Here is a 144,179-nt window from a genome sequence, read left to right on the forward strand (position 1 = left end):
CGGCGATAAAATCTGATGTGGGGTGATAAAATGGGGTTATCCCAAATAAATGAATTTTCAAACTCCCCCATAAATAAATTAGCGAATGAAGGTGCCACTTTAGCGCCCATCGCCGTGCCTGTTTCCTGGTGGTAAATGTTTCCATTGTATGTAAAATAGTTATTTAGTAAAATAAAACTCAGACCATTGATTAAAAACTCTTTGTGTGCAGTGGATAGGGTGGCATCCTGTTCTAGATATTTTTTGACACACTGTGTCCCTCTAGTGTGATTAATATTACTATAGAGTGCTTGCACATCACACGTAATGAATTTCCAACCAGGTGTCCATTTAATGTCTAACAGGGATTCGATTAAATGGGATGAATCGCGGAGATGGCTCTGTAGGTTGTGAACATGTTCCTGTAAGTATAGATCTATATAATGAGCTAAATTGCTCGTTGCTGATGATGTGCAGGAGACAATTGGACGGCCTGGGGGTTTTTTTATGTCTTTGTGGATTTTTGGTAGAAAATAAAAATAGGGTTTATTACCATTTTTTATGGTGATATAGTTGCGCTCTTCTTTAGTTAGGATACCCTGTTTGAAGGCATCATTAATAAGTTCATGGAGTTCTGCTTCCATTTTTTTAAAAGGGTCATTTCTACTAGTGCTGTAATACAATGTATTTGATAAGATGTTGACAGCTTCTTTTTCATAATAATCTAAATCCATAATGACTAGACCTCCACCCTTATCTGCAGGACGTATTACAATATTTCTGTTGTTGCGGAGATCCTTTAGTGCTTTCCGTTCATTTTTAGTAATATTTTGTTTCTTTTTATGGTCTTGATTGATTTTATCTTTAAAATCTGATAAAACAAGGTCTGAAAATACTTCGATGTGAGAGCCTTGTTTATGAAAGGGATAGAAGGTGGAAGGTGGTTTAACAGGTTGGTGTCTTGTTTTTTCACCTGGTGATTTTTCTTCCTGTATATCATTATGTGGATCATGCAACACATGTGGCAGGCTCATCGTATCACTCGGGGTTTCGTGATCTTTCATATTTTGAAGAGAAAAAAATCTTTGAAGAGTTAGTTTCCTTATGAATTTATTAAAATCCAGAAAGAGCTGAAAATGATTTACATTGCTGGTCGGACAAAATGATAAACCCTTCTGTAATAGGCTTGTCTCATGGTTATTGAGAATATATTCAGATAAATTATAAATATAGACCGACTTATGAGTCGAACATGATTTCTCCTGTTCGCTGGGATCTAGATCGGTATTATTTATTATTGGTGAATTCCCTTTTTTCCTTTTTTGGCCCCCTCTGTTTCCTCGGGCTCTTCTTTTTTTCTTTTTTGACTCCTCGGATAGAAGAATTGGGTGATGGTACGGTTGGTCTTGGGACGAGCCCCTAAAAAAAGGGGATCAGCAGAAGCGGTGTGTGTATGTACTGTAGGAGGGGTTGGGTTCACAAACGGAACTGTGAAGGTATGATTGTCTGTATTGTCAATAACTGTAATATTATTATCACAACTTGTATCCTGTAATGTATCTGAGGTGGATGAAGTATCAAGTGGAACTGGGGTGAAGGGTCTGATGGGTGTGGGACATATGGAGAGATCCAGCAGATTGATGAGATCGCTATTAATGGTGGTGATAGACGGAACTGATGATGTTGGGGATGGAGAGAGTTGAAGAAAGGAATTGGAGAGTTCTGACCTGACGGTACACTGATTCATGATAGTTTTGCTGGCTTGTAGAAAAAGACTTCTGGGGGTCCGTGGGGGGTCCAAAGATGACTGGATGATGGACTGTCCCTGTACAGCGGTGTCTTTGCTCGGTAGTGGGTGCGTGTTATTCGCATTGTCCGAATGGAGGGGCTTAGGGGATGATATAATTGATATTGTGGATTTGATCAATTGATCCGATCGGAGCGTGGGTGGAGGGGATGTCACCGAGATGTTATTAGATGGTGTAATGTTGGCTGATATTGGTTTATTCTTATTGCGAAAATATTTGTATTTGCTGTTGGTAAAGTTCCGTGGATTTCTGATGCGGTTATTGGGGGTACCAGATTGAGGTTGTGTTGTGGGTGGTGGTGAGTGATGGATGATGGAACTAAAATGGGGTTTCAATTGGTTATTGTTACTGGTAAGATGTTTGGAATTACGAGTATTGTGATTATTAGTATTATTATTGGGTTTATATATATTATTGTTATTGTTTGTATTTTTGTTTTTATGCCAAGACCACGGGTCCCCTGAATTGTAGTCAGTACGGTCCCTATTGAATTTATGGGCTTTTTTTTCAATTAGTTCTGTTTCTAATTTGATTAGTCGGGTGGATATATTCTGATTAATTTTATCAAAATCAGGAAATGTAGAAAATGGTTTAAGTTCATTCTGTAGGTTTGTTATTTCAATATTCAATAAAGTGCAGCGTGAAATTCGTTTATCACAAATATTCCTAAGTAAAAGAAAGGAACACTTATCTAGTAGTTCATGCCAATTTTTTACATAATCACTGTCCTCATGGAAGGAGGGATTAAAAGTCAGTCTTAGACCCCGTGGGGTAATTTTCTCTTTTAAATATAATTCCAAAAAATTTGCGTCAATATGCTGTTGCATTTCTTCTTTTAGTTTATTTTCCAATGCATGGAAAAGAGAGGTCATTGTTTGAATATCTATAGGATCTTGATCATCAATAGGTTCAGTATAGTCTTGTACGAAAATGTCATTCTGAAGAGACAGAGTAAGTCTGGAGATGAGTTGCTCCCGCTGACTCAACCGATTAATGTAGTAATTCATAATGTACGGTCCTGGTGCAGCTACCTCAAGCGGAACGCAGTTCAAACCGGTCACAAGAACAGTGCCGTGAAAATGACTAATAAAAAACGAGAAAAAACAACAAGAGGTGCGCCCCTAGTGAGGACCGTTTGATGGTAGTGAAAGTGTAACATAAAGATGGGTTCTTACCCCTAAGTGTTGCGCTGAGAGCACAACACCTATAGTAGCGTAGAAATCACGGGACACCGCTGCCACGAGGAACCACCCGGTTTGACATCCGTCAGTCCGGTAGTAGGCAATGAAAGGAAATATGTAGATAGATTCCTCTTAAAAAGGCGCTGGTACCCAAGGATGGAGATAAACTTCTTTATTGGCAACGCGTTTCGATCCCGAACCGGGATCTTCGTCAGGCATACAGTACAATGAGATACGGTTACATTTATAGTGTAAGGAATTGGATGACCACTTCCGGGAAACCGGAAAACGACGTGTCATTGCTACGTGTCAAATAGGATAAACTTGACATTTCCATATAATATTTGTAAAATAAATGCAATAAAATTATGGACTAAAACATACGATTAATATAGCAATGGGACATTTGCGATAATGTTAAAAATCTCATTATAAAAACATTTAAACGAATGAATGAAAAACAGTACCTTAAAAAGACCATTAGGTGGCAGTAGTATAGTAGTACATAAATATGGAATAAAATCAGTACTCACAAGTGCACAGTAGATGGCAGTGTTGTAAAAGGGAAACATTGAGTGGTGTAGTTGCTCACAAGCCACCACTAGATGGCAATGTGACCCTGGTGGTATGTGTCAATCTTGTTTCCACATAGGAATAGCGTTCGTGGAAGAAGGAGAGCTGTTAGGTAAGTGAATGCAAGAAGTACTTTTACTATTATTATTTGTGCTAATAACATTGAAATGGGTTTATTTGTTTTAATTAGAGAATAACTTCTGATAATTCATTAAGGCCATCAGGAACTAAAGTTCCCATCCTATAGATCCAGTATATTTCTTTCCGTTTTAATTGTTCAAACCTATTGGAGGCGTTCTGTGGTATGGTTTCTAGAGGGGTAATAGTAATGGGATTTGTTTTATCCGGATGGGCTAGAGCGCAATGTTTAGAAACTCCATGTAGCAGAAATTTATTTTTGATATTATGACGATGTTTATTTAATCTATTGTGAAGTGGTTGAATGGTTCTCCCGACATACTGAAGTGAGCATATGCATTGTATGACATATATTACATAGTCAGATTGACATGTTAAATGAGTTTTGATATTAAATTTTTCACCTGTTTTTTTTTAAATGACATGGGTGAAGCCGTGTGTGATTTCTCCACAGCATCTGCAATTTCTTCTATAGCATTTATAACTACCCGGTTTTCTTGCGGGATTTCCATGTTTTTCATCATCAATCTGGGAACGGTGTTGATGTAGCTGACTTGGGGCCAACAGACTCTTTAAATTGGGAGCCCTCCGAAAGGTTAGCTGTGGATTCACAGGTAGAAGATTTTTGAGGTAGTTGTCTTGCTGTAAAATGTGCCAATGTGACCTTAAAATTTGTTTTATTGAAGGTATATTTTTATTAAAAGTTGTGATAAAATTCATAGAAAATTTCTTTGTCTCTTTTTCGGCATTTGTCTTCTGTTTTGGAACTAGGCAACTTATTTGATCTAGATTTCTTGCTTTCTTGAATGCGGTTTGAATGATTTGTTCGGGGTATTTTTTGGATCTAAAACGTTTGTTTAAAATCCGGGACTGGCTTAAAAAATCACTGTCTCTTGTGCAATTTTTCCTTATCCTCCGAAATTGGCTGAAGGGGATATTGGTAATCCATTTTCTATGATGTCCACTGTGAAAATCCAGATAGCTGTTCACATCCACAGATTTAAAATAGGTAGATGTAAAAATATTTTGATCGTCATGAGTAATAAATAGATCTAAAAATGTAATGCTGGTAAAATCTGATTCCATAGTGAAAGAAATACCCCAATCATTATTATTTAATGTTTCCAACAGTAAAGATGAGCCTGCCACATGTGTTGCATGATCCACATAATGATATACAGGAAGAAAAATCACCAGGTGAAAAAACAAGACACCAACCTGTTAAACCACCTTCCACCTTCTATCCCTTTCATAAACAAGGCTCTCACATCGAAGTATTTTCAGACCTTGTTTTATCAGATTTTAAAGATAAAATCAATCAAGACCATAAAAAGAAACAAAATATTACTAAAAATGAACGGAAAGCACTAAAGGATCTCCGCAACAACAGAAATATTGTAATACGTCCTGCAGATAAGGGTGGAGGTCTAGTCATTATGGATTTAGATTATTATGAAAAAGAAGCTGTCAACATCTTATCAAATACATTGTATTACAGCACTAGTAGAAATGACCCTTTTAAAAAAATGGAAGCAGAACTCCATGAACTTATTAATGATGCCTTCAAACAGGGTATCCTAACTAAAGAAGAGCGCAACTATATCACCATAAAAAATGGTAATAAACCCTATTTTTATTTTCTACCAAAAATCCACAAAGACATAAAAAAAACCCCAGGCCGTCCAATTGTCTCCTGCACATCATCAGCAACGAGCAATTTAGCTCATTATATAGATCTATACTTACAGGAACATGTTCACAACCTACAGAGCCATCTCCGCGATTCATCCCATTTAATCGAATCCCTGTTAGACATTAAATGGACACCTGGTTGGAAATTCATTACGTGTGATGTGCAAGCACTCTATAGTAATATTAATCACACTAGAGGGACACAGTGTGTCAAAAAATATCTAGAACAGGATGCCACCCTATCCACTGCACACAAAGAGTTTTTAATCAATGGTCTGAGTTTTATTTTACTAAATAACTATTTTACATACAATGGAAACATTTACCACCAGGAAACAGGCACGGCGATGGGCGCTAAAGTGGCACCTTCATTCGCTAATTTATTTATGGGGGAGTTTGAAAATTCATTTATTTGGGATAACCCCATTTTATCACCCCACATCAGATTTTATCGCCGTTTTATAGATGATTTATTTTTTATATGGGAGGGACAAGATGGATCAGAATCTTTACTGTTGGAAACATTAAATAATAATGATTGGGGTATTTCTTTCACTATGGAATCAGATTTTACCAGCATTACATTTTTAGATCTATTTATTACTCATGACGATCAAAATATTTTTACATCTACCTATTTTAAATCTGTGGATGTGAACAGCTATCTGGATTTTCACAGTGGACATCATAGAAAATGGATTACCAATATCCCCTTCAGCCAATTTCGGAGGATAAGGAAAAATTGCACAAGAGACAGTGATTTTTTAAGCCAGTCCCGGATTTTAAACAAACGTTTTAGATCCAAAAAATACCCCGAACAAATCATTCAAACCGCATTCAAGAAAGCAAGAAATCTAGATCAAATAAGTTGCCTAGTTCCAAAACAGAAGACAAATGCCGAAAAAGAGACAAAGAAATTTTCTATGAATTTTATCACAACTTTTAATAAAAATATACCTTCAATAAAACAAATTTTAAGGTCACATTGGCACATTTTACAGCAAGACAACTACCTCAAAAATCTTCTACCTGTGAATCCACAGCTAACCTTTCGGAGGGCTCCCAATTTAAAGAGTCTGTTGGCCCCAAGTCAGCTACATCAACACCGTTCCCAGATTGATGATGAAAAACATGGAAATCCCGCAAGAAAACCGGGTAGTTATAAATGCTATAGAAGAAATTGCAGATGCTGTGGAGAAATCACACACGGCTTCACCCATGTCATTTCAAAAAAAACAGGTGAAAAATTTAATATCAAAACTCATTTAACATGTCAATCTGACTATGTAATATATGTCATACAATGCATATGCTCACTTCAGTATGTCGGGAGAACCATTCAACCACTTCACAATAGATTAAATAAACATCGTCATAATATCAAAAATAAATTTCTGCTACATGGAGTTTCTAAACATTGCGCTCTAGCCCATCCGGATAAAACAAATCCCATTACTATTACCCCTCTAGAAACCATACCACAGAACGCCTCCAATAGGTTTGAACAATTAAAACGGAAAGAAATATACTGGATCTATAGGATGGGAACTTTAGTTCCTGATGGCCTTAATGAATTATCAGAAGTTATTCTCTAATTAAAACAAATAAACCCATTTCAATGTTATTAGCACAAATAATAATAGTAAAAGTACTTCTTGCATTCACTTACCTAACAGCTCTCCTTCTTCCACGAACGCTATTCCTATGTGGAAACAAGATTGACACATACCACCAGGGTCACATTGCCATCTAGTGGTGGCTTGTGAGCAACTACACCACTCAATGTTTCCCTTTTACAACACTGCCATCTACTGTGCACTTGTGAGTACTGATTTTATTCCATATTTATGTACTACTATACTACTGCCACCTAATGGTCTTTTTAAGGTACTGTTTTTCATTCATTCGTTTAAATGTTTTTATAATGAGATTTTTAACATTATCGCAAATGTCCCATTGCTATATTAATCGTATGTTTTAGTCCATAATTTTATTGCATTTATTTTACAAATATTATATGGAAATGTCAAGTTTATCCTATTTGACACGTAGCAATGACACGTCGTTTTCCGGTTTCCCGGAAGTGGTCATCCAATTCCTTACACTATAAATGTAACCGTATCTCATTGTACTGTATGCCTGACGAAGATCCCGGTTCGGGATCGAAACGCGTTGCCAATAAAGAAGTTTATCTCCATCCTTGGGTACCAGCGCCTTTTTAAGAGGAATCTATCTACATATTTCCTTTCATTAACAAAGTCTTGGAAGACGGCAGGGGCGTTGCATAGGCCAAAGGGCATGACCAGATACTCAAAGTGTCCATCTCTGGTGTTAAATGCGGTCTTCCATTCGTCCCCCTCCCTGATGCGGATGAGATTATAAGCACCTCTTAAGTCCAGTTTGGTAAAGATGTGGGCACCTTGTAAGCGATCAAAGAGTTCCGAGATAAAAGGTAAGGGGTAGCGGTTTTTTACCGTGATTTTATTAAGTCCGCGGTAATCAATACAAGGATGTAGGGAGCCATCTTTTTTGGACACAAAAAAAAATCCAGCTCCGGCAGGAGAGGAGGACTTGCGGATAAACCCCTTTTTTAAATTCTCCTGGATGTACTCCGACATGGCAAGAGTCTCAGGAGCAGACAGAGGATAGATTCTGCCCCGGGGTGGGGTAGTACCCGGGAGGAGGTCAATAGGACCGTCATAAGGCCTGTGAGGAGGCAAAGTCTCAGCTTGCTTTTTGCAAAAAACGTCAGAATAGTCCATATAAGCCTTAGGAAGACCGGATACAGGGGGAACCACAGGGTCACGGCAAGGAGTTCTGGGAACCGATTTAAGACAGTCCTTGTGACAAGAAGTACCCCAGTTCTTGATTTCTCCTGTGGACCAATCAAGGGTTGGGGAATGGCGTTGAAGCCACGGTAATCCAAGAAGAATTTCAGAAGTGCAGTTGGAGAGGACCAAAAATTCAATTTTTTCGTGATGAGGTCCGATGCACATTAGGAGAGGTTCCGTGCGGTAACGCACGGTACAGTCCAATCTTTCATTGTTAACAGAATTGATGTAGAGGGGTCTGGCGAGACTGGTCACCGGGATGTTGAACCTGTTGATGAGAGAGGCCAAAATAAAATTTCCTGCAGATCCGGAATCCAAGAAGGCCGTAGCAGAGAAGGAGAAGGTAGAGGAAGATATCCACACAGGCACAGTAAGGCGTGGAGAAGCAGAGTAGACATCAAGAACTGTCTCATCTTTGTGCGGAGTCAGCATACGTCTTTCCAGGCGGGGAGGACGGATAGGACAATCTTTCAAGAAGTGTTCGGTACTGGCACAGTACAGGCATAGGTTCTCCATGCGGCGTCGTGTCCTCTCTTGAGGTGTCAAGCGAGACCGGTCAACTTCCATAGCCTCCATGGCGGGAGGCACAGGAACGGATTGCAGAGGACCAGAGGAGAGAGGAGCCGGGGAGAGAAACCGCCTAGTGCGAACAAAGTCCATATCCTGGCGGAGCTCCTGACGCCTTTCGGAAAAACGCATGTCAATGCGGGTGGCATGATGAATAAGTTCATGCAGGTTAGCAGGAATTTCTCGTGCGGCCAGCACATCTTTAATGTTGCTGGATAGGCCTTTTTTAAAGGTCGCGCAGAGGGCCTCATTATTCCAGGATAATTCGGAGGCAAGAGTACGGAATTGGATGGCGTACTCGCCAACAGAAGAATTACCCTGGACCAGGTTCAGCAGGGCAGTCTCAGCAGAAGAGGCTCGGGCAGGTTCCTCAAAGACACTTCGGATCTCCGTGAAGAAGGAGTGTACAGAGGCAGTGACAGGGTCATTGCGGTCCCAGAGCGATGTGGCCCATGACAGAGCTTTCCCAGACAGAAGGCTGACTACGAAAGCCACCTTAGACCTTTCAGTTGGAAACTGGTCCGACATCATCTCCAAGTGCAGGGAACATTGCGAAAGAAAGCCACGGCAAAACTTAGAGTCCCCATCAAATTTATCCGGCAAGGATAATCGTTAGCCGGAAGTGGCCACTCGCTGCGGAGGAGGTGCAGGAGCTGGCGGAGGAGATTGTTGCTTTAGCTGTGGTAATAGCTGCTGTAGCATCACGGTCAGTTGAGACAGCTGGTGACCTTGTTGCGCTATCTGTTGCGACTGCTGGGCGACCACCGTGGTGAGGTCGGCGACAACTGGCAGTGGGACTTCAGCGGGATCCATGGCCGGATCTACTGTCACGATTCGGCTGGCTGGAGGTGGATCCTCTGTGCCAGAGAGGGATTGGCGTGGACCGTGTTGGTGGACCGGTTCTAAGTTGCTACTGGTATTCACCAGAGCCCGCCGCAAAGCGGGATGGTCTTGCAGCGGCGGTAGCAACCAGGTCGTATCCACCAGCAACGGCTCAACCTCTCTGACTGCTGAAGATAGGCGCGGTACAAGGGAGTAGACAAGAGCAAGGTCGGACGTAGCAGAAGGTCAGGGCAGGCAGCAAGGATCGTAGTCAGGGGCAACGGCAGGAGGTCTGGAACACAGGCTAGGAACACACAAGGAAACGCTTTCACTGGCACAATGGCAACAAGATCCGGCGAGGGAGTGCAGGGGAAGTGAGGTATAAGTAGGGAGTGCACAGGTGAGAATACTGATTAGGCCTGCTGCGCCAATCAGTGGCGCAGCGGCCCTTTAAATGGCAGAGACCCGGCGCGCGCGCGCCCTAAGGAGCGGAGCCGCGCGCGCCGGGACAACACAGACGGGGAACGGGTCAGGTACGGGAGCCGAGATGCGCATCGCGAGCGGGTGCGTCCCGCATCGCGAATCGCATCCCGGCTGGGAGTAATATCGCAGCGCACCCGGTCAGCAGGTCTGACCGGGGCGCTGCGAATGAGAGAACGCTGCGAGCGCTCCGGGGAGGAGCAGGGACCCGGAGCGCTCGGCGTAACAATGACTTCTGGATCTCCACCTTATTGGACCCTTGGAGTGGCGGATGGCTGAGAGGGGGCAAGGAGGACAGCATTGGTTGACATGGCTGAAGAAGCTGGACCAGGAGGAGGATGGCGGCTTTGAGTTTGTGTGCTGCATGTACTCATGTGTTGATCCCATAGGAGTTTGTGATGTGCGACCATGTGCCTTCGCAAAGCGGTTGTACCTAGGTGGGTGTTGGACTTCCCAAGACTCAGTTTCTTTTGGCACAGGTTGCAAATGGCATCACTGTTGTCAGAGGCAGACACACAAACAAAATGCCACACTGCTGAGCTCTGCAATGACGGCATTCTGGTGGTGGCAACAGCATGCGTTGATTGGCGTCTGGCTTTTTTTTTTTTATGCAAGCTATTGTGACACCAGATATGAGTGGTGGCACTGGGCAGGTGGACACAGTATACGCTGTGAGCCTGACACACACCCTGGCAGGCAGGCAACTGTAATTAGATTACACTGGAAAAAAAAAAAGCAGACTGTTGTTCTAGCCCTAAAAAGGGCTTTTTGGGGTGCTGCCCTTACAGCAGAGATCAGATGAGTCCTTCAGCACTGTAGTGGACACTGATTACACTAGCCTAGCTATCGATTTCCCTATTAAATCAGCAGCAGCTACACTGTCCCTCCTCTCACTAAGAATGCAGCTTCCGAATGAATCTAAAATGGATGCTGTCCAGGAGGTGAGAGGGTCTGGGAGGGAGAATCTGCTGCTGATTGGCTGGAATGTGTCTGCTGACTGTGAGGTACAGGGTCAAAGTTTACTCAAGGATGACCAATAGGGGGCGGACCGAACATCGTATATGTTCGCCCGCTGCGCCGAACACGAACAAGCTATGTTCGCTGGGAACTATTCGCCGGCAAACTATTCGGGACATCACTATTTGTGTCCCTTGCCGTGTCCTATTGACCTTTGTGCTGATTGACTCAGTAAGCAGCAAATCACATGATAGACCTAGGTTGTCATATGATCTGTTGATGTCCCTACATCATCTCACGGCCCCTTGCCCTCCCTGCTTCTTCCATCTGCCACAAAAACATGCTTTTGGGTATATAACACTATTAAGGTAGTACTTCCTGTGTGTTTATACAGAATGTTTATGTATTTGACATACCTTTTTCAGGCAACATTAAAAGGCAGAATGCATTCAGTAGATTTTAGAGTTTAATATGTTTTTAATAATCCTTACTGAGTTCATAGACAGTTTCTTCATATAAGCAGATAATAACAATGCATTTCCCTTAGTTCCAACAATAAATTACTTAAAAACCTTTCCTTTACAGCCATTGTTTTTCAGTTCATAACACTTTGTCATGAATCTATATTGCTTTTATAACAAGTTGTTTGTTGTGTTGAAGGTGTCCTCTCCTGCTCCTGTATATGTTACATTGGTAGGACAGGAAGAACCTTTAGTAAGAAATAAACAACATAGATCTTAAAACATTATACTTGAAAATGTAACACTAGCCTGCCTAGACATTTTGTTCAATACCACAGGAAAAAAGCTCAAGGAGAAAACACATCGGCCCAGATTTATCAAAGTTTGTAGAGCTTATTTTCCTGTATATTTGGCGCAACTCCGCTTATTTGTGACTTTCTGTTTGTTTACCACTGCTCATCTTGACATCTTGCTCACGTAGAAGTTTTTTCACTTTTCACTTCCCAGTGCACCCCGATTTATCAACTGCAACTGTCGCAGATCTAGGTGCATCTGATTAAAAAGCTCCAGGAATCTACACCAGCTTGAACCTTGCTTATGTTTCTGCTTTTCTGACTACCTGATCAGGGATATCACTGATTTACATCCCCACCTTGTCTCCCACCTGCCCGCACCGCACATCTCCCAACTGTCTGCTGCCTGTTGCAAGACTACAACTACCATCATGCCCTTACAGTGAGGGCATGCTGAGAGTTGTAATCTTGTAGCAGTTAGCGGGAGGGAGATGTGCAGCGCGGGTAGGAGACAAGGGGGGATGTAAATCAGTGCCCCGTCATTAACCCCTCAGCGCAAATGGACATTTATAAACGTCCATATGCGTGTCCCCAGATATAATGCTCACGAGGTGAGCGTGCATCATACCCGGTGGGTCCCGCTTGCTATGAGCAACCAGGACCCACACTAATGCCGGACATTGCTGATTGGCTGATGTCTGGCATTAACTCTTTAGATGCGTCGATCAAAGTTGATCTCCGCCTCTAAAAGTGAAAGTAAAAGAATCCCGGCGGCTCAGTCGGGCTGATCGGGACCATCGCGATAAAATCGTGATGTCCCGGTCAGCTAGGATGCAGCAGGAGGGTGGCTTACCTGCCTCCTGCACATCCGATCGTCGATTGATTGCTCCAAGCCTGAAATCCAGGCTTGAGCAATCAACAGCCGATAACACTGATCAATGCAAAGCTATGGCTTTGCAGTGATCTGTGTAAAAGATCAGTGTGTGCAGTGTTATGGGAGCCATAACAATGCAAAAAAAATTTAATTTTGGTCACTTTTTATACCATAAAAAAATGAAGAAAAAGCAATCAAAAAGTCCAATTAAAACAAAAGGTACCGCTAAAAACTTCAGATCACGCCGCAAAAAATGAGCCCTCATACCGCCCCATATGTGGAAAAATAAAAAAAAGCTATACGGGTCAGAAGAGGACAATTTTAAACGTAGAAATTTTCCTGCATTTATTTATGATTTTTTCAGAAGTAATACAAAATCAAACCTATATAAGTAGTGTATAATTTTAACAGAATAAAGATAAGGTGTAATTTTCACCGAAAAATTTACTGCGTAGAAGCGGAAGTCCCCAATAGATACAAAAAGTGTTTTTTCTTCCATTTTGTCGCACAATGATTTTTTTCCCATTTCACTGTAGATTTTTGGGTAAAATGACTGATGTCATTACAAAGTAGAATTGGTGGACTGCGTCAATGATCAGCTTTGTTTTTCTTTCTGTTTAATGTTAATAAAATGGTTAACGCGGGCTTGTTTGGGAGTGTTTTTTGGAATAAAAGTTTTTTTTTTTAATATGTTGTGTTTTTTAAATTTACTTGACAGGCTTAGTAAGGGAAGCAATCTTATAAACTGAGTCCATTACTAAGCCAGGGCTTAGCGCTAGCCCCAATTACAGCTAGTGCTAACCCCCAATTATTTCCCCGGTACCCACCGCCACAGGGGTGCCGGGAAGAACCAAGCAGCAACAGCATGATGTTACCAGCATGGGCGAGGACCATTGTTACTGGCCCTCCCCAGCCAAAATAACACCAGCCTGTTACTGCCTAGGCCAAGGAGTGCCATTTTTGATGCACCGGGCCTGTTGGTACTGGCTCTTCCCAGCACCGCTGTGATGGTGGGTACCGGGGTAATAATCGGGGGTTAGCACTAGCTGTTTTTGTGGCTAACACAAAGCCCAGCTTAGTAATGGACTCTATCTATAAGACAGCTTCCACTACTAAGCCTGTAAAGTAAGTAAAAAAAGTTAAAAAAAAATTGATTCCAAGAAAACACTCCCCCAAAAGCCCTTGTTAACTATTTCATTAACATAAAAAAAAATACACTGGTCACCGTAGTCCTCCGAATCTAAAGTATTCCACAGGATACACAGATCTGAAATGAGAAGTAAAAAAAAAAAAACAAGCAAAAATAAATTAGTTAGTATATTTAGGGGAAAAAAAGCGGTAAAGAAAATGCAATAAACACACACAAACACATACACATATATATGTATAATAAAACACATTTTTTTTTAAAGCTGCAAATTGGTGTTCTGAAGTCATTTATTGGTTTTTGCTTATGTGTGCTAAAAAAATGATATTCAAAAGTGATTTATAGTTTTTTGCATATTTAAGCCAAATTTATCAACCCCCCCTGTGATAGTATGATAAATGTGCTATGCATAAGCAAAACTAAAGCAAAAATAAAAAAGCCTACAGAACTTGCTTACCAAAGCAACAATGATAAATGTCCCGTATCATCTTTAATATAGACATTACTGGTAAAAACAAAGAAGCACCCGCTGTAAGACAACAATTGTTAGATGGTGTCTTCTTTATTATTGACTGTTTCCATACCAGGACTGGACCATAACCACTTAAGGACTCAGGGTGTACATGTATGCCCTTAGTCCCGTTACTGGGGTTGAAAGCATTCTCACAAGCGGAGAATGTTTCAAACCCTGTGGGTCCTGACTGCCATCAGCAGCCAAAACCCAGGGTTAATGCCGGGCATCACCAATCTGGCCGATGCCCAGCATTATCCCTTTAGAAGCCACAATCAAACTTGATCACAGCATCTAAAATGAAACTGAAAGTGTCCCGGGAGCTCAGCGGAGCTGATCGGGACTATCGCGACACAATTGCGATGTTCCAATCAGCTGAGAGGACAGCAGGAGGGTCCTTACCTTCTTGCTGTCCGATCGGTGCTCTATTGCTCCAAGCATGCCATGCAGGCTGGAGTAGCAGAGAACCGATAACACTGATCAATGCTAAGCAATGGCATAGCACTGATCAATGTATGCAATCAAAAGATTGCATGTAATAGTCCCCTATGGGGGTTAAAATAAAAAATAAAACGTGTAAAAAAAAGAAAAGTTAATAAAAGCCCCTCCCTGATAAAAGTTTGAATCACCCCCCATTTCCCATTATTTAAATAAAATAATGTAATAAAAAAATAATCATATGTGGTACCGCTGCATGTGTAAATTTCCAAACTGATAAAATATAAGGTTAGCTAAAGCACACTGTCGATGGCATACAGATAAAAAAAAAATCCAAAATTGTCCATTTTTGCTCACTTCATATAACATAAAAATATGTATAAAAAGCAATTAAAATGTCCCATCAAAACAATAATTGAACCGATAAAAACTACTTAAAGCAGAGAAGAAGATTTCTAGGGTCAAGCACAGTGTGCCCAGCCCTGGAAATTGACTTATAAAGCACTGCTTTTGCCAAAATGAACATTTCCTAAAGTTCAGGTTTGGTTCACTTAGCACTATTAGCTAAACCAGATAGCAAAACAATACTTTTTCTAATCTGCTTTGTTTTTTTACTTTAGCTTTCATTTATGTTATGTTTCATGCATATGTTTACAGGTGCTTAGACTGCTGCTCTATATGTTGAAAATCAGTTCAAAAACAGGCTTTACAGCAGTGACATAGACAAAATTAACTAATGTTTGAGGATGGCTCAATTACTTTAATGGGAGTTTTTGTGGACATGTTAGTGCAGAGGGCACTGTGCCAAAAAGAGGACAGAGGTGGGAGCAATTTCTTGTGTTATCTGTCCAGTTAAAGAAAGGGGTCTCCTTTTATTGTTATCCTGCCTGTGGTGATAGTGAGATTACTGGGTGAGAAGTGATCTCTACAGAAGAGGATGTCAATTTTTGATAATACATACCCTTCTCTCATATCCTTTGATTCTATGTTGTATGACATTACAAATATAAATTACAACTGTATAAATAGTCCTTCTATAGTTGTCCCAAAGTTTTGGCCCTGTCCTTCCCCTTCCTTCTTATAAAGATACCTAATACATAAACATGTATCTGACTGTAAGTCAAGTGGCTGCTGTAGGAGCCTCTCTACCCTCTCTACCCAGTCAGCAGTTTGCAAAAAAGAAAATTAAAGAATACTTGTCATATTCCACGCAAAAAAGTCACTCAGTTATGTGTCATTCAGTACATAATCCTTATCATGGACATATACCATTTATGTGTCCAGCACCTATATTTCTCTCACAAATACCTTCTATCTGTTGCTCCCTTGGTTTAACATCTTGTGCTTTGGAGGGGACATGTCCAAACTCTGCATGACTCATGACTGTTTTTAAGAGAGAGCACAGAGGAGTTCTAGTCCCACCCTCACTTCGTGCTTCAGCTTGGACAAAGATGATGCTGAAGCCAGACAAGATTATGTTCTAAATGGTATGGGGACCCCTTGTGTTTTTTTTTTTTTTTAAATAAGCCATGATTTCTATAAAAAGGAAATACAATTTTCTTATGAAGAATAATAGAAAGGTTAATGTTTTGGCAAGATGTACAACAAAATATAAAATGTGTTTGAATCTGACAGTGCCCATTTAAGCCCTCCCACTTAACAATCCTACCACCTCAGACATTCTTTATCTGAAAATGTAAAAAGATTAGCAGGAAAGTTACATGTGTTATCTGAAAGACTTCAACAAGACCGCTTCAAGAAAATACATAGAATCCTGTAGACTGACAAACATTTAAAGTATTTCTAGGTTTAGTGTTCATTTAATAACACAACATGAAGTAAGCTGCAGAGCTTTTTTTTTTAGGATGGCTGCCCTTTGTCAGTTAAATCCATGCTATGCAGGAAATTTGGAGCGCTGTCTTTGACGACATTTTGATCTGAGGAATTTATTTTCTGGCATAAACAGTTTTATAAAATCACAAATGTTAAAAATAAATAGTACTTATTGTGTTAGGAGAATGTTTTGTAATAACTGTTTTTTTATTGTTTCTGCAAGTCTTGTGACTTAGTGGGCATTTCCTGCAGAGACAGTATTACTCTATTTAGCAGCTAAAAGTAGCAGGGAAATGGAGTGGATTGTGGCAGGTAAGTATGCTTTATTTTTTATTTTTACAGCTTTCTGAAAAGGTGCTGCTTGAATACCCCTTTCATTTTATTGTATTTGTAATTTTATTGTTTTACAGATGACAATCAGGAGTTTACAGTATATAAAGTGAGAGACACATTAATGAAACTGTTCTCCAAATGTAGAAAATAATTTAATAAGCAATAATTAAAAACAATTGGAAATATATATATTTTTTAATTAACTTAACCCCTTAATGACAATGGGAGTAAATGTACGTCATGGTGCCGTGGTACTTAACGTACATTTACGCTCCATCATGACCGTGAGCACAGCTATCAGCAGCCAGTGACCCGCTGGTAATGGCGATCCCGTGGATGTCCGCCATTAACCCCTCAGATGCCATCATCAATACAGATCACGGCATCTGCAGCAGTGCGGTACTTTGAATGGATGATCGGATCGCCCGCAGCGCTGCCGCATGGCATGGCGGCCGGATGTCCCCTCACCTTGCTCCGGCCGTTTCCCGGGGTCTTCTGCTCTGGTCTGAGAGCAAGCAGACCAGAGCAGAAGATCACCGATATTACTGATCAGTGCTGTGTCCTATGGGGACTATCAAAGTGTTAAAATGAAAGCAAAAAAAGTTAAAAGAAAAGTCAAAAAAATTAGAAAAATTCCCTCCCACAATAAAAATGTAAAATGTCCTTTTTTTCCTATTTTACCCCCCAAAAGTGTAAAAAATAATAAGTAATAGACATACTTGGTATCACGGCATGTGTAAATGTCCAAACTATTAAAATATAATGTTACTGATCCCCTACGGTGAACGGCGTGAATGTAAAAAAAAATTCGCAAAATGTCTGCTTTTTTGTCACATTTTGTTAACCCTTTAACGACGAAGGACGCATATTTACGTCCTCCGCCGGCTACTGGGATATGCAGCGGGGTCATGCAGTGACCCCGCGTCATATCGGGTCGGTCCCGGCGGCTATCAACGGCCAGGACCCGCGGCTAATACAGGACATCCCCGATCGCGGTGATGCCCTGTATTAACCCTTCATATGCGGCGATCAAAGCTGATCGCCGCGTCTGAAGTGAAAGTGACAGTATCCCGGCTGCTCAGTCGGGCTGTTCGGGACAGCCGCTGTGAAATTGCGGCGTCCCGAACAGCTTACAGGACACCGGGAGGGCCCTTATCTGCCTCCTCGGTGTCCGATCGACGAATGACTGCTCTTTGCCTGAGATCCAGGCAGGAGCTGTCAAGCGCCGATAACACTGATCACAGGCGTGTTAATACACGCCAGGGATCTGTGTAAAGATCAGTGTGTGCAGTGTTATAGGTCCCTATGGGAGCTATAACACTGCAAAAAAAGTAAAAAAAAAAAAAAAAGTGTTAAATAAAGGTCATTTAACCCCTTCCCTAATAAAAGTTTGAATCACCCCCCTTTTCCCATGAAAAAATAAAACAGTGTAAATAAAAATAAACATATGTGGTATCGCCGCGTGACTAAATGTCCGAACTATAAAAATATATCGTTAATTAAACCGCACGGTCAATGGCACACACGTAAAAAAAAGTCCAAAAAAAGCGTATTTTTGGTCACTTTTTATACTATTAAAAAATTTATAAAAGTGATCAAAAAGTCAGATCAAAACAAAAATGGTACTGATAACTTCAGATCACGGCGCAAAAAAATTGCCCTCATACCGCCCTGTACGTTGAAAAATAAAAAAAAGTTATAGGGGTCAGAAGATGACATTTTTAAACGTATAAATTTTCCTGCATGTAGTTATGATTTTTTTCAGAAGTACGACAAAATCAAACCTATATAAATAGGGTAGAAACGGAAGCCCTCAAAAGTTACAAAATGGCGTTTTTTCTTCGATTTTGTCGCACAATGATTTTTTTTTTGTTTCGGCGTGAATTTTTGGGTAAAATGACTAATGTCAAAGCAAAGAAGAATTGGTGACACAAAAAAATAAGCCATAATATGGATTTTTAAGTGGAAAATTGAAAGGGTTATGATTTTTAAAAGGTAAGGAGGAAAAAACGAAAGTGCAAAAACTGCGTCCTTAAGGGGTTAAAAAATCTATAAAAAAAGAAATAAAAGTTTTATATGCACAAATGTGGTATCAATAGAAATTACAGATCATGGCGCAAAAAATTAGCCCAAATACCGCCATTTATACTGAAAAATTAAAAAGTTATAGGTCATCAAAAAAGAAGGATTTTAAACATACCAATTTGGTTAAAAAGTTTGCGATTTATTTTAAGCGCAACAATAATAGAAAAGTATATAATCATAGGTATCATTTTAATTGTATTGACCCACAGAATAAAGAACGTCATTTTTACCGTAAATTGTACGGCGTGAAAACAAAACCTTCCAAAATAAGCAAAATTGTGGTTTTCTTTTTAATTTCCCCACACAAATAGTATTTTTTTTATTTGTGCCATACATTTTATGGTAAAATTAGTGATATCATTATGCAGGACAACTGGTCCTTCAAAAAACAAGCCCCTTAACTAGTCTGTGGATGAAAATATAAAAGAGTTACGATATTTAGAAGACGAGGAGGAAAAAACAAAAATGCAAAAATAAAATTGGCCTGGTCCTTAAGGTGAAAATGGTTTGTGTCCTTAAGGGGTTAAAGACGGACTGTTAATTTATTAAACTACATCTCATTCTGGGTTCAAAAGTCCAGTGCATGGTCTTACTCAATGCCTTCCTTGTTCTTGTGTAATGTGTATATAAAGAGAAAGTTAGGTTGTCCCTACCAAGGACTGAGGTGCCTAATAAAATATAACTTTTAATTATCTTAGTTAAAATTTTAATCCACAAGACAGATATTCAATAGAAAAGAAAAAAACATAATTAAAAAAAAATTGTGCGTTGGCACATATCCTGCGGCTTATGAAAGAACGATTCAATCAAGTGACGCAGAAGGAGTGAAAATCATATTAGTGATTATAAGACCATCACCATGCTGTGATTAATGCTCCTTAACAAAAACATTTTTTATTCTAATCTCATAAAGACAACAATTACCTTATCCCAACGCGTTTCCATGTTGGGGTATAGTGTATTGAGTTACCCCCCACACTTCTTCAGGGGATTTCGGTATATGATTAGTAAATGCTCTGGAGTCATGTGTCACATTAATAGGTGTCACTGTATATCTCCCTCTTCAAATGGGGCTGATCATAGACAGTAACATCAGAACAACCAGCGTCAGTAAACACCCGGCTCTCCAATTAACAGCTATATCCAAGGATCAATGGAGACAGAAAGGTCTGTTTAGCTGAATCATGTATAAAAGGAGAGCACCGGGCGATGTAGCCGTTCACAAAAAAGTAAAAGCGAATCGCTGCAGTGGCAGCGAGTACCGGAGCGGTGTCCGGAGTGTCTGCCCGTCTAATGAACACGGCGTCTTTGTAATGTGTATATAAAGAGAAATCTTTACTAAGAAAGACTATGTAAAGGATTCCTAGACACTGAATAAACAGAGATTTAGATCAATTAATTACATTGCATTATACATTGACAGCCTATCCTTACGGTAGGTTATTAATAAGTGATTGGTGGGCATTCTAATGCCAAGAGAAGTAGAATAAAGGTAGCAGCTCAGTGGCCCGTATACAAAAGGAGCTGTACCTCTATTGAAGCTAAACCAATTTAAGTGAATGGTGCCACTTTGTTGTGCTGATTGGCAGCCATCACAGACTAAAAGCCTACCCTACAAATGGGCCAAATGGGAATACCAGAAAACTCCATTAGGGCTCCATGAGCATCAAGTCTGCCAATAAGGTAACGAAAAATGTGCTAAATTATGTAGCTATTAGTTTTCATTTTTTTTCATGTTACATACTATTACATGCATACATTTTGTAGTCTCTTGGCAATATTTATATCTAATTTGAAATGTCATTACAGAGAAAGAAAAAGTTCATCCTAAATATATAAGCAATAAAAGAAAATGACTATTTCTTACATATGAAGTTCAGACTATATTGTACATAATTACAGATAGGGTGCTTTATGTTCTTAAAGAATAGATTTTTAATTTAACGCTGTAGGAATTTATCTAGTGATAAATGTACTTGTTTGGATTCATTTTAATACTTTAAGTCCAATAATAGAACCATAACTATGCCAGCTTGTAAGGTTGTTCTTTTATTAAACATGGCCTTTAGTTTAGCTATAACTTCACATTCACTAGCATCATTCTTTATTGCTTTAGTAATATTTCTGGAGCCTCTGCTTATAGGTAAAGAGGCGCTGTCACCAAAATAAAATATTAACATATTTCAGACATAGCAATTCTAACACAATCTCAAATATATGGCTTTTAAAAACATTGTGGTAGATTTATCAAAACCTGTGTAAAGGAAAAGTTGCCCATAGCAACCAATCCGATTGCTTCTTTCATTTTGCAGAGGACTTGTTAAAAATGAAAGAAGCGAGCGGATTGGTTGCTATGGGCAACTGAGCAACTTATCCTCTGGACAGGTTTTGATAAATCTCCCCCTTTGTGTTTTTTACCTTATATTTGGCTGTTTTCATTCCACCCAATAAAAGTTCCCATACAAGCTAATTTCATATTCAGTTCCCGGCTGTGTCATCTATTTAATCACAGAACCTCATCTGAGTCCCTGTAGCAGGCACTAAGAGACACAGAATCAGGAAATGAAAGCTGACACAACTTGCTCAACAACACGCCACCCACTAGGAAGAGGAATGCGGGGGGCTAGAGTAGATATTTTTCCATAACTAAACTGAAAAAAACTGAAAATTACATAAACATGTTGCTAATTGCATTAATAGTAACATCCATGTTTCTTATTTATTTTAATTTTTTTGTGACATGCATGCTTTAATGTCTTTTTAAATGATCAATCAAGTTAAATGGATTATTCAACAAAAAGGAAAAATAAAATAAAACTAATTAATTAATACATGCCACTATTCTAACAATATCTATGCAAAAAGCTGTTCTCTAGTGTCTATTTCACTCTTTTTATCCGGTTTCCTCTCATATCCACATCTCTGGTCCCTTTCACTTCAATGGGCGGTCACCAGTGTCAACCATGTGACCATCAAGCAGCTTTATTTCTCATTATGCATTGTAGTCTTGCCCTTGGTGACATCCAAGTTACCAGACATTAGTTCTCCTTTCTTCCACCACTAATCTGCATAGAAGTAGTCCCATATACTCAGCTCCAAAGATCACCCTAATAAATAGTGTTATGGGATCTAATCTCCTTGAATTTTCTTCTCCACTGCCCCCACAAATGTATTATTCTTTTTTTTCTTTTCAAAAATAGTTTTTATTAAAAGGTTTTCAAAGTTTAAACAGGGATACATGTATGCAATACCAAAGCAAGATTTATTACACGGTCATAGACAAATATGTCAGTGATTGTGACATTCCACTGCCAATTCTGGTATCCCAAAGAAAAGCAGACAACGGACAAACAAGTAACAATATAAAACTTCCAGTGGTGAGCATATATTAGTCGTCCTATAGGCGATGCAATAATCAGGATGGACAGTTCTCCAGCTTGCAATTAAACTGTAAGGACAAATAGTGCAGAATCCATGTGTAATGAACAGCTCAAATGTATAGTCATTATACATAATACCATAGAAGTGGAATGGGGGGTGAATGGGAAACCGGGGGGGGGGGGTTAGAAATTTTGGGTATGTCACCGGATAAAGTGTAGAGCAAGCCAAATCAAATATCTTTACAATGTTCAGACTATCAAACACTGCCAGCATTTCTCAATGATCGGATAACGTCCGGCTCCCGGGGCTATAATTTTTTCAAAAGGATAGCTGGTGTCGATTTTCGCTATTAAGTAGTCTAGGGTTGGTACATAAGCAGTTTTCCAATTGCTGTCTATAGCTATTTTTGCCAAGACACACTCTATGCAATAGAAGTCTCTTAAAGGGCATGGTAGTATATGTAATAGGATGTGGGAGGTCTGCACTGAGGGTAACTCCCGAAGGGAGTGTATTTGTGACATAGGTAACCCAAGCTGCATAAGAAGCTTGTACGAGGGGATTATGTATATGCAGGGCTGGGATATCCCAGAATGGGAGGTTTAAGAGGTTCTTAGTCAAGTGAGGGGCTACAGAGAGATTTTCCATTTCTACCCAGGGGAGGTCGGAGGAGCTGCCCCACCAATGGCGTAGCAAAGAGACCAGTGTAGAAATGTAGTAAAAATGGATATTGGGGGAATCCAGGCCACCATTAAATTTGGTCTCAGTGAGGATACTCACAGATGTACATGGGTGACAGTGGGGTGTAAGGGAGTGTACATGGGTGACAGAGGGTTGTAGAGAAGTGTACATGGGTGACAGTGGGGTGTAAGGGAGTTTACATGGGTGACAGAGGGGTGTAGATTAGTGTACATGGGTGACTGAGAGGTATAGGAGTGTACATGGGTCACAGGGGGACGTAGGGGGTGAAACAGGGGTGGACAGGAATGACAAGGTGGTAACAGAGGGGTGGACAGGGGTGACAAAGGGACAGAGGGGTGAATAGTGGGGGTTGGACATTGCTGATGGGGGGTGGTCAGAGGGGGTGAACATGGGTGACAGGGGCGGACAAGGTGGACATTGATGACAGGAAAGTGGACAAGGGTGAAAGCGGGTAACAGGGGTGACAAAGGGGGGTGGACAAGGGTGACAGAGGGGAGAGGGTGCACTACCTTAGTTTAGTGGAGCTGAGCCGTCCTTCTGTGGGGGGCCGTGAAGAATCAGTGAAACTGGAACACACACAATGGATTATTTGGGAATTATTCCTGCGCTGCTGAATCTCCCAACAGGATGGATAAAGGTAAGAGATATGATCCTTTCCAAACTTTATTCTTTATTAAACATGCAACGCGTTTCAGGACCGGGATGGCCCTTTCATCAGGCATGTAATTTACATCAAAATGCTGGTGTATATGTAGAAGTATACATTCTAAACACATGACCAGAACGGAGATGACAACAAAAAAAGGGGAGGTAGCTCCCAGTTAGATAAGAAAGCACAGGAATAACGGTTACATTATAAATACACAATATAAAAAAAATATATATACACATAAATATACAAACATAAAAAATCCTTGTTTCAAAAAATACAAAATATATTTAAAAAATGTGTGTCACGTCACAGTTCTCTCAATCAACTCATTTAACCCCTCAGGGACCAAAGTATTATTTTTAAAAATTCAGTAGGATTCCCGATTTATCAACTGCTGTAACTGATTCGGGACATCCCCAGGTATCAGATCTATAACGCATAAAGATAGACCATGTGTGTCACCCCCATGTACAATATGGCGTGATAGGCTGTGAAGCATGAATTTATTATTAATGTTAAAACAATGCTTATTAATCCTTGCCCGCAAAGTCTGTATAATGCGGCCAACATTTTGAATACCGCAGTTACGTGTAATAAGATATACTACAAAAGATGATGAACAATTGTCAGTAGTTTTTAAAGTAAATTTTAAATTTGTAGATTTCGAAGAAAAATCTTTTTTTCCCTCCCGTGGTATCCAAGAGCAACACTAGCACCTTGCATTATTACATGCAAACGTGCCTGTGATGGGCTGATTTCCTGGGGTAGCACTCTGTATTGTATTCCTCAATTTTTTCATACGACTAGGTGCCAAATGGTACAAGACTGAAGTTTCCTGCACCTCTGTTATTGATAGCATGGACATTTTACCGGATGGATAACACCTTTAGGGTATGGTCACACGGAACGGACATATTTTACATATTTTACTCTGCGGATTCGCCGATGACGGACCCAAGAGTGTGCCTCTGGCTGCGCCTGCCTCATCCCAACAGCAATCTGCTGCTACGAGCAGACACACAGCGATCTATGAGTTGCCGTGCACATGCACAGAGTACTAGCAGACATTGTGGCCACACACCCTGCTTCCTTAGCTAGGCTGAGAGCAGCCACGATGTGTGCAAGTACACTGTGCATGCTCGTGTAGACTCGCAGATCACTGTGTGTCTGCTTGTAGAGGTGGATTGCCACTACGAGCAGGCACAGCTGGAGGCCCACTATAGGGTCTATCATCGGCAGACCTGTTCCGTGTAACCATACTCTTAAAGGACTAGTTCTCTCCCCCACCCAATGACTGATAGCAGGGCTTTCATGTATATAGGTAGATGCAAAGCATCCATTAACATTAGTGAGGGGTGGAGGGAAGTAGGGGAATGCTTTAAATTATTGTAACAGGCTTATAATAACAAGTTAAGCAAATAGCACAAAATATTTTTTATTTTATTTGCTATGCTAGCCCAGTGGACTTGTTACATATTCAGTACATTTAATAATGAAAAATAATTATGTTTTATTAAGCTTAACTAAGATTTAGCGTTAGTTGGTTCATAACATTCCTCTGATTGTAAAAACTTGACTGTGTCTTCAAAACCATCTTGAAAAATGAGCTCCATCTTGGCCCGACTTGGTGGAAACAACGATTGATTGAGTCTTTCAAAATTGGCAGCTGATAGCTGTTGCGGAAGTTTAAATCAGGACAAATAAACAAAACGATGATTTTTATGTCAAACCATTCTCTAGTACACTTAAAAATGTAACAATCATTAAACAATCTATTATACTGCAAATTTTTAATTACAGACTTGAGATTTTTACAATATTCACTAAATGAAGTTAATGGTGTACATTGTGTGTGCATGCAGGTTTTAATTGCCATTCATCCAGATGAACAGCATTTTTAATTAAGAATGAAAAAAATGAATTTACTAAAATGTACAAAAAAAAAAAAAAAAAGAAAAATGATAAGGTTTACAAATATACATAAGATTGCCTGCAATGTTAACTATCTCATCTCAGAAAAACTAGTATGCCACCATAAAATCTTCAACTTTTAATGTAACTGTGTTTACAAATTATTACCATAACTGCAAATAATAATCAGATATTGTGCTATTTGTTTGTCTCTAGATATTGTAATTATTGACCTATTTGACTGTTACATCTCTTTGCAAATGGTCAGATGTATATTTTACATCAATAGATTTTGGATTTTCAGTGGTGTATGTAAAAACCTAATGTATAGCTGGCATGTTCTGAGGTCATAAAGTCTGAATAAATTATCTTTTTCTGCGAAAGGGATCTGTAATAGATTGTTTCTCAAAGAAGTTCATCTTCCTCTGTAAACTCCTTCTGTGGATCCTGATGCAATATACTATATACAGTTTATTGGGTTTGGCACAAGCCATGGCATAGATTGTTCCTCTGGGCTATGCATGTTGATGTTCACATGCTTGAAGCCCAGAAGAGTAATGTAGGCTGGCATTTGACCCACTTAGTTCATATGTTTATAGTGTACTTTAGTGAACCCATTGGCCTACAATATTTATCACCCACTATCACTAACCTGATTATGCAGGTAATAGTGGAGGTAAACTGATTCTTCCACAGGTAACCTTTTCAAAATCCACAGTTCAGAAAAATCCTAATATGAAAATTATTTTCTTGGTGCACTCAGGGCATTCCTCAGCCCCTTGATTCACAGGCCCTGTAATACACCCCTCAATACATTTTCACCAGTGTGCATGTGCTGCATTGTAACACCCCATGGGTGTGGACTAGGGATTGACCGATATTGATTTTTTAGAGCAGATACCGATAACCTGTGAACTTTCAGGCTGATAGCCGATAACTTATACCGATATTCCGTGCATTTTAATACCCCCCCCCCCAAATATCCTTGGTAAAATGAGTGTGTGTGTGTGGGTATACCCTGATAAACTGTTTCTGTGGGCGCTTTAAATCAATGAACTGCAGCGGCTTTTGCGGGGCCAGAGTCCGCCACCGCCGCCGCCACCCGCTTCTCTCCCCTTTCCTGTCCTGAGGTCCTGAGTCATTGCCGCTGCCAGAGACCACCGCCGCCGCCACCCACTTCTCTTCCCCTGCCTGTCCTGGGGTCTTGAGTCCAACCACTGCCGCTGCCAGAGACCGCCGCCGGTGCCCCATTGCCTCCCCTATCCCCGGTTTTATAATTACCTGTTCCCAGGGTCCGCGCTACTTCTGTTGCTGTTCGCTGCGCAATGACGAGTAACGTCCTCAACACAACATCACAGTCAGTGGCCCGGCGCACAGTGACAGCTCAGGACCCCACCAGAGCCAGAAGTAGCGCGGACCCCGGGAACAGGTAATTATAAAACCCGGGATGGGGGAGGCAATGGGGCACCGGCGGCGGTCTCTGGCAGCGGCGGTGGTTGGACTCAGGACCCCAGGACAGGCAGGGGGAGAGAAGCGGGTGGGGGTCTCTGGCCCCGCAAAAACCGCTGCAGTTCATTGATTTAAAGCGCCCGCATTATCGGCATGGTTATTGCCGATACCGATAACTTAGAAAATCGTGAATATCGGCCGATAATATCGGCCAAACCGATAATCAGTCGATCCCTAATGTGGACCCACTGTGCCACAAGTGGCAGCTGGCCAGGCAGTATTGGGCAAACAGACACTATGGAAGGTGTCAGACACAGCCGAGCTGGACATGTGTTATAGCAAAAGATGTGAGAACAGCTAGCCAAGATGGCCACAGGTGCAGAAAGGAGAGACTTGTCATGTTTAAGGGAATAAGGCAAAAACAAAGTCCAGATGGCAGGCTACAGTCAGAAAGCACTTGATCAAAGACCTTAGCTGTGCAGGAAACTACACTATTGCTAAGGCATTAAGGAAAGAGTGGAGCTTCTTTATATAGGAAGTGCCTTGCAGTGATTGAAGAGGGAACTTCTAGGGAGTGTATGTTTGCCCTACAGGTTTCAGGCAGTGCTTGCAGCAAGAGAAAATGCAGAGGATGTCGCCTGACGCTGGTAAGAACACATAGTACGCTGGTGGTTTTCAACCAGTGGCGTTAAGCGCATCACTGCTACAATTGGAAGCCTTCATGTAAATCTGAGGTTAGGAAGATAAATATTTATCAGGCAGTGTATAACAGGGTCATTGCGTGTGGGTAAAATGGTGCACCAAAAGGCTTTGAAATCCGCATTATCCACACTATTTCCATGTATAAACAGGTTAATGTGGGTGAGGCTGCTGTTACAACAGCTCACCTGTTGTATTTTGGTTTGTATCTTTTAAAAACAAGAAATTTATGTGCAACAGGTATGCCATAAGTAAAAATCTGAATGACTTCTTTGAAATGCCTTAGGGATATATATATGTGTTTTTTAGGCATGTTTTAAGCATGCCTGTTAAGGTTGCTCAACTTATCAAGTTGAGGTGACTGTAAACCTTCAATCATTGTTGGCCAACAGCTATCTCTTCCATTCACCCAATATGCATAAATGTTCTTGGCCTGGCCAAGCATTTATGTTTTCTGAATGGGGACATGGAGAGGAAAGCCTCTGTCAGACACCCATGGAAGCGGCTTATTTTCTCAAAATTATGTCTATTGTACATACACACATCCATTTATACTTCACTTCTAAATATGCAAAATTAAAATGAAAAATACCTGTATTTGCTGTTTACACATTTTTAAATGCAGATTAAAATGTGCATTGTCCTTTGGGCATATGTCTTGTTGACCACAAAATGGTGATACTGTAATTGTTCGACCAGTGGGCAGGACAGGTAGACTGTTTGAAAATCCCCCATCGAACCATTTCTGAAAGAGTAGATTTTAGAATATTTAACATGACAAATTTTTAAGACAAAAAAACAAAACAAGGTTTGTTAAACCTGAAGAATAGAGAATTTTTATGTAAGTAGTGACAGTGTTTTCACTAAGTACAATGGCGGGAATAAATTAAAATGATGGGCCCCATTTACCCCTCTTCTGTGCCTTTAAGTGGCACAATGCATGTAAGACAGAATTGCACCAAAAAAAGGGAACTTTGCACTATGCTCTCAAGATTTAGTATTTTTGTCCTGTTAGCTTAGTGTATTTTAGAATGAAATTTTAGACACATTTTTGGGAAAACAAAAAGAAAACTTTTTACACAAATGTGACCCACGTTAAAAGGGAAACTGTCATTAGTTTCCCCTGCACTTACCCGTTGTTACAGTTGTTTAGTTTGGGTGACACTGATGATAACCATACTTACCTGTCCTCATTCCATAGTCCCGTTGGCTCAATAACTTTCTCGTTTGGGCAGCAGGCTTGGTGCGTGGGCTTCAGGAGCACGCTGACATTACCGCTAGGGTCCAGCTGCCAGCAGGCTCGATTAGGCAGCTACGGTGACGTCAGCATGCTCCTGAACCTCTGCCCACCCACCAAGCCTGCCACCAAACGAGGAAGATAACGGGCCAACGGGACTATGAATTGGGGACAGGTAAGTATGTTTATTATCAATGTCACCCACATAATTGACACACTGATAAGACCTCTTACATGATAAGTAAAAAAGAAACACTTCCTCCATTTGAACTACAAGGCAAGGCAGGACATACAAAATAAATAGTTTTCAGATACATTTATTCTCTCCGCTCTCTCTATAGTAAAACTTGGGGTAGAGTCTTAATTCACCATAACAACCGTAAAGTGTACCTGTCATAATGCAGGAAAAAAAGGTGATATGTTACTCAGTACCTAATCCTGATCACGTACATATCATTTTTATGTGTCTAGGACTGATATAGACCTAAGAAATAGCATTTATATGTTGCTCACTTGCTTTTTGTTCTTGCCTTTTGGAGGGGTGTGTCCATCTCTTTCCCTCACTGTGGAGGACTCATCTGCTCTGAGTCTGGGAGCAGCCTTGCAGTCTGCAAATCACTGCACAGTAGTTTTTATGCATACATTTTCTATCTGTTCCTAGTAAAGCTGGGTGCTAATCATAATAGCTGTCATTATGTGTCATTCAGCTTTCACATACTCCTGAATGATCAGCTTCTATGTCTTTCAGGAGTCAGAAAAAGCTTCGACTGTTTAAGCATGCTGGGAGTTGTATTTTTGCAAGAGCTGGAGCTGCAGTGTTTATAAAGCACTGTGTTAGAACAGTGTTGCCTTTAGCTGTTGCAAAACTACAACTCCCAGCAAGCCCACACATCCTTTGCCTGTAGTTTTGCAAGAGCTGGAAGCATACAGCTGGAGAATACACAGCTCTAAAATAGAGTTTTACAAAGATTGTACCCCCAGCTGTTGCAACACTACAACTCCCATCACAGGAGTTGTAGTTTAGGAACAGCTGAAGGCTGCAGTGGTGCAATGGTGATCTCCTATACTGGATACCAACACACTTTACGGCCGGTATCCATTATGCTGCAAAATACAGAGTAGTCTGTCTCCATTAAGACAGAAGACCCCTAGTGGCGGCCATTTTCATTTTCGATTTTTTAGAAAAAAAAATAGTTTTTATAAATGTATATTTTAAAAAGTCATCTTATCAGTAGTACTAGAAAATCTAAAAAGCTTTTCTTCATAATGACAGTGCCTCTTTAAGCAGCAGTTTTAAAACATGGACTTTTTTTTATTATTTTGCCTCTTCTATGCACAGGCATAATGCATAATGTGATGTCCCTGTACAGTTTAATGCCGGACAACATGACATCCGTGAATAACATACTATAATATGAACAGAAGAGAGAACATGCTAGAGAAACATAATCTGTAATATCGGTCATCCAGGATTAAAAAACAAAAAACAAAAACAGAGCTAATGTCTTATAAAAATCACTCCCCATCTGTTTCCAGGTTGGGTGTGGTTTCGCATCTCAGTTCCATTGAAGTGAATGGAGCCAAGTTGTAATACCACATTCAAACTGGGGACAGACATGGAGCTGTTTTTGAAAGAAATTAACTCCAATGAGCCACATAAAAAGCAATACTGCTAATACTATTTCTAGCAGGCAATAATAAAGTTAAAATTAAATTACACACACACATACATTATATATATATATATATATATATATATATATATATTGACAGTGTGGCAAGGAAAGGGTCTATTTCCCTGGCTAACACTGGAGAAACCTCCACCTGTGGCCTAATTAATGAGGTAACAGAAAGGGGAAGTGTGTTTAACCCCTTAGGGACCAGGCCCATTTTGACCCTAAGGACCAGAGCATTTTTTGCTATTCTGACCACTGTCACTTTAAGCATTAATAACTCTGGGATGCTTGTACTTATGAATTTGATTAGATTTTTTATTTTTTCGTGACATATTCTACTTTATGTTAGTGGTAAATTTTTGGCGATACTTGCATCATTTCTTAGAGAAAAATGCAAAAATTTCATGAAAATGTTGCATTTTTATGACTTTGAAGCTCTCTGCTTGTAAGGAAAATAGACATACCGAATAAATTATATATTAATTGACATATACAATATGTCTACTCTATCCGGTTTGAGAAAGTGCGGGCAGCGCACCAAACAATTGTCCGGCGTCTCTCCCTCCTCCCGCTTCCCCCGCCTGTGTACAAGATCTTATGCCTGTTTGAATAAAGAAGTTCCTGGATGGCGAGTGCCGCCTTCTGTTCTCTTTCTATTGCATATGTCTACTTTATGTTTGCATCATAAAGTTGACATGTTTTTACTTTTGAAGACATCAGAGGGTTTCAAAGTATAGCAGCAATTTTTTTTAATTTTTCAAGTAAATTTCAAAATCAAAATTTTTCAGGGACCTGTTCAGTTTTGAAGTGAATTTGAGGGTCTTTATATTAGAAATACCCAATAATGGACCCCATTATGAAAACCCCTCAAAGTATTCAAAATGACATTCAGAAAGTTTGTTTACCCTTTAAGTGTTTCACAGAAATAGCAGCAAAGTAGAGGCAAAAATTCAAAATCTTCATTTTTTACACAAACCTGTTCTTGTAGACCCATATCTTTTATTTTTACAAGGGGTAAAAGGATAGAAAAAAATGTAACCCAATTTCTCTCGAGTAAGGAAATACCTCATATGTGGATGTAAAGTGCTTTTTGGGTGCACTGCAGGTCTCAGAAGAGAAGGAACGACAATGGGATTTTGGTGAGCGAATTTTTTCTGAAATTGTTTTTGGGGGGCATGTCGCATTTAGGAACCCCCTATAGTGCCAGAACAGCAAAAACACCCCACATGGTATACTATTTGGGAAACTGCATCCCTCAAGGAATGTAAAAAGTGGTACAGTGAGCCTTAACACCCCACAGGTGTTTGACGAATTTTCAATAAAGTTGGACGTGAAAACGAAAAAAAAAATTTCACTAAAATGCTGATGTTACCCCAAATTTTTCATTTTCACAAGGGGTAATAGGGGAAAATGTCCCACAAAATTTGAAACCCCATTTCCTTTGAGTAAGGAAATACCTCACATGTTGATGTAAAGTGCTCTGTGGGTGCACTAGAGGGCTCAAAAGGGAAGGAGCGACATTGGGCTTTTGGAAAGCGCATTTTCGTGAAATGGTTTTTGGGGGACATGTCTCATTTAGGAAGCCTCTATGGTGCCAGAAAAGCAAAAAACACCCCACATGGCACACTATTTGGGAAATTACACCCCTCAAGGAATGTAACAAGGGGTGCAGTGAGCATTTACACTCCACTGGCGTTTGACTGATCTTTACCTTAAATTACATTTTTCATTTTCACGGACCACTGTTTCAAAATTCTGTCAGACACCTGTGGGATGTTAAGGCTCGCTATAACCCTTGTAATGTTGCGTGAGGGGTGTAGTTTCCAAAATGAGGTCACATGTAGGTATTTATTTTTTTGCGTTTATGTCAGAACCACTGTAATCAGAAGCCACCCCTGTGCAAATCACCAGTTTAGGCCTCAAATGCACATAGTGCGCTCTCACTCCTAAGCCTTGTGTGCCTGCAGAGCATTTTATGTCCACATATGGGGTATTTTCATACTTGGGAAAAATTGTGTTACAAATTTTGGGGGTCTTTATTTCCTTTTACCTCTTATGAAAAGTATGGGGCAACAGCAGCATGTTAGTGTAAAAAATTAAAAGAAATTACACTAACATGCTGGTGTAGACCCCAACTTTACCTTTTCATAAGAGGTAAAAGGATAAAAAAAAGCCTACAAAGTTTGTAGCACAATTAAGTAAGAGCGCCATGCCCCTTTAAGGTCTAAATTTGGGATTTTCATAGGGGTGTAAACGGATGCAAGCGTTTCACTTACCTCCTCCACCAAAAATACTGTACATCAGTTTTCCCCAAACACGATGCCTCCAGCTGTCGCAAAACTCCCAACATGCCTGGAAAGTCAATGGCTGTCCGGCAATACTGGGAGTTGTTATTTTGCAACAGCTGGAGGCTCCGTTTTGGAAAAACTGATGTACAAGTAATTTTTCATTTTTATTGGAGTGGGGGGGGGGGACAGAGTGTAGTGTTTTACTCTTTTAGGGTTGGTGTAGTGTAGTGTTTTTAAGGTACATTCAAAAGGGCGGGGGTTTACAGTGAAACTTGCTGTAAGCCCCCGCCTGTGTGAATCTACTCTGTGCATTCACGTAGGAGGAACTACAACTCCCAGCATGCACTAACAGACCGTGCATGCTGGGAGTTGTAGTTATGCAACAGCTAGAGGCACACTGGATTGGGAAACAGTGAGTTGGGTAACAGACTACTGCCGTGTTTCCGCACCACTGTCTGTTTCCTAACTCAGTGTTTCCCAACCAATGTGCCTCCAGCTGGATGGGAGTTCTAGTTTTGCAACAGCAGGAGGCACACGAGTTGGGAGACACTGAGTTAGGAAACAGACAATGTTTCCCAACCAGTGCGCCTCCAGTTGTTGCAATACTGCAACTCCCAGCAAACCCAGACAGCCGAAGGGCATGTTCGGAGTTGTAGCTATGCAACAACTGGAGGAGAACAGTTTGGAGACCATTATGTAGTGGAGTTTGGAGAACACTGTCCTTCCAGATGTTGCAAAACTACAACTCCCAGCATGCTGAAACTGTCCAGGCATGTTGGGAGTTGTAGTTCTGCAACATGATTTTACAGATATACAACTACCAGCATGCCTGGACTGTCTGGTCATGCTGAGAGTTGTAGTTTTGCAACATCTGAAAGGACAGTCGTCTCCAAACTGTGGCCCTCCAGATGTTGCAAAACTACAACTCCCAGCATGCACGGACAGCCAAAAAACTCCTAGAAGCAGCAGTGAAGATCACTTTCTGGCAATCTTCACTGCTGCATCAGGGACACCGACGTCGCTGCCTCAACTTGCCTGACGCCTCTTGTCAGCAGCCAGTCCCTTGTCCCCGCTTGACCCAGGTAACTGCCAACGGCGGTCTCCACCGCATCCTCGCCCCCCCCGCACATCGCCGCCATCTTACCCCGCTCTACCTTGACATCCAGGGGCAGATCGGGGGAAATTAACTTTCACCAATGCCCCTGCCCTGCGATTAGCCGGTCAGTCGTGATTTGCCAATCGAAGGGGATAAGAGGAGGAGGCACCCTGCCACCTCGCTCCTATCCTTCAGGATGATTGGTGCTGTCTCTGACAGCTTCGATCATCCCTATTTTCTGGGCTATCGGGTCATCAGAGACCCGGTCAGCCCGGAATTGCAGAAAATAGCCGATCTGAATTGATCGGCGATTTGCGGCAATCGCCAACATGGGGGGAGGTCTCAGGACCCCCCCAGGCATTTGCAAGGGATGCCTGCTGAATGATTTCAGCAGGCATCCCCTTCTGATCCCCGTCTGGCTAGTTGTGGGGATCGAAATTCACTCGGGCATACAGGTATGCCCTTGGTCCTTAAGTACCAATGCACAAAGGCTTACCCATACGCCCGTGGGCTCCAATAGGTTAAAAGGAAGGCAGACGATAGTTGGAGCTCTCCCTAGAAGACAGCAAGGTGTCTGTAGGGAGAGGGAGGGGTCCTGCTGAGGAACACACATCCCGAGCTGTGAGTGGCCCCAAAGAGTGGTGTGGATGAGACACACAGCAAGAGGTTGCACACGCTGTGTGTGAACAGTGAGTAGAAGGTTGCAGGAGGCATAAGTTTAACTGGCTGGGAAAAGCCCACCAGTTGATAGACCGGGCATACTGGATTGTTCAGTTAGTGACTGGACGGTCTAGGGTTTTGTTTTGTTCCTTTGTTATGTTTTTATTTATCCTGCAACCTGTCTAATAAAGCTGGCAACGGGCCGGACTTGCATAAAGTGAAGTGGAAAAGTGTCCTGTGGTGGTGTCAAGGACGATCCCTGAGCTATCCCCAGGGAGAAAGCCTTACAATATATACACATAGTAACAGTTTTTAAGGTTTAAAAAAAGACCAGAGTCCATCAAGTTCAGGGAACAGTCCCTGTCACTATAGAGTCCCTTAATATATTAAAAATAGGGGTCCATCTATCACATTACTTAATTCCTTTAGAACATGGGGGTGAATGCCATCTGGACCTAGCGATTTGTCTATTTTGATTTTTAGTAGGCGGGACTGTTTTTTTTTTTACATATTTAAAATTTTCTCTATAGATTTTTAATGCGTCTTTACTGCCATCCTGTTTTAGTAGTTCAAATGCTTTATTTTTCTCATTTAATACCCCCTTAACATTTTTACTCATCCATACTGGTTTTCTTTTATTTCTGACCACTTTATTCCCATAAAGGTAAAATATATATGCTTTGCCTTACTAAAGTTCATTGTTTTTGTGGCCCCTCAAGAGATTCCCTTATTGAAGAACACATTATAATGTATTATATTATGATCACTATTTCCTAGGTGTCCTTCTACTTGCACATTAGTTACTCTGTCAGGTCTGTTGGTTAATATTAAGTCCAGTAGGGTGCTCCCTGTGGTCGGGCCCTGCACCATTTGGGACAGACATATCCCAAACTGTAATATATATATATATATATATATATATATATATATATATATATATATATATATATATATATATACACACATACATACACACACACACACACACACAATGTGCTGTACCTCTTCTCCGTGCTTCACGCCCGGCCTCGGAATAGTGACGTTGCCTTGACGATGACTCACAGGGACGTTACGTCCCTGTGCGTCGTCTTCAAGACAACGTCCTTACTCCGGGGCCGGGCGCGAAGTGCAGAGAAGAGGCCCAGCCTGGACAGCCTGGAACGAAGATGGACAGCCTGGAACGACAATCCCTCCGCACCGGACGGTCCTGCAGCACAGATGGCCAGGACCAGCTCACCCGAACGTCCCGCCGAGCAGAGGCGAGTAGAAAACTAAAGGGGGGAGGGGGGCTGGATGATGACGAAGGCCCGGGCAGTGGTCTTCAACCTGCGGACCTCCAGATGTTTCAAAACCACAACTCCCAGCATGCCCGGACAGCCGATGGCTGTCCGAGCATGCTGAGAGTTGTAGTTTTGGAACATCTGGAGGTCCGCAGGTTGAAGACCACTGTTAAATCAGACATTGACAAGCGGTGATGATGAAGGGGGTGGTGTGGGATGATGACATGTAATGATGAAGGGGGGGATGATAAAGGGGGGATGATGACAGGTTAATGATGAAGGGGGGGTGATGAAGGGGGGATGATGAAGGGGGATGATGACAGGGTAATGATGAAGGGGGAATGATGACAGGGTAATGATGAAGGGGGGGATGATGACAGGGTAATGATGAAGGGGGGGATGATGACAGGGTAATGATGAAGGGGGGATGATGACAGGTGATGATGATGACAGGGTGATGATGATGAGGGTGTTAATGATGGGGGTCTGGATGATGACAGGGGGGATGATGTATTTCCCACCCTAGGCTTATAGTCGAGTCAATAACTTTTCCTGGGTTTTTGAGGTGAAACTAGGGGCCTCGGCTTATATTGGGGTCGGCTTATACTCAAGTTTATACGGTATGTATATTCAGCATCAATCATTTAAAAGCAAAATTGTCCTTTTTAGTGGGCATATCTAACTGGATTAGCTATAGTTTGCATAATAATATTATTTTGTTTGTAATGGTAGTTTATACTGGAAACCTACACGAATGTACAGAGATTGTGTGCTGAACTATTCAAAACCTATAAATCATTCCAATTGTACTGAACATTAAATATTATAATCAATTCACATTGTAATATTATGCACTTTAATATTATGCACATAAATAAATGGATATTGTGCAATAACTTAATTATGCATAACAAATGCCTGTCAATTCTTCTGGGTCTTAATTATTGTGCATTTTAGACAGTGTTTCCTCTTGTGTAGTAGTCTAGTCATGAAATGTTTATGCACTATGTGTGTGTATGTACTGTAAAATTCATGCCATTCCTAAAACATGATATGATTAACAGAATATCCTGTATAGAATTTTACTAAGCCAAAAATATTTCACAACTGTTCCGAAATCTAGGGTATCAATATAAATATATCAATATTGAATTTAATTTGTGTTAAATTATAGTGGTTTATAGAACAAATAAAAGAGGATAAAGTTAAATAAATTTAATTAACAAGGAAAATATAAAAATAAATATATAAAATCCTTCTAAAAATATTAACACAGAGAAGGAGAATGACCTTTATCAAAGGGGACATTACATTATAAAAGCCAAACATTTGCTGGCAAAACATGCAAGAGAATAGCAGATAAAACATAATGTACTTTAAGAACATGGCATTCCGAAAGGTTCAAGAGCATTCAAGTTGTGATTCATAGACATAAAAATCAGTACCTGCCAAGTTAATGCCACAGAAGTAACAGCAGTATTAAGGAAGCAAAGAGCCACTGATATTAACAGATGTATATGTGCAGAAAACAGCAGCCCTCCCAGCAGGCATGCCATTTCTTAATCTTAAAAATGACATTTTGGATAACAAATAAAGATATCCAAAATGCAATTCAACAAAAGGTATTCTCAAATGAAATGAGATCTGTATAATTTTGCCATTCAATTGTGTTAAACAGCTAAGGCAGGGATTGTGATGGAACGAGTCCATCGCAAATGCCCCGCTATAGTTATTGGGGAAGAAACAGATGCCAAAAAAAGTCGCCAAAACAAACAATTAGATTCTAACTCACATATTCCAGGGTCCATTTTCGAGTATAAGAAAAGAGACCTGATTGATCTATTGGTTGTTTGTTTTTGGCTGGATGCTTTTTAATATATTGTTTTTGCTGTTGCTAGCTGGAAAGTTGATGTAAATGCAAACATTTTGGACAAAGAAGAAACTGTGTAGATATGTGTATTATACATAGAGTTGATGCTCTGCGCCAGTGTTAAAAGCAAGAGGCTGGTCCCAGAAATTATTTTTCACATGCAATAATTTTTTTTTTAAATAGTATGGTATGTGTATCCACTGGCAAGCACATCTGATGCCAGAGTAGGGACAGGATTCTGGGACCACCATGCCTGATACAGGCAACTTACCAATTACATATCATTAGAGAGGTTGGGGGACCAATGATGCATCCCCCTGGAGATGCATCCCCCAATACAGTATGCCCTGAATTAAGCCATTATATAATATTGGGGCAGTGAGCATGGATCACAAACACATGATGGTCACTAAATGCCTTTAGGCATTGGTTGTTAGTGCCAGATGATGTGGTCTGAATATTTCAGAAACTGATGATTTACTGGGATTTTCACATACAACCATCTCTATGGACTGATCCGAAAAAGAAAATTATCCAGTGGGCAGCAATTGATGATATAAGAGGAGAATGGGCAGACTGGTTCAAAATGACAGAACATTTACCTATTGAGCACTGTTGACAGCCTACCTGAGTATTGTTGATGGCCATGTCCATCCCTTTATGCAGCTACATGAAGCAGGATAATGCACTATGTCACAAAGTTCACACCGTTTCAAACTGGTTTCTTAAACAAAACAATGGGCTCACTGCACTCCACTCGATCTCAATTCAATAGAACACATTTGGAATGTGGTGAAACAGGAGATTTGTATGATGGATTTGCAGCTGTCAGGAGTAATTACACTTTCATATGTGAATATGTGTGGCTCATGTGTAAAATATGGGTCGATCATAATTTAATTGGGCTGCTACTACTTTACCTGGACCCAGGCACATGGCTAGTGCCCACAGTGCTGGTACTGCCACCAACATACTTACTTGCAGAGCACATGTCAGGGGTGTTCTTTTCTCCATCCCGTCCTTTCCCAACATTATGTTTCCTAAATATTTTAGGAAAAGGAGATTCATATGATGGATTTGCAGTTCTCAGGAGTAATTACACTTTCATATGTGAAGATCTGTGGCTCCTGTGTAAAATATGGGTCGATCATAATTTATTTGAGTGTTACGCCGAGCGCTCCGGGTCCCCGCTCCTCCCCGGAGCGCTCGCTACACTCTCGCTACTGCAGCGCTCCGGTCAGATCCACTGACCAGGTGCGCTGCGATTCCGCCTCCAGCCGGGATGCGATTCGCGATGCAGGTGGCGCCCGCTCGCGATGCGCACCCCGGCTCCCGTACCTGACTCGCTCTCCGTCGGTCCTGTCCCGGCGCGCGCGGCCCCGCTCCCTAGGGCGCGCGCGCGCCGGGTCTCTGCGATTTAAAGGGCCACTGCGCCGCTGATTGGCGCAAGTGGTTCTAATTAGTGTGTTCACCTGTGCACTCCCTATGTATACCTCACTTCCCCTGCACTCCCTCGCCGGATCTTGTTGCCATTGTGCCAGTGAAAGCGTTTCCTTGTGTGTTCCTAGCCTGTGTTCCAGACCTCCTGCCGTTGCCCCTGACTACGATCCTTGCTGCCTGCCCCGACCTTCTGCTACGTCCGACCTTGCTTCTGCCTACTCCCTTGTACCGCGCCTATCTTCAGCAGTCAGAGAGGTTGAGCCGTTGCTAGTGGATACGACCTGGTCACTACCGCCGCAGCAAGACCATCCCGCTTTGCGGCGGGCTCTGGTGAAAACCAGTAGTGACTTAGAACCGGTCCACTAGCACGGTCCACGCCAATCCCTCTCTGGCACAGAGGATCCACCTCCTGCCAGCCGGCATCGTGACATTGAGCTTCTACAACTTTACCTGGACCCAGGCACATGGCTGGTTCCCACAGTGCTGGTACTGCCACCAACATACTTACTTGCAGAGGACATGTCAGGGGTGTTTTTTTTTCTCCACCCCATCCTTTCCCAACATTACTTTACTAAATATTTTAATAGGAATTTAATTTAAATCTGAGATGATTGGACAATGTTTTTTCTGAACTCAAAAAAATTGTTCAATTGATCGTTTTCAGCAACACTATGGGGGAGATTTATCATTGCTTTTAGAGCATTTTTTGTCTATGTTTTGGCGTAGTTCAGGTGCAAGCAGCATATTTAACCACTTTTATGAGTCTTTTGATATAGAGAGAGTTTCACCTTTTTTGCCTTCCCGTAGAATTTTCTCTTTTTGACCATGCAGTGGTCACATATTTATCATTTGAGACTTGTCAAAAGTTGCTAGGTACTTTAGGCGCAAAGCTACACCACCTACTAGTAGACGTGAGAATCACTTCTACCTTCCACAATTCAACCTTCAACCTCTTGAGGATGACAGCATCCCACTCACCTTTTATGACACGCGCTCAGGAGCTGAGCGCTGATTATAGCTGGGTGCTCCTGGCAGCTATCTGCCACCATCTCTAATGCCAGACATTACCGATCACTATGATGCCCGGCTTTAACCCATTTGATAGCGCAATCAAATTTAATTGTAGCGTCTAAAATGCAAGTAAAAATATCCTGGCAGCTCTGTGAAAGTAAGTAAAAACACCTAACCTGCCAAATTCAGGACCCGGGAAAATGTCTACTTCCCTCCCTCACAAGCGTCTAAAAAAAAAGTGTATGTGGTAGAGCTTTTCCCACCACAGCAGAGCTACGCAAAATTCATTATCCTGCTGCACCTTCTTGACAAATAAGATGCACGCTAGTCAAACCCACCACCCAAATAAACATGGGAAAATAGCTCTAGCGTAGACATTCTTTGATAAATCTGGGCCTGTGTGTGTGTCATGGGACAAACAGGCAAGCATTTTATGTAGAAAATACATTGCCTAATCAGCACAGTTCAATTACATATAGTTGGTGAAAAAAAAAATTATCACAAAAACAAGGTTTATAAACTTGTATGGTACTCTTCTTTTGCATCTTTCCAGAGGAAAGAAACGAGTCACAGTGCAAGCAGACTGTAAGGCGTAGCCATGGCCCAAGTGTTAAGGAATACTGGGGGAGATTTATCAAAACCTTAGGCAAGGCAAAGTTGCCCAGTTGGCCATAACAACCAATCAGCTTTCTTCTTTATTTTTCAGAGGCCACTAGGTGGTTCTGTTCTTTTCCCTGTGTAAGTCAAACAGTTAGCTTGGTCTCCTCCTGGTCTGGTAGGAAACTAAACTCAGGAAGTGCATGTGGGACATGGTGAGGCACAGCTCTCGTAGGCTTCAGTGATGTCATGCTTGCTGGGGAACACCAACTTTCTCCTGCAGGGAGCTCACGCAATGTGAGCAAGGGGAGGGGTATGATACACAGCTTTTTAAAGCTCTGAAAATTTTTGTAAGGGCAGGAGGGGTGTTAGAAGTAGGTAGGGAATATTATATGGTCAAAAATATCAAAAATATGGTTTGATTACATTTTTTTTTAAGTTACCACATGGAGAAGCATCACAAGGCTATGTGAGACAAATAAAATGCCCCACAATGTAAAAAAAAAAAAAAAGTCATCTAGTGTTCCTAATTCTCCATCCTGTCATTTATTCATAACAGAATCTATATCTTGCAAACAGCAGTATGCACCCAGTTATCTAGTTGTCATAAGGCTGAATTCCCACCTGAATCCACCACCTTTCGGAGAGGCTAAAGGCTTAGGCAGATAAATGGCTAATGAAGTTTAATGTTGATACATTTAACAGTATGCCCCTGCACCATAAAAACTAAATGTACAATGATGTGCTAAATAAAAAAAAAAAAAACACTGGGTAAAACTGCTACAGAAAGGACTCTGGGTATTGATGGCCAGTAATCATCATATGACTAAGGCCGGGTAGGGCAGAAACACATCAGAGGGGGGACATTTTACCTCACCTTTATCTTGGATGTATGTATCGTACTTTTGTACTGCTATCATGCTTCTAATGAAGAAATAAAATGGACGCTCACATACTAGTGCTTTGACCTTTTTGAATTTTTACTGGAGACGTGTCAGGATCCGGAGTGGTACACGGGGAGGACATGGGTAGTGGATCCTCTGTGTCAGTGAGGTGATGGCGTGGGCCGTACCAGGGGAACGGAATCTAAGGGGGTTACTGGTATTCACCAGAGCCCGCCGCAAGGCGGGATGGACTTCCTGCGGCAGGTAACCCCCAGGTCGTTCCACCCGATAACGACTCAACCTCACTGACTGCTGAGACAGGCGCAGTACACAAGGACTAGGCAGAAGGCAAGGTCAGACGAAGCAGAAGGTCGGGGCAGGCAGCAACGGTTCATAGTCAAGGGCAACGGCAAGGGTCTGGATACACAGGCTATGGACACACGGAAACGCTTTCACTGGCACAAGGCAACAAGATCCGGCAAGGACAGGAAGGGGAAGTGGGTTTTTATATGTAAGGAAGTAATTAACACTGATTGGGCCAGACACCAATTAGTGGTGCACTGGCCCTTTAAATTCCAGAGAGCCGGCGTGCACGCCCTAGAGAGCGGGGCCGCGCGTGCCGGGACCTGACAGCAGGGGAACGGGGCAGGTGAGAGGACTGGGATGCGACCCGCGGGCGGGCACGTCCCGCCACGTGGATCGCATCCCCACCGGTGACAGTAGAGCAGTGCTCCTGGTCAGCGGGTCTGACTGGGGAGCTGCAATCAGACAAGCGCCATGAGCGCTCCGGGAGGGAGCAGGGACCCGCAGCGCTCGGCGTGACAAGACAGTTGAGAAGAACCGATTTCACGAGCACAGGGTAGGTGAACGATATCCACTTTTTCTTAGTTTTTATTGATGGCCAGTAAGCTCAATGTTAAAGTAAGCTCAATTCCTAGTCAGACCACACATGAAGCACAGGGTGGGCCATTTATATGGATACACCTTAATAAAATGGGAATGGTTGGTGATATTAACTTCTGGTTTGTGGCACATTAGTATATGTGAGGGGGAAACTTTTTAAGATGGGTGGTGACCATGGTGGCCATTATGAAGTCGGACATTTTGAATTATTTGAGTTATGTACAAGTTTCTGACCACTTATAAAATGTGTTCAATGTGCTGCCCATTGTGTTGGATTGTCAAAGTTGAACGCCGCGTCTAAAGTGAAAGTGTGCCGGTTAGCTCAGTGGGCTGTTAGGGATAGCCGCGGTGAAATCGCGGCATCCCGAACAGCTTACAGGACAGCAGGAGGGTCCCTACCTGCCTCCTCGCTGTCCGATCGCCGAATGACTGCTCAGTGCCTGAGATCCAGGCATGAGCAGTCAAGCGGCAGAATCATCGAACACTGGTTTCTTATGAGAAACCAGTGATCAATGTGACAGATCAGTGTGAGCAGTGTTATAGGTCCCTATGGGAGCTATAACACTGCAAAAAAAAAAAGTGAAAAAAAAAGTGAATAAAGATCATTTAACCCCTTCCCAATTAAAAGTTTGAATCACCCTCCTTTTCCCATTAAAAAAAAAACTGTGTAAATAAAAATAAAAATAAACATATATGGTATCACTGCGTGCGGAAATGTCCGAATTATAAAAAGATATTGTTAATTAAACCGCATGGTCAATGGCGGGCACGCAAAAAAAATTCCAAAGTCCAAAATAGTGCATTTTTGGTCACTTTTTATATCAAGAAAAAATTAATAAAAAGCGATCAATAAGTCCTATCAATGCAAAAATGGTACCGTTAAAAACTTCAGATCACGGCGCAAAAAAGCCCTCATACCGCCCCATACGCGGAAAAAAAAAAAAAGTTATAGGGGTCAGAAATGACAATTTTAAACGTATTAATTTTCCTGCATGAAGTTATGATTTTTTCCAGACGTACGGCAAAATCAAACCTATATAAGTAGGATATCATTTTAACCGTATGGACCTACAGAATAAATATCAGGTGTCATTTTTACCAAAAAATGTACTACGTAGAAACGGAAGCCCCCAAAATTTATAAAACGGCGTTTTTTTTCAATTTTGTCTCACAATGATTTTCCGTTTCACCGTAGATTTTTGGGCAAAATGACTGCATCATTACAAAGTAGAAACCGTGGCGCAAAAAATTAGCCATCATATGGATTTTTAGGTGCAAAATTGAAAGAGTTATTTTTTAAAGGCAAAGAGCAAAAAACGAAAATGCAAAAACGGAAAAAACCCCGGTCCTTAAGGGGTTAAACATTGCATTGCCATACCCAAGACTTCTCTTCAAAATTTATAGAACTACAATGCACCTCCAAATTATATGAATAAAGTCTGCATCTTCATCTCTGCACTTGGGGCATGCCGAATCAGATTTTTTTTTTATCTTGAATAAAAAAGATGGGGTGTAATAGAGTAAATAAATTACCTTAAGTTGCAGTTGTTGGTATTTTTTATTAGATCAACATGTTTTGACATTTTTAATAGTGTTGCTCGCGAATATTCGCAACGCTAATTTTATTTGCGAATATCGCATATTCGCGAATTTGCGAATATTCGCGAATATAGCACTATATATTCGTAATTACGAATATTCGTTTTTTTTTCACAGTACACATCACAGTGATCTGCTTCTAGCTTGTGTGGTGTAAAGAAGGCTCTAATATTACTGTGTGAGACTGGCATGCAAATTTTCGCTTATGCTAATTTTTGTATATGCTAATTTTTGCATATGCTAATTTACGCATACGTGAAAATAAATTGCGAATAGTACGAATATGCGAATTTAGCGAATATAAGACGAATATTAAAATTTGGTAGGCCCCCAACCTCCCTGACCATCAGGGAGAGTAAGGTAAAAATATTTCATATGCACCCTTCCTCTCCAACATATCAATCTGTTCAAAACAGCCTCCAGCCCCTTAACCCCTTAAGGACCAGGCACGTATGAGTACGTCCCTGCGCCCTGGGTCTTAAGGACCAGGCACGTACTCATACATTCGTGGGAATTTTGCATCCCGCCGCGCGCCAGGCGGGTTGCGAAACCGGACATCTGCTGGAATCGTTCAGCAGGCGTCCGAGGCAAACACCGAGGGGGGTCCTGAGACCCCCCCCCATGTCGGCGATCGCAGAAAATCGCATGTCAATTCAGACATGCAATTTTCTGCTATTCCGGGCTGATCGGGTCTCTGGTGACCCGATCAGCCCTGAAAATAGTGATGATCTGACCTGTCAGTGACAGCCCCGATCATCTTACAGGCTATCCCCTGCCATTGGTAAGAACTGATTCTGACCAATGGCTGAGCAGGACAGTGGGTTGCCATGGCAACCCCCCGTTCTGCCCACCCCTGGATGTCGCGGGGAACATGGGGAGAATATGGAGGTCGGTACCTGCAGGAGAAGATGCCTGGGGACCCCCGATCTTCGCTGGAGACTGCTGGATCCTGGCTCAGGTAGGGAAAGTGACTGGGTAGGGGGGGGGGGGGGGGAATGAAAGTCAAAGTAATGTGATCATTACTGTGGCAACCACTAGGAAGGCCAAACTGCAACTCCCAGCATGCCCAGACAGACAAAGGCTGTCTGGGCATGCTGGGAGTTGTAGTTTTGCAACATCTGGAGGGTCACAGTTTGGGGACCACTGTTACAGTGGTGCCCAAACTGTAACCCTCCAGATGTTGCCAAACTACAACTCTCAGCATGCCTAGACTGCCCAGGCATGCTGGGAGTTGTAGTTCTGTAACATCTGTCCCTTCAGATTTAGCAATTTTCATGAATTTTTTGAAAATTGCTGCTCTACTTTGAAGCCCTCTAATTTAAAAAAAAAAAAAAAAAGTAAAAATATGTCCATTTTATGATGTCAACATAAAGTGGGCATATTGTATTTGTGAATAAAAATAACATTTATTTGGAATATCAATTTTCCTTACAAGTAGAGAGCTTCAAAGTTAGAAAAATGCTAAATTTTCTAAATTTTCATGAAATTTGGGGATTTTTCACCAAAAAAAGATGCAAGTAACAACGAAAATTTACCAACAAAATAAAGTAGAATATGTCACGAAAAAATTATCTCAGAATCAGAATATTCAGTAAAAAGCGTTTTTAGATATATTAATTGTTAAAGTGACAGTGGTCAGATGTGCAAAAAACGCTCTGGTCCTACAGTGAAAATTGGCCTGGTCCTTAAGGGGTTAAACAATTTGTCTGGGATCCATTCCGATGCTGCTGTTATTACAAATAAAATTTGGGGTAAAACAATAATTTTCAAATTTGCAACTCTATCAGACTGGGATAATGGCAAGGCACTCCACACCTTAATTTTATGTGATATATATATATATATTTTTTTAACATAAGGTACAAATAATTTTTCTGAAAAGAGTTATTTTCCCTTCCAATTTCAATCCCTAGGTATTTCATGGTGGTACCTACTCCCAAGACTAGGACCCCTTCCACCGTTGGTATTATATCTAGAGATGAGCGAATCGAAGTTGACGAACCCGAATTCCTTTCAAATTTCATGAAAAATTCGATTCGCAACGAATACCAATATTGCCGCGATTCGATCGCATGAATCGCTTCATTAAACTACATTTTACAGCGTTCCAGGCTATTGGGGATCTAAGATGGCGGATCCACATGTGAGTATATGGGGCAGGGGATTATGGGAGGGCGGGAAACAGCTGCGGGAATGAAGGTAGGCGGGCTGACCCTGAATCACATGTGAGATGCAGCCTATCAGTGTTCACTGACCCCTGTGATGTCACAGCCCCTATATAATCGGCGGCCATCTTGCCTCTCTTCATTTCATCTATGCACTCAGATGGAGAGGACGGGACTGTGTGTGTGAATAGCTCATACCACAGCGTTACACTGCAACTGCTACTCACATCAGCATTAGGGAAAGACAGGAGTGCAGAGTGCTATGCTGTTACACTGAGAAGGATCATTGATTGCTAAACCTCCTATTCACGTAATTGAGCATTGCAGCAGAGAGGGGCAGATAGCTGTCAGCTGCCTCATACAGATCTCCAAGCTGCCTGAACTTTCTGAAGCATCTTATCTCCTCACTTTTCAGCCCAATTGAGTTTTATTTTTTTTGCTCCACAAATCTTCTGCTGCTCAGAATTGGTTGACAGAGTGCAATTTAGGGTTTAATCCCTGGATTTTTTTTTGTGGTGCTGCACTGTTGGGTCCTGCTGCTGTTTAGAAATACGTGATTTTTCAGTGGACTGTAGTGCATTTGTACCATTTTGTACCTGTTAATCTGTCAAGGGGCTACATACTGTGCAAGTCCAAACAATAGTATTCACCGGCTGTTTTGTTTTTCTTAAATAGTTTTTTCTGCGTATAGTTACGCATATTACTGCCCTCATCAGTGCATACCGCATACGCACATCCAAGTATTGTACCATTTAGTACCTGTTAAGCTGTCAAGATGCTCCATACCATCAAAGTCCAAACAAAATATCCACCGGCTGGTGTTTTAAAAAAATACAGATTTTTTACAGCTTATAGTTAGGCATATTACTGCCCTCATCAGTGCATACCACATACGTACATCCAAGTATTGTACCATTTAATATCTGTTAATCTGTCAAGGTGCTCCAAACTGTCAAAGTCCAAACAATAGTATCCAACAGCTGGTGTTTTACAAAAATACAGATTTTTTTCTGCATATAGTTAGGCTTTTACGGCCCTCATCAGTGCATAATGCATAGGTACAGCCGTAAGTAATCACCTGTTGCTGTTCTAGACAAATACTGTTTAAAGAGTAGTGTAGCGTATTGTAATACCCCCATAAACGCACTAAATATGTCAGGCAGAGAAGTGCCAGGACGTGCACAGAGGAGTGGCAGAAGCGTAAATACTTCAGGCAGAGATGGCAGCAGACTTGGGGCGAGTGGCAGCAGGAGTCGCAGCAAAAGGCCTGAGCTCCCGTTATCAGCCAGCGGTCGTATCTCCACCAGCAACCCATCTGTCGTCGTCGATTGGTTAACACGCTCATCCAGTGAATCACAAGTGACATCTGACACCCCCAGTCAACAGTCGGTGGGTTCCTCAGACACAACCCTCAGTTGACATGGCCTGGGAGCAGACCCTGTCCTCCCATTGCCTTTGTCCTATGCTGTTCCTTCTCCTAAAGAAGTATCTTATGCTGTGGGTTCAGCTCCACTATTTACTGAGGATGATCTAATAGAGGACAGTCAGCAGCTACTGGACAGCCAAGAAGGGGAGGAGACATGTGCCGCTTGCTCCGCTAGGCGGCCAAGTAGTGATGCGGAGAGTGACGTGGGTGGCGGTGTTGCAAGGGTTCAGGGTCCTGAAACAGACACTGTTGGGGAACCTGAGGAGGACATCAGTGACGTGCACACACCTGTGGATGATGATGATGAAGCCGATCGCAATTGGGAGCCGGGTGCAGAAGGGGCTTCATCATCATCAGGAGAAGAGAGTTGCAGGTTGCCCTTGAGGCAGCAAGGCGGTAGCACGGTTGGCAGTCAGCGTGGTGGCAGTAGTGGAAATTCAGGAGCCAAAACGTGCCAGGGGGAGACCACCTGCTTCGCGGCAGCCTACCTTTCCGGGAGGTAGTGGAATAGGGGTTCCTGGAGACAGTCAATTAGTGCGGACTGCGGGTGGGAAAATCAGCTACTCGGCAGTGTGGAAGTTTTTCATAAGGCATCCGGAGGAGGTTCACATAGACACATGCAAGATCTGTCGGCAGAAGGTGAAGCGTGGCCAGTGTTCCAATGTCAGCACCACGGCCCTGCGTCAACACATGCTTCGCCACCATAAAGCGGCCTTGGAGAACCATGGCTCCAATGTAGTGGTCCAGCCTGCTGCATCACCCAGTGGCCATCTGCTCCCTCCTTCATCCAGCCAAGGCTCCACCACCTCAGCCGAAGGGAGCTGTGTGTCAAACCCTCCTTCTGTCGCTCCTTCTTCTCCCGCTTTTAGTCAGCCATTACGCCAACAATCCATCGGTGAAGCCATGTCCAAGAGACAACCATATGGGCCCACTCATCCAACGGTGCAGAAGTTGAATGTGCTCCTGTTCAAGTTGCTGGTGTTGCAGTCCCTCCCTTTTCAAGTGGTGGACTCTGCACCTTTCAGAGAATTGATGGCTTATGCCGAGGTGGAGAGTCCAAAGCCGTCATTTCTTTGCGAAGAAGGCAGTACCAGCCCTGCATAAGTTTGTACAAGAGAAGGTGGGCCAGTCCTTGAGCCTGTCGGTGTGTTCAAAAGTGCACGGCAGTACAGACGTGTGGAGCTGTAACTACGGGCAGGGAAAATACTTGTCTTATACGGCCCACTGGGTAAATGTGGTTCCTGCACAGCCACAACAGCAACTTGGACAGGTCACACCGCTTCCTCCTCCACGCTCTCGCTCCCAGGCAGTTGGTCCTGTTACAGTGTGCAACGCCGCCTCCTCATCCTCCACCGTGTCCTCGGCCTCCACTGCACGTCCAAATCTAGGTGGCCCTTCATCGTACCATGTGTGTAGGGCACGGCGGTGTCAAGCTGTTCTTCACATGGTTTGCCTTGGCAAACGGAGTCACACAGTGGAGGAACTGCTAAAGTTCATTCGTAAAGAAATCCGAGTATGGCTTACTCTGGAAATGGGAACCATGGTGACCGACAACGGGAAGAACATTGTGTCCTCGCTGCGACAAGGAAGTGTGAAACATGCGCCCTGCATGGCACACATGTTGAATCTGGTTGGTTGTCAAGCACTTCCTCAAGTCTTCACCCCATTTGCAAAACATCCTGAAAATGGCAAGGAAACTATGCATGCACTTCAGCCACTCGTACACCGCCAAGCACACCATCCTTGAGCTGCAGCGTCAGAAAGGTATCCCACAACATAGTCTTATTTGTGACGTTGCCACACGTTGGAATTCCACCCTCCATATGTTGGACAGACTATACGAACAAAGAAAAGCCATCACCGATTTCTCGATGATCCAAGCAGATAGGAGTACTCCCCTGTGTAACTTCAATGTGAACCAGTGGCAGCTCATATGTGACACTTGCAGTTTTCTGAGACCCTTTGAGGAAGCCACATTATTTGTGAGTTGCCTGGATTACGCCATGAACGACGTAATTCCACTACATTTCCTACAACAAATTATTGAAACCATGGCTGGTCACGGCAATGGAGACGTTGCGCCTACATCTCTAGGCTACATGAGCCCTGTGGGGGCTGAACTGGAGGAGGAGGATGATGAGGGGCAGAGCGGAGCACAGTTCAGGTTGGATGAGATGGCCGGTGTTTCTAGTCATCGGACAGGAGAGGAGGAGCAGGAGCAGCCAGAGGAGCTGGAGGGTTATGAGGAAGTTGAGACAGAGTACCCAGACACACCGTGGCAGTATGCAGTGGAGATAGAGGCAGGTAGTCCCTCTGAGTCACTGACGCAAATGGCACGATGCATGCTCAGTTGCTTGGGTAGTGACCCCCGAATTGTCAAAATTCGTCAGCGGGATGACTTCTGGATCTCCACCTTATTAGACCCTCGCTACCGTCCCAAAATGGGGGCATTTTTTACACCCACTGAGAGGGAAGACAAACTGACCTACAACAGAGAGATTCTACGTAGTCAGTTGGCTGATGCCTATCGGCCACATGGTCCATCCACTGGCAGGTCTGACTCTGGGGGGCCCTCTGCGCTCACCTTCCACTGCCATGGCTGCTGGGGGGGGGAAGGGTGGCAGGAGCAGTACCAGCTCAATCAGCAGCAGCCTGAGTCTACAGTCTCTGATGAGTGGCTTTTTTCACCCGCATAGTGAAGAAACTGATCAGCAGGTAGACATGGAGCAGGACCTGAAGCAGCAGGTGGTGGCATACCTTGACATGGCCATGCCAACAACCATTGAAGATCCGCTGGACTTCTGGGCAGCCAAACGATTTATGGCCACAACTAACTGGAAAAGCTGCCCTGCCCGGCCAGTAGTGTGCCATCAGAGCGGGTGTTTAGTGCGGCCGGGGCCATAGTCACCCCAAGGCGAACTCGTCTGTCCACTAAAAATGTGGAGAGACTGACGTTTGTCAAGATGAATCAGGGATGGATCAGCCAGGATTTCCAGCCACCAATGCCAGATGCCTCAGAGTAGATTGACCGTGCTGCTACACCAACATTTCCCAATTATGGTTGGTTATGAAACCCTCTTGGGTTATCAATTAGGGTTATGAAACCCTCTTTGGTACTGCGATTGCCTGCTCCTGGCTCATCCTATGTCTTTCAGGAACTACTTGCCTCACTGATGCTTCTGGCCTTGGGCCTTTAATTTTTGGATGTTTAGCAGTAACTAAATATATGCTTAATGCAAATTTCAACATTGATCTTTAAATGTAAGGGGTTGGTTATGAAACCCTCTTGGGTACTGCGAATGACTGCTCCTGACTCATTCTATGTCTTTCATTAAATAATTGCCACCCTGATGCCTCAGGCCTTCAATTTTTGGAAGTTTAGCAGTAGCTAATATATGCTTAATGCAAATTTCAACAATGATCTTTAAATTCTCGGCGCTCTGCTAGGGCCTTCTCCTACCCCCTGGGGCAGATCCGAAGACCTCACTAAACCATCCAATCGGTAAATGAGACATGTGGTGTACAAAGGGCAGGGACTTAATGAACCCAAGCTTATGACCCGCGCTTAGTTGTGATTCTTCTTTCCTGGCAAATAATTGCAATCCCTGATCCCTATCGCAAACGGGTTTCAGCGGGTTATCCTCACCTGTCGGTGAAGGATGGTCCATTCAGTGTAGCGCGTGTGCAGCCCGGGACATCTGAGGGCATAACACACCTGTTTTGCTCGATCTCGCTAGTGATCGTGCAATGTAAGGGGTTATTAAAGCCTCTTGGGTACTGCTGATGCCTACTCCTGACAGCTCCTGTGTCTTTCAGGAACTACTTGACTTCATGATGCTTCTGGGTAGACATGTGCAGAACCCAAAATTTAGTTTTTTTCGTTTTGTTAGTTTTCGTTTTTTTTTTTTTTTATAAATTTTCGGTTCTGTGAATATTCGGAATACTGTGCATTCCCCATATTCAGTTTTCGGATGCATCCGCAAATTTTTATTTTTATTTTCGAATGCATTTGTTAATAACATCGAATGCATTCGTTAATTCGGATCTTTCGTTATATTTGTAAAATTCGTTAAATTTAGCATTCGCTACTTAACGAAATGCACATTAGTTTCACTTGCTTTTGTTATAAATAGCAGGTGTTACCTTAGGATTCTTGTTGTTTTCACCTTTTTTTTGCAGTTTTCTCTGTGTAGGAAGGCAAGTTTTCCTCAGGTAAACCCAATGAAAAAAATCTAATTCATTCCTTACATTCTGTTTACTGATAATGAATGCATTCATTATTCGTTAATGTGCATTATTCGTTACTTAACAAATGCATTCGTTAACTGTATATTCGTATTCTTTTTCGGAAATATTAAATTTTTTTTTTTTCGTGCATTCGGATTGTAACGAACACCCGAAAACTGGAAAATTCGTTAAGTTTAGTATTCGTTCCGAAACGAATTGCACATGTCTACTTCTGGGCTTGGGCCTTTAATTTTAGGATTTTTGAAATACATACATACTTAAAGGGGTATTTCAGGCAAAACCTTTTTTTATATATATCAACTGGCTCCGGAAAGTTAAACAGATTTGTAAATTACTTCTATTAAAAAATCTTAATCCTTCCAATAGTTATTAGCTTCTGAAGTTTTCTGTCTAACTGCTCAATGATGATGTCACGTCCCGGGAGCTGTGCATGATGGGAGAATATCCCCATAGGAACTGCACAGCTCCCGGGACGTGAGTCATCAGAGAGCAGTTAGACAGAAAACAACAACTCAACTTCAGAAGCTAATAACTATTGGAAGGATTAAGATTTTTTAATTGAAGTAATTTACAAATCTGTTTAACTTTCCGGAGCCAGTTGATATATAAAAAATGTTTTGGCCTGGAATACCCCTTTAATTTAAATTTCAACATTTATGGTGCAATGTATGGGGTTATTAAACACTCATGGGTAGTGTTTTTTTCAAATTTTCTGATAATTATAACAGTAATAAACTAGAATTTTCCACAGTAATAACCATTACACCATTGAACGATTGTTGCGTGTGATTTTTTTAAGTAAAATTTTCAAAAAAAAAATAATACGCAGAGGGATCAACTCGGCTTCTTTATTTCATAAAAATGTATTTTATAGAAGAATGTCTTTTGGTGGTCCACCGTCCTGCATTATAGAGTCTTCTGGACTCTTGGATATGCACGTGTTTTTAAACAAAGGTACAAAAACCAAAAATGGCCGGTCAGGGCTATGGAGATGTTGCGCCTACATCTTACGGCCACATGAGCCCTGTGGGTGCTTGTGAGATTAGGTCCTTTGTACCCACACGGCGTGGTCCGGGACACAAATTTTGATTTAAATTTCAAATTAAAAAAATCACACATTTCAATGGTCTCCTCATGCTGCAGCCAACTCCAGGCTGCGTCATTCTGGTAATATATAGAGAGCACTCGCTGTCCTACATTTTTCGTCAAAAATATTTGTCTTTTTTATTAGGGCTTGTGAAGCTTTGGTACGTACTCATGCATCAGCCAACTCCAGCCTGTGTCATTCAGGCAATATATGGTTTACTGATGGCGCTGCTGGGCCTGGGTCTGGGAATTTCAAATTTTCTCATAGGTAGCACCCGCTATCCAAAAGTCTTCTTCATACATTTTTACAATTGTTGTGTTTTTTTGGGAGGAATTGTGAAGCCCTAGTGTGTACTCATGCATCAGCCAACTCCAGGCTGTGTCATTCAGGAAATATATAGGTAGCACCCGCTGTCCTAAATTTTCTTAAAATTATTTTAATAATGGTTGTTTTTTCTTTGGGATTCTGAAGCCCTGGTGTGTACTCAATGCTGCTTCCTGCTACACTCTGTCAGCCCTTGGTCCTGCGACAGTGTGCTACTCCGCCTCCACATCCTCCACTATGTCTTAAGCCTCCACTGCCCGGACAAGTCTCAGTGGCCCTTCAGCATACCATGTGTGCAGGTCAAGGCGGTGTCACGCTGTTCTTCACATGGTTTGCCTTGGCGGGAAGTCTTGGAAACAATGGCCGGTCAGGGCAATGGGGACGTTGCGCCTAAATCTCACGGCCACATGAGCCCTGTGGTGGCTTGTTGGATTTGGTCCTTCGTACCCACACGCTGGGGTCCGGGACATGCAAAGGTTGTTTTAAATTTCAAATCAAAAAATGATGGCGCTGCTGGGCCTGGGAATTTCAAATTTTCTAATAGGTAGCACCCGCGTCCAAAATCTTTTTCAAAAATTTCTACAATTGTTGTGTTTTTTGGGGGGATTGTAAAGCCCTGCTGTGTATTCATGCATCAGCCAACTCCAGGCTGTGTCATTCAGGCAATATATGGGTTACTGATGGGGGGCCTGGGTCTGGGAATTTAAAATTTTCTCATAGGTAGCACCTGCTATCCAAAATCTTCTGTATTTAAATTTCTTAATTCATCTATTAATCTTAGGGATTGTGAAGGCCTAGTGCCTACTCATTCTGCTGGCAACTCCGGGCTGTGCCATTCATCCACTATATGGTCTCCCCATGCTGCCAACACCTCCATGCTGTGTCATTCAGCCACTATATGGTCTCCTCATGCTGACAACATGTCCATGCTGTGTCATTCAGCCACTGTATGGTGTCCTCATGCTGACAACACCTCCACGCTGTGCCATTCAGCCACTATATGGTCTCCTCATGCTGCAAACACCTCCACGCTGTGTCATTCAGCCACTATATGGTGTCCTCACGCTTCAGCCTCATCCAAGCTGTGTCATTCAGCCACTATATGGTGTCCTCATGCTGCCAACACCTCAGCACTGTGCCATTCAGCCACTATATGGTGTCCTCATGCTGCCAACACCTCCACGCTGTGCCATTCAGCCACTATATGGTCTCCTCATGCTGCCAACACCCCCATGCTGTGTTATTCAGCCACTATATGGTGTCCTCATGCTTCCAACACCTCCACGCTGTGCCATTCAGCCACTATATGGTCTCCTCATGCTGCCAACACCTCCACGCTGTGTCATACAGCCACTATATGGTGTCCTCATGCTTTAGCCTCATCCAAGCTGTGTCATGCTGCCAACACCTCCACGCTGGGCCATTCAGCCACTATATGGTCTCCTCATGCTGCCAACACCTCCACGCTGTGGCATTCAGTCACTATATGGTCTCCTGACACTGATGCCACCACCAGGCTCTGTAATTGTGCTGCTGTGCGGCAGTGATTCTAAAAGCAATGCCGGTAATCTGCATGTTATTCTGAATAACAGTATTATTTCACTAACCCAGCACACTCCATATGCATTTTAGAACACAGCAAAGTGTTCTATACCCCTATAGAGGCTGTATGTAAGCTAGAAATAGCCTTTGTTAATATAGATTCGCCGCAAAAAAATTCAGATCGAAACAAACTTTTTCGGAAAATTCGGTGAATCAGCCGAATCGAATTTTTGAAAAGTTCGCTCATCTCTAATTATATCTTCCCGGATGGGCATAAGGGGTGACTTCTCCCAATTGATTCTGGCCCCTGACAGGTTCCCAAATCCCTTTATCATTGTAATCACCTTGGGCAACATACTCTCTGGGTTCTCTACGAACAAAAGCACATCGTCTGCATACAACAAGATTTTATTTTTAGTACCATTAGGACCAAATCCTAAAATCTCATTGCTACTTGTTGTTTCTTTGCATATTTACTGTTAGAGCTGTGAGACTATGGAACTCTCTGCCACAAGATTTTCTGACTTAATTAAAGGTGTTCAAGGGACCAGGATGTTATTTTGGAAATATATAATATGGCTACTCAATTTATGGACATAGAATGTTGAATGTCCAAGGATTTATTATATTTGCCATATCAAAGTTAAGTGACATCTTTCTCATGGAGGGGGGGGGGATGCCTTTCTCTGGATCAACATAGGGTTATAGGTTGAACTTGATTTTGGTCTTATTTTAACCTTATGATTTATGTAACTAGACAGCAAAGTAGTAGTGCACCTAGTCCAGGCGGTGCATACCAAGAACCTCTTACTTCTCTAAAAAAGCTTTCAAGTCCTACACAATCATGTAGAGGGTGGGTCACGCCATGCAGTTGCCAGTGTGCAGCATAGTGCATTTGATGGTAGAGTAGTAGGTATGACCAGGGTCAATACATGTTTTATACGGTCTACTGGTTTTACAGGTTGCATTACGATCTGTCGCAACAAGACTAGGTAGGCATAAGTGATGCCTCCATGGTTGTGTTGATCCAGTTTAATTTTGGGCACCTGCTGCCTCTTCCTCATACAGGTCTTGAATAAAGTACAGTCTCCCACAAGGAATAGTGAAGCTTAACCTCCTCCCTTACTTCATTGGTGCAAAGTGAAGCACTGCCACATTGTATTTTATCTGCTCAGCCTAGGCAAGAATTCACTAGTACTACCACTACCCCTGTGGTCTACAGGCTATTACTATCTCCTGTCCACCACCCTATCTCTAGATTTTTAACTACTACCACGGGTTCACCACCCCCTCCTGTCAGCTACAAGTGCTACCAGTCCACCGCTCTGCTGTCCACGTACTACTACTACATATGTAAGCACATAGGTAGTAGTACTTTCTGTCTTTTTTTTTTTTTTTTTTTTTTTTTTTTTTTACACTGTGCTGCTGCTAATGCAGCTACTTCTACCACCACCCCTGCTGGTACACAACAAGGCCTACACAACAAGTTGATTCAAAAAAAGGGATACTTTTTTTGGCTTTGTATTTGTAAAAAACAAACAAATAAATAAGTAAATAGAAAAAAAGGCATTTCTGTTTAATTTTTAGGATGTCAATGCCAACTTTTACATTTTATCAGTTGAGGTCAAATATGTCAAGTATGTAAGGCAGCACAGAAATCAATACAATTCATAGTTGCTATATTGATCATTACCTCTCCCTTGTACTCAACAGCATTCATACCAGCATAGACAGGAACAAAACAACTTGCCAAGAGCACCTGCAAGAAATCAAAAAGGTTTTGTAATGATCAATTTAATAAACGTTGAAGAGCACAGTGAGAGAAAATTGGATTTTCTAGCTACCCAACCTCCCTTAAACACCTTTACTTTAGTGCAATTACATGAAATTACCACAACCATGCTTAAAATAGGATTGTCTTTAGTGCACTAGGTGTCATACAATCCTATTTTAAACAAGAACAGGAATTGCAGTCTTGAGCTATGCAATACTGTTTGAGGTGATGAACCTTGCCATTGCCTTGTTAAATAAAAGGCATGAAATAGTAATAAGCTGGAAATTTCACACTAGTTCTCAAGTCCCTTTTTAGTCACTTTGTTATACTTGTTCGTAGCTGAAACACATTTTTTTTTTCTTTGAGATATAGCTATATAGCTACAGTTTTGCAATATTCAAGTTACGGCAGTGTCAAAAGAGACGCTTAACCTTTTTTTGACTAGAACCCTTGGTCTTTTTGGGAGAAGTTGCTGCATTTATATTTCCCAAAGCCAGCTGCTCTGTTACATCCAACCCTTTTAACTATTATTTTAGTATGTTGCCACAGAAAGAATTAATACAAGGAAAAATAACATTTGAGATTTACGAATAATTGTTTAATTGTCTGCAAAGTAGAAAGTTATATTTAATACTTAAGATATAGGCTGCAAGAGGGACACAACAATTCCATGAGCAGAGACTAATTCAACAGTTTCTAGAAACAGTTCCACTCTCAGCCTGTTCACCTACACTAATATGTCCCCCAGAAGATACTCTGCTAAATTCGGTGAAACACTTGCAGGAGGTGGGGCTTCGCAGGGGGGTTCGTGACCACTTTACTGCACGTGATTCATTGAGTTCAGAGGATCTTCTGGGGGACGTATCTCAGGAGCTACTGAACATATTTAAGTAAGTGACCCCTTATTGAACTCCTGTTCACCCACACTATAATCCAGCATATAGGGTTTAGTGTGGGTGAACATGCTGAAAGTTTTCCCTTTAAATTAGTTTTATCACTGGGACCTCAACCAATGAAACTTTTGACTTGCCTATGTGACATGAGGTGTTTTTAACCCCTTAAGGACCCAGCCCCTTTTCCCCTTATAGGAGTACTCCTTTCCTTTTTTTGTGTGTGTGCCATATTATGTGTTGTTTTGTTGTTTGTTATAGTTTTTACTTTTTTTCAGCGTTTTTTCTTGCTCTTTGTCTGTTTTCTTGGCGTCCTGTGTGTGTGTTTGTCTGTTCTTCTTGCTGTTCCGTTTGTGCATGAAACTACATTTCCCAGCCTGTCTTTGCGGCTTCTTTTTTAAATTTTATTTCCAATCCCACTTGGTTTCTTTCCCCACCCTTCTAATTTTATTATTACGCCCTTTTTTTCTTTCTGTTTAATAACGCCCCTTTGCTCCATTGGTTCTTTCTTGTCTGCTGACTAGTCATGTGGCTTTTTTCGGGTCATGCGATTGCCTCACCTCACTTGCATCACGTAACTTGCATCATGTGACCTGCACTGAATTATTTCCTCCTTCGCCCGTTCTTGCTTGCTGTCCCGGATAACAGACACAGTGGAGTGCAAATGTACGTGCGCACCAGACGTCAGATAATTGGAGCAGGGTAAACAAAAAAAAAGCAACAGAGGGAGGAAGAGACTCTGAATAAAATTATAATAATAATGAGAGGGTTGGCTTCAGGAACGCCCGAACGAGGACGGAACACGGCAGAGCCACCTGTGAAATACAGAAGTCACGACCAAGACATGGCTGCCGAACGGAAAAAAAAGCGTGGTCGAGATACCAATGACAGACCAGAAACTACCAGACTTCCGCCCGCAACTAGCAGTAAGTAAAAAATACTAAAGCAAAGTTTAAAAAAAAAGAAAAAAAAAAAAAACAGTCATAATGAGCACTAGTAGAAGCCACAAAAAGACAGGCATGAGAGTACCCCTTTAAGGACCAGAGCACTTTTTGCACATCTGACCGCTTTCACTTTAAGCATTAATAACTCTGGGATGCTTTTACTCATCATTCTGATTCCGAGAATACTTTTTTCGTGACATTTTCTACTTTATGTTAGTGGTAAATATTCATCGATACTTGCATAATTTCTTGGTGAAAAATTTCAAAATTTGATGAAAAATTTGAAAATGTTGCTTTTTTTTTACTTTGATACTCTCTGCTTATAAGGAAAATGGACATCCCAAATAAATTATATATTGAGTCACATATAAAATATGTCTACTTTAGGTTTGGCTCATAAAGTTGACATGTGTTTAACTTATTGAACACATCAGAGGGATTCAAAGTTCAGCAGCAATTTAAAAATTTTTCCCAACATTTTCAATATCGGAATTTTTCAGGACCAGTTCAGTTTTGAAGTTGATTTGGAGGGCATTCATATTAGAAATACCCCATAAATGACCCCATCATAAAAACTGCACAGCTCAAAGAATTCAAAATGACATTCACAAAGTGTGTTAACCCTTTAGGTGTTCCACAGGAATAGCAGCAAAGTGAAGAAGATTCTAAATCTTCATTTTTTACACTCGCATGTTCTTGTAGATTCAGTTTTTGAATTTTTAGAAGGAGTAAAAGGAGAGAAATGCCCCCCCCCCCAAAAAAAAAATAAATAATAATAATAATTTGTAAACCAATTTCTCTTGAGTAAAGAAATACCTCATATGTGTATGTAAAGTGTTTTGCCAGGTGCAGTAGAGGGCTCAGAAGGGAAGAAGTGACAATGGGATTTTGGAAAGTGTTTCTCTGAAATGGTTTTTGGGGGGCATGTCACATTTAGGAAGCCCTTATGGTGCCAGAACAGCACAAAAAAAAACACATGGCATACTGTTTTGGAAACAACACCCCTCAAGGAATGTAACAAGGGTTCTAGTGAGCCTTAACACCCCACAGGTGTTTGACAATTCTTCGTTAAAGTTGGATGTGTAAATTAATTTTTTTTTTTCAAAAAAATGCTAGTTTTTCCCCAAATTTTTACAAGGGGTAATAGGAGAAAATGCCCCCGAAAATTTGTAACCCCATCTCTTCTGAAAATGCAAATACCCCATGTGTGGACGTGAAGTGCACTGCGGGCGCACTACAGTGCTCAGAAGAGAAGAAGTCACATTTAGATTTTGGAAAACAAATTTTGCTGAAATGGCTTTTGAGGGTCATGTCGCATTTAGGAAGCCCCTATGGTGCCAAAACAGCAAAAAAAAAAGAAAAGAAAAACATAGCATACTATTTTGGAAACTACACCCCTCAAGGAACGTAACAAGCAGTACAGTGAGCCTTAACACCCCACAGGTATTTGATAAATGTTCATTAAAGTGGGATGTGAAAATGCTGGGGTTACCCCAAATTTTTCATTTTCATAAGTGGTAATAGGAGAAAATGTCACCGTAAATTTGTAAATACATTTCTTAGGAGTAAGGACATACCTCATATCAGGACATAAACTGCTCTGTGGGTGCACACAAGGTCTCAGAAGAGCAGGAGCACAGTCGGGGCCTTGAGCATTTACAGAGCTAACTATGGAGCCAGAACAGCGGGACACCCCTCAAGGAGCGTTACATGGGGTACACTAATTTCGTAAAGTGGGGTACAGTGGGCCGTAAAATGACAAAATAGGTTATGTCCCCAGAATGATGACCCAGAGCATAGCCAACTAAAATGTATGCCAACCCCAAACCCTATTCTCTGAATCATCATTCTGGGAATGTGATGTGTGTGGCCATCTCTTACCTGTTGCCTCAAATGCACACCACGCTCAGGTGGGGAGAGAGCGCTGCACATTTGAAGCAACATAAAAAAGTCCCCAATGCTAGTGACTCAATGACCCATTTTTGGAAAAAATACCCCCAGAGGTCTTATCAGTTTTTTTTATTTTTTATGAAACAGTTTTTTGGGCAATTTAGTGGTTCATGGGGGTTCATATTTGGAATATATTCTGGACTTGGTACATTGGGGTCAAATTATGGGAAATTAAAATAAATAAGGAGAATTTAGTATTCCATGGAAGTGTGATGCTCCCTGAAGCAATCCTTAATGCAAAGGCCCGGATGATCACATTGAGTGGTGGTGTCCTTCCGTATCCGCCTCTTGTGACACACTGCATTTTTTCTGGGATCATCCCTTCTTTCCAGTGTGGGGGACCTCACCTGAAAAGTGCTGACCTGGGACGATCCTGGCACCTATAACTCCAGTTCCTTGGGAACTCCGGCCTGCTGTTTCCTGGTCGCCAAAGATGAGGACCTTTAGGGCTTCTTCTTGGAACTGGAGGTATGTTCCTGTGTTGCCAGCATACTGGAATAGTACAACAGAGTTGTACATGGCAACCTGTACCAAGTAGACCACAACTTTTTTGTACCATATCCGTGTTTTCCGCATGGTGTTCTATGGCTTGAGGCTTTGATCAGAGAGATAAACTCCCCCCATATATGGATTGTAGCCTAGAATATATTCAGACTTGAGGACCGTTGTTGTGGTACCTCGTACAGGGACAGGCGAGTTGCCATTACCATTAATTGTGATCAGCATAGGGACATCCCTCTTATCCTTATACATGACCAGCAACAGGTTTTCATGGGTAAGGGCAGGGGACTCTTGGGCATAGGTGTCTGGATCAAATTTAGAGGGAGTCCTCTCTGGTTCTTCCGCACGGTCCCCCAAGCGGATATGGATCTGGCAGCGAGGGATGTGAACAGAGGGATGCTGGTATAAAAGTTATCCATGTAAAGGTGGTAACCATTATCCAGCAATGGGTGCACAAGGTCCCAAACAATTTTCTCGCTAACACCCAGAGTGGGGGGACATTCTGGGGGGTTCAATGGGACCGGCCTCACTTTGTAATGTCGGTCATAGGCGGGATCACTTCGGGGGGGGGACATGCCACATAATCCGTGTAATGCAGGCATTCCGAATGGCCTCGAACCGCTTCCGTGTCATGGTCATACTGTAAAGCGGGGTCTGGTAGAGGACCTCCCCACTCCAGTACTGACTGACACTTGGTTTTTTGACTAGGCCCATATGCAGCACGAGTCCCCAATATGTCCTTATTTTGGCTGCATTGATGGTGTATTATTCATTGGAACTAGCCAAAAACGAATTAGGGTGGTGGGCAATGAAATGTTGGGCGTACAAGTTCGTTTGCTCCACCATATGATTGACAAAGTCTTCACTGAAATAATAATTAAAATAGTTTATTTCAGTGTATCCGGTCGTGTCAATCCAGATTCCTCAGTCGCCAACAAACTCTGGAATCCATGTCTGATCTCCCATTCCCTCTGGGGGTCTCCAGACAGGTTCACTGGAAGGGGGCTCCAGTACTCTTGTCTGGGGGGTTGGACTCCTATTACAAGCGTCATGGATGCTCGTACTAGTGTCGGCCACTGGGTCATTTACATGGGGGTGTGTGGCCTCACCTGGCACCGTCTCTGCCGCCGTACAGGGGGCTCATCATCAGTGCTAGATTACATAGTTACATAGTTACATAGTTAGTACGGTCGAAAAAAGACATATGTCCATCAAGTTCAACCAGGGAATTAAGGGGTAGGGGTGTGGCGCGATATTGGGGAAGGGATGAGATTTTATATTTCTTCATAAGCATTAATCTTATTTTGTTCCAGGAATGTATCTAATCCTGTTTTAAAGCTGTTAATTGTTCCTGCTGTGACCAGTTCCTGAGGTAGACCGTTCCATAAATTCACAGTCCTCACGGTAAAGAAGGCGTGTCGCCCCTTGAGACTAAACTTTTTTTTCTCCAGACGGAGGGAGTGCCCCCTCGTCCTTTGGGGGGGTTTAACCTGGAACAGTTTTTCTCCATATTTTTTGTATGGGCCATTAATATACTTATATACGTTTATCATATCCCCCCTTAAACGTCTCTTCTCAAGACTAAACAATTGTAACTCCTTTAATCGCTCCTCATAGCTAAGATGTTCCATGCCCCATATTAGTTTAGTCGCGCGTCTCTGCACCCTTTCCAACTCCGCAGTGTCCCTTTTATGGACAGGTGACCAAAACTGAACAGCATATTCCAGGTGAGGCCGTACCAATGCTTTATAAAGGGGGAGTATTATGTCCCTGTCCCTTGAGTCCATGCCTCTTTTGATACATGACAATATCCTGCCGGCTTTGGAAGCAGCAGCCTGACATTGCATGCTATTCTGTAGTCTGTGATCTACAAGTACACCCAGATCCTTCTCTACCAGTGACTCTGCCAGTTTAATCCCCCCTAAGACATACGATGCATGCAGGTTATTAGTACCCAGATGCATAACTTTACATTTATCCACATTGAACCTCATTTGCCAAGTGGATGCCCAGACACTTAGTCTATGCAAGTCATCTTGTAACTTATGCACATCCTCTATAGACTGTACTGTGCTACAAAGCTTGGTGTCATCTGCAAAGATAGAAACAGAGCTGTTAATACCATCCTCTATATCATTGATAAATAAATTAAACAACAGCGGTCCCAGTACTGAACCTTGGGGTACACCACTAATAACCGGGGACCAATCAGAGTACGAATCATTGACCACCACTCTCTGGGTACGATCCATGAGCCAGTGTTCAATCCAGTTACAAACTAAAATTTCCAAACCCAAAGACCTTAACTTACCTGTCAGACGTCTATGAGGGACAGTATCAAATGCTTTAGCAAAATCCAGAAACACTATATCCACAGCCATTCCTCTGTCAAGGCTTCTACTCACCTCTTCATAAAAGCAAATTAGATTGGTTTGACAACTTCTATCCTTAGTAAACCCATGCTGGCTATCACTTATAATACAATTATCCCCTATGTATTCCTGTATGTAATCCCTTATAAGTCCTTCAAACAATTTACCCACAATGCACGTTAAACTTACCGGTCTATAATTTCCTGGGGAAGACCTAGAGCCCTTTTTGAAGATTGGCACCACATTCGCCTTGCGCCAGTCCCTTGGCACAATACCAGACACCAGAGAATCTCTAAATATCATGAACAGGGGTACAGATATTACTGAACTTACCTCTCTAAGAACTCTTGGGTGTAGTCCATCCGGTCCTGGGGATTTGCTTACATTTATATCACTTAACTTACCTTGTACCATCTCTACATTAAGCCAGTTCAGTACATTACATGATGTGTTACCAGCACTGACCTGGCCAATGTCAGCTCCTTCTTCCATAGTGTATACAGAACTAAAGAACCCATTCAGTAGCTCCGCCTTCTCTTGATCGCCTGTGACAACCTCCCCATTATCATTATTAAGGGGTCCTACATGCTCTGTCCTTGGTTTTTTTGCATTTATATATCTAAAAAAATATTTAGGATTAGTTTTGCTTTCTTTGGCCACCTGTCTCTCATTTTGAATTTTTGCTGTTTTTATTACATTTTTACAGATTTTATTAAGCTCCTTGTACTGTTTAAATGTTATCGCTGACCCATCAGATTTGTATTTTTTGAAGGCTATTTTTTTGCTGTTTATTGCTCTTTTAACATCATGTGTCAGCCATGTAGGATTTAGTTTCAATCGTTTATATTTGTTCCCCTTTGGTATATATTTAGCTGTATAGTTATTTAGAGTTAATTTAAAGATGTCCCATTTACCTTCTGTATCAGTATTTGAGAACACCTCCCCCCAGTCTATGTCCTGTAGTGCAGCCCTCAGCCCAGGGAAATTTGCCTTTTTAAAGTTATATGTTTTTGCCTTCCCCGCCTGTCTTTGTTTTCTACATTTTAAGTCAAAAGTAACTATATTGTGGTCACTATTACCAAGGTTTTCCCGCACAGTTACATTACCAACCAGCTCTGCGTTGTTGGAAATGATCAGATCCAACAAGGCATCACTTCTTGTTGGGTCCTCCACAAACTGGCCCATAAAATTATCCTGCAATAAATTTAGGAATTGTCGCCCCTTTGTAGTTTTAGCCAACCCCGGACCCCAATCTATATCTGGATAGTTAAAATCTCCCATTATTACCACTGTACCTGCCCGGGCGGCCCTCTCTATTTGTTTATGAAGCCGAACTTCTATCTCTTCAGTGATATTAGGGGGTCTGTAGATTACCCCAAATATTATTTTTTCAGTATTTCCCTCCTTTTGTAATTCTACCCACAATGATTCCACATCCTCAGAATCATCACACACCATGGCATCGTTCACACTGACTTTCATACCACTTCTTACATACAGACAGACTCCACCACCTTTTCTGTTCATTCTATCCTTGCGAAACAATGTAAACCCCTGCAGATTGACAGCCCAGTCATGCGAGGAGTCCAGCCATGTCTCAGTGACCCCAACTATATCAATATGTTCCTCCAGTATCAAGGCCTCAAGCTCCCCCATTTTATTTGCTAGGCTTCTGGCATTTGTGAACATACACTTTACATTTCCATCCTTTATGTTATTGGGGTTAATGGGATTCAAGGGTGTAAGTTTTATTTTCCTATGAAGCCTATTTCTATTAACTATTCTAACCCCTCCCTCCGCTCCACCCCCAGGTACATTTATAATTCCCACCTCTCTATCTACACTATCTTCCCCCTCTTTGCTGTAGGTTCCCTCCCCCCAAGTCCCTAGTTTAAACACTCCTCCACCCTTCTAGCCATCTTCTCCCCAAGCAAAGCTGCACCCTCCCCATTGAGGTGCAGCCCGTCCCTACGGTAGAGCCGGTAACCGACAGCGAAGTCAGCCCAGTTCTCCATGAACCCAAACCCTTCCTTCCTACACCTAGATGATGAAGAGGACGAGGAAGAACACAGAAAAGCTGGATCTTCCTCATCCTCACTTACAGATTAAGTGTCGGAGGCAATTAAAGCATATGCCTCCTCCACCAAAAATGCCCTGCGGGTCATCATCTTTTTTCTACAATGGCGGTGTTGGGGGGAAATGTGTAGTGGATGTGCTTGGTGTTAAATATATATATATATATATATATATATCGGTGTGTGATTATCAAAGTATCTACTTTGATACCTGTATCTTACCTGATGTATATAATGCTGCATGCTATTTGTCACCATCATTACCCCACATGTATATGCCTATCTATTACCATTCCCCATTATGTATTTATAACTTTGCATATGTGCCCCATTATTGTCTACATTATTGTGTACATGATGGTTTCTAGACATCAAGCACTATTGTCTTATATATTGCAGCATTTTGTCTGTTATACATCCAGTTTATACACCTTTTATTTTAATACACACTACACTATGATATGCATGTATGACTACTGAGACACATAGCTGGTATAAGTCCCCATCACTCTTATACCACTGTGAGAACACATATCATGTCACGTTTATCCCTTTTACATAACCCATTCCCCATTTGACTACCCCATTACTACATACTATTAGTTACTACTGTCTACTCCCATGTACTATACCTCCACGGATAACCCACTTATCATAGTCCTCCTACTGTTTATACACATTTTGTAAATATTCTTGCAATAGTCCTGTTGTAAATACTCCTTGATTACTATGCCCGCAATTTTCCTTGACAACCTATTCCAGATATTATCTTACCTACACCGCTTCATATGCAATATCTCGATATCCTTTGATTTAGAACAGGGCACTGTTTATTTGTCCACTTATGGTCATTATATGACATCTGTGTTATACACAACCTTGCACATCTGTATAATTAATTACATCTATGTTGTATGATTCTAGATCTGATGAAGGTCAATCTTTGACCGAAACGTTATCTATTTACCTTGTGGATTGCATATTAAAAATGTAAAAAAACGCTGCGGCCCAAAAAAATATAAAAAGAAAAGAGGGGGGGGGGGCATATTCAAATTTCGCTATGCTCGCTCTTTGCCTTTTTCATGTACAGGTAGAGTGAACGAGCATTTCGGACCACGCTCGGCCAGCAGTGGTCCGAACGTGCTCAACGTAAGGGGGGGGGGGGGAGGAATCCTGAGACATATAGGGTGACACCTAGTGGCCAGGTTTTCTAATGTAAAAAAAAAAACAGTAAAAACAATATTATTTTTTTATTACCAAAAAATTTACTTTAATGAGATTACCCATTTAAATAACAGTAACACATTAAGTTCTTAATATATCAGTTTGAGCACCATTGGTTTACATTATACATACACGGTATCAAGTCATTTGGGGAGATTTATCAAAACCTGTGTAGCTGAAAAGTGGTGCAGATGCACATATCAACCAGATTGCTTCTTTCCTTTTTAAAGAGGCCTGTGAAAAATGAAAGAAGCAATCTGATTGGTTGCTATGGGCACCCGCTACTTTGTCCTCTACACAGGTTGATAAATCTCACCATTATGCTTTTCTACTTTTCCTTTATTATTATTATTATTCAAAAGAAAATATTTTTACTGAGTACATATGATGCCAAATATAATTTATTCACTTGTATCATATCAGGGAGATCGAGTTAATGACTTTACAATACAAAAAGAATTAGACACAGATGTCTCTATTGTATTTTTTTTAATTAATTTTTATTTATTGGGGTAAAGACTTTCATCTAATATAATTTCCCAGATCTCATCTCAAGAGCCCTTCTCAGTGGGTCTCAGTGGCATGTTACTTTCAGTGTGTGGTAAAAACAATAGGTGGCTATGTTCATGCAAATTAACTGTGGTTGATAAGAATGTCTTTGTCTATATTGAACCTGGGAGCAACAGAATCAGCAGGTAATGTCTTACTGTTCTCACTGTTTTGCTTTCAAAATAAAAAGACAGAAACTAGATAAAAATGAATGTAGAAATACAAGGTTTTCAAATCATTTAAAATTGTACGGAACAAATCTTAAAGTGGATTTCGAATTATTTTAGCATAAACAACTTCCTTACAGATTCTTATATATGCATTTGTACACAAACATGCACTCACACAACCTGTCATATCATTTAGCCACCTGCTGTTATGCATGATAGAAATTCTTCTGCCATGTCTTCTACTCCCCCCCCCCCCCCCCCCCCACCCCCCCCCCCCCCCTTGCTGGCAGCAGTTATAGTTTTTGTAAGAGTAAGACTAAGTTTCCACTTGACTTTCTTTCTGGAGTTTTTATTTATTTATGCCACTACATTATTTTGTTTTGTTTTTCCGGCATTTTTACCATTGCATATCTGGACCCTTTGGCAGTTTACCTGTGGGCATTTTTTTAGTATTTTGTTGGGTACCAAAAAAAATTAATAAAAATGTATGCAGTAGGGATGGAAAAAATTGTAGAGAGTGAAATTTATATTTTTTAGAATGACATTTTTATTAATTTTCAATCAGGGATCAATTTATGTAAGTGGACAGGGTCAAAAACAGGTAGCCGACAATATTAAACATTTATAAAGGGGCCATGTAATTGTAAAAACTTTACATTAATGATGCGTGTGTTTTATAAAGTGCGCTTTATTTTTACTACTTTTTACCTTTATTCTCTCTATTTTGGACATTAGTTAGGTATTACTACTACTCCCAACATGGAACAGACTGTCCTATGCTGGGAGCTGTAGTACCTGCACTAAGCACAGAACACAAACGGTGTCACTCTTGAAACCCGTAGTGATTGTCCTTTATATTCCTGAGATGCGGAGCGGCTCTCTGCAGAACTCCGCATCTCAGCTCTGTACTCCAGCGGTCAGTGATGTGATTGGAAATTCACATGACTACTTTCTATTTGTCGAAAAGCGTGGTGATTGGCTAGATGTTGCCAGCCATTCACCACTCTGAGCGGCAAATATAAATCAGTGATGTGAATTTTTATTCACATTACTGGCCGGAGTACACAGAGCAGAGATACGGAGCTCTGCAGAGAGCTGCTCTGCATCTCAGGAATATAAAGGACGATCACAACGGTTGTCAAGAGTGACACCTGCTGCGATCTGTCCTTACTGCAGGTACTACTGCTCCAAACATGGAGCACACTCTGCTCCATGCTGGGAGCGGTAGTACCTGCACTAATAGACATATCGCAGCGGGTGTCACTCCTGACACTCGTTGTGATCATCCTTTTTAATCTGGAGAAGCGGGCAGCACCCTGCACTTCTCCGCTCCCCTGCCCGTCTCTTCAGGTCAGCACTTTTACAGCGATATCTAATTTGTATAGTTTTTTTTATGGTTTAGTGAAAGCTGAAAAACTGAAAACTAAAAAACTAGTTTCTATTACTAACACTTATATGTAGATCATACTTGACCACCTTTTGTTCCTTCTTTTTTAGAATGCCATGTGACACAAATCAGCAATTTTGGCATATAGTATTATTCTTTTTCCTGTTTACGCCATTGACCATGTGGAACCAGGAACAATACAATTTAATAGTTCAGACAACTTCGCACTTGATGATACTAAATATGATAATCTCTTTTATTACATTTTCTTATTTGGAAAATAGGAAAATGTTTAAAATTTTTATTATTAGGGTCTTTTTTTTAATATACTCTTTTACCCCACCCCCCACTGGACTTTCAAAAGCAATGATTTGATTGCTTAAATAGGTCAATGTAATGCATAGTCATTGCACCAATATATTAGAACAACACTCTTCTGGCACAGACTGCCTGTGGAAGGCAGTATTAGTAGATCAGTCAAGGCAGCCACTGAAGCCTAGCAAAACCTCAGGCTGTTGTGTTGTAATTCATGGGGTGCCAATCAGACCATTGCCAGCAGGGATTGTCAATTACTGGCAGGTGTTAGCTGCAGATAACAGCTGTCACTCACTAGGTATGGAGCCACTCCTTACTTGTCCGTCCACAGTACATGTTAAGCAGTTGGACATGTACAGGTTAAAAAACAGCTGGGAATGGGGCAAAAAAGTCACCTGAGTTGTCACACATGTTTTCCCACTCACATGGGCTTGATAAATAGATCTTTCCCTATCATTCAGTTCCAATGAGGTATGAAGAAGTGGCTGTTTACCCAGGTGACTTTTTGCCCAGTTCTTGTCTGGTGTTTAAACTAGTTTTTCTAAAACATTGCAGTGTTTGAAAGTGAACCATAAACAGTTGTAAAAGGGATCATCCTGTCTATGTTTTGAGAAGCATAAAACAGATCATAGGTTCCCTTTTAAGTTGAAAGTACATACTTTTTTCTCCACCAAATATAATAGTACACGCAACAGTATGTTCTTTATAGTATTTACTATATAGATTATACTCCAGTCATTACATAATATTGACTCAAAGCAAATATTCATTTTATGCTGAACAGAAAAGTGGAACTGTTGGTGACTTCTCCGTTATTTTGAAAATCACTTGCTACAGTTCACCATTAAATCCATTGTAATGCTACTGTTTAATGTTCATGAACAATGCATGGCCGCATGTTTCGTTTTCTGTGACATGTAACAATAGGTGTGGCTAAAATTGTTAAATTCCATCTATACAAGATATGCTCCTGTATTTTAGCCATGCAGTGTAGCATTTCACAAGTGAGATTTGAAAAGAACTTGTAAGCAGTTATCAAGCTAAGGCCATTGCAGAACCAGCATTACCTTGACTGTTTTCAATTGATTGTAGCCTTTTCAGCAACTATTGTACTATACTTTAGTGACAATTTCAATTGCTATTTGCCAACATGTATTGATTTAACAATCATCATTAGTGCCCAAAAAATCAAAGAGTTGACAAAATCTGTAATATAGTTGGACTTTATTCTATTACACCACCACAATGGATATAAGTTACACTTCACATATAAGGCTTAAAATTATTATTTTTTTAAATGTACACTACACGATTTTTTTCTAGACCTACAATGAATTGTAATATTCGTTTTGTAAAAAATGTTCAATAGGAAATGTATACTCTTTAGCATACTCTATTTATATTTAATAAAGAGCTGTCAGCTAATCTACCAATTTAGTTGCATATGCATTAAGTATAATATAATTTGTCTAACAAAATAAAGATATTCAGAAGGTCAAAGTATTTATTGCTACTGATTATTTTCTTTACAATTTATAATCATTATCATCCAGTACTTTTCCTACCACATTTATGAGATAAACAAATTTATGGGATGGCGAATGTCAAGGGCAGCTGTGTAATATGTAATGATAAGGGCTTACAGAAATGCACAATACTCTTAGCATCCCAAGCCCCCAGCACGTTTAAAAATAAGTAAACGATAATAAACAACAGCATTAATAATGTTGGTGCTTTATAGAATCTTAAAAGACAGCTGATACCTTTCTAAATGTAAGTTTGTTGGAAATTCATAAGAATGAATTCACTCATAGGCCATTTGTATCCCTCTATAGGAGTATACCCATTTCATAAGATAAGATACATTAAGATAAGGGATCCACCTCTGGAACCCATACACTTCCCCTCGTCTGGTCTTATTGCAGTTTATGTAACCCTCATAGACATTAACTGTCATAGACATAACATCTATAGGATGGTTGTTTTGAGAATCCTGTCTAACTCTGTCTGCCACAGCTTTGTTCTAGAGATAGGTGTGGGTGACAGAGGTAGTGTAACACCTGCGCTCCGGCCAGACACGCCGGCTGTGAGCACTCTTTGTTCATGTCTACACTGCCGGCAGGGCTGGGATTCGCATTGGGGGATGCACCCACTTGCAAATCCCAGCCCGTCACTCACCTTCTTCATCTTTCATCTCTCTGTGTCTTTGTAGCCCTGGCACACGTGCCCCTGCCTCCTAGGGTGCGCGCCCCCCGGAGCTCTTACTCTTAAAGTGCCAGTGCTCATTTAATTAAGTGTTCACACCTGTCCCCTGTCCTTAAATATCAGCCCCTCCCTTGGTTCCTTGCCGGATCTTTGGTTACCTTGTGCCATAGTCAAAGTCATGTGTTCCTGTTACCATGTACCTGTTCCTTGCTACCTTACCTCCCCTGCACCTGTGTTACCTGACCTACTGCCATCTTGCCACGTTCTGCCAGTTTCCTTCTGTGCCATGCCACCTCCCAGCCACTTGTGTGGATGAGTCGTGCCAGGGGTAGCGACCTGGGTGCTGCCTGCTACAGCAAGACCATCCCGCTTTGCGGTGGGCTCTGGTGAAAACCAGCGGCACCTTAGACTCCGCTCCCTGGCACAGCTCACGTCATCATTCACACAGGCCCAGAGGATCCACTGATAAAAATATGGATTGTATCACAAAGACTTACATATAACTTTATATAAATAAGGTATTACTATAATCATAATGAATACAAGCAGAATACAGCCAACATGTCACCCCACAAATAATATTTTCTTGGTTTAAAATGAAAACTGGATGTAATATCCCCCCCACCCAAAGAAAAAAAATAAGTAAAATTATATGTTACGGAGTACCTAATCCTGATCATGTATATATATATATATATATATATCTCTACAGTATGTATCTAGCACCTATATTTCTCTCACTATTTCCTTCGTATTGTTGCTAACTTGGTTTTTCAACCTGTGCTTTGGAAGGGGGCATGTCTGTCTTCCCACACTCTACATGTGACATATTTTTCCCTGAGTCTGCTGTGCTGTGCTGGGTCTCTTCGTCCAATAACTGCAGGTTTCTCTGCAAACCCCTCTTTTCTGTTTTCAGACTGATAGAGCATGAGTGAGCACAGAGGAGTGCAAGTCACACATCCTCACTTACTGGATATTGTCCCTGCTTGTGCTGGAACAAGGATGATGCTGCAGCTGGACAGAATTATGTTCTGGATCGTATGGGGACCTCTAGTAGTGATTTCTATAAAAAGGAAATAAAATTTCCTTATGAAACATAATAGAAAGGTCAGGATCTTGCCAAGATGTAGAACATTTAAAATGTTTTTGAATCTAACAGTGCCCATTTAAGAGGTTAAAGTAACCACTGGCTTCATTAAAATGCTAAAAATGCTGCTAAAATGTGCAAAATATATTGCAGAAACAGGCAATAACAGTTTTAGAATGCAAAGTATTCAAAATCATTATAGTAGTGATAAATGTATTGCTGCTTCAGGCCCCTTTTTTCTTTAAAAAATACATAAGCATACATGAATATAAAAAACATAATACATAATCCCTTAAAAACCCTAATACAGCTACATTGATGAAAAAACTAAGCTGTTCAAAGAATCTGTCAGTATGCTGCAGGAACCAAGAGCAGACCAAAGGAAATCCCGATAGGCTGCTGCATTTCAAAGAGCAATTTAGTTTAACAATTAGCTGTGGCACCGAGTAAAGTGTCTAGGAGGCAGTCTTAAAGGGGTACTCCCACCCTAGACATCTTATCAGGATAAGATGTCTGATCAAGAGGGTCCCGCCACTGGGGACACCCGCATTATTGCATGCGGCACCCACCTGTGTTCTCACCGGAACCGCTGGAGGGTCTGAGTCGCGACTCCGGGAACGGAAGTCCGTTACATCAGGACTCCGCCCCCGTGTGACGTCACGCCCGTCCCCTCAATGCAAGTCTATGGGAGGGGCCATGTGACGTCACATGGGGGTGGAGTCCTGACGTCACAGACTTCCGTTCCCGGAGACGCGACTCAGACCCTCCAGCGGTTCCGGTGAGAACACAGGTGGGTGCCGCATGCAATAATGCAGGGGTCCCCAGCGGCGGGACCCCCGCGATCAGACATCTTATCCCCTATCCTTTGGATAGGGGATAAGATGTCTAGGGTGGGAGTACCCCTTTAACTCTTTCTTCTTACTTAGCTTGGCTTGATTGAAAGGTTTCTTGTAGCTTTGTGTATAGGTAGAGACTTATCATTCAAACCGAACCAGGCAAGAGGAAGTTGCTGGTGCAAATGCTGGTTTTAGAAAAGTTTTTCTTTGAAATGCTGCAGCATTCCTATAGTTGTCCGTACTGAGGTAACAAGTCAGGGTTTTATGCTGTCAGTGGTTAGGGCAACGTAAATCTACTGATAGATTATATAATGCTTGGTATTTTAAGGCTATGCACACCTTTGCAATATTTTATTTTGTTTATTTGCCTTTTAAATAGTCTTCAAAGTGTTCTCCAATTTTGTTGGTGTATAGTAGAGTCTGTGCTTCTAGTTCTGACTATAAATCAGCACAGAACAGAATGGTACATTGCTCCTGGCTACTTCTTAATGTAAGAAGTGTTATAGATACAAGCAGTTAGGGAGGGAAATTCTGTACATAAAAGACAATAATTATACTGACGGGAGGAGCAGACTCAATGTCTGCAAGGAGGGAGATCACACAGGTTGTACAGCAAGAAAGGACAAACCCCGACATAATCTGCCATGAATGGAAAGAGTGTCAGCACGTAAAAAATTAGAACTTTTTGGGCTGCTGGGGGGTAAAATTTATACATGAATAAAGCCATGATACTATATAAAATCTAGTAGAGAAATCAGCATTATGGATCCACAAACCTCACATCCATGATATATTATTGGGAGAGATATGTTCACATGAGAAAAGTCTGAAACTAGCAGTATTGTGTGATCCTATCTTCAAAGTTTCCAAGTTGATCTAGTGCTTTAACAAAGTAAAAAGTTGATTTGGCCAGGAATAACAAAGGAAATATGCATGTATACGTTAGCAAAAGCAACTCAGTTGTTCAAAGATCTGGTGCTTTGTCAAATTTATTTTTAGAAAAATACAGATATACTAAATATAATGATTGAATAACCTTTCCCAATATTTCACTGTGTTTATTGTGTAAGATCCACTCCAATGCTGCTTCACAGGTTAAACTGCTCAGTACTGTTTTATAGTGTCCTGTATGCTGCTGCTGCTTTTTAACCCCTTAAGGACCGGGGTTTTTTCCGTTTTTGCATTTTCGTTTTTTGCTCAATGCCTTTAAAAAATCATAACTCTTTCAATTTTGCACCTAAAAATCCATATGATGGCTTATTTTTTGCACCACCAATTCTACTTTGTAATGACGTCAGTCATTGTGCCCAAAAATCTACGGTGAAACGGGAAAAAAAATCATTGTGAGACAAAATTGAAAAAAAAAACGCCATTTTGTAACTTTTGGGGGCTTCCGTTTCTACGTAGTACATTTTTCGGTAAAAATGACACCTTACCTTTATTCTGTAGGTCCATATGATTAAAATGATACCCTACTTATACAGGTTTGAATTTGTCGCACTTCTGGAAAAAATCATAACTTCATGCAGAAAAATTTATACGTTTAAAATTGTCATCTTCTGACCCCTATAACTTTTTTATTTTTCCGTGTATGGGGCGGTATGAGGGCTCATTTTTTGCGCCGTGATCTGAAGTTTTTAACTGTACCATTTTTGCATTGATAGGACTTATTGATCGCTTTTTATTCATTTTTTCATGATATAAAAAGTGACCAAAAATGCACTATTTTGGACTTTGGAATTTTTTTGCGCGCACGCCATTGACCGTGCGGTTTAATTAACGATATATTTTTATAATTCGGACATTTCCGCACGCGGCGATACCATTTATGTTTATTTTTATTTTTATTTACACTGTGTTTTTTCTTTTATGGGAAAAGGGGGGTGATTCAAACTTTTAATAGGGAAGGGGTTAAATAATGTTTATTCACTTTTTTTTTGCACTTTTTTTTTGCAGTGTTATAGGTCCCATAGGGACCTATAACACTGCACACACTGATCTTTTACATTGATCACTGGTTTCTCATAAGAAACCAGTGATCGATGATTCTGCCGCATGACTGCTCATGCCTGGATCTCAGGCACTGAGCTGTCATTCGGCGATCGGACAGCGAGGAGGCAGGTAGGGGCCCTCCCGCTGTCCTGTCAGCTGTTCGGGATGCCGCGATTTCACCGCGGCTATCCCGAACAGCCCACTGAGCTAGCCGGCATGCTTTCGGTTTCACTTTAGACGCGGCGTTCAACTTTGAATGCCGCGTCTAAAGGGTTAATAGCGCGCGGCACAGCGATCAATGCCGCGCGCTATTAGCCACGGGTCCCGGCCGTTGTTAGAGGCCGGGCCCGAACCGCTATGACGAGGGGCCACGCCGTGGCCCCGCGTTATAGATCGGGAGTGGACACATGACGTTCCAGTATGTCATGTGTCCTTAAGGGGTTAAATTGTACTATAAAGAGAAAGAGGAGCAGGATCTGTCTGTGTGTGTATATATGTGTGTGTGTGTATATATAATGGCTGGGGTTAACCACTAGCTGATGGACAAATAAAATTTAGAGTTGGAGCTGTCACGATGCCGGCTGGCAGGAGGTGGATCCTCTGTGCCAGAGAGGGATTGGCGTGGACCGTGCTAGTGGACCGGTTCTAAGTCACTACTGGTATTCACCAGAGCCCGCCGCAAAGCGGGATGGTCTTGCTGCGGCGGTAGTGACCAGGTCGTATCCACTAGCAACGGCTCAACCTCTCTGACTGCTGAAGATAGGCACGGTACAAGGGAGTAGACAGAAGCAAGGTCGGACGTAGCAGAAGGTCGGGGCAGGCAGCAAGGATCATAGTCAGGGGCAACGGCAGGAGGTCTGGAACACAGGCTAGGAACACACAAGGGAACGCTTTCACTAGGCACAAGGGCAACAAGATCCGGCGAGGGAGTGCAGGGGAAGTGAGGTATATATATGGAGTGCACAGGTGAACACACTAATTAGAACCACTGCGCCAATCAGCGGCGCAGTGGCCCTTTAAATCGCAGAGACCCGGCGCGTGCGCGCCCTAGGGAGCAGGGCCGCGCGCGCCGGGACAGGACCGACGGAGAGCGAGTCAGGTACGGGAGCCGGGGTGCGCATCGCGAACGGGCGCCACCCGCATCGCAAATCGCATCCCGGCTGGAGGCGGTATCGCAGCGCACCCGGTCAGTGGATCTGACCGGGGCGCTGCAGTAACGAGAGTGTAGCGAGCGCTCCGGGGAGGAGCGGGGACCCGGAGCGCTCGGCGTAACAGGAGCCTGCAGAGGAAAAAAATGGTAAAAATGTCACATGGCAACCTGTGTTGAAAGGAACAGGTATATTCTTTTTTTTTTTTTTTTTCTCATCAGAGGTGTCGGTAGCCTTTAAATTATTATTTTTATGTTGTTGGGCTTTACATTTGTATTTTAAAACAGTAAAATGTCAATTCCTATTGATTATAAAATTCGACAAGAAAGACTATGGCAATGCAATGCAACAATTTAGGCACTTTGTCATGAAAAAAAGTAAAACTAAACTAGAGGTTTGGGACAATGAAATATGGTTTTATGTGTGGAAAGTTAAGGTTTTAAACAATTAAAATGTTAAGGTCAACGTGGAAGCAAAAGGAGTGTCCTTTCCAAGATTTCCAATTAGGGAGACATTAAAAAGTCCAAGTGTGAATAAATTACTTGGTGAGTACTGTACATAACCACATACTTAAGAACACAACTGTGCCTCTTTTATGTCTGCAGCTGCTGAACCCTACTGCCTACTACCTATTACCATTACGCTGGAAATTACGAAAACTCAGTCTACTGTAGAAATGATCGTTTGCAGGTTATATAATAAGCCTTTTAAAAAGGCAATTGGCAAAGGAATACTTCAGAAATTATATAAGCTTGTAGTTGAGTTTTCTCAAAGTCACCTATTTTATGCAACTTTCTACAGATACTAGAATCCTTATTAAAAATATTTATATTATCAATAATAGACACAATAATTACTTTACTAGCGAAATTAGATAAAGAATATAAATTAACATTTAATTTCTATAAAACAATATAATATACAATATAATTTAATATATAGGTCTCAGAAAATTAAAGGGATTGTCCGACAATGTGTATGATGTCAAAAAGTAATAACAACTAAAACAAGCTAGAGGGCACTGCTGCGGAGAAAGACCAATTATGTCAGCATGTACTGTGGAGGCTAGCGTTCTGTCACTGTGGCAACGCGGAGTCCTGATGCATGTGGTTCCGGAGGTGCTGGGAACCAAATAACCTCAATAGCATACATAGAAAGACTAAAAGGTACCCGCACTCCCCGCGAGGAAACAGCAGACCAACTTCTATGGCATCTCGGACAGATTCGACTTACAGCAGGGTCCTCAGAGTGGAGGCGACTGCCGGCAAAGCTTCATGCAGATCGCGCGTCTTCAAGGCCGGAAGAAGCGCAATCTGCGCAAAACTTTGCCGACAGTCGCCTCCACTCTGAGCGCCCTGCTGTCAGCCTGAAGTCGGATCTGTCCGAGATGCCATAGAAGTTGGTCTGCTGTTTCCTCGCGGTGAGTGCGGGTACCTTTTTGTCTTTCTATGCATGTCAAAAAGTAATAAAGCACTAATATGATTTTATTAGCCATAGTGCCCTTCAAAAGACTTCAGCATCTGACACGTGTCTGTTCAGCTGTCAGTGTCCGAGCTGAAAATTACACTGGCTCCAAAAGCTGCTTGCATGCTGCATGAGTAAAACAATTAAAATAAATACATTTTCCACTGCTGGTTCAGATAGTCCAACATGTGTAAGGTTGACTTTCAAAATGCTGGAAAAAGTGTACAAATGATGCAAGTGTACCATCCTACAAGTAAAGCACTTTTATCTCTACCCCATTTCTTATAAATTGTAAGCTTTTGTAAATAGGACCCCTTATTCTAGTTCGAATTAGTGTGTAATTCTGTAATGTCTGATTATGTACCCCCAAAATTGTAAAGTGCTATGAAATGGTGCTGTGGTAATTAAAAAGGCAACTTGAACATAGCATGTTAAGCGGGTTTCAGTAAAACCATGTTGTCACTGCAATTTTAGTGGTAAAAGGCATAGGAATGGTTAGAGAATGCAAATTCTTCTGGACTTGGCCAGCACATCTTTCAGACCGACATACATTTTTAAGAAATGTTTTATGGCCAGATTTAGCAAATGTGCCATACACAGAAAGTGTGTAATGCCTCCACGTTGTCCAACCTCAGATTACAAGGAGACAGCCAGAGCGAGATTTCCTCCTGCAGGCAATGCAGCAACTCCTTTGCTGTCTGGCTTTTCTGGCCCAGGCCTAGCAGATTCATGTTGCCTGTGCTGTTGTCAGTCTAACTGATGACAGTCAAAATGAGCATTATTAATTAACATTATTCAACTACCTAGAAAAACCCTACTGCCAATCTATTTCCCTATGAATGGCTGTTTCCTTAACCTCTCACAGATGACCAGCTCTCTTTCTCACCTACTGTTTTCCTCCACTTGTAGATTGTAAGCCCTCATAGGCAGAGCCCTCTCTCCCTTGAACCTTTATTTGTGGTTAACCATTAATAATACGCACAGTGCCCTGGAATTAAGGGTGCTGTTAAAATAAGTAATAATAATAATGATAAAAAATATTATTATTTTTTTACAAAAATTATTATACTACAACAAAAACTTGCCCACTTCAAATTTCAGTTATACAGACTGTCACGTACCTGGATGCTGATGTCTCGGAGCAGTGGATCCTCTTCCTGTGTGGCTGATGACTCGGACCGTATCGAAAAGCGGAGTCTAAGGTGCCGCTGGTCATCACCAGAGCTCGCAGCAAGGCAGGTTGGATCTGCTGCGGCAGGCGGCACCCAGATCGCTACCCCGATACGGCTCGACCACACAGGTACTGGGCAAGGCGAGGTACAGGAGGATGAGACAGAGGCGTAGTCAACGTAGCAGAAGGTCAAGGCAGGTGTCAAAGGTTCATAGTCAAAAACGTAGCAAGGAAGGTCTGGGTACACGGATATGGCAAACAGGCAATAAGGAACACTTTCTCTCAGGCAATAGGCACTGAAGATCCGGCAGGGGGGTGTGGGAGGAGCAGGAACTTATAATGTGGTGTTCAGGTGCAAGACTAATTATGGGCACACTGGCCCTTTAAATTTCATAGATCCGCCGCGTGCGCGCCCTAGGAAAGGGGACGTGCGCGGCGGAGCTGCGTTACAGTGGCAGCAGAGCGAAGTAAGAGACGGGCCGGGATTCGCATGCGGGCGCGTCCCGCAATGCGAATCCCAGCCCCACCGACAGACAGGGAACCCTGGACACTGCACTCATTGGACGGAGCTTGCGGCCGTAGTGCAGCGCGTGACACAGACTCTGCACAAAAGTGACACAAAACCTTTCTGCACTGCTTTTTTTTATTTTTACAAAAATTAACATCCTCCCCCCCTCCCCCAAAACATAAAAGAACTGTCACACCCGGATTTGCAAATAGACAGCCTGTTCCTAAAAGTGACTCACTGTTGCTACTTTTAACAGGGAATCATTTTTTGATTGTTTTGAAAGAGCAATTTTTCTTCCAATACCTCAATACCTCTCCCGAAACATGAAGCGTGCTCAGCAGCAGAGCGCGCGTCATAGCTGTTTGGTGCCATCTGCTGTCAGCAGCTGGAACCTGTGGCTAATGCAGGACATCGTTGATTAAGTCGATGTCCGACATTAACCCTTAAGACATTGCAATCAATGTTTATTGCAGCGTCTGAAATGCCAAAAATCCAGTTACCGGTTGCTCTGTGGAGCTGATCTGAAAAAAAAAAGGGGGCTTGATCAGATAAGAGAATGGAGGATGACCCCTTACATGCCTTCTCACTGTTAGATCGACACTCTAATGCTGCAGCCAGCCTCTGCTGTAGCAATTGAGCGTCAATAACACTTATCAATACTGTTCTATGAAACAACATTGATCAGTGTATTCAATCTGAGAATTGCATGTAATTGTCTCCTACAGGGACTAAAAAATTGCCAAGAAAGTGTAAAAAGAAGTTAATAAATGTGAATAGAATTCTTTCCTAATACACAATTGAATCACCCCCTTCCCTTTTTCCATTTTTAAATTAAATTATGTAAACAAAGATAATTATAAACATATGTGGTATCACAGTATACTATTGAAATATAATGTTAATTAAACCACGAGCCCTCATATAGCCCTTTATGTGGAAAAGTGAAAATGTTATACAGGTCAGAAAAGGACGTTTTTAGGAAGAAGGACAGCGCCATCTCCCTGACTCAGCGCAGTGTGCCAGCCAGCTTTTATCAGTGTGAGCCTAATCTGTCGGAGAGCCAGACAGTATCAAGACAGCTTGCCTTTACAAAAAAAGAGAAAACATTTCTTGGAACAGAGGGCTTAGTCCTTGGTGATTAAATCTTCTTTGTGAGAATAACACTGATGTGTGACATTTTGTCTGGAAATGTATATGGTTGAGACTTTTTTATTGTATTGAATTTTTTATTTATTTATTTTGTATCAAGAAATTTGAGTCCTTGGCTAATTCAAAGAAAGGTGGGGGTGGACATATATCTATGGAGGATTCCTCTCCCCAGAAGAAGTGTAGTGTATTGTTACCCAAGTAGAATTTTGAAAATGGGAAAGATGCGGAAACCAATTCAAGGTCCTTAACCCCTTAAGGACCCAGGATGTCCTGTGACGTCCTGGCGTATTCCGGTCCCTGACGCTCGCCGGGCAGAGATCGGAAGCGGATGCCTGCTGAAAACCTTCAGCAACCATCCAGGGCAAACGCCGTAGGCCCCCCATGTCGGCGATCGTCACAAATTGTGAGGGAAATTGCACCTGCGACACGGCGATACCGGGCTGATCGGTTCTCTGGAACCCGACCGCCCGGTAATTTTGTATGATCCCGGTTGCTAACCGACCAATCGCAAGGGGGGGGGGGGCGATTACTTCCTCCCGCCCTGCCTGGCCCCTGGAAGTCCGGAGAGGACAAGAGGAAGACCGGAGGATGCGGCAGGGGACGGGGGAGTGCTGGGGCCCGGCCCCGGTACTTACCTCGTCCCTGAAGACCCAGATCCCGGCGATGAAGACGGCGGCGGCGGCGACAGGTGAGTTCCTCTTCAGCCGCGGTCGGGCCCTTTACAGCAATGCACATCGCCGTAAAGCGACATGCATTCCTGTATTGGAACCCTGTATACTACAACTCCCAGCATGCCCAGACAGCCCTTGGCGTCTGGGGATGCTGGGAGTTGCAGTTTTGCAACATCTGGAGGTCCACAGTTTTGGGACCACTGTGCAAAACTACACATCCTCAGCATGCCCTTACTGTCCAGGCATGCTGGAAGTTGTAGTTCTGTAACATATGGCCCTTCAGATGTTGCAGAACTACAACTCCCAGCATGCCTGGACAGTTTTGGCCTACTGGGAGTTGTAGTTTTGCAACATCTGGAAGGGCACAGATTGGGAAACACTGTATAAGTGGTCTGCAAACTGTAGTCCTCCAGATGTTGCAAAACTACAACTCCAAGCATGCTGGGAGTTGTAGTTCGGCAACATCTGGCTCTAAAGATGTTGCCGAACTACTACTTCCAGCATGCCTGAGAATGTTTGGGAGTTGTGATTTTGCAACAACTGGAGGCACACTGGTTGGGAAACATTGTCTGTTTCCTAAATCAGTGTTTCCCAACCCGTGTGCCTCCAGCTGTTGCAAAACTATAACTACCAGCATGCACTGATAGACTGTGCATGCTGGGAGTTGTAGTTTTGCAACAGCTGGAGATCCCCCCCCCCCCCCCCCCTATGAATGTACAGGGTACATTCACATGGGCAGCGGCTTACAGTAAGTATCAGGCTGCAAGTCTGCGATGCAGCAAATTTTGCGCTGCAGCTCAAACACGCAGCGGGAAACTCGCTGTACCCTAAAAACACTAAACTACACTTCACTAACACAAAATAAAATAAAAAGTAAAAAAACTACATATACACATACCCCTACACAGCCCCCCTCCCCAATAAAAATGAAAAACGTCTGTTACGCCACTGTTTTCAAAATGGAGCCTCGAGCTGTTGCAAAACAACAACTCCCAGTATTGCCGGACAGCCATTGACTGTCCAAGCATGCTGGGAGTTTTGCAACAGCTGGAGGCACCCTGTTTGGGAATCACTGGCATAGAATACCCCTATGTCCACCCCTATGCAAATCCCTAATTCAGGCCTCAAATGCACATGGCGCTCTCACTTCGGAGCCCTGTCGTATTTCAAGGCAACAGTTTAGGGCCACATATGGGGTATCGCCGTACTCGGAAGAAATTGCCTAACAAATTTTGGGGGGCTTTTTCTCCTTTCACCCCTTATGAAAAGGGGAAGTTGGGGTCTACACCAGCATGTTAGTGTAAAAATAATTTTTTTTACACAAACATGCTGGTGTTGCCCTATACTTTTCCTTTTGACAAGAGGTAAAAGGGAAAAAAGCCCCCCAAAATTTGTAATGCAATTTCTCCCGACTACGGAGATACCCCATATGTGGGCGCAAAGTGCTCTGGGGGCGCACAACAAGGCCCAAAAGGGAGAGTGCACCATGTACATTTGAGGTGATTTGCAGAGAGGTGGCTGATTGTTACTGCGGTTTTGACAAACGCAAAAAAAACACATGTGACCCCATTTCGAAAACGACACCCCTCACGGAATGTAATGAGGGGTGCAGTGAGAATTTACACTCCACTGGTGTCTGACAGATCTTTGGAACAGTGGGCTGTGCAAATTAAAAATTTTGTACAGCCCACTGTTCCAAAGATCTGACAGACACCAGTGGGGGGGGGGGGGGGGGGGTAAATGCTCACTGTACCCCTTGTTACGTTCCTCAAGGGGTCTAGTTTCCAAAATGGTAGCCCATGTGGGTATATTTTGCAGTCCTGGCACCATAGGGGCTTCCTAAATGTGACATGCCCCCCAAAAACCATTTCAGAAAAACATACTCTCCAAAATCCCCTTGTCGCTCCTTCCCTTCTGAGCCCTCTACTGCGCCCGCCGAACACTTTACATAGACATATGAGGTATTGGGCTACAAATATAAGTATACATTTTCTCCTTTTACCCCTTGTAAAAATAAAAAAATTGGGTCTACAAGAACATGCGAGTGTAAAAAATGAAGATTCTGAATTTTCTCCTTCACTTTGCTGCTATTCCTGTGAAACGCCTAATTGGTTAAAACGCTGACTGAATGTCATTTTGAATACTTTTGGGGGTGCAGTTTTTATAATGGGGTCATTTGTGGGGTATTTCTAAGATGAAGACCCTTCAATTCCACTTCAAACCTGAACTGGTCCCTGAAAAAATTGTGATTTTGGAAATTTTCTGAAAAATTTGAAAATTGCTGCTGAACTTTGAAGCCCTCTGATGTTTTCCAAAAGTAAAAACACATCAATTTTATGATGCAAAAATAAAGTGGACAAATTGTATATGTGAATTAAAAAAATATTTGGAATATCCATTTTCCTTACAAGCAGAGAGCTTCAAAGTTAGAAAAATGCAAAATGTTCAAATGTTTCATCAAATTTTGGGATTTTTCACCAAGAAAGGATGCAAGTTACCAAAAATTTTTACCACTATGTTAAAGTAGAATATGTCACGAAAAAACAATCTCGGAATCAGAATGATAACTAAAAGCATTCCAGAGTTATTAATGTTTAAAATGACAGTGGTCAGTTGTACAAAAAAATGGTTGGGTCCTAAGGTGTAAAATGGCTGGGTCCTTAACCCCTTAAGGACTGAGCCCTTTTTCACCTTAAGGACTCGGCCTTTTTTTGCAAATCTGACCACTGCCACTTTAAACATTAATAACTCTGGGATGCTTTTAGTTATCATTCTGATTCCGAGATTGTTTTTTCGTGACATATTCTACTTTAACGTAGTGGTAAAATTTTTTGGTAACTTGCATCCTTTCTTGGTGAAAAATCCCAAAATTTGATTAAAAATTTAGCATTTTTCTAACTTTGAAGCTCTCTGCTTGTAAGGAAAATGGATATTCAAAATAATTTTTTTTTTATTCACATATACAATATGTCTACTTTATATTTGCATCATTAAATTGATGAGTTTTTACTTTTGGAAGACACCAGAGGGCTTCAAAGTTCCGCAGCAATTTTCCAATTTTTCACAAAATTTTGAAACTCGCTTTTTTTCAGGGACCAGTTCAGGTTTGAAGTGGATTTGAAGGGTCTTCATATTAGAAATACCCCATAAATGACCCCATTATAAAAACTGCACCCCCGAAAGTATTCAAAATGACATTCAGTAAGCGTTTTAACCCTTTACGGGTTTCACAGGAATAGCAGCAAAGTGAAGGAGAAAATACACAATCTTCATTTTTTACACTCGCTTGTTCTTGTAGACCCAATTTTTGAATTTTTGCAAGGGGTAAAAAGGAGAAAATGTTTACTTGTAATTGAAACCCAATTTCTCTCGAGTAAGCACATACCTCATATGTCCATGTTTATTGTTCAGCGGGCGCAGTAGAGGGCTCAGAAGGGAAGGATCGTCAAATGGTTTTTGGGGGGCATGTCACCTTTAGGAAGCCCCTATGGTGCCAGAACTGCAAAAAACCCCACATGGCATACCATTTTGGAAACTAGACCCCTCGGGGAACGTAACAAGGGGTAATGTGAACCTTAATACCCCACAGGTGATTCACGACTTTTGCATATGTAAAAAAAAAAATAATAATTTTTACCTAAAATGCTTGGTTTCCCTAAAGTTTTACATTTTTAAAAAGGGTAATAGCAGAAAATACACCCCAAAATTTGAAGCCCAATTTCTCCCGATTCAGAAAACACCCCATATGGGGGTGAAAAGTGCTCTGCTGGCGCACTACAGGTCTCAGAAGAGAAGGAGTCACATTTGGCTTTTTTGAAGGAAATTTTGCTCTGGGGGCATGCCGCATTTAGGAAGCCCCTATGGTGCCAGGACAGCAAAAAAAAAAACCACATGGCATACCATTTTGGAAACTAGACCCCTCGGGGAACGTAACAAGGGGTAAAGTGAACCTTAATACCCTACAGGTGTTTCACGACTTTTGCATATGTAAAAAAAAATAAAAAAATTTACCTAAAATGCTTGGTTTCCCAAAAAATTTACATTTATACAAAGGGTTAAAGCAGAAAATACCCCCAAAAATTTGAAGCCCAATTTCTCCCGATTCAGAAAACACCCCATATGGGGGTGAAAAGTGCTCTGTTGGCGCACTACAGGTCTCAGAAGAGAAGGAGTCACATTTGGCTTTTTGAAAGCAAATTTTGCTCTGGGGGCATGCCGCATTTAGGATGCCCCTATGGTGCCAGGACCGCAAAAAATACCCACATGGCATACCATTTTGGAAACTAGAGCCCTCGGGGAATGTAACAAGGGGTTAAGTGAACCTTAATACCCCACAGGCGTTTCACGACTATTGCATATGTAAAAAAAATTAAAAAATTTTTTACCTAAAATGCTTCTTTTCCCAAAAAACTTTACATTTTTAAAAAGGGTAAAAGCAGAAAATACCCCCCAAAATTTGAAGCCCAATTTCTCCCGAGTACAGCCATACCCCACATGTGACCCTTAACTGTTGCCTTGAAATACGACAGGGCTCTAAAGTGAGAGCGCCATGCGCATTTGAGGCCTAAATTAGGGATTGCATAGGGGTGGACATAGGGGTATTCTACGCCAGTGATTCCCAAACAGGGTGCCTCCAGCTGTTGCAAAACTCCCAGCATGCCTGGACAGTCAACGGCTGTCCGACAATACTGGGAGTTGTTGTTTTGCAACAGATGGAGGCTCCGTTTTGGAAACCATGGCGTACCAGATGTTTTTCATTTTTATTGGGGAGGGGAGGGGGGCTGTGTAGGGGTATGTGTATATGTAGTGTTTTTTACTTTTTATTTTATTTTTTGTGTTAGTGTAGTGTAGTGTTTTTAGGGTACAGTCGCACGGGCGGGGGGTTCACAGTAGTTTCTCGCTGGCAGTTTGAGCTGTTGCAGAAAATTTGCTGCAGCTCAAACTTGCAGCCTGATACCTACTGTAAGCCTCCGCCCATGTGAGTGTACCCTGTACATTCACATTGGGGGGGACATCCAGCTGTTGCATAACTACAACTCCCAGCATGCGCTGACAGACTGTACATGCTGAGAGTTTTAGTTTTGCAACAGCTGTAGGCACACTGGTTATGTATCACGGAGTTTGTGACCTTACTCAGTGTTTCAAAACCAGTGTGCCTCCAGCTGTTGCAAAACTACAACTCCCAGCATGTACGGTGCATGGTGTAAGGTGACTGCTGGGAGTTGTAGTTTGCAACAGCTGGAGGCACACCGGTCGTGAAACACTGAGTTAGGTAAAAAAAAAAACTCTAAGTTTCACAACCAGTGTGCCTTCAGCTGTTGCAAAACTACAACTCTCAGCAGTCACCGACAGCCAACGGGCATGCTGGGAGTTGTAGTTATGCAACCAGCAGATGCACCACTACAACTCCCAGCATGCACTTTAGCTGTTTGTGCAAGCTGGGAGTTGTAGTTATACAACAGCTGAAGGTACACTTTTCTATAGAAATAATGTGCCTCCAGCTGTTGCAAAACTACAGCTCCCAGCATGCCCTTTTTGCATGCTGGGAGCTGTTGCTAAGCAACAGCAGGAGGCTGTAACTCACCTCCTGCTGCTGCTCCATCGCAGGCTGTCCCTCGCCGCCGCCGTCGCTCCTGGGGCCCCGATCCCAACATGGACGCCGGGGATCGGGGTCCCCAGCACCCGGGGTCGTCTTCCCGCACCCGCTCACGCCCTCCGGAAGAGGGGCGAAGCGGGTGCGGGAGTGACGCCCGCAGCAGGCGCCCTGATTGGTCGGCCGGTAATCCGGCCGACGAATCAGGGCGTTCGTGAGGTGGCACCAGTGCCACCTCACCCCTGCAGGCTCTGGCTGTTCGGAGCCGTCAGAGACGGCCCCGAACAGCCAGTAATTCCGGGTCACCGGGTCACTGGAGACCCGATTGACCCGGAATCGCTGCAGATCGCTGGACTGAATTGTCCAGCGATCTGCGGCGATCGCCGACATGGGGGGGCATAATGACCCCCCTGGGCGATATGCCGGGATGCCTGCTGAACGATTTCAGCAGGCATCCGGCTCCGGTCCCCAACCGGCTGGCGGTGGGGGCCGGAATTCCCACGGGCGTATGGATACGCCCTGCGTCCTTAAGGACTCGGGATGCAGGGCGTATCCATACGCCCTGCGTCCTTAAGAGGTTAAGGGGTTAAAGGGGTATTCCAGGATTTTTTTTTATTTGACTATGCTACAGGGACTGTGGAGTTAGTGTAGTTTATAATATATTGTCTGTACCTGTCTCTAATGGCTGGTCTCGCATTCTTATGTGATCTTTGCTCTGAATGTTCATTTTTAAACAGCATACAAAATGACAACTGTCTCAAGCATTCCCAGGATGCAGTGTGGCTGAGACATTACCTCAATAGTCAGGTGATGACAGGGAGCCTGTTCTGCTTCAATGGGTGGAGTGACAACAGGGAATTTTCAACAGCTAGAGGCACAGTAGTTAGAAAACACTGTTCTTTGCATGGATTTCAGCTTGTTTGTGTTTCAATGGGTGGGGTGGCTGATGTGTTGGAGGGAGGAAAATGGAATTATGGGATTTGTAGTGAAAGAGAAACTCTAACAGGAAAAAGCCAGTTCACGAAAAGATAGCCACAGCTATATGGTAATTTCATAACATAGCCATTTAACCCAAAGATAAGCGGGGATCCATCCTAAATGTCCATCACTTTCTGGCAGGTAAGTGCTAAAATCACCTTATGGTGGAAAACCCCTTTAAGTTCACCAGGTCCACTTTTTCCCTAGGAAGCTCTGAATGGCCTTTAAGCTTTTCTCTACCAGCTTGGCATCCAGTAGTACATAAAAAGGGAAACAGAAAATTCAAAGGTGCAACTATGTGCTTTTGCTCCTTATGTACTGGTACTCCTTATGTTTGTGTAATAAGGTACTGGAAGTCCTATATACTTGCATGGGACTTGAAACAAAAACCCATCTTTTATATAAGGGTGTAGAGTACACAGCGCAGCAGATGATATCAGAGGGTGATCACCCCACAACCCATGTTATTAAGTGGTAAATCGCCCACCCTGAGGAGAGTGCCCCGCTGCATTTAGTCGTGGTCACGGCTATTGTACTTCTGCATCTACCAGCTTGACGGCCTCCTCATGCACACACATTACCCCCTCAGACAAATAGTAGCTTGTGTACCTTTGTGAAGAGGTAGTGAGGCACATGTTATGTAACTGCATCATGCAGGAAGTCCTTGTGTCTGTATAAGAGATACAGATTATCTCTACTGATTCACAGAGAGAAAGCATTGTACTAAAACCTAATTCAGACTGTTGCTATCCAATTTCCCTATATCGAGTGATAGGAAACATTTGAATTTTCAATTTAAAAATTAATGGGCAGCTTTAGTGATGAATAGGCATAACCTTGTGCAGAAGTAATCTATCATTTCAATAAATTATTTACTTACTGCCCTATATGTTTTACACACTGTCCTATGTTTTTTTAAGTAGATAGAAGAGATTACAGGCTGTATGAGGCTTGTTAAAACCACAACCCAAATTACTTTTCTGAAAAAACATATAGATAGTCACATTATAACAATAATACTGTAACAGAACACAAGATGTCCAATTATATTAAGGAGAATGGGATTTCCATTAAATAAAACATATAGCTCATCAGGTTTACTGTGACACAGTGTATTTACATTTGACAAAGTCAATGATGACAACATTGTTACCTTAATGAGTTCTTCTCTAGAGGCAAAACTTGAAACCAAGCAATTTTCGAAGCTTTTAGACTTTGTGATTGATACGTAGAGACGATTCTCCGCTATCTCATGAGCCTGAGCAGGTAGAATTGTTTCTATGCCTTCCCTATGGCAAAGGAATGATAAACATTATTCATATTTAATTATTTAGCATGCAATAAATATTTAACAGGTGTTCAGCATTCAGCTGTAGGTTCCGGAAGAAAGTCTTTTTTGCATTTCATTGTTGTGAAAGAAATAGGCATCTGGATCTTTGGGTAATATTAAAAGCTAGGGCCACCAAACTTGAATCTCTCTATGTTTAAAACACTCAAAAGAAGCAGTGTTCTGTTATATATGCTTGCTTACCTTAAGTATTTCATGAAATCATATCTTGATTTAACCACCCCAGGAAATCGCTTTCTAAAATCTTCAGAAAATGTGTAAAGGAAATCCTTACTTTCCTAAAAGCCAAAAGGAAAATTATACTTCTACTGACACTTCAATAAATACATTAAATGTAAATATACAGGGGGAAAAAAAAAAAAAGCTAAAACACAAAATGAGACATAATGGATTACTGTTAGAGATGAGTGAATTTTTAAAAAATTTGATTCGGCCGATTCGCCAAATTTTCCGAAAAATGTAGGTTTGGTCCAATGTATTAAAAACAGCTATTTTTGGCCCACAGAGAGCCTCAAAAGGGGTGTAGAACACTTTGCCTTGCTGTAACAAGCATAGGGTGTGTGCAGGGTTAGTGAAATAATACTGTTATTCAGTATGACATGCAGATTAGAGGCATTGCTATTAGAATCACTGTCGCAGAGCGACACAATGACAGAGCCTGGAGGTGGCATCAGTATGAGGAGAACATAGTTACATAGTTAGTATGGTTGAAAAAAGACATACGTCCATCAAGTCCAACCAGGGAATATAGCGGCTAAATGACCAAGCCTGGAGGTGGCAACAGCCTGACGAGACCATAGGGCCTCACAATTGAAAAGGTTAAAGATATTTTTTAACATTTAAATTGAAGATTTCAAATAGATGAACCTAAAAAGTTTTATTTAATGTGCCAGCAGCACGAGGAGACCACATGGCGGTACAGTGACGCAGCCTGGAGGTGGTGGAAGCATGAGGTGACCATATAGTGGCTTAATGACACAGCCTGTTGTTGGCGGCAGCATGAGGAGACCAAATAGTGGCTGAATGACAGCCTGTAGTTGGAGGCAGCATGAGGAGACCATATAGTTGCAGAATGAGACAGCCTGGAGCTGGCATCAGCATGAGAAGAACATATGATGGCAGTATGAAACAGCCTGGCATCAGGAGTCCTGAATGTGACCCGGTGACAAAGTGGGGCAGTGGGTAGCAATACCAGTACCCGGTGACGAAGGTGGGTGAAAGAAGCAGAATTTGGCATCAGATGTGTGGCATCAGGTGGGTGGCCGGATCAGAATAGTAGCTGAGGCAGGTAGGCAGAAGAAAAAAGTGTTAGTGTGCACAAGTAAGTATTTCAGGATATGCATTATGTGTAAACCTTAACTTTTAATAATATTCTTAGGATAAAATATATGTACCCACATTTTTTTTAATCAAACAAGCAAAAAACATCATGTGCCACCTACGCTACCAAGTATTGATGTGATGCAAAGACCTCTAAAAAGGTGGAGAGGAACAACGTATGGTTCATTGAAACCAGTGGGGGTAAAAACTTCCCCTGTAAGGCCCTACTCTGGCAGTATTAATTCCCTTCTTGGCAAAGGATTACTCACCCTAAAAAGGGCGGCACCACACAGGAACCTCTCCCTATTTCCACTGCCATTTCCCAGGATTTTTCGGTGGAAATAGGAAGAGGTTCCTGTGTGAGGCCACCCTTTTTAAGACGAGTAACACTTTCCTCGAAAAGGTGGAAGGGAACAACGTATTGTCCATTGTAGCAGGTGGGGTAGAAAATTCCCTTGTGAGGCCCTACTCTTGCCCTATTTATTCCCTTGTTGGCAACTGTTACTCGCCCTAAAAAGAGCGGCCCCACACAGGAAACTCTCCCTATTTCCACCTAAAATCCCTGTGAAATGGCAGTGTTTGTAGGAGGAAATAGGGAGAGGTTCCTATGTGGGTTCGCCCTTTTTAGGGAGAGTAACACTTGCCAAGAAGGGAATTTATAATGCGAGAGTAGGGCCTTACAGGGGAAAATTTTACCCCCACCAGTTACAATGGACCATACGTAGTTCCCTTCCACCTTTTAGAGGTCTTTGCATCACATCAATGATTGGTGGTGTAGGTGTGCACTATGTTTTTTTTCACACCTTTCCTTTTGTTTGATTTTAAAAAAAATGTGTCAAAAATGGGGAGCAGCACCTTAAATATGTTTTGCACTATCCATATTTGTGAAGTGTTGGTGTGGCAACATGGTCAATCTACTCTGATGAGGCATTGGTGGGTGGAAAACCTGGCTGATCCATGCCTGATTCATCTTCACAATTGTCAGTCTTCTCCATTTTTCGTGGACAGATGAGTTCTCCTTGTGGTTACTGTGGTCCCCCGACGTACTAAACACCCGCTCTGATGGCACACTACTAGCCGGTCAAGACAGCTTTTCCAGGGCTAACTCTGCTAGTTGCGGCAACAAATCAAGTTTGGCTGCTCAGAAGTCCAGCGGATCTTCAAGGTGTGTTGGCATGGTCATGTCAAGGTATGCCACCACCTGCTGGTTCAGGTCCTGCTCCATATGTACCTGCTGCTGATGAGTTGCTTCACTATGCTGGGGAAGAAAGCTACTCATCAGCGACTGTAGACTCAGGCTGCTGCTGATGGAGCTGGTACTGCTCCTGCCACCCCACCCCTCCTCAGCAGCCATGGCCGCGGAAGGTGAGCACAGAGGGCCCCCCCGAGTCAGACCCCCCCGGATGGACGATGGCGCAGATAGGAATTGGCCAACTGACTAGGATGTCTCTGTAGTAGCAACTGTAGAATCAGACTGCTGCTGATTTTGCTGGTACTGACTGTCTCACCTTCCTCATAACCGTCTAGCTCCTCTAGCTGCTCCTGCTCCTCCTCTCCTGTCAGATGACTAGAAAAACCGCCCATCTTGTGAAACCTAAACTGTGTTCCACTGTGCCCCCCCTCCTCCTCTCCCTCCAGTTCAGCCTCCACAGGGCTCATGTGCCCATGAGATGTAGGTGCCACGTCTCAAGTGCCCTGACCAGCTATCATTTCCAACACATATTGCAGTAAATGAAGCAGTGGAATGACGTCATTCATCCCATAATCCTGGCGACTTACTAATAATGTGGCTTCCTCAAAAGGGCATGAGCACACAGCAGGTGCCACGTATGATCTGCCACTGGTTGACATTGAAGTTACACAGGGGAGTACTCCTATCTGCTTGGATTATCAAGAAATTGGTGATGGCTTTTCTCTGTTCGTATAGTCGGTCCAATGTATGGAGGATGGAATTACAACGTGTGGAACGTCGCAAATCAGACTATGTTGGGGGATACTGTTCTGATTGCTGCAAGGAGGGTGTGCTTTGCGGTGTACGAGTGGCTAAAGTGCATGCAAAGTTTCCTTCCCATAGTTAGGATGTCTTGCAGATGGTGGGGAACACTTCAGCAACCGCTTGACAACCAGATTGAACACATGTGCCATGCAGGGTGCATGTTTCAGGCTTCCTTGTTGCAGCGCAGACAAGATGTTCTTCCCGTTGTCGGTCACCTTGGTTCCCATTTCCAATTTTGTGGAGTAAGCCATGATTCGATTTCAGGATGAATGACTTTTAGCAGTCCCCCCCCCTTCCCCTGTGTGACTCCGTTCGCCAAGGCAAACCATGTGAAGAACCGCATGACACCACCGTGTCCTGCACACATGGTATGCTGGAGGGGCACCGAGACTCGTCCGTGTAGTGGAGGCTGAGGACATGGTGGATGATGAGGAGTCGCACTCTGTCACAGGACCAATGGCCTAAGAGCGTGGAGGCAGAAGTGGCGTGACCTGTCCAAGTTGCTGTTGTGGCTGAGCATGAACCACATTTACCCAGTGGGCCATAAAGGACATGTATTGTTCCTGACCGTAGTTACAGCTCCACATGTTGGCGCTGCCATTCACTTTGGTACACACCGACAGGCTCAAGGATTTGCCCACATTCTGTTACACAAAATTGTGCAGGGCTAGTACTGCCTTCTTTGCAAAGAAATGATGGCTTGGGAATCTCCACCTCGGCTTTGCACAAGCCATCAGTTCTCTGAAATGTGCAGAGTCCACCACTTGAAAAGGGAGGGACTGCCGCACCAGCAACTTGGACAGGAGCACATTCAGCTTCTGCGCCATTGGATGAGTGGGTGCATACGTTTGTCTCTTGGACATGGCTTCGCCTATTGATTGTTAGCGTAATGGCTGACTAAAAGTAGGAGGAGCAGGAGCATCTGGAGCGACAGAAAATGGGTATGAAACACAGCTCCCTTCGGCTGAGGTGGTTGAGCCTTGGCTGGCTGAAACAGGTAGCGGCGTGCCACTGGGTGATGCAGCAGGCTGGACCACAACATTTGGGACACAGTTCTCCCAGTCCGCTTTATGGTAATGCTGCATATGTTGACACAGGGCCGTGGTGCCAACATTGGGACCCTGGCCACGCTTCACCTTCTGCCAACACATCTTGCATGTGGCCAGGTTGTGCTTGATGAAAAACTGCCACACCACTGAGTAGCTGATTTTCCCACCAACAGTGCGCACTGATTGACTCCAGGAACCCCTGTTCCACTACCTCCCAGGAAGGTAGGCCACCGCGAAGCAGGTGGTCTACCCCAGGCACGTTTGGCTACAGACTTTCCACTTCTGCCACCATGCCGACTGCCAACCATGCTACCACCTTGCTGGCTCAGCTGCTGCCTCACGGGCAACCTGCAACCCTCTTCTCCTTATGATCGTGAAGCCCCTTCTACATCCAGCTCCCAAGTGGGATCGGTTTCATAATCATTGAGTTGTGTCTGCACATCACTGATGTCCTTCTCAGGTGCCTCAACAGGGTCTGCTTCAGGAGCCTGAATGCTCGCAAGACCACCTCCCATGCCACTCTCCTCATCACTACTTGCCCGCCTAGTGGAGGATGCAGCAGATGTCTCCACCACTTCTTGGCTGGGAAGTAGCTGCTGACTGTCCTCTAGATCGTCCTCACTAAATAGTGGAGCTGAACCCACAGCATACGTCTGGGGGAGGGAACAGCATAGGACAGAGGCAATGGGAGGACATGGACTGCTCCCGGGCCATGCCAACTGAGGGTTGTGTCTGAGGAACCCAAGACTGTTGATTATGGTGTCAGATGTCACTTGTGATGAAGATGATGAACGTGTTAACCAATCGATGACAGCAGATGGATTGCTGGTCGAGACACAACTGCTAGCTGATACAGGGAGCTCAGGCCTCTCGCTGCGACTCCTGCTGCCACTCGCCCCTAGTCTGTTGCGACTTCTGCTTGATGAATTTATTAATTTGCCACTCCTCTGTGCAGGTCCTGGCACTTCTCTGCCTGACATACTTAGTGCGCATATGAGGGGAGTACAATACCCTCCACTACACTTAAAACAGTATTTGTCTACAACACCAGCAGGGGTGTACTTTTGGATGGCCTTTCACAGTATCTAGGCCCTTAAGATTTTAACAGGAACAAAATAGTACACCACTTAGATGTACGCACATGTTACACTTAATAGAGGACAATATGCTTTCAGTGCTCTGTTCACCCTAACTGGCTGGCTACTATTAGCTTTTCAGTTGTTTTACACACCAGTGCTGCAGTCACTGTGTACTAAACCCAAAATTCCACTCTCTCAATCTCACTCCCTTCCCTATCAGTGCTTCTAGGCTGGATTTGGGCTTGAGGTGAATCGCTGCTGTAAAAAAAGCTTTTCTGTGCAACACACTGTTCTCTGTCCCTCTCTGCAATAGAATGCTGATGTGACTGGGAGGGGAATCGCTGCTGTAAAAATATTTTCTGTGCAACACACTTCTGTCTGTCCTTCTCTCTCTGTAATAGAACTCTTATGTGACTGGCCGCAAGATGGCTGCCAATTATATAGGGTTGTGATATCACAGGGGTGGTTGGCTGTTGATAGGCTGCATGCTGCATGTGATTCAGGGTCATCCCCCCCCGACCCTTGTTCCCACCTTCCCAGGATTTCTTACCCCATGTCCTCACATATGGATCCACCATTTTAGATGCCCATCCCCTGGAGCCTGGACCGCACTAAATGGAGTTTAATGAAGCCATTTGTGCAATCAAATCGCGGCGATATCCTCATTAGTTACAAATCAAATTTTTCCTGAAATATGTAATGAATTTGCATTCGACAAATTCGATTCGCTCATCCCCATTTACTGTATATGTAAATAAATATTGGTTCATACAGGACATCTGTGCAGTGCTTGTCTGGTACAGTGTTTTACCCAAACAGCCAGATGTTACATGAAAAACAATTGGTAATTATGAATTCATATTTTACAAGACTGATTCATAACATTGTGGAGTAGTGCTATAAATTTTAGCTTATATTAACACATTTGTTTACATGTTTAATTTATTGGATGTCATGTCTGCGTGATTGGGGGTTGGTGTACGTACAGTACCTCCATTATTATTATTTTTTTTATTTTCCAGCTGCAGAAATTTTTTTAAAGCTTTGCCCCACAGTAATTTTTTTTCCCTCTTCTCCATTGAAGAGCCTCTTTTTTTTTTATGCTCAGCATCATAGACCAGCACTGGCAGAATAGCTGCACATGGGGATTAGCAGCAGGATTTCGTTGTAGAAAGCTTTTGCTCCAAATTAAACACAATTAACTATACAAAAAAACATTCTAGACAAAATCTTTACATTTTATGCTCTATATTTACAATAGAGTGGGCTAGCCCAGGACCCTTGTCATCATAAACAGGTTAAGTACATACCTTTTTATTTTTGTTTGATTAGGGCTTTTTACCTTTTTGTATTAAGCTACTTTGTCAGTTTTTTTATTTATTTTTTTAGTTTGTGCCATTTTTTCCTTTGCCGTGCATGGTTTGTACTTTAATGTGCATCAGTGATCACTTGGCTACAGTTTTTTCAAAATGATAGAACATTGCTGAGATACTTGAAAGGTATATACCCATCACAGCATAGTGTGACAGAAACGGAATAGACCCAGGCAGACTGGAAAACAGATATAATGTGAATGGGGGGATGTTTAAATGATTTGCCTAAAGGCTGATGTACATGAACATTTCACAGAAAATCATTACAGTACTATTCTATAGACTTGTGGGAATGACATGTGCATGCCACAAAAAAAAGAGTAAATAAATAAAGCAGTACCTGTACAAAAGGAAAAATAAATATAAAAAGCATTTCAAATATACATACAGTACACGTGCTAAAGGTTATTTTTACATATGTCAGGTCATGAACAGAGGAAGAGTTCTGATATCTGGAATCTGTAGTACAAATTATAATCTATAGGTTTACTCAGACCTGCAGTGTATTGTACAGTATAATATAATCCTTTCAGCTAATGCAATCTGTTCACTGTTTTATTTGTAGCAGATAATGAATGGTAGCAAAGTGACCTCATAATTCCCACTGAATGACTCACCAACAGAGGAAATTGTCTTTCTGCACTGGAAACTAAAGGTTTTACATTATTAATGTTTCAGACAAAAAAACTAATATTTGATCATGTGTAGAAGTTATGCAAGATTATAAATGTCATTGCAAATGTTCTTTTTTTTGTGTAAGCAGGAAAGCAGATTCTTGATCACTTTTTGGTTTAACAGGACCTCTTATTTTATGCAGTGCATTGCAAATAAATAAAGCTTTAGAGTCTATTAACATGTTGGATGCCGCGGGTTTGAAGCTACAGATTTAAAGCTGTGTTCAGTGACATTATAATAGTTCTAATACACAGCCGTCAGGCCTGTTCCTATAGACACGAATGTAGGGGACGTGGCATTGTGACCGTAACGGTGCAGCGCCAGCCCAGAGATCACGGGGAGTCCCAGCGGCTGCACCCCTTCACCCCCCTGCCATCAGACATGTTATCCCCTACTATCATTTGCATAGGGGATAACATGTCTAGGGGCAGAGTACCCCTTTAAGAGCTGTAGATCTAGAAATCAGTCCAGGAATTAGGCTATGAAGATATATTAAATATAGTGAAGGTAACAACATACTGGGCACGAAGACTTCTTGAAAAAGAGCAGGTTGCACATTGCATATCAAGGGGTCTGACAATAAAAGCAATGGAATACTAGTGCTATTCTTTATATGTCTTACCACTCAGTATATATGTATGTCTTGCTACTCAGTGCACAGGAGCAGGGACTCTTGTAAGTTCCATACTAATGAATAAAAACAAAAACAATCAGCAAGTGTAACGTAAATCTCTGTAGTATTCAAAATTAAGTCACCGTATTATGTATCTAGAAAGAAAAGTAAAACATTGTAAGATTAAAGTGACAATCAAAAATACAAGTCAGGTATTCTTCACTCCTGGCAAAGATATTATGTTAGAAATACATGACTTGTATTTTTGATTGTCACTTTAATCTTACACCGTTTTACTTTTCTTTCTAGATATATAATACGGTGACTTAATATTCAATAGTACAGAGATTCACGTTACACTTGCTGATTGTTTTTGTTTTCATTCATTAGTATGGAACTTACGGAGCTCCATGATGTCATGTACACGTGTTCTTTGTTATTGTTTCCAGACCTTTTCATTTGTTCCCCAGATATGTCAATCATCACTTGACTCAGCTGTATCCCTGATGAAAGGAAGTTACATTATATAAACACTGTGTCCCCAATTTACTAGGAGTGTTGTGTAGTTTTCTTTGTGGGTTTTAATTCTCTACAATTTTTTTTCCCCACAGAATTTACTAAGGTTTCCCACATCTTGCACTTTTCCATACATTTTTTTTTTTTTTTAAACACATGCTCTGATCTGTAGGGGTTTCCCCAGCTGAAATCCACCACATAATCTGTTGCATAACCCGTCAAAACATGTTGGGTTTACAATAGTGAATAAGGGCCACTTTGTTTATCAATTGCATACAAATAAATTAAGGCAAAAACTGAAATGCGTCTTGCGTTCATTTATACTCTTTATGCATCAATAAAGCATTGGAAAAGCACCAAAGCCTGTACGGGACATTTAGCCTACATTATTCTACATAGTCCTCATGCAGGGAGGATTTCTCGAGTGCCAAACGACCTTCATTGTTATTGCTTTAAGAATACTTAGACAATAACTTTTTATGCAATACCTTAATGCTATACAGTACATCAGTTCAAGCTCATCTAGGCTGACCCTACATTTTAACTTTTAGCACAACCTTCCTGGTTGTAATAAGAGATGTTGGTTTCTCTATTACATCACTAACATTATGAGAACATTTCTGAGGAAGTAGCTTTGCATTGGAATGTGTGGGGTTTCAGCAGACCCTGTATCTCTACCATGCTTCTTTACTTCTGCTACCCTCTGGCTCTCTGTCAGTATTTCCTAGAACTGCTTTTAGCGTGCATTTGCTTCATTATTTAGTATTTAATATTGAGCACTGTTTTCTATACTATTTTGTACATGCCTTGTTTTTTCTTTTTTGCACTAGCATTTTATTTTCAAAATAGGGCACACTATATTGTAATTAATTTACCATAGGAGCAGTGTGTATTGAAGGTTGTGGCTCCAGCCATATTGTCATACATTTTGTATGAGTTGTCTGGGGAGGGGGGGGGTCTACATTGGTCCCCTCAGGTTGTAGGTAGGCACTTTTTGTGTTTAGAATTGATGTTTGTTTTGTTTGTTGCCTCAATAAACCTTGTTATATTTTTGCAATATTTGGGTATGCCTTGTATATGGTGCATTGTTTACGGTCAGCAACGAAAAGCACCCTAATAAGTACCAGAGCTGAGCCCCCCCCCCCCCCCCCATCTCTTGTAGTAACATTATGAATTGCACAGGCTAATATAGTACATTATGTATTTGCGTGCATTTGGGTTTCTATTTACCGTTTAATGGAACTATTAATTAATTTGATCAAAAGACATTAATTAACACCGTAAATGAGTTACTATGTCAAAAGGCCTGATAAGAATTATCTCCCTCTCGGCAAGTAGCAGGCTGTCTATCTGAACTCTCGGATTATACCTTTAATTACCTGTATTTTGTGCGGAGCTGTTAAAAGGACTGTAGCAACCAGGGATCCAGCCGAAGCCCCAGCAAAGGCCTGTACAGCATTCAGCAGGTTTTGACCATGTTTTAAAAAAGCAGATGCTGCCCCCAAGTGGTAAATGCCGAGAAATCCAGCAGCAGCAAAGGACAGATTCAAATGCTTCATTGTGTCCTAGAAAAATGACAGTAATGTAACAGTTGTGTCTCTGTAGTGTATATATTTACAATGATCAAGGTTATTCGCCGTAGAGAATAATAATTCCCCTGCTTCTTTCAAATATATTATTTTGTACAAAAAGAACCATGGCATTTGTTCTATGAAGGTTGCCTGAGACTTTAAGTCCTTCCTACATACAGCGACTATTTATGACAATGAGGAACATGTAGCAGTGGTCTCATTTCTTTGTCACATATAGGCTCAGCAAGCATTAGGATGGCATACTAAGAATATCAAAGTATTTTATGAGAAATGGCCCCTTACGCTTTTTCCCCTCGCATTGTATGAATTCCTATATAAGCTATTTTTATGCTGCACAATGTTATATACATGACATTCACTTTCAACGGCACACATTGTGAATTATTTACTAATACAGTGTCTCCCAACCAGGGTGTCTGCAGCTGTTGCAAAACTACAACTCCCAGCATGAATGCTGGGAGTTGTAGTTTTGCAACAGCTGGAGGCACCCTGGTTGGGAGACACTGTACTAGTAAATATGGCATGGCATGTTATATACATGATATTTACTTCAAAGGGCAGACATTGCAAATGATTTACTAATACAGTGTCTCCCAACCAGGGTGTCTGCAGCTGTTGCAAAACTACAACTCCCAGCATGCACGGACAGCCTTTGGCTGTCCGGGCCTGCTGGGAGTTGTAGTTTTGCAACAGCTGAAGGGACCCTGGTTGGGAGACACTGTATTAGTAAATATGGCATGATATGTTATATACATGACATGTACATCCAACGGCACACATTGCTAATTATTTACTAATACAGTGTCTCCCAACCAGGGTGTCTGCAGCTGTTGTGAAACTACAACTCCCAGCATGCCCGGACATCCAAAGTCTGTCTGGGCATGCTAGACATTGTAGTGTTGCAACAGCTGGAGGCCCCCTGGTTGGAAAACACTGTACTAATATGTTTAAGTGTAAGCACATATTTCCAGTCGCGCACACGATAGCATCTATTTGGCAAATAGAAAATGCGCCCATCCTTATGACAACCTGTGCTCCAAGCTATTGATGTTTATGTATTTTCAAAATAATAAATATATTTGTTGTTTATTATGGCTGTAAAATCACAATATTTGGGTTTCAGAAGAAGTTATATATTTTGAGAGTACCTATGGCGATTCCTTGTGCTTGTCTATGTTCTGCTGACTGCCTGGCACAAAAAATACCACCGTGTAAGCAAATCTATTACAATGACTTAGTTACATAGAGCCAGATGACAAATAAAGCAGAGGCTTTGCAGCTCTGTAGGCTGCACTCCCTCCACCCCGCTTCTTTCCAACACGATACTGAGAAAAATGTGTCACTCTCTTAGCTGTGCCAGCTCCCATACAGCCCAGAGCTGCAGAATCCAAGCTAGCTGCATGCAGTAAACATTTCTTATTCCAGAACTCTGACCTTTTCTCTCCTGCCATAGAAACCAGGAAGGATTTTCAGTTTTTTTTCTGCACGCCTTCCTTCCTATGTCAGTACCCAATAACATGGGTTATTGTAACATCCAATAGGGAGGCCAGGCTCATTCACCATTTCTGGTAGTTAAAAAAAAAAAAGGGCGTTTTTTTTTTCTTCTGGAACTAAGCTGCTTATTCAAATACTGTATATCTTGACCTAAATCTCACCTCAGAACGGTTCTTCTCTTTGTTTCTTCTCTTTTATGGCACCTTTGGTCCAAACTCGATACAAAAGCCTGTCTGTATAGTGCATTTTTCCTTTAGCTGTCCCTCTCAGATATATAATGCATGGGCATGCTGTTACAGACTTTCACTTAGTTATTTCAGAGCTGGCAAATATGTATCACTTTTTGCTATTACACAGAAAGAATCCTATCATGCTGAATGTATTATTCACCGACGTCTATGTTACTTCACTCTGCTGACACGTATATATGCTCACTACGGTTCTTTCCCCCCCGTATCACAGCATTTTGTGTAGTTCTCCTACACCACATAGCTCTGAGAGACAATAAAATGGCATGCATTTTTTATATACCCTCAAGCTGTGTGTAACAGCAAGTAAATGCACCGAACCCATTTGCTACCTGTGCGGTAACGCTTGAGGTTCGGAAAATATTGGCTAGATTTGTCACATATTAGTTTCGGAATATGACACAAAAGATAGAAGTTTAACCCCTTAAGGACCGGGTTTTTTTTCCGTTTTTTTGCATTTTCGTTTTTTGCTCCTTGCCTTTAAAAAAAATCATAACTCTTTCAATTTTGCACCTAAAAATCCATATGATGGCTTATTTTTTTGCGCCACCAATTCTACTTTGTAATGACGTCAGTCATTGTGCCCAAAAATCGACGGTGAAACGGAAAAAAAAAAATCACTGTGAGACAAAATTGAAAAAAAAAAAAAAAAGCCGTTTTGTAACTTTTGGGGGATTCCGTTTCTACGTAGTACATTTTTCATTAAAAATGACACCCGATATTTATTCTGTACGTCCATACAGTTAAAATGATACCCTACTTATATAGGTTTGATTTTGTCGTACTTCTGGAAAAAAATCATAACTTCATGCAGGAAAATTAATACGTTTAAAATTGTCATTTTTGACCCCTATAACTTTTTTATTTTTCTGTGTATGGGGCGGTTTGAAGGCTCATTTTTTGCGCCGTGATCTGAAGTTTTTAACGGTACAATTGTTGCATTGATAGGACTTATGGATTGCTTTTTATTTATTTTTTCATGATATTAAAAGTGACCAAAAATGCACTATTTTGGACTTTGGAATTTTTTTGCGTGCACGCCATTGACCGTGCGGTTTAATTAACAATATATTTTTATAATTCGGACATTTCTGCACGCGGCGATACCATATATGTTTATTTTTATTTTTATTTACGCAGTTTTTTTTATGGGAAAAGGGGGGTTAAACTTTTAATGGGGAAGGGGTTAAATGATATTTATTCACTTTTTTTTTGCAGTTTTGCAAAAACAGCATTCTGGGAGTTTATTCAAAACTAGGGAGCTGCCAGACTCAGGGACGTCCCTAGCACTGGGCATCAAACAGTCACATGTAATGGTGGAGATGTTCCCTTGTCCACCTTTCATTGTGATAGGCTGCATTCACTCGAGGCCTACTGCCTATGGGCCACTGGGACACGATCCCTGCACTGGCCGGCATAATGCTGTCATTGCGCCTGCCTGGGGATCCCATCAATGCGGCTCACAGGCTGCAAACCAGAAAAGAGAGCTTCATGGTGGGAACAGTAATAGGTAAGTATGAAAGGCATTCAACTACAGCTACAATTGACAGCATGATGGGGGTTGTAGTTTTGCACTAGCTGGTGAACCACAGGTAGGTTGAATACATTAGTGTGGAGACTATCATTGACACATGCCTCTATTAAATAAATGTAGACCATTTTATTCTAACATATTCTCAGTTAAGGCATATAAAAGGAATGATAAAACATATCTGCAACCTTGTATAATTGTTAACAAATGTCAGGAGCAAATGCAGTAAAGTGTAGAGATGTAAGGAAGGGTAAATCCTGGGGAAAGAGAGCTAAAACATATGCAACCTTGTATAGGGAGTTAAAAAGGTCCGGAGGTGATTCAATAAAGAGGGAAGTGGTAAGGAAAGGTAAAGCATGGGGAAAAGAGGTAAAACATATGCAACCTTGTATAGGGAGTTAAAATGTCAGGAAGTAATTTAGTAAAGAGGAAAGTGGTGAGGAAGGGTAAAGCATGGGGGAAGAGAAGTAAATAAAACATTCAACCTTTTATAAAGAATTACAAGTGTCAGGAGGTCATTTAAAAAAAGAGGGAAGTGATGAGGAAGGATAAAGCATGGGGGAAGAGAAGTAAACAAAAGTTAGTCCAGTAAGGAGGAAATAAGTAAGGAAAGGTAAAGCATGGGGAAAGTAGAGGTAAAGCAAATTTCCAATCTTGTTTTATACTGCATCATAATCACTTGCTATAGAACAGTGTTCCCCAAACTGTAGTTCTCCAGCTGTTGCAGAACTACAACTATCACATGGGGATTGTAATTTTGCTGGAGAGCAAAGGTTGCGGAATGTCACCATAGATACTTGAGACAAGATGACCATATAGGACAGTGGACTAAGGAGAACAGGAGGAGAAGCCATGATGAAGACATTCTGTACCTGATAACATAGACTCACAGGAGACCAGAGCAGCAGGGGGACACACAAACAGGAAGGAAAAGTGCAGGAGGAAGGTGATTTGAAGAAAATGGTCATGTGAGCATCATGGGACCAAATGGCATGTGGCTGATCTAATGCATATTAAATTAGGAGATATAGCAGCCAATTGGGGAAGGGGCGGAGCTAAGCACTAAGGAGTTTCTTAGCTGTGTAAACTGAGGTAAAGTGAGACCAATCATTACTCCTGTGTACTGGGGAGAATTGGCTGAAGCAAATCCCTGTGTCATGTGCTTGTCCTGCAGGAGTCGTGCTAATAGGATCAGAGTCTCTGCTGTGGAAATAGTGCAGGAACATCATTCCTAAACCTTCCTTTTTCTAAACTAAATAACCCTAACTCTGATGATTTTTCTGGGTACTGTAGTCCTCCCGTTACTCCACATTTTCTCAGCCTGGATATTTTCTCCCCATGTGCATAACCTTACATTTATCAGTGTTGAACCGCATCTGCCACTTTCCAGCCCAAACCTCCAACCTATCCAGATCCCTTTGTAACAGTGCTTTGTCCTCTATTGTGTTAACCACTTTACAGGAGCTTAGTATCATCTACAAAGATTGATACTTTACTATGCAATCCCTCAACAAGGTCATTAATAAATATATTAAAAAAATAGGAACCAGAACCCTGTGGTACCCTACTAGTAACAGTCACCCTCTTGTACAATTAAACCTCCCTCTGTTTGCTGTCACTCAGCCAGTTACTTACTTACTTACACACATTTTACCCCAGCCATATCATTCTGGTAGAAAAAAAAAAAAAAAAAAAAAAATCACCAACTTAGTATATACCATGGAAAAAATTTTTTTCGGTGAAAAAAAAAACAAAGAAAACACCACACTACTCTTAGTAAATCAGGGCCAATGTTTTCAATTCAACTGGTAGCAGGAAGTTATGCAGATTTGTAACTTTCTTCTATTTAAGAATCTTAAAGGGGGTACTCTGCCCCTAGACATCTTATCCCCTATCCAAAGGATAGGGGATAAGATGTCTGATTGCGGGGGTGGCAGCAGAGAGCACTGTGTCAGACTGGGAAGACTATACAACTTCCTCCAAAGTATAGGGGATAAGATGTCTGATCGCAGAGGTCCCGCCACTGGGATCCCTGCCACTGGGATCCCCGTAATCTCTATGCAGCACTCAGTGTTCATTTAGGAGGCTTATGACATCACGATCATGCCCCTTGTGATGTCATGGTCCCTCAATGCAAGTCTATGGGAGGTGGCCGTCACGAGAGGAAGGGTGTGACGTCATGAGAGGGCGTGGCCATGATGTCACGAGCCTCCAGTTCCACATTGCTTGTCATACGGCACAGAGCGAAGTTCGCACCGTGCACCAGATGACTGGAGTGCCACAGCAAAGATCAGACATCTTATCCCCTATACTTTGAAGGAAGTTGTGTAGTCTTTCCAGTCTGACACGGTGCTCTCTGCTGCCACCTCTGTCTGTGGCAGAAACTGTCCAGAGCAGGAGCAAATCCCCATATCTAATCTCTCCTGCTTTGTACAGTTTGATTTGGACTGATAGCAGAGACCCGTGTCAGACTTGAAAGACCACACACATTTCTCGAGAGCATTCAGCAGCTGATAAGTACTGGAAGGCCTGATATTTTTAAATAGAAATCATTTACAAATGTCTATGACTTTCTGGCACCAGTTTATATTGAATATATACTTTTTCTTTGGAGTACCTCTTTAAAATTCTTACACTGGAGTGTTTACACTGAGGTCAGATATTAAAGCTACTGTCCATAGTGTATGAAGAGGTGAAGGGAAGAAGAAGGGAGCAGCTCTAGAGAGATGCACAGAAACACTGCTGGCAATTTCTACTATTTACAACTACACTGCCCATTACTGCTGTATAATGTCATCCATGCTGCTGCTTCTGATGATTTGGTACAAGGACATTGGGGAACATGATCTTTTTCTGTGTGTGAAAAGTATGAGACATCATAGCAGCTGGTCTCCACCTACTCTGAAGCTGGGGTCAGGGCAAAACTGACAAATAGGGATGGAGATTGTAGAGGTAAAAACTGGTGATAACTCCAGGATACATGTTGTAGAATGGTTGGTAATAGTGTTGATTTTGTATGTTTATGTGAAAAGTTTTTCTGCCAACTCACCTACAATGATAGGTACACTTTAATAGAACATATGGGAAACTTGAGTTTTGAACAGAGCCTCTTTTTAAATATATGTTGCTTTCTGTGATCTGGCATTTGTGCCTAAATTTCATTATAACATACTGCCACACCGATAGCATACACATGAGGCATACTACAAATTATACATAGATGCTTAGCTTTAAGCAGAAGTAGCGGCAATGTTATTACCAGTGTTCAGTTTTTATTTAGATTATTAGATGTTAGGGGTACAGGAACTTTACTGTATATAAAAGTATTATTACTTAGATAAAATGAAGTAACTGCAGAGAAAATTAATTACGGCACATAATAAATGACTCACTGCAACATATATAAACCATATTTATATTGACTTCTGCAGAACTGGTAACCTGGAAATGTGTTTTTAGAAGCAGATAGAACCCAACAATATACAGCTGTCAGTGTGATTTATATCCTTTATCATTGCAGGAGCTTGTGGTATAATTTGCAAATTGCTTTTGATAGGAACTGCATTTTCAATGCTCTGAATAGAAATATGCTTTACGCTTTACAAAGTGCTTTCTTGGTCTGTTTTTAATCAAAATGAGCTGCATGTAAATAAAATGTAAATCACTTAACCCGTGTACTGTCAGCCGCTCATATCTTTTTAAGGGCAACAAAACTTTACTTTTTTTTTCACAAGAACGTTTATGTTGACTCTTTATTCAGTTGTTAGGATCCCATTTTATGTAAATATTTACCGCCCTGTAGTTCTCTACCCTTAGGCTAGGTTTTCACTTGTTTTTCTACAATGTAAAAAAAAAAAAAAAAACTTCTTTTTTCAATGTTTTTGTTGGTTTTCTTGGCTCCCCCCCCCCCATTTGTATGCAGTTTTTCACTGCTTCAGGGTACCACTCTGTGAGTTGGATGCAGAGCGCCCAGCCCATGGAGTGTGAGTAGTGCTATGCATCACTACTTATCACCATCTGCTTTATACACTGCTCAAAAAATAAAGGGAACACTAAGATAACACATCGTAGATCTGAATGAATGAACTAAATTGTATGAAATACTTTCGTCTTTACATAGTTGAATGTGCTGACAACAAAATCCACACAAAAATTATCAATAGAAATCAAATTTATCAACCCATGGAGGTCTGGATATGGAGTCACACTCAAAATCAAAGTGGAAAACCACACAACAGGCTGATCCAACTTTCTGTAATGTCCTTAAAACAAGTCAAAATGAGGCTCAGTAGTGTGTGTGTGCACGATTACAACAATACCCAAATTGGGCCATTGACCATGCGGATTACTCAACATTTTCATATTTTGAACATTTATGCACACAGCGATACCACATGTTTTTTTTTGTTTGTTAACATTATTTATTTAAAACATAAGGGGGATGATTCAAACTTTTATTAGGGAAGGGGTTAATTCAATTGTATTACTTTTTTATTTATTTATTTTTACACTTTTTTGCAGGAAAGGGGTTAAAGGGGTACTCCGGTGAAAAGCTTTTTTCTTTTAAATCAACTGTTGGAAGAAAGTTAAACATATTTGTAAATTACTTCTATTAAAAAATCTTAATCCTTCCTGTACTTATTAGCTGCTGAATACTACAGAGGAAATTATTTTCTTTTTGGAATGCTCTCTGATGACATCACAAGCACAGTTCTCACTGCTGACGTTATTATTATAATAATAATAACACTTTATTTATTGTTGTCCTTAATGGGATTTGAACCCAAGTCCACAGCACTGCAAGGCAACAGTGCTAACCACTGAGCCACCATGCTGCCCTTAGCATACAACTGCTATGCATGGTTGCTAAAATGGACATAGATGTCAGCAGAGAGAACTGTGCTTGTGATGTCATCAGTGTTCAAAAAAGAAAGGAATGTGCTCTATAGCATTAAGCAGCTAATAAGTACTGGAAGGATTAAGATTTTTTAATAGAAGTAATTTACAAATATGTTTAACTTTCTGCCACCAGTTGATTTAAAAGAAAAAAAGCACATTTAAGCACATTTTTGTCTATAACTTCTAGGCAAATGTGTCTATAATAGCTGAGCTATAATAAGCAGATATGCCATTCAGGAGCATGAAAAGTTAGGTGAGAAATGATCACCTAGCTTTTCCGTGTTCCTCAATGCCATTGCCACTCATAGCCTAGAAGGATAACTTACTATAAATTACAGGCAAATGTGTCTATAATAGCTAAACTAATATAAGCAGAAATGGCACTAAGGAGCACAGAGAAGCTGCGTGACAATTTTCCACCTAGATTTTTATGCTACTGAATGGCATATCTGCTTATAATTGCTCAGCTATTATAGATAGATTTACATATAACTAAGTCAAGTCAAATCTGTCTATAATAGCTGAGCTATGATAAGCAGATATGCCATTCAGGAGCCCAGAAAAGCTAGGTGACAATTTCTCACCTAGCTTTTCATGCTCCTGAATGTCATGTCTGCTTATAATAGCTCAGCTATTATAGGCACACATGCCATTCAGGAGCATACAAAAGTTAGGGAAGAAATTGCCACCTAGCTTTTCTGTGTACCTGAATGGCAAATCAGTTCATGAATGGTGGTACCTTTGTGGGAGACTCCAGAGGCAGAGACCGCAGGTGGGACCTCAGGCAGGCGGCAGCCACAATGTGGGGTAATATTTTAAACTTGGTTAAGTGTGGGTCAGCTAGGGGGAGGAGCCTCCGACACTACCCTGACATCATGTGGGGCTCTCAGGGACGTGCTCACGCAGGTCAGGAGGTTACGCAGCCCACATCATCACCCAGGGCCTAGGTAAAGAAACAGGGCCAGCCTGGGACATCACAGGGCCAGCCCTCTTTTTCTGCAAATGTAGCTGCCGCGGGCGCCAAGCAGCCTATGCAGGCTCCTCCTATTTTAACATAGGGGCCTGGAGTTGAAGCTTTATCGGCCCCTACATTAATCCAGCGCTGCCTAGACCGGCGGCGGCTAGCTGCTTTAGCATGGGGCCAAAGGGCTAGCTGCTTTGGGCCCATAGGAAAAACAGGGCCCAGGGTAGCTGCCCCTTTTGCCCCACGCTAAAGATGGCTTTGACTGCGGATACAGTATACATCCATCTATACACAGTGTACAGAATTCACTTGTACAGTGGGGCAAAAAAGTATTTAGTCAGCCACCAATTGTGCAAGTTCTCCCACTTAAAAAGAGGAGAGGCCTGTTATTTTCATCATAGGTATACCTCAACTATGAGAGACATAATGAGAAAAAAAAAAATCCATAAAGTCATGTTATATTATTATCATCAAATTATGGTGGAAAATAAGTATTTGGTCAATAGCAAAAATTAATCTCAATACTTTGCCAACAAAGGGAATATAACAATGACAGAGGTCAAATGTTTTCTGTAAGTCTTCACAAGGTGTACACACACTGTTGCTGGTATTTTGGTACATTCCTCCATGCAAATCTCCTCTAGAGCAGTGATGTTTTGGGGCGGTCGCTGGGCAACACATTTTTAACTCCCTACAAAGGTTTTTTATGGGGTTGAGATCTGCAGACTGGCTAGGCCACTCCAGGACCTTGAAATTCTTCTTATGATGCCACTCCTTTATTGCCCGGGCAGTTTGGGATCATTGTCATGCTGAAAGACCCAGCCATGTTTCAGCTTCAATGCCCTGGCCCCATTCATTCTTGTCTTTATAATCAGTCGTCCTGGTCCCTTGGCAGGAAAACAGCCCCAAGGCATGATGTTTCCACCCCCATGTTTCACAGTAGTTATGGTGTTCTTTGGATGCTACTCAGCATTCTTTCTCCTCCAAACACGACGAGTTGAGTTTTTACCAGAAAGTTCTACATTGGTTTCATCTGACCATATGACAATCCTCTTCTGGATCATCCAAATGCTCTCTAGCAAACTTAAAATGGATCCAGAAAAGTACTGGCTTAAGCAGGGGGACATGTCTGGTTCTGCATGCTTTGAGTCTCTGGCGGCGTAGTGTGTTACTGATGGTAGACTTTGGAACTTTGGTCATTCACTAGGTTCCCCCCATGTGGTTCTGAGATTTTTGCTACCCGCAGCTCAGTTGGGCTGATCGGGACCATCATGGTGAAATTGCGATGTCCTGATCAGCTAGAACGCGAACAGAGGTTCCGTTACCTGTCTCTGGCGTTTCCAATCCAGGCTTACGCAATTGATCGCCGATAACACTGATCATTGCCATGTTAATGCATGGCAGGGATCTGTGTAGAAGATCAGTGTGTGCAGTGTTATAGCCTCTAGAGGGCACTATAATATTGCAAAAAAAAAAAAAGTGAAAAAAATTAACAAAGATCATTTAACCCCTTCCCTAATAAAAGTAAGAATCAGACCCTTTTTCCCCCATTTAAAAAAAAAAAATAAATAAATAAAATAAACATATGTATCACCCCATGCGGAAATGTCCAACCTATAAAAATGTATCATTAATTAAACCAGTGTGTCAATGGTGTATGCGCAAAAAAATGTCAAAGTTCAAAATAGCGTATTTTTTGGGCACTTTTCATATCATGGAAAAAATTAATAAAAAGCAATTAAAAAGTCAGATCAATACAAAAATGGTAGCTCTAAAAACTTCAGATCATGGCTCAAAAAATTAGTCCTCATACTGCCCCTTACGCAGAAAAATAAAAAAGTTATAGGGGTCAAAATATGACAATTTTAAATGGATTCATTTTTGGGCATGTAGTTAAGACAAAATCAAACCTATATAAGAAGGGTATCATTTTAATAGTATGGACCTACGAAAGAAAAGGTGTACTTTTTACCGAAAAATGCACTGCGTAGAAACAGAATCCCCCAAAATTTACAAAATGACATTTTTTCTTCAATTCATTTTTTTCCCGTTTTGCCGTGGATTAATGACTAATGTCACTGAAAAGTAGAGTTGATGGCGCAAAACATAAGCCCTAATATGAAAATTTAGGTGCAAAATTGAAAGGGTTATGATTTTCAAAAGGTAAGGAGGAAAGAACGAAAGTGCAAAAATGAAAAAAAACCTCAGTCCTTAAGGGGTTAAGTGGGAGAACTTGCACAATTTGTGACTGACAAAATACTTTTTTGCCCCACTGTACTAACCTTTTTTTTTTATGTTCTTGTTTTCTCTTTTCAGATACATGTATGCTGTGAACTTTGTTGATAACCAGTGTTTTTTTTTTAACGAGGGCTGTTTGGGAGTGATTATTATTAATTATTATTATTATTAGTGTTGCATATGATTTATGCATTTTTTTTTATTTACTTTACAGGCTTAATAGTGGAAGCCGTCTCAAAGAGTCCATTACTAAGCAAAGACAGTGTTAGCCACAAAAACAGCTAATGTTAACCTTAAAAGGGGTACTCTGGTGGGAAATCAACTGGTGCCAGAAAGTTAAACAGATTTGTAAATTAATTCTATTAGAACAATCTTAATCCTTCCAGTACTTATTAGCTTCTGAATACTACAGAGGAAATTATTTTCTTTTTGGAACACAGTCCTCTCTGCTGACATCACGAGCATAGTGTTCTCTGCTGACATCTCTGTCCATTTTAGGATCTGTCCAGAGCAGCATATGTTTGCTATGGGGATTTTCTCCTACTCTGGACAGTTCCTAAAGTGGACAGAGGTGTCAGCAGAGAGCACTGTGCGCATGATTCAGCAGAGAGCTCTGTGTTCAAAAAAGAAAAAAAATAATGGTCCTTGCTCACCCTGGTAACATTAGGTTGTTGCTGCTTGGTTGGTATCTGGCTGAGAACGGGGGGGGGGGGGGGGGGAAATTTTATATATATATATATATATATTTATTTATTAGATAAATAAAGGAAAATAAATTGTGTGTGGTTCCCCCTTTTTAATTTTCAGTCTGATACCTCTCTTGCACTGCAGCAATGCAGGTTATGAGTCCTTTTCATGAAAATGGGACATAGCGGCCCACAGAGGCAATAGAAGCATATTACACAGTATTATAACTTGACATCATGGGTTGAAAGAAAAAAAAATCATGGAAAACCCCTTTAATTTCAAAGAAACCACAGGTCAGTGTTATCTCAACACTAACCCTTGCAATTTACTACAAAGCAGCTAAGTAAGACATAAAAAAAAAAACCACAAAAACACTTTCCAGGAGGAAGGACACTAAACCGTTGCCTCGAGCTCCAGTCTCTCTGAAAATGTTGTTCAATCTTCTAGGACCAAACTATCCAATCCATATTACAGTAATACAAAGCAAGATAATCAGCTCACTAGAAAGGCAGGGGATCAACAGGCAGACGGACATGCACCAGTTCTGTTGTTGAAGAAATACACAAAAAAGTTGTCCAGTGTGGATAAAACGTTCTTGACTATATTATATCCATTAAAACAGATTACAGTTAAACACAGGCCATTTGGGGACTATTATAAGCAATCTTTCAATTGCTTAGTGCTATGTTATAACATTGCATTGATTCATAAGTAATGTCAGTACTCTGCTTGAACAGTCTGCCTGAAGCTTACCTATGGCTCAGAGGCAAACAGGAGAGCTCCAGCATAACTCATGAGACCCCCGATCACACTAGGGGCTAATGATAGCTCTCAACCCACCAGCACCTGACATTTAAACCTTTGGAGGCCATGACTGGCATTGCTCACCAAGCTTCCTAAGCAATAACGTTCCATGGAGTCCCAGTGAAGTTGTTAGTTGTATGAAGATTTGTTACAGTGGATTATCTCAGTATGCTTCCTGATTTTTATGCTCCTGACTGTCTTGCTTCTTTGTACTATTCTGAACCTGGTATGACACTGGTTTAATTGACCATCACATGTGCTGCCTACCTCCACCTGTTTGTCTCTACACCTCCCCCCTCAGGTGTTATTTGCTATCTCTATGGGATCTAAATATATAGTAGTTATATAGGCTGTGTTCACACATTGCATTTCTTGCTGCTTTTTTCTGTCTTAGCTAAGTTTTTACCCAAAAACGCTAATTGTGCAAAAATTGCTACAAAACTAGCTAAAATGTAGTAAAAATGCAACATGTCAACAGAACCTAAAGATGCCAAATCTTCATAAGACACATCACTTGTGATTATAGGTCTAACCACTTTATCCTAATGGCAATATTTCTTACAAAAATGCAAGTAAGAAATCGAACCAGAACTGCACAGTGTGAACTGACACCATCCTACTTATGAGTCTTATGATTACCCCTGGCAGACCCCAGGATCCTAATAAGATGACCAGGTGCAATGATTAAACCTCCAGCCAAAGCCAGAGGATAGAGGATTCATAGAAAATGTAGACTGCATTACAAAACCCACATCATTGTGCATTTGTAAGCCAAAGTGGAGTGTATCACATGCATGCCACATCAGCAAGAAGAGGTAAGCAAAACACACAAAAAGCTACAATATTCTCTAATAATAGTCTATGCTGCACTAAATAAGCAAAAAAATAATAAGCTCAGAATTCTTTTTTAACGATGAACAAACTCAGATTTTCATGGGGTGCCCCTCCCCATGGTGTACCACATTAATAATAAAAAAAAAAGATACACCACCGACTTTCTTTAACAAATTCTTTATATTATCTCATACATTTACATATAAAAAACATATGACAAGAGTTACCGTCCTTTTATGATAACAAATTTTTGTGTGACAACAGTAATATATCACTCTTCTTCTGACTGTAGGTAGGCAACATTTGATATTGAAAACCGGTCCCGTTCTTTACGCCTTTGCATTCCTATTCACTACTGCCTCATTTTCACCTCATCTATTGGTTCTCCTGCATAGTATATGTAGTCTGAATGCTGGCTCAGACCTCAAGCTTGCATCAGATCTTGCTCCTGCCTTCTAATGGTATGCCTACCTGGTTCCTATAGTCCACATTCCCTTGGGTCTATTAAGGATGAAAATCAGGGATCCTTTAGACCCCAAGATGCCTATCCAAGAAATCCTATTAGTATAGAATGCCACAGAATTTTAGAATCTAGCAAAAAAAAAAAAAGAATTATAATAAACATTCCAATCTTCTATTTTGTCACCATTAACCCCTTAAGGACTCAACCAATTTTCACCTTAACCCCTTAAGGACCAAGCGTTTTTCTGGTTTTGCACTTTCGTTTTTTCCTCCTTACATTTTAAAAATCATAACACTTTAAATTTTGCACCTAAAAAACCATATGAGGGCTTTTTTTTTTGCGCCACCAATTCTACTTTGTAATGACATCAGTCATTTTACCCAAAAATCTACATCAAAATGGAAAAAAAAATCATTGTAAGACAAAATTGAATAAAAACGCCATTTTGTAAATTTGGGGGGCTTCCGTTTCTATTCAGTACATTTTTCGGTAAAAAATATACTTTATCTTTATTCTGTAGGTCAATATGATTAAATTGATACCCTACTTATATAGGTTTGATTTTGTTTCACTTCTGGAAAAAATCATAACTACATGCACGAAAATAATACATCTAAAATTGTCCTATTCTGACCCCTATAACTTTTTAATTTTTTGAGCTCGGGGCTGTATGAGGGCTCATATTTTGTGTCTGGATCTGAAGTTTTTATCAGTATCATTTTTGTTTTGATCGGACTTTTTGATTGCTTTTTATACATTTTTTTTATGGTATAAAAAGGGACCAAAATACGCTATTTTGGACTTTGGAATTTTCTTTGTTTGTACACCATTGACCATGCAATTTAATTTACGATATATTTTTATAGTTCGGACATTTATGCTTGCAGCGATACCACATATGTCTATTTTTATTATGTTTATATATTTTTATATGGAATATGGGAAAAGGGGCTGATTTAAACCTTTAATAAGGAAGGGGTTAATGTGTGTGTTTTTAAACATATATATATATATATATATATATATATATATATATATATATACATACACATATTTTTTTTTTTTTACACTTTTAGTTCCCTTAGGGGACTTTTAGGAGCAATCATATCATTAAGTGGTCCTGCCAAGCTTTATCATTCTCAGGAGCCGACATGGAAGGAGAGGTAAGTCCTCAGGTTACCTCAGCAGTTGATCGACCGCCCCCCCACGCGATCGCGCTGGGGGGGCAATCCATCCCACTGGACCACCAGGGACAGGATAAAGGCACCTTTAGCCGGCCATAGCGATCGCTGCATGTCGGCTATTAATGCCGTAATCCTGCTACAGGAATCAGCTGGGGGCCGGCCGGTATGATGCAGGATTGAGTCGGGAACCCGCGCCATAGCCCATTAACGGCACATGGACAAGTATACATGGACTCAAAATACATGGACTCAGAGTATATAGGACTCAAAACAATCTTTGTTTTTGCACTTTCGATTTTTCCTCCTCACCTTCTAAAAACCATAACACGTTCAATTTTGAACCTTCAGACCAATATAAGGGCTTGCTTTTTGTGTCACCAATTGTACTTTGTAATGACATACTTATTTTATAACATAATCTGCATCAAAAATATTTGTGGGGTGAAAGGAAAAAAGTAAAAACCTGCCATTTTGCAACTTTGTAGGGCATTTGTTTCTACACAGTGCCCTTTTTGGTAAAAGTGACACATTGGGGTTTATTTACTAAGAGTGGAGTGTAGGCTTCTTTGTGGATTTTGATTTCCGACTGGTATTTTCCCAAGGTATTTATTAAGGTTTCCCTACATTTCGCATTTTTCCCTACGTTTTGCTTTTTTTTTTTTACAACTGTTCTGATCTGTTGGGTTTTCCTCAGCTAAAATCCACCACATTTTCTGTGGAAACCATAGTAAATATGTTGGGATTTTTCAAAACTGTCGGGGCCACGCCCCTTTTGTCGGGATCACGCCCACTTTGTCCAGTGGCCACACCCACTCAGGGTTTTCTTGTATAATGGAGGGTTTTGGTTTTTTTTAGTCGCAAATTGTGTTGCAAGGGACATGCGACACAATTTGGGCGCAAAACCCAACAAAAAATAACCACATTATCTTTATTCTGTAGGTCCATACAGTTACAGAGATATCAAATGTACCGTATATGCCGGCGTATAAGACGACCCCCAACTTTTACAGTTAAAATAGAGAGTTTGGGATATAATCACCATATAAGACTACCCCTTCTACCGCGATGTATGGTACCTTATATTTCCCCCCACATTAGGTAAGCATCATGTTCCCCCACATTAGGTAGGCAGTATAGTTCCCCCACATTAGGTAGGCAGTATAGTTCCCCCCACATTAGGTTGGCAGTATAGTTCCCCCCACATTAGGTTGGCGGTTCCCCCACATTAGGTTGCCAGCTCCCCCACATTAGGTTGCCCGCTCCCCCACATTAGGTCAGGAGTTACCCCACATTAGGTCAGCAGTTACCCCACATTAGTAGGCAGCTCCCCCACATTAGTAGCAGTTCCCCCACATTAGTAGGCAGCTCCCCCACATTAGTAGGCAATTCCCCCACATTAGGTCAGCATTTCCCCACATTAGGTCAGCATTTCCCCCACAATAGTAGGCAGCTCCCCCCACATTTGTAGGCAGCTCCCCCCACATTTGTAGCCAGCTCCCCCCACATTTGTAGCCAGCTCCCCCTACATTTGTAGCCAGCTCCTCCCACATTAGGGCAGCAGTACCCCCACAATAGTAGGCAGCTCCCCCCACATTTGTAGGCAGCTCCCCCCAACAGACATACAGCTTCCATCCATATACAGTGTATGGCTGGAGGCTGTGTGTCTGTACAGCCCCCACAGTGTTCACATCACCGCTCCTCCGGCCCGGGTCACCATCTACTGCTATGGCCTATGGACCATAGCAGTAGGTGCCGGGACCGGGGAGCAGTGACCGGATCACTTAAGATAGCACGGCCGGTCACTCACCAGGCCCCGGTCGGCACGGGTCCTTCTGCAGTCTTCCTGGTCCTGCGCTCCTCTGCCCCTATGGTTGTAGGCACGAGACGTCACTGACGTCCCGTGCGTACAACCATAGAGACGGAGGGCCGGACCGCAGGAGGACCGAAGGAGGATCGCAGGAGGATGCCGGGGAATGGTAAGAGACCGGCGGACATCCTTATGTCCCGAAAAGATTTTTCGGGACACATAGATGTCCGGCATAGGAATACCTATGATTATCTGCCCGGGCCGGCTCCCGTGTGTGGCTGCAGGCGGGGGCCGGCCAGAGCAGGTAAAAACTAATACTGTATACTAAAAACCACGGGGCCTCCAGCTGTTGTAAAACTACCCCTCCCAGAATGCTTGGACAGCCTTTGCCGTGCTGGGAGTTGTAGTTTCACAACAGCTGGAGGCCCCCTGGTTTTTAGTGTACAGTATTCGTTTTTACTTGCTCTGGCCGGCCCCCGCCTGCAGCCACACACGGGAGTCGGCCTGGGCAGATATTAAGAAGTTTTCCTATCCTGGACCTCAATACCCGGCGTATAAGATGACCCCCGACTTTTCTGAGAAAAATTCAGGGTTAAAAAGTCGTCTTATACGCCGGGATATACGGTATGTAGGTTTTATTTATTTTGCTACTTAAAAAAAAATATTATGTTTAAAATTGTAATTTTCTGACCCCTATAACTTTTTCAGTTTTCTGCATACGGGGCTATATAAGGGCCAATTTTTTGCGCTTTGGTCTGTAATTTTTATCGGTACCATTTTTGTTTTGATGGGACTTTTTGATCACTTTATATCAATCATTTTATGGTATATGAGGTGATCAAAAAGTCACAATTTTGGACTTTGGTATTTTTTTACGTGTACGACTTCAGTCGTGCGGTTTAGCTAACCTTATATTTTACGTTACCACATATGATTTAATTTTTTATTACATTATTTTATTTAAAAAAATGGAAAGTGGTGGTGATTCAAACTTTTATTGGGGGAGGGGGCTTATTCACATGTATTCTCTTTTTTTAAATTTTTTTTATAATACTTTTAACTCATTTTTTTCGCCCCCACAGGTTGTATGAGGGAAGTAGATCGCTGATCGGATGACCAGGAGGCTGCTTACCAAAAGTATTTAAAATGGATAAATGTAAGTGCATGTGTTTTCCGCCATCTGGTATTAGAAATAATTATGGACATTTATCAACGGGTTTAGTCAGGTTTTCTTAATTGTCGCAAAATTGTCGCAACTGCAACTACGCGATTTTTCGTGCGACATTTTGACTGGAAAGCGAGAAAAGCAAGTTTTCCAAAAATGAACTATGTAGTAATAATTTTAAAATGGACTACGGGTAGTCAGGTATTTATTTACTGCGACAGTCGCAACTGCGCAAAAAAAAAGTCGCAACAGGGTTAAAAATTGACTAAATTTACTCCAGCTCAAACATGGAGCAGAAAAAGCTACTACCAAAGTAAAAAAGAAAAAATTGCTTACGTGAAAGAAAATTATCAACAGGCTGAAACCAGTTGATAAATAAGTCACACATAAGCAAAAAAGTAAGGAAAAAATCACTAAAAAAAAGAATACATAAGCAAACATTGATAAATGTCCCTCATTATCTTTTAATTTAAGAAGCACTATTAACTTGAGAAAAAAAATTGAGAAATATAGGTAATGACTTTAGTAAGAGCCTTAGAACAGATGAATATCAAGTTATAGTGAAAACGATAAAAAAAAGTGTCCATAACGTGTGCACGCTGCTGTGGCAAATACAGAGTGTACAAAAAAGAAGGTTGCAGCAGCACTCGGTCAAAAAATGGAGATTCTGATCTGAGACTTTTTTAATCAAAACGTGTCCCCCATCCACCACACGGAGATGCGGAGGTAGCCTCATTTCACTCACCTCTGTTGGGCATATGGCTTCTGACTGGGTGACATGCTGGATCCACTATCAATTTAAAAACCTCCTGTGAAAAAGGGGAGAGATGCATGGCTAGAGAGGGTGCCACTCCCCCTAAATTGCACAGCAAAAACTAAAAGAAACATAGCCAGCACAAATATCTAATACACGGGTGCGCGCTTCTAAGTGCATGCTGAAAAAGAGCGCTAAGAGCCTCCATTTTTTGACCAAGAGTGCTGCTGCAACCGTCTTTTTTGCATACTAAATATTGCAAAACTACAACTCCCAGGCTCCAGAATGCACGAACAGCAAACAGCTGTCTTGCCATGCTGGAAGTTGTAGTTGCGCACCTCCTGCTGTTGTATAACTACATCTCCCAAAATCCCTTCGGCGATCAGTACATGCTGGGAGTTGTAGTTTTGCAACAGCTGGGGGCACACTGGTTGGAAAATACTGAGTTAAGTAACAGAACCTAACTGAATTTTTTTCAAACCAGTGTGCTCCAGCTGTTGCAATAGTACAACTCCCAGTGTGCACGGTCTGTCAGCGCATGCTGGGAGTTGTGGTTTTGCAGCAGCTGGAGGTCTGCCACCCCGCCCCATGTCAATGTACATTCACATGGGCAGGGGTTTACAGTGAGTTTCCTGCTTCAAGTTTGAGCTGTGGCAAATTTTCCGCCACAGCTGAAACTCCTACCGGGAAACTCACTGCAAACGCCCACTTGTGTGAATGTACCCTAAAAACACTACACTACACTAACACAAAATAAAGGGTAAAACACTACATATACACCCCCTTACACTTTCCCCCTCCCTAATAAAAATGAAAAACGTATCATGCAGCAGTGTTTCCAAAACGGAGCCTCCAGCTGTTGCTACCCTTTTGGGAATCATGGAGGCACCCTTTTGGGAATCATGTTCCGATTTTGAAATTTTCATGAAAAAATAGAAAATTACTTTGAAGCAGTAAAAACATGTCAACTTTATGATGCCAACATAAAGTAGACAAATTGTATATGTTAATCAATATATAATTTATTTGGAATATCCATTTTACTTACAATCAGAGAATTTCAAAGTTAGAAAAATGCATCATTTTATAAATTTTCAAGAAAGGATACAAGTAACGAAGAAAATTTACCACTATGTTAAAGTAGAATATGTTACGAACCAGAATGAACGGTAAAAGCATCCCAGAGTTATTAATGCATAAAGTGACAGTGGTCAGAATTGCAAAAAATGTCTCAGTCCTTAAGAGGAGTTAAACTGAATCAATTACAAAATTAATTAAAATTCCAGATTACAGTTTTAATACAGATATAGCACACATACATGTTATGATGGCAGTGCAACATTGAGGGAAAACATTAAAGCACATCACGCTGATGTCTTTACTGAATGTATTACTGCTCACTCACTACATATGCAAGAGCACCTGGCTTAGAGAATGTAATGTAGTAAGCAGGGATACATACAGTATTGTAAACATTGCCACTCATTACTGCGTTTCTCCGAAAATAGGACCGGGTCTTATATAAATTTTAGCCCCAAAAAACACAATAGGGCTAATTTTCAGGGTAGGGCTTATTTATCTATGGTATGCACATTGAACAACATGGCGGTTCCATGGTATTTCCCCCCCCCCCATTATCATCATGTGATATGCGCGAGCTGTGCATATCACATGATGATAATGGGGGGGGGGAGGTGTAAATGCCCCCAACGTCCCTAACCCCTCCCACCCCCGCCTGTTTATCAGCCCAGCGCTGCACCCCACAATCCCCACATCGGGGTACTGATCATTTGTCACCCACAAGTGCAGCTTCTCTCCCCCCCCCCCCCTGCCAAATAATTATCAGCCGCTGTGCTGTATCTATTCCTGTGCCCGGGCTGCAAATATTAAAAAGCAATCTTTAACTTACCTTCGTTCTCCGCTCCCCTGTTGCTAAGGCACCGGCCTCATGGTCCCTCCGCTGTTCTTGCTGCTTCCTGGAGTTGTGACGTCTCAGAGCCTTCAGCCTATCACCGGCCGCAGTGATGTCCCGCCTCGGCCGATGATAGGCTGAGCCGACTGTCATGTAAGAAGCCAGCCGGTGAGCGAGAACAGCGGAGGACAGCGAGGCCGGTTCCTTAGCAATGGGGGAACGGAGGACGAAGGTAAGTTAAAGATTGCTTTTTAATATTTGCAGCCCGGGCATTGTCTAGGTCAGTGGTCTTCAATCTGCGGACCTCCAGATGTTGCAAACATTTGCAACATCTGGAGGTCCTCAGGTTGGAGACCACTGGTCTAGGCCTTATTATCGGGGTAGGGCTTATATTGCAGCCCACCCCGATAATCCGGCTAGGGCCTATTTTCAGGGAAACACGGTAAGTATGAATTGCAGCTCAGTACGTGCAGGAGCAGTGAGTCCCGGTAAAAGAGTAACTGCTCATGTACATACATTCTGTGGTACGCTACGCAGATAACAATGCACTCCATGAAATCATGTTGGCTGTTACATTTGTAATCACCAGCCAGCCATAACAAGGTCTACTATGTCTTATGACTTGTCCCTAGTATTTCTCTGTGGTTGCTACCAACAATAAATGGTTCTAGGAAAGAGAAATGGCAAACCAGTACTAGGGTCTTGGGGTATAGAAAGCAGAAGAGCAGCACTCCAATAAGAATATCAGTGATTTATTCACCCATTCATGTTACAAATGGAATGTTTCAGCCTCACCATGTAGCCTTTCTCAAGCCTTGAGAAAGTCCTCATGGTGAGGCTGAAAGTTGCACTTGTAATACAAATGGGTGAATAAATCACTGATATTCTTATTGGAGTGCTGCTCTTCTGCTTTCTATACCCTTTGGATATATGGTTGTGAGTCAGACCATGGGGAGCAGAGCACCCACCATTGGACTTGAAGTCTGTATACAGTGACGACCTTCCGTACTAGGGTCATGTATGCTCAATAATCACTGACATGTGTAGGGAGCAAAATTGCTCTGGTCATTCAGTTAACATTTGATGGGAGGTACAGTATACAGATTGTTATTACTGGGTGGCTGTAGTTACATTCAAAGACAAACTCTCTGTGCCCAGCCACCTATACCTAAATTCCATGTCCCCTTCACTGGGCCTCTGGGTTCCTAAAGAAAACTCTGATTCAGCTTAATCCAATTTTTGTAGGAAATTGTAGCAAAATCATTTGTTTACAAATCAGTCCACTCATCTCTTGTTCTCTGACTTCCACAATATTTTTGGAAATGTTTTTGAAAAAGTAGTATTATTGTAGTATTAAAGGAGTTCTCCCTTGTTTATACTGTTTTTTGTTATTATGTTTGTGTGTTATGTGTGTATAAGTATGTGTTTTTTTATGTGTGTTGTGATTATGTATATATATATTTTCTTACCTTTTGTGAAGATCCGGAAGCTGGCCCCTTTTTCTTCCAGCGGCTTGCAGTGCACCTCGGCCTCTGCCATGTTGTGTTCGGTAAGTGGGATGTCGGGGGGTGTGTTCTTGCTTCTGTCCTTCCTATCTTCTGACGTCCAAGGCAAATCTTTTCTTCCTGTTTCTTCCGTGGCTCAGTGACGAATCTGCCACCTCTTCCGGCGCATGCGCAGGTAGTTTTTTTTTAACCAAAAAAGTATTTTTTTGTCTAATTGACAAACTGTCTGAGCATGTCAGAAGATAGGAAGGACAGAAGCAAGAACACACCCCCCGACATCCCACTTACTGAACACAACATGGTGAGGCCGTGGTGCACTGCAAGCCACTGGAAGAAAAAGGGGCCAGCTTCCGGATCTTCACAGTAAGAAAATACATATATACATAATCACAACACACATAAAAAAACACATACTTATACACACATAAAACACAAACATAATAACAAAAAACAGTATAAACAAGGGAGAACCCCTTTAAGTAAAAAATACGTTTTTAAAAAGTGTTAAAATAACAATATTATTCATACTAGAAGAAATAAAGATTTTGAATTTTCTGCTCTCCACACCGCTTGATATTCGATTTAAGCTTGAAGTGTATGAATAGCAAAATATTTTTGCTACAATGGTTACATTAAACTAAAACCTATAAAAAATGTAAAAGAACTGTTACAAATTGATTTCATTGTAACTCAAATTTTAATTTAGGAAAATAATTTTAGAATGAAATATGCCTCAATTTAAATACAGTATATATGTTTCACTATGTCTATAAATTACACATTTGCCCAATTTCTTGTTCAGAAAATTTGACAGAATTCTCAGTAAAACTTGATTCTATTATCAACTAAAAACTAATTCAAATAAAAGTAGTTATAAAAAAAAAGCATTAATAAACCTGCTTCCCATACAAAAGATTTGCATTTTAGTTTATGCTGCATACTTATTGGAATTATGGACATTATTGCACAAAAAATAATACTTTGTTATTCAGTTAAGAAGAACAAAATTGTGCAATTATGTGTGTAATAGTTCATAACTCATATGAACATATTTATTAAGGGAGCAAATGCATCTAACATCTTAATGACTGCTATTACATTTCCTCGTAGCAGCCACTGCTGGATATATCTGGCTGTTTGCATTTTTCCCTGGCTCGGGAGAGACAATCTTTTTGTTTTCTCTCCTTCAATAGTTAAAATTTGTTGCCTATTATGACAGACTGTCTTTAAAGGGTAATTTAGTTTCCAACTCACAAAGTCTCTGTTCTCTAACTACAGGGTCTAACATTATCCTCTTTATATGTTGTCTCTGAGCACGTGGTATAGACTTTTTCATGGACATATGGTATGAGCTGGTGTAATGTAACAAACTGTTACGATCAGTCTCCTTTCAGAATAAATCAGTCTGTAGGCCCCTCATATCATCCTTTTGTACCATCATGTCTAAAAAACTCACTTGTTTTTGATCGCTTACTAATGGAAATTGTAATTCCTCCCTTACATTATTCAGGTAATCCCAAAACAGTAAAAGGTGATAATGTGGCCCCTCCCATATGCAAAACATGTCGTCAATGAACCTTTTCCATGTTGCTGGAATAATTCATGAGGGTATACATATTTCCCCTCAAAATGAGCCATTTAGGCATTTGCGTATGGGAGCGCCACATTCGCCCCCATGGCCGATCCTTGTTTCTGCAAATAATAGGTGTCTTCATACAAAAATTTGTTCTCTATAAGTACAATGTACAATAATCCCAGAAAAAAATGTTTCTCTCCATCAGTATAACCACTATTTTCCAATAACCAGGCTGTAGAGGAAATACCTCTCTCATGCACTATTGACGTATATATACTTGAAACGTCAATAGATATGAACCATGTGTCAACACTGACTTCTCTGACCTCTGATATAACTCTTAAAAAATCTGAAGTATCTAGCAAAAATGTTTTTGTAGCCTTGGTCAGAGGATTCAATGTTTTTTCCAATGAGAAAGACAGCGGCGATAAGATTAAATCAACTGAGGCGACTGTAGGTCTGTCTGGGGGGTTGGATAAATCCTTGTGGATTTTAGGGAGCGTATAGAACACCAGAGTCATTGGTGATTCATTTAGTAAATAACCATACATTTTTTGGTAAATGATGTTATTCTCGAAGGCTTGTGCCAGAAAATCCCCAATTCTCCTCCGGATTCTAGGTAACGGATCCCTATCCAGTCGCTCATATGTAATCACATCTGACAGTTGACATGCTATTTCCCTCTTATAATCGGGTGTACAGATGGAGGGATGTCTCCCTTCCTTTCTGCGACGAGGTGGAGGTTCCTACACCGGAAGAGGTTATTCACCATCGAGGTCCGGAAGTGATCGTTCGGGTCGAGGCAGGAGAGAGCAGCGTCCACATTTTTAGCAACAAAGACGAGGACGCAGAGAAAGACAAGACGATCAGGCTGCCATTATTGGAGATCCTGACCGGACTGTAATGACCCGCTCCCAGGTAAGGGACCATCGCTAGTTGTTAATATATCATCCAAATGTCTGTCAGCAACTGAAATGGGACTCTTGGAAAAAGGGCTATTATTCAGCCCTGTGGGTACTTTTAATAGTTTTGATACAGAAATGGACCTTGAGAGTTTTTTTCAGAGTATCCGTTTAAATAAATTTTTTGCTGACAGCCCGGATAGTGAGACTCCAGGGAACACCCCTCCAATTGACTGATATTTTGAATCTGGAGCAATTCAACTTTAGGACCAAAAGTCCCTTTAATCCTTCCAATATACATAATCTGGTTGAGACTTGTGTAAGGTTAGTTAAACAGGGTGTGGAACAGGTCTTAAGGGAGACGCGGCAGGGTATGTGCAATACGTTCCATAACCTTACCACCAGCGAGAAAAAAGCTTTGCAAGATCTTATGCATGATGAATTTATTATCATAAAACCCGCTGATAAGGGAGACTTGCTGGTGGTAATGGATATTGATATGTTCTGGAGAGAAATAGCACGTCAACTCTCAGATGTGATTACATACGAGCAATTGGATAGGGATCCGTTACCTAGAATCCAGAGGAGAATTGGTGATTTTCTGGCACAGGCTTTGGAGAATAACATCATTGACCAAAAAAGGTATGGTTATTTACTAAATGAATCACCAATCACTCCGGTGTTTTATACACTCCCTAAAATCCACAAGGATTTATCCAACCCCGAGGTAGACCTCTAGTCGCCTCAGTTGATTCAATCTTATCACCACTGTCTATCCTATTGGAAAAAACATTGACTCTTCTGACCAAGACTACAAAAGCATTTTTGCTAGATACTTCAGATTTTTTAAGAGTTATATCAGAAGAGTCACTGTTGACACATGGTTCGTATCTATTGACGTTTCAAGTTTATATAAGTCAATAGTGCATGAGAGAGTTATTTCCTCTACAGCCTGGTTATTGGAGAAGACTGAAAGGAGACTGATCGTAGCAGTTTGTTACATCACACCAGCGCACACCCTAGGTCCATATAAAAGTCTATACCACGTGCTCAGAGACAACATTTACAGAGGACAGTGTCAGACCCTGTAGTTAGAAAACTTTCGTCAGCAAGGGTATCCAGATAGGAAATTAAAAGCAGCTAGGACCCCTCATAATAGTGAGAAAACTCAGATTCATGCTAGGATTCCACTGGGGATTTTTTCCCCAGCAAAAACGCCAGGAAAAACTGCCAGTAAAACTGCCACAGCTTTTTCCTGCATTTTAGCAGTTTTTCTGTAGTTTTTTTCTGATGTGTGGAAACAGCCAAATTTGTACCCTGTGGCAGTTTTTCACTGCCTTCAGGGTACCACTCTGTGGGTCGGATGCTGAGAGCCCGGTCCACAGAGTGTAAGGAGATGAGGAGTGATGTATAGCATCACTACTCACCTCCCCAGGCCGTATATTATAGGGGTGTATAGTGTACCCGTGTATACTATACAGGAGCTGGGAATCCTGCCACCAGACTGACAGGACTCCCTGCTTCTATAGCCCCTTTGAGTGGTATACACTATATACAGCTATCTATAGATAGCTGTTAAAGAAGAGGAGATCCCCTTACTTCCCTTGCTCCCTGTCCCTGCCGGGTCCGTGTAGCTCTGCCCCTAGTGATGACATCATTAGGGGATGGAGCTACAGATGGGAGGCAGAGGGGTAAGTGGATTACTGTGATTAACTAGATTTATTTTCTTTGAATAAAATGGCTAACAAGGGCTGTGGGGAGTGCTTTTTTAAATAAAATAATTTTTCCAATGTGTCGTGTTTTTTTTTAAATAGAATTTTAAGGCTTAGTAGTGGAAGCCGTCTTTTTGACAGAATCCATTACTAAGCCAGGGATTAGCATCAGACCCAAAAACAGCTAGCAATAACTCCCAATTATTACCCCAGTACCCACCGCCACAGTGGTACCGGGAAGAGCCGGTACCAACAGGCCCGGAGCGTCAAAAATGGCTCCCAGGCCTAGGCGGTAACAGGCTGGCGTTATTTAGGCTGGGCAGGGCCAGAAACAATAGTCCTCACCCACTGTGGTAACGTCAGGCTGTTGCTGCTTGGTCGGTATCTGGCTGAGAAAAGAAATATGGGGAACCCTATGTGGTTTTTTTCATAAATAAATAAAAAAAAATGCATAGGGTTCCCAGGGTTACCAGGATGGGTGAGCACCATTGTTACTGTCCCTCCCCAGTCTAAATAATGCCAACCTGTTACCACCTAGGCCCAGGAGCGCCAATTTTGATGCTCTAGGCCCATTGGTACTGGCTCTTCCCGACACCACTGTGGCGGTGGGTATCAGGGTAATAATTGGAGGATAGCTGTTTTTAGGGCTAACGCTAAGCCCCGGCTTAGTGATGGATTCCGTCAATAAGACAGCTTCCCCTACTAAGCCTGAAAATTCAATTTAAAAAGAAACGGCACATTGGAAAAATTATTTTATTTTAAAAAACACTCCTTCACAACCCTCGTTAGCCATTTTATTAAAAGAAAAACAAATCTAGTTAATCTACCGAATCTGCCGCAATCCTCTGCATACACTGATCTGAAATGAGAAGAAAAAAGAAACACAAAAAATGGGTTAGGACACTCCCCAGCGGAGAGCACCCAAAATGCAATGTCTTCCCAAACAGAGAGCCTCCAATTGTTGCAAAACTACAACTCCCACCATGCCCAGGCAGCCTTTGACTAACTGGGCATGTTGGGAGTTGTAGTTTAGCAACAGCTGCAGTCTCTCTGTCTGGGAAGACACTGGCAGATGGGTCTATTCACATTATACAAAACATACAATGTGAAAAGAGCCTCATACTTACCACTCTGCCTCCCTTCTGTAGCTCCGCCCCTAATGACGTCATTAGAGATCAGCGAATCGAAGCTGCCGAACACAAATTCATTACGAATTTCAGGAAATATTCAAATCGTAATGAATATTGCTGCAATTTTATCGCGCACATCACTTCACTAAACTCCATTTAGTGAGGTTCAGGCTCCAGGGCATCAAAAATGGCAGATCCACATGTGAGGACATATGGCAAGGAACTCTGGGAAGGCGAGAACGAGAGTAGGCTGGATGGCCCTGAATCACATGCAGGATGCAGCCTATCAGCAGCCAGTCACCCCTGTGATGTCACAGCCCTATATAATCGGCAGCCATATTCGGGCTCGTCACTTCATCCTTTCACTGCAGAGAGATAGGACAGTGCTGTGTGTTGCACAGACAAGCTTTTTACAGCAGTGTTTCACCTCATAGTCACGTCAGCGTTCTGGTGAACAGAGAGCAGTGCATTTTTCACAGAAAATAATTTTTACTGCAGCCATTAACCTCCCAGTCACTTTCTATAGCAGTGTATTACAGAGAAGAGCAGAGAGCTGTGTGTTGCCTCATACATTTGAACAAGATGGCTCATCTTGAGAAACAGCAGAGGATGGAGAGCAGAGGATGCAAAGCACAACTCTGTGTCTTTGTTCCACAACAAATGGTCTGCTGGTTATACTAGTCTGTAGATGGTATAATACCCAGCAGTCCATTCCTGATAGTCTTTGAGAGAGGGAAATTTAGGATTTAGTGCACAGCACTGTTGTGTACTGCTGATGTGCAAAAATACGATTTTTAAGTGTATTGTAGCACATTTTTATTTCCCTCATCTAAGTAATGTACTATTTTGTACCTGTTAATCTGTCAAGGGCCTACATACTGTGAAAGGACAGCCAAAAGTAATCACCGGCTGGTGTTTTACTGCAATTAATTTTTTAAGCGTATTGTGGCGCATTTTTCTGCCCTCATAAGTGCATACCACATAGCTACATCTAAATAGTGTAGTATTTTGGCCTAGATACTGTGAAAGGCCAGTCAAAAGGAATCACCAGCTGGTGTTTTACTCTAATACTTTTTTAAGCGTACTGTAGCACATTTTTCTGCCCTCTTTGTTCCACAATAAATGGTCTGCTGGTTATACTAGTCTGTAGATGGTATAATACACACCCAGCAGTCCATTCCTAATAGTGTGTGAGAGAGTGCAATTTTGGGTTTAGTACACAGCGACTGTGTGCTGCAGCACTTTTCTGTACTGCTGGTGTTGTGCAAATATTCATTTTTAGTGATGAGGAGAGTGATGTGGGAGCCAGCGTTCAGGGTCCTGAAGCAGACACTGTTGAGGAACCTGAGGAGGACATCAGTGACGTGGAAACACTTGTTGATGATGATTGAAGCCAATCACAATTGGGAGCCAGGTGCAGAAGGGGCTTCATCATCATCAGGAGAAGAGAGTTGCAGGTTTCCCATGAGGCGGCAGCTGAGTCAGCAAGGTAGTAGCATGGTTGGCAGTAAGCATGGTGGCAGGAGTGGAGATTCTGGAGCCAAACATTCCCGGGGGAGACCGCCCGCTTCGCGGCAGCCTACCTTCCAGTGGGGTAGTGGAACAGGGGTTCCTTGAGACGGCGGCAGTAGCAGTCAATTAGTGTGGACTGTTGGTGGGAAAATCAGCTGCTCGGCGGTGTGGCAGTTTTTCATCAAGCATCCGGAGGAGGTTAACATAGCCGCATGCAAGATGTGTGGGCAGAAGGTGAAGCATGGCAAGGGTCCCAATGTTGGCACTAGAGATGAGCGAATCGAACCTGCAGAACACGAATTCATTACGAATTTCAGGAAATATTCGAATCGTAATGAATTTGAATATTGCTGCAATTCTATCGCGCACATCACTTCACTAAACTCCATTTAGTGAGACCCAGGCTCCAAGGCATCAAAAATGGCGGATCTACATGTGAGGACATGGGGCAAGGAACTTTGGGAAGGCGGGAATGAGAGTAGGCTGGTTGACCCTGAATCACATGAAGGATGAAGCCTATCAGCAGCCAGTCACCCCTGTGATGTCACAACCCTATATAATCATCAGCCATCTTGCGGCCAGTCACTTTATCACAATACACTGCAAAAGGATCATAGCACGCAGAGCCTTTGTGTGTGTGTTAAAGCAGAGAAAAGCGCTGTCCAGCAGTGTTTACCATCCTCCTAGTCACATCAGCTTTCTCATGGACGGAGTGCATAGTTTTTTTCACTGAAAAGGATTTTTACTGCAGCTGCAGGCATTAACCTCCCAGTCACTTTCTTCAGCATAGTATTACAGAGAGGGGCAGATAGCTGTGTGTTGCCTCATACATTTCAACAAGCTGCCTCAACTTCATAAACCTTAGCAGAGGAGGCAGGAATAATTTTTCAGCGCAATTCCGTGTCTTTGTTCCACAAAAAAATCATCTGCTGGTTATACTAGTCTGTAGATGGTATAATACACAGCAGTCCATTCCCAATAGTCTTTGACAGAGTACAATTTTGTGTTTAGTACACAGCTTTTTTTGACTGCAGCACTGTTGTGTACTGCTGGTGTTTTACAAAAATATGTTTTTTTTAAGGGTACTGTAGTGCATTTTTTTGCCCTCATAAGTGCATACCACATGAGTACATATAAGTAGTGTACTTTTTAGTACCTGTTAATCTGTCAAGGGCCTATATACTGTGAAAGGACAGCCAAAAGTAATCACCGGCTGGTGTTTTACAAAAATACAGAGTTTTTAGCCGTACTGTAGCGCATTTATCTGCCCTCATCAGTGCATACCGCATACGTACATCTAAGTAGTGTACTTTTTAGTACCTGTTCATCTGTCAAGGGCCTATATACTGTGAAAGGACAGCCAAAAGTAATCACCGGCTGGTATTTTACAAAAATACAGAGTTTTTAGCCATACTGTAGCGCATTTTTCTGCCCTCATCAGTGCATACCACATACATACATCTAAGTAGTGTACTATTTTGTGCCTGTTAATCTGTCAAGGGCCTACATACTATGAAAGGACAGCCAAAAGTAATCACCGGCTGGGGTTTTACTAAAATATGTTTTTCTAAGTGTACTGTAGCACATTTTTCTGCCCTCATAAGTGCATACCACATACCTACATCTAAGTAGTGTACTATTTTGTATGTGTTAAACTCTCAAGGGCCTAGATACTGTGATAGGCCGGGGAAAAGTAATCATCGGCTGGTGTTTTACAAAAATCTGGTGTTTTTAAGCGTTCTGCAGCACATTTTCCTTCCCTCATAATTGTATACCTCATACTTACATCTAAGTAGTGTACTATTTTGTACCTGTTAATCTGTCAAGGGCCTACATACTGTGAAAGTCCAGGAAAAAGTACTCACCGGCTGGTGTTGTACTCAGATACTTTTTTAAGTGTACTGTAGCGCATTTTTCAGCCCTCATAAGTGCATACCACTTACCTACATCTATGTAGTGTACTGTTTTGTACCTGTTGATCTGTCAAGGGCCTATATACTGTGAAAGGACAGCAAATAGTACACACCTGCTGATGTTCTAGGCACATACTTTTTTAAGTGTAGAGAAGCATATTGTACTCCCCTCATATACGCAATAAGTACAGCCATGGCCGTAAATGTTGGCACCCCTGAAATTTTTCAAGAAAATGAAGTATTCCTCACAGAAAAGGATTGCAGTAACACATGCTTTGCTATACACATGTTTATTCCCTTTGTGTGTATTGGAACTAAATGAAAAAAGGGAGGGAAAAAGCAAAGTGGACATAATGCCACACCAAACTCCAAAAATGGGTGGGACAAAATTATTGCCACCCTTTCAAAATTGGGGAAAAATAAGATTGTTTCAAGCTTGTGATGCTCCTTTAAACTCACCTGGCGCAAGTAACAGGTGGGGGCAATATAAAAATCATGCCTGAAAGCAGTTAAAAAGGAGAGAAGTTCACTTAGTCTTTGCATTGTGTGTCTGTGTGTGCCACACTAAGCATGGACAACAGAAAGAGGAGAAGAGAACTGTCTGAGGACTTGAGAACCAAAATTTTGGGAAAATATCAACAATCTCAAGGTTACAAGTCCATATCCGGAGATCTAGATTTGCCTTTGCCCACAGTGCCCACATTATCAAGAATTTTGCAACCCATGGCACTCTAGCTCATCTCCCTGGGCATGGACAGAAGAAAGAAATTGATGTAAGGTGTCAACGCAGGATAGTCCAGATGGTGGATAAGCAGTCCCAAACAAGTTCCAAAGATATTCAAGCTGCCCTGCTGGCTCAGGGAGCATCATGTCAGCGCAAACTATCCGTCGACATTTAAATGAAATGAAACGCTATGGCAGGAGACCCAGGAGGACCCCAATACTGACACAGAGACATAAAAAGCAAGACTACATTTTGCCAAAATGAACTTGAGTTGGCTAAAATCCTTCTGGGAAAACTTCTTGAGGACAGATGAGACCAAGATAGAGCTTTTTTGGTAAAGCACATCATTCTACTGTTTACCGAAAACGGAATGAGGCCTACAAAGAAAAGAACACTACCTACAGTGAAATATGGTGGGGTTGTTTTGCTGCCTCTGGCACTGAGCGCCTTCAATGTAAGCAAGGCATCATGAAATTGGATGTTTACCAACGGATTTTGGGTTGCACTGTACACACCAATGTCAGAAAGTTGGGTTTGCGTCTGAGATCTTGGGTCTTCCAGTGGGACCCCAAACATACATCAAAAATAACTCAGAAAAGGATGGCAACAAAGCGCTGGAGAGTCCTGAAGTGGCCAGCAATGAGTCCAGATCTAAATCCCATTGAACACCTGTGGGGAGATCTTAAAATTGCTGTTGGGAAAGGCGCCCTTCCAATAAGAGAGACATGGAGCAGGTTGCAAAGGAAGAGTGGTCCAACATTCCGGCTGAGAGGTGTAAGAAGCTTATTGATGGTTATAGGAAGCGACTAATTTCAGTTATTTTTTCCAAAGGGTGTGCAACCAAATATTAAGTTAATGGTGCCAATAATTTTGTCCAGCCCATTTTTGGAGTTTGGTGTGAAATTATGTCCAATTTGCTTTTTTTTCCTCCTTTTTTTTTGTTTAGTTCTGATACACACAAAGAGAATAAACATGTGTATAGCAAAACATGTTACTGCAATCCTTTTCTGTGAGAAATACTTCATTTTCTTCAATTTCAGGGGTGCCAACATTTACGGCCATGACTGTATTTCAGGCAGAGTAGTGCCAGGACATGCACAGTGGAGTGGCAGAGGCCTAAATTTATCAGGTGCAGGCAAAGGTCACAGCAGAGTAGGGGCATGTGGCAGCCGTAGTCGCAGCGAGAGGTCTGAGCTCCCGGTGTCAACTAGCAGTTGTGTCTCGACCAGCAACCCAGCAGCCATGATTGATCAGTTCACTCGGTCATCCACTTCATCCCAAGGGACATCCGACACCCCCAGTAAACAGTCCATGGGTTCCTCAGACTCAACCCTCAGTTAACATGACCCTCATGCTGCTGCTGCCACCTCAAGGCTTTGTCATTGTGCTGCTCTATGGTCTCCTCATGCTAATACTACCACCTCCAACCTCTGTCATTGTGCCACCATATGGTCTCCTCATGCTGATGCTGCCACCTCCAAGCTCTCTAATTGTGCTGCTCTATGGTCTCCTCATGCTTATGCTACCACCTCCAGGCTCTCTCATTTGTGCTGCCATGGATACTGCAAAACATAATTAAGGTGCTGGTCCCCAGTTTCAGAAATTCCTCTGCAGTATAGTCACTTTCAGGGCTACTGATGCTGCTGCTTCCACCTCCAGGCTGTCTCATTCAGTCACTACATGGTATCCTCATGCTTCAGCCAACTCCAGGCTGTGCCATTCAGACACTATATGGTCTCCTCAGGCTTCCACAAACTCCAGAAAGTCATTCAGCTCCTATATGGTCTCTGCTCATGTTTCAGCCACCTCCAGGTTGTGCTATTAAGACACTATATGGTTTACTGACTCTTCTGGGCCTGGACCTGGACCTAAAAAAATGTTATGGTAGCACTAGCTACCATAAACATTCAATCTAAATTTCAAAATTCATCTTTAAATCTTAGGGATTATGAAGGCTTTGTGTCTACTCATGCTGCTTCCAGCTCCAGGCTGTGCCATTCAGCAACTATATGGTCTCCTCATGCTGCCAACACCTCCACATGCTGCCAACAACTTACAAGAGAGGGAATTTCCCACAACAGCCAAAAGTATTTGTTTAACATGGATAAGCATTTTAATTCAGACCCTATATTCAGACCCCACCATAAAACCAAACCCAGAATCAGACCCCAGTATCACTGCCCTACATAATACAGACCCCAGAATCAGACCTCACCATAATACAGACCCCAGAATCAGACCCCACCATAGTACAGACCCCAGAATCAGACCTCAGTATCACTGCCCCACATAATACAGACCCCAGAATCAGACCCAAGTATCACCGCCCTGCATAATATAAACCCCGGAATCACCGCCATGCATAATCTGTAGATTACTTTTATTGGGATCTGTAGATGATACACTGTTATAGGGGGATCTGTGGATGACACACTTATGGGGGGGGTCTCTGGATGATGCATTTATGTGGGATCTTAAGATGATACACCTTTGTGGGATATGCAAATCACACACTGTTATGGGGGTTCCTTAGACAACACACTTATAGGGGGATCTGTGAATGAAACATTTATGGGGGATTTGTGAATGACACACTTATGGGGGATCTGTGAATGACACACTTATGAGGGCGCTGTGAATGAACACTGTTATGGGGGAGCTGTGAATAACACACTTATGGGGAGCTGTGAATGAACACTGTTATGGGGGAGCTGCAAATTGCACACTTATGGAGAAGCTTTGAATGAACAATGTTATGGGGGAGCTGTGAATGACACACTTCTGGGGAGCTGCAAATAACACACTTATGGGGGAGCTGTGAATGACACACTTATGGGGGAGCTGTGAATGACACACTTATGGGGAAGCTGTGAATGACACACTTATGGGGGATCTGTGAATGACACACTTATGGGGGATCTGTGAATTACACACTTATGGAGGAGCTGTGAATGGCACACTTATGGGGGAGCTGTGAATGAACACTGTTTTGGCTCGAGCTGTGAATGACACACTAATGGTGGAGCTGTGAATGACACACTTATGGGGGAACTGTGAATGACCTACTTATGGGGTAACTGTGAATGACCCACTTATGGGGGAGCTGTGGATGACACACTTATGGGGGATCAGTGAATTACACATTCATGTAGGAGCTGTGAATGGCACACTTATGGGGCAGCTGTGAATGAACACTGTTTTGGCTTGAGCTGTGAATGACACACTAATGGTGGAGCTGTGAATGACACACTTATGGAGGAGCTGTGAATGACACACTTATGGGGGAGCTGTGAATGACACTTATCGGGGAGCTGTGAATGAACACTGTTATGGGGGAATCTGTAGATAACACAGTTATGGGGATCTATAGACTGACAGAGACCAGAGCCTGTCTCTGGGGCAGGAAAGCTGCTGTCAGAGCCAGGAGCTGAGCTAAGTGTATTCCACAGAAACATACAGAAGATTTACTGGTCTGTAGCAGTGACAACTGACCTTGTTCTGACACCTCACTGCAGCCGGTACAGAGCTCAGAGTGATCCCCCTTCCCCCTCCATGCTGCCGACAGACAGCGGAGCACGGCAGCTGAAAGGTGACAGGGGAGGAAAAGAGAGAAAACTCTCTCTCTCTTAAGTTGTTCCCAGCACAGCAAAGCAATAACCAGGCATGGAGAGGGAGGGGGAGGGATACATCTTCCATCTCTGGCCGAATCTTTTAGCAGCCGCTTAAAGTGACAGTGTCCCGTGGCTACCTGCAGGTTGGCACTCGCTCGCGTGCCACTCAAATGCACCCTGCGTGCCTTGAGTGGCACGCGTGCCAGGGGTTGCCGACCCCTGCACTATATGTTCTCCTCATACTGATGCCACCTCAAGGCTCTGTTATTGTGCCGCTCTGCCGCAGTGATTCTAATAGTGATGCCTGTAATCTGCATGTCATACTGAATAACAGTATTATTTCACTACCCCATCACACTCCATATGCGTGTTAGAACAAAGCAAAGTGCTCTACACTCCTATTGAGGCTCTCTGTAGGCCAGAAATAGCCGTTTTAACCTCTTAAGGACGTAGGGCATACCTGTACGCCCTGCGCCTGGTCCCGGTATCACACCGGGTCGGTCATGGCTGCTATTGATAGTCGGGACCCTGGGCTAACAGGGCGCAGCACAGATCGTTGTGCCGCATGCTGTTAACCCTTCAGACGCGGCAATCAACTTCCCGGTAGCTCAGTCAGGCTGATCGGGACTATTGCGATAAAATTGCGATGTCCCAATCAGCTAGGACGCGAGCGGAAGTCCCCTTACCTTTCTCCGTCACGTCCAATTGCTGTTTGATTGCTCCAAGCCTGAGCTACAGGCTTGAGCAATCAACCCCCTAGTTCGCTGATCCATGCAAAGCTATGGCTTTGAAGGGATCAGGGTAAAAGATCAGTGTGTGCAGTGTTATAGCTCCCTATGGGAGCTATGACACTGCAAAAAAAAAAGGGGAAAAAAAAAGTTAATAAAGGTAATTTAACCCCTTCCCTAATAAAAGTTTGAATCACCCCCCTTTTCCCATAAAAAAATAAAACTGTGTAAATAAAAATAAACATATGTGGTATCGCCACGTGCGTAAATGTCCAAACTATAAAAATATATTGTTAATTAAACCACACGGTCAATGGCGTACGCGCAAAAAAAATCCAAAGTCCAAAATAGCGCATTTTTGGTCACTTTTTATATAATTAAGAAATGAATAAAAAGCGATCAAGAAGTCCGATCAATGCAAAATTGGTACCAATAAAAATTTCAGAACAAGGCACAAAAAATTAGCTCTCATACCGGCCCGTATGCGGAAAAATAAAATAGTTATAGGGGCAGGAAGATGACAATTTTAAACGCATACATTTTCCAGCATGTAGTTATGATTTTTTTCAGAAGTATGACAATATCAAACCTATATAAGTAGGGTATCATTTTAACCATATGGACCTACAGAATAAAGATAAAGTGTCATTTTTAAAGAAAAAGGCACTGCGTAGAAACGGAAGCCCCCAAAAGTTACAAAATGACATTTTGTCTTCAATTTTGTCGCACAATGAATTTTTTTCCCTTTCGCCGTGCATTTTTTGGTAAAATCACTAATGTCACTGCAAAGTAGAATTGGTGGCACAAAAAATAAGCCCTCATATGGAATTTTATGTGCAAAATTTAAAGCGCTATGATTTTTAGAAGGTGATGAGGAAAAAATGAAAATGCAAAAACGGAAAAACACTGATTCCTTAAGGGGTTAATATATATATAATATGAATTCGACCCGAAACAATTTTTTTCGGATAAATTATGCAAATCGGACGAATCACATTTTTAAAAGTTCGCTCATTTCTAGTAACTATGTTGGACTAAGTAAAGTGAACATAAACCTTGAAACTTCATCACAAAAAGAGGAAGCAGAATCCCATAAAAAAACGAAAAAAAAAAAACAATGATTTAATATGACATAATACATAAAGCTAAATTTGTTTCAAATATCCTTCTGTTTGCATTACCAAACAAACATGAAAACAGTCATTTAAGACTGTGACCACGGTACAGAATAGGATGGAGATCTGTTGTACATTATTATTCTTTATCAGAAAGCACTCATGGATGTTAAGCTTACTGCATGCGGAACTGTTGTTTGCTCAAGTACTGAATAAATGAAACCTGTTTGTCTTATTTATGTGGATTATGATAGATTATCAACTTTCTTTTATCTTCATAATTCTATTTTATTTTCTCAGTGTTTGACATTTGTGTAAAAAGATGTAAACATTAAAGCACCTGCAGCAAAGATTACCAATTTAAAAGAACAATTCAATCTGATTTAATATTTTGTAACTGCTGGGTAGAAAAAAAAATGTATTTTTTTTTCTTTTATTTTCACTCAGTTTGATGCTTCAGTAGAAAAATGAATATTTAGTTAGATTAGTATTTTCCACTTTTCATTTTATTTTCACTTATGAAGTAAATATGCCAAGCAGTATACAAATTAACTATACAAATAAAACATATTTCAAAAGGAAAAATTTTTTTTTTTAGATGCAATAGTTGAAAAGAAAAAAGTTGATTCCAGTCAAATAAATCACAGCTATTTTTGCATTTATGTAACTGATTTGTTGTATCAATATTGATATCGAGCACAAGGTTTCAAAATACTAAGGATTTGTTATGATTCACCATACAGGTAAAATAAATATGGATAAGTATTAAAAAGCTGCTTATTACCACCAATTACAATTATTCAACTTCTCCAAGTTGGAGAGGAGAGTTGGAGAAGTGTTTCATGTGGGTTTTGCTATGAACAGCAGCCCAAAAAAGTTTCCCAGGGTTCCAATAAAGGGTTTGCTCATGAAGCCAACTCCTGTCTGTATGCCCAATTAGGTCATATCATTGTCCTTAAAGAGGTACTCCAGTGAAACCAAATAATAAAATGTTAAAATAATTTTTTGGCATATTGTAAAGCAGGTAAAATACATAAGATTTGTAATTTTCTCACTGTAAAAAATTTCTTTTTATGTCACTTTCATGGCCTTATAAATCTGGTCACTAGGTGTTTCATTTCTGGTCCAGACCACATTTCGTCTGCTCAAAAGCACAGACTTTGGTCTCCTGCTGGACTCGCAGGAGACCAAACGTACACAGGCAGAAAGCCTATGGTCAGACAGCACTTCCTGAGATTGGTCTACTGTCATGTGGTCTGGACCAGAAGGGAGACCCCTTGTGGCCAGATTTAAAAAGCCATGAAAGTGATAAAAAAAATAATGATAATAATAAATATATATATATATATATATATATATATATATATATATATATATATATATATATATAATTTTTACAGGGAGTAAATTACAAATCTTGTTTATTTTACCTGCTGTATCATAAGCCAAAAAATAATTTTATTGACAGTTCCCATTTAAACAGATTTGCATTTTACTTCTATTTTTAAATCTTAACCCTTCCAGTCACTGTTTTCTACAGAGAAAATTGTGTAGTTCTTTCCAACCTGACCACAGTGCTCCCTGCTGACATGTCTGTCCACATTAGGAACTCTCCAGAGCAGGAGAGGTTTTCTATGAGGATTGGCTTCTACTCTAGACAGTTCCTGACATGGACAGAGGTGGCAGCAGAGAGCACCGGGGTTAGACTGAAAAGAACTACACAACTTCCTCTGTAGCATACAGCAGCTGATAAGTACCAGAAGGATTAAGATTTTTAAATAGAAATAATTTACAAATCTGTTTAACTTTCTGGCACCAATTGATTTGAAAATGTTTGTTTTCCAACAGAGTACCTCTTTAAGGGAAATCCCACATTCATACCACCCCACCTTTAGCTGTGATGGGAAGCTATTCTATAAGAGCGGCTCTTGTCCATGTTTTCTATGACTGAAGTGTTCATCTTATTGATGTGTAATATTACATGTCCACTGTAGTAGCTTCAGACAAGCCAGACAAGGCTTTAAAAAAAATAAATTTCTGTAGATCAAGTGGCACAACTGTTCGCTGCAGTTGAACAGTTGCATTCTAAAAGGGGATGACTTCTTTAAAAATCACATGTGTCAATCTCATACAGTCTTCTTCCTGCTTTTACATCTACATCTATACCTTATAGGGTGTGGGATGATGTGAGAGGAAAAGTAGTTAAGTAGCCAAGACAATGTGTAGTCTTCTAGCTGGACCATAAATGATTACACTGGAGCTTTTATTACAGTATTATTGACAGACATGAATGTTAATATCATTATGTTTGGAGAATTTGCATAGAATGAGAGAATGAGCAACATATATAATGATGGTGGCCAGCATTACAAACCCAAAAACTACAAAAAAATAAATAAATAAATAAGACATATTGGACACACACCACCATATAAACTGATGTAATACAGAGAAATGTACTGAGGAGAATACTGAAGTTCACTGTTAAAGGGGCACCCCCATGGAAAACTTTTTTTTTTTAAATAAACTGGTGCCAGAAAGTTAAACAGATTTCTAAATTACTTCTATAAAAAAATCTTAATCCTTCCAGTACTTTTTAAGGGCTATATACTACAGAGGAAATGCTTTAATTTTTAGATTTCTCTGATGTCATGACCACAGTGCTCTCTGCTGACCTCTGTTGTCCATTTTAAGAACTGTCCAAAGCAGAAGAAAATCCCCATAGCAAACATATGCTGTTCTGGACAGTTCCTAAAATGGACAGCAGAGAGCACTGTGGTCATGACATCAGATAAATCTAAAAAGTAAAGCATTTCATCTGTAGTATATAGCCCCTAAAAAGTACTGGAAGGATTAAGATTTTTTTAATAGAAGTAATTTACAAATCTGTATAACTTTCTGGCACCAGTTTATAAAAAAAAAAGTTTTCCATGAGAGTACCCCTTTAACCCCTTAAGGACTCAGGACGTAAATGTACGTCCTGGTGCGGTGGTACTTAACGCACCAGGACATACATTTACGTACTATGCATAACCGCGGGCATCGGAGCGATGCCCGTGTCATGCGCGGCTGATCCCGGCTGCTGATCGCAGCCAGGGACCCGCCGGCAATGGCCGACGCCCGTGATCTCGCGGGTGTGCGCCATTAACCCCTCAGGTGCCGGGATCAATACAGATCCCGGCATCTGCGGCAGTGCGCGATTTCAATGAATGATCGGATCGCCCGCAGCACTGCTGCGGGGATCCGATCATTCAGAACGCCGCACGGAGGTCCCCTCACCTTCCTCCTTCCGGCTCCCGGCATCTCCTGCTCTGGTCTGAGATCGAGCAGACCAGAGCAGAAGATCGCCGATAACACTGATCTGTTCTATGTCCTATACATAGAACAGATCAGTATTAGCAATCATGGTATTGCTATGAATAGTCCCCCTATGGAGACTATTCAAGTGTAAAAAAAAAATGTAAAAAAATGTAAAAGTAAAAAAAAGTGAAAAATCCACTCCCCCACGTGCGTGCGTAAAAGTCCGAACTATTAAAATAAAATATTAATGATCCCGTGCGGTGAATGACGTGAACGGAAAAAAAAAAGTAAAAAATTGCTACTTTTTTAATACATTTTATTAAAAAATTATAAAAAATGTATTAATCTTTTTTTTATATGCAAATGCGGTATAATAAAAAGTACAGATCATGGCGCAAAAAATGAGCCCTCATACCGCCGCTTATACGGAAAAATAAAAAAGTTAGAGGTCATCAAAATAAAGGGATTATAAACGTACTAATTTGGTTAAAACGTTTGTGATTTTTTTTAAGCACAACAATAATAGAAAAGTATGTAATAATGGGTATCATTTTAATCATATTGACCCTCAGAATAAAGAACACACAACATTTTTACCATAAATTGTACGGCATGAAAACGAAACCTTCCAAAATTAGCAAAATTGCGTTTTTCTTTTTAATTTCCCCACAAAAATAGTGTTTTTTGGTTGCGCCATACATTTTATGATATAATGAGTTATGTCATTACAAAGGACAACTGGTCGCGCAAATACAAGCCCTCATACTAGTCTGTGGATGAAAATATAAAAGAGTTATGATTTTTAGAAGGTAAGGAGGAAAAAATGAAAACGTAAAAATTAAATTGTCTGAGTCCTTAAGGCCAAAATTGGCTGAGTCCTTAAGGGGTTAAGGCCAAAATGGGCTGTGTCCTTAAAGGGGTTATCCATCATAAGGTGATTTTAGCACCTACCTGCCAGACAGTAATGGACATGCTTAGGAAAGATCTGAGCTTGTCTTTGGGTTAAATGGCTGTGTTGTGAGATTATCATAAAGCTGAGGATATCTTTTTGCAAACCTCAGTATTTCATGTTGAAGTTTTCTTTTTTTACTACAAATCCCAGAATTCCACTTTCCTACCTCCCACACATCAGCCACCCCACCTATTGAACAACGAACAAACTATATTCTATGAAAAAGGTCAGTGCTTTCTAATCAGGGTGCCTCCAGCTGTTGCTAATTCCCTGTGGTTGCTTCACCCATTGAAGCAGAACAGGCTCCCTGTCATTACCTGACTAGTGATGTCAGGTCTCAGCCACACTGCATCCTGGGAAATACCTGAGACAGGAGTCATTTTGTATGCTGTTAAAAATGAACATCCAGAGCAAAGATCACATGAGAATATGAGACCAGCTATCACACACAGGTACAAACAATATGTTATAAACTACACTAACTTCACAGCCCCTGTAGCATAGTCAAATAAAAAAACAAACCTGGAATACCCCTTTGAGGACACAGCCAATTTTATCTTTGCATTTTTATTTCTTCTCCCTCGCCTTCTAATAAATCATAACTCTTATATTTTCATCCACAGACCAATGTGAGGGCAATGTGTGGCACAACCAAAAAAATATTGTGTGGGGAAATTGAAAAGAAAACCGCAATTTTGCTAATTTAGGAAGGTTCTGTTTTCACGCTGTACACTTACGGTAAAAATGACATGTTTTCTTTTTTTTGTGGGTCAATATGATTAAAATCAGACCCATTACTAAATACTCTTCTATTATTGTACCACTTTTTAACAAAATTAGTATGTTTAAAATCCCTCTATTTTGACGACCTATAACGTTCAAATTTTTTCCATATACGGGGTTATATGAAGGCAAATTTTTTTGTGCCATAATCTTCACTATTTATTGATGCCACATTTGTGTATATGAAACTTTTAACCACTTAGGACAAAGGGCATATAGGTACGCCTTCGCTCCCTGATACTTAAAGACCAAGGTCATACCTGTACGCCCGTGGGAATTTCGGTCCCCGCCGTGCCGGGCAGAGACCGGACGTGGATGACTGCTGATATCTATCAGCAGGCATCCCGTGCCAATGCCCAGGGGGGTCCATGTTGGAGATTGACGATTTGCAGTGATTCCGGGTCATACGGGTCTTTGGTGACCCGGTGACCTGGAACATAGGGGGGATCAAGGTTGTCCAAGACACCCCCCGATCCCCCTGAAGGTATAGGAGTAAGGTGGCAAGGGTGCCCTGCTATCTGTCAGTTAGAAGTGACTGACCAATAGCAGATCGGGGGTGGGGGGTTAAAGTTTGCTTTCCCCGCTCCACCCACTGTAGTCCGGACAGAGCGGGGGGATGTCCACTTACTATCAGCGATCGGCAAGTGGCAGAGGACAGGGATGCAGCTTCCTGGTGCGGCGATCCTACGGAAGCCGGTGAGCATTTACCTAGCAAAATCTGGAGGGCTACAGTTTTGAGACCACAATAGAGGTCTCTAAACTGTAGCCCTCCAGATGTTGCAAAACTACAACTCCCAGCTTGCCCAGACAGCTGTTTGAGCATGCTGGGATTTGCAGTTTTGCAACAGCTGGAGGGCTACAGTTTGGAGATTACTGTGCAGTGTTCTCTAAACTGTGGCCCTCTAGATCTTGCAAAACTACAACTCCCAGCATGTCCATACAGCAGTTTGCTGTCTGGGCATGCTGGGATTTGTAGTTTTGCAACATCTGGAGGGCCGCAGGTTGGAGATCACTGTGCAGTGGTCTCTTTACTGTGGCCCTTCAGATCTTGCTAAACTACAACTCCCAGCATGCCCAAATAGCAAACAGCTGTCTCGGCATGCTGGGAGTTGTAGTTGCATACCTCCAGCTGTTGCATAACTACATCTCCCAACATGCCCTTTGGCGATCAGTAAATGCTGGGAGTTGTAGTTTTGCAACAGCTGGAGGCACACTGATTGGAAAATACTGAGTTAGGTAACAGAACCGGTGTGCCTCCAGCTGTTGCAAAAGTACAACTCAAGTACAAGTTGCAGTTTTGAAACAGCTGGAGATTTACCCCCCCCCCATGTGAATATACAGGGTACATTCACATGGGCGGGTTTACAGTGAGTTTCCTGCTTCAAGTTTGAGCTACGGCAAATTTTCTCGGCAGCGCAAACTCCTAGCAGGAAACTCACCGTAAACCCCTGTGTTGAATGTACCCTTAAAACCCTACACTACACATAATTAAGGGTAAAACACTACATATACACTCCCTTACACTGTTCCCTCCCAAAAAAATTTAAAATGTATCGTACGGCAGTGTTAAAAAAACGGAGCCTCCATCTGTTGCAAAACAGCAACTCCCAATATTTCCAGGAAGCCACTGTCTGTCCAGGCATGCTGAGAATTTAGCAACAGCTGTAGGCACCCTGTTTGGGAATCACTGGAGTAAAATACCCCTATGTCCACCCCTATGCAATCCCGAATTTAGTCCTCAAATGCGCATGGTGCTCTCTCACTTCAGAGCCCTGTAGTATTTCAAGGAAACAGTTTAGGGCCACATATGGGGTATTTCTGGGGGGGATTGTTCTCCTTTTACCCCTTATAAAAAGGAAAGGTTGGGGTCTACACCAGCCTGTTGGTGTACAAAAAAAAAAAAAAAAAAAAAAAAAAATAACATGTTGGTGTTGCCCCATACTCTTTATTTTCACAAGCGGTAAAAGGAGAAAAAGGAGAAAAATGTATAAAATAATTTCTCCTGAGTACGGAAATACCCCATATGTGGCCATAAAATGCTCTGCGGACGCAAAACAAGGCTCAAGAGTGAGAGCGCACTACGTACATTTG

General features: G+C 41.7%; 1 protein-coding gene across 7 annotated transcripts; it reads right to left on the reverse strand.

Annotated features, from left to right (window-relative positions):
• Window positions 1-13,773: 13,773 nt before the first annotated feature.
• PNPLA4 (patatin like phospholipase domain containing 4) lies at window positions 13,774-101,434 on the reverse strand. 7 transcript variants are annotated; one of them, XM_056558867.1, is made up of 8 exons: window positions 101,076-101,146; window positions 99,429-99,614; window positions 89,612-89,706; window positions 89,234-89,369; window positions 56,821-56,886; window positions 28,387-28,539; window positions 23,593-23,649; window positions 13,904-13,923 (listed from the first exon to the last, which is right to left on the reverse strand). In XM_056558867.1, the coding sequence occupies exons 2-7, from the start codon at window positions 99,606-99,608 to the stop codon at window positions 23,641-23,643; spliced, it is 639 nt and encodes a 212-aa protein (XP_056414842.1). In that variant the 5' UTR covers window positions 99,609-99,614; window positions 101,076-101,146; the 3' UTR covers window positions 13,904-13,923; window positions 23,593-23,640. The 7 variants fall into 7 exon arrangements, with proteins under 7 accessions (XP_056414838.1, XP_056414842.1, XP_056414841.1 ...); XM_056558866.1 differs by lacking the exon at window positions 13,904-13,923 and adding an exon at window positions 21,746-22,451; XM_056558863.1 differs by lacking the exon at window positions 23,593-23,649 and having other exon boundaries at window positions 13,774-13,923.
• Between the last annotated feature and the right edge of the window lie 42,745 nt (window positions 101,435-144,179).

The sequence above is a fragment of the Hyla sarda genome, chromosome 2 (genome assembly GCF_029499605.1).
Source record: "Hyla sarda isolate aHylSar1 chromosome 2, aHylSar1.hap1, whole genome shotgun sequence".
Taxonomy (NCBI): domain Eukaryota; kingdom Metazoa; phylum Chordata; class Amphibia; order Anura; family Hylidae; genus Hyla; species Hyla sarda.

Excerpts from the sequence above, each read along its gene's own strand:
- PNPLA4 (XM_056558861.1), bottom strand. The coding sequence starts at position 99,608 with ATGAAGCATTTGAATCTGTCCTTTGCTGCTGCTGGATTTCTCGGCATT. Across the intron at positions 89,370-89,611 it reads GATTTCATGAAATACTTAAG|GGAAGGCATAGAAACAATTC; the intron begins GTAAGCAAGCAT and ends CCTTTGCCATAG. Across the intron at positions 56,887-89,233 it reads CTAGAGAAGAACTCATTAAG|GTGCTCTTGGCAAGTTGTTT; the intron begins GTAACAATGTTG and ends GATTTCTTGCAG.